Source organism: Geotrypetes seraphini, chromosome 16 (genome assembly GCF_902459505.1).
Source record: "Geotrypetes seraphini chromosome 16, aGeoSer1.1, whole genome shotgun sequence".
NCBI classification, from domain to species: domain Eukaryota; kingdom Metazoa; phylum Chordata; class Amphibia; order Gymnophiona; family Dermophiidae; genus Geotrypetes; species Geotrypetes seraphini.
This window is the reverse complement of record NC_047099.1, coordinates 17,887,938-17,992,608: the sequence shown is the minus strand read 5'-3', so window position 1 is coordinate 17,992,608 and position 104,671 is coordinate 17,887,938. Positions and strand designations below refer to the sequence as shown.

Genomic DNA, 104,671 nt, shown 5'->3' with positions numbered 1-104,671 from the left:
TTCTGGCATCTTCAAGATAGTAAGTAGAAAAAGTCTTGATTGTAGAAAAAATGGTGATGGAGAGCTGTACAAAAATCCGACCGATGGGAACGGGCAAAAACTAAAGACTGGGGATTAGGGGGAAGCAGGGGGAAATAGGTAGGGCTCGGGCATGCCCAGTGGGGCCTGGGCACTGCACGTGCTCAGAAAAAAAAAAAAAAAGAAAAAAATCTCTCTGAGCTATTGGAGAGCTTATCCGCAAATTGGGAGCTGTTGAGACAACACCCATATGTGGCTGACTCTTCCTGCTGTCCTAGGAGAAAGACATGCTGCTCGCTGCCAGTGAACACATGAAGAGGTACTGGGACAAATGCCATACACTACCACCTGCGAGGGCAGGGTGGCGGATGCTGGGTATCACTGCCTGGAGAGGGAGAAGCTGGGTGCTCCACTCCTCACTAGGTCACTGCTTCCCACATATTTTGGAACAGGAAATCTGGATTAATTTTCTGTTCAAGAATAGCTGTGAGATGTGGGGGGTTGGGACATTATGGGCAGCAGTGGCATGAGAGGAAGGGTCTTTAGGGGGATTCAGTGAATCCCCAGCTCTACAGCCCTGTTGGGGTTTTTTTGTCTTTTTGTTGATGCAGTTTGATTTGTTGAGTAGGCAGTAGTGCTGCCCAATTCACGATTCGAATCGATTTACAACGACAAAAAATTGGCCTCCCGATTCGGTGACTGATCCTCACCCCTCGTCCCTAAAGCAGCAGCGCTGCCTTTTGCTGGCCAGCTTCTTCTGTTCCTGCTTTAGTTTCAAGTTTCAAGTTTTTTGTTTTTTTTTTTCAAGTTTTCAAAAATTATCATTTTTACAAATAATAATAAAGAAAGGAAGTTACAGAATTCATAAAACAAAGTTTCCAAATATTAACCATATCTCCTCAAGCCCACATAATGGAAGGTTACAACCTGATATTAACAAATCAACATACTTAAACATAAACATGATCATAAAAATCAACTTTCACGGTGCGTCATAAATCTAAATTCCAAACTAATATTAATTCAGATGGACGTTTTACAAGTTTCATGAAGTTGCAAAAATTGTTCCAAAACCAGAAAAAACACACGAAAAAGGCCACCAACTAGACATAGTTATTTTTTCGCAAAAAGAAATCTCCAACCCAAAGATCCATTACAATACAAGGTCCTGGAATAAATGCATCTGATCAGACCACTATATATGTAACTTTGATATACACTGGCAAATAAAATCACCTCAACAAAAATACAAAAGAAAAACCCCAAAACCAACCACAATCACCAGAAGAAGACCTATAAATCCAACAGAATTCTGGGCCCACTACGAACTACAACCCAAAATCGAGGAAACACAGGACTTCCCAACCAGATGGGCAGAGTTTAGCAAAGAAGTGTTAGACCAAATAGCACCATTCCAAATATATAAAAAGAAAGAAAGAAAACTAAATAAATGGTTCGACTCTGAACTACTAGCTCTAAAACAGGAACTAAGAAAACTAGAAAGAACCTGGCAAAAAACAAACAAAGAAGAAGATAAAGCATACTAGAAACTAAAAATGAAAAACTACAAAACTCTGATTAGAGAAAAACGAACAAAACATTACGCACAAGAGATAGGGACACCCAAAACAAATAGCAAAAAACTTTTCAAGCTGGTAAACAGTCTAACTGACACTACCCAAATCTTACTACAGGAAAATAAATGCATACCATCAGCAGAAACCCTGACCACCTTCTTCAAGAACAAAATCTTAGAGGTAAGAGCGACCATACCCCCACCCACATCCAATTTAGAATTACAAATCAGACCCCAGAGTAGACATGATCTGGAACCATTTCGAACCTCCTGATTGGCACCAATTTCTTACCCTATTCAATAAATATACTAAATCGAATTGCCTCCTAGAAGTATGTCCTTCCAAGACCCTGAAAACAGCCACACTAGATTTTTAAAAGGACTTATTCAATTGGATAACAACCACTCTCACGAAGGGTACATTCCACAAGGAAATGGGACATATACTAATCACACCCATCCCAAAAGATCAAAAAGTCTCTATAGCTTTGAAAACCAACTACAGACCCATAGCAAGCATCCCCGTATTTACCAAGATTCTTGAAGGATTGGTCAACGTGGAGCTAGTGAAATACCTAGACAAATTCAACATACTAAACGAACACCAAGCGGGATTCAGGAAAGACTTTAGCACTGAGACAGTCCTAGCCTCGATCCTGAATCACCTATACGGCCTATTCAGCAAAGGAACAAGCGCCCTTATTCTACAACTAGACTTCAGCAGTGCTTTCGACCTAGTTGATCTTGAAATAATGATACACCGCCTAGATGCAATAGGAATCATGGAAAAGCAAGGAACTGGATACAGGGCTTCCTAACAAAGAGATCATACCGAGTGGTTAGTGATGGGATATACTCAAACTCCTGGAAAAACCCCTCGGAAGTACCACAGGGCTCACCACTTTCACCCACACTGTTCAACATTTACATATCATCCCTAGAGCACTTATTGCAAAGACTAAATTTGAACTACTACATATATGCAGATGACATTTCCATTTTAGTCCCAGTGAATAGCATTACAACCGAAACCTCAAAATACATTTCTCATATCAGGACCGAAATAGAACATTGGACAATCAACTTCAAACTGAAACTTAATACAGAAAAAACAAAAATCTTCCTTGCAAGCCCAACGGATAAAATTACCAACACAACATTATGTTTAAAAGACCACGATTACCCGATTACTAATACAATAAAAATACTGGGAGTCACGATTCAATCACGATGGATTCAATCACGCTGCCGCTATCTGAATGCTACCAGGACGCCTGAGAGTGTTTTTCTCATACCTTTCTACGATGCCGAAAAGAAGGGGCAGAAGCGTTGGTGGTGCCTCCCAGCGATTGGTGCCCACAGTTCCTACTGTTGAGGACATTTTCAGACGCCTGCAAATGGAGCAAACTGCTTCGGGGAATCGCTCGCTGAGAGTGCCGGCAGAGAGGAGTGCTTCGGCAGAAACCCACGGGCTAGACGTCACTCTGAGCCCCGATGTCAGGACGCCTCCCCTCCAGCCGCTGCCGCTGGGAGCCAGCTCACCTCGAGAGGAGAGTGTGTCCGAAGAGGCAGTATTCTCCCTTCGAGAGGCCAGTGAATCGGAGGGCTCGCCGCAGGAAATAGCTCAAAAGGACTTGCTTCTTTTGGAGAAACCAGCGACCGGATCACCTTTAGCTATGGAGGAATAAGGCACTGGGGAGGTAATCCAACCATCTGAGCCTGCTTATTCTACACTAATAGTTCCTTTTGCTCCAGTTAAGCCCCCAGAAGTTACACTAGACTCACTTTGGGAATTAGTATTGGCATTGGGGAATTCCTTGAATCCTCAAATTAAAAATCTAGATAAAGAATTGAAAGACCAGAAAGAAGAAATAAATACTTTGAAAGAGGATATTATATTATTGAAATCAGATATGAAAGAAGAAAAGGACATAAAAATGATTGGAAGCCATCATGATTTATTTGTAAAGGATAATTTGATTATAAGGAGAAAATTGGAAGTACTTGAAAACAATAGTCGTATTAATAATTTACGCTTAATTAACTTTCCAAGGGTTCCGTTATTTTCCCCAAGTGAAATGATAAAGCGTTACTTTCTGGAAATACTTAAAATTCCTGAGAACTCTTTACCACCTTTGTCAAGAGTGTATTATTTACCTACAAAGACTCAGGATTCTCAGAAGAAAGAAGGCGTTGGAAAACCTCAGGAAAACTCCCTGGACGTTTCCGCTTTATTGGAATAATCAGATAGAGAAGTGGCTATTTCAGCCACTCTCTTACTGTCTGTGGCTTTGGCTCCAGACAAAGATTGGATCCTTAAACTTTTCTTTAAAAATAGATCCAAAGACTTCCTGGGTTTCCATATCCAAATTTTTCCTGATGTCTCTAGGGAGACTCAAAAGAGAAGAAGGGAATTTCTATCATTGAAACCAGGTGTGACTCAAATTTTTCCTTAGATATCCTTGCAAATGTGTAGTGAGGTATCGTACTTTAAAATATGTGTTCTTTGAACCGGCTCATTTGACGGCTTTCCTCTCCACTAAGCGCCTTGAAATGGAATAATATCTATGTCCAAGTAATAATTTAGCTCTATTTCAGCATCAGATAATGAGCTTTCTTGTTTATTATTAGATAGTTCAATCACTCCTATTCTTTAATCATGGATCCTAATTTTGAGGACTAGTGTGTGATTAAGTAGAGAAATCATTTCCTATTATAATTTGATTTATTTTCTGGATGGAAAGTAATTTTAATATTATGTTATCTTAATTACACTTTCTGTACAAGATGATATGCTTGTTAAATAATGTGAAAACATTAAAAAAAAAAATACTGGGAGTCACATTGGACACACACCTGACAATGGTCGAACACACGAATATGGTGGTAAAAAAATGTTTCCTGATATTATGGAAATTAAAAACCATCAAAAAATACTTTGACCCATTATCATTCAGATTACTAGTGCAATCACTAGTGCTTTCTACTCTGGACTATTGCAATATCGTCTATATGGGTATACCTAAAAAAACAGTGAGAAAACTCAGAATTATTCAGAACACAGCAGTCCACTTGATATTTGGATTAAAAAAGTGCGACCATGTCACCCCCTACTACAAATTACTGCACTAGCTATCAGTAGAGGCACAAATAATTTTCAAGTTCTCCTGCATATGTTTCAAACTAATTTGAGGACTAACTCCCACATACTTGCTACCTCACTTCGTATTCTACAGCCCTATCAGACAAACCAGAAACCGCTACCTTTTTGCACACTCAAGCATTACCAATTGTAAATACAAATCTTTTCTGGACAGAACTTTCGCATACCAAGCAAACAAACAACAATACTGGCTAGATGACTACATTAATAAAGCTAGACTGACCTACAACACTTTTAGAAAACTCATAAAAACTGCCTTATTCGACAAATATATCACCTAAATAATTTCCTCGCTGAACACTTCTCTCTTTTCTCGTTCCCAATTTACCCCCTCCCTCCCCCACCCTCTGAAATCCTTATCAAACCGTATTTTGCAATTTGGGACATATCTTCTAATATGCCCCTCTGAAAATTTCCTAAACTGTATATTGTAATTTTTCAATGTATTTTTATAATTCGCGACCTTTTTCCTAACAGGTCCTCTTAGCGTACTGTACACTTTATACTTTCGCATTCTTAAAGTTGATGTACTCTGTATTTCCTCTAACTATATGCATATTGTAACTCGCTGAATGTCCAGCTCTCTTGAATGTAAACCACTTAGAAGTCGCAAGATTGTGGCGATATAGAAAAATAAAGTTATTATTATTATTATTATTTTCCTTATACTTTTTTACTAACAAACTTATTACTAACAAACTTATTTTCCTAACAAAGAAAAGTCTTCTCAGACGCCAGCGGATTCAGAATACCGCGGCTAAATTAATTTTCGCAAAAAGTAAATTCGACCACGTCTCCCCGCTTCTATTTAAGCTTCACTGGCTCCCAGTTCTCCTCAGGGTCCACTACAAATGCGCCTGCCTAACCTTCAAGTCTCTACATGGCATCCTTCCTCCCCTGTTTCCACTATCCTGGCTCTCCGCGAATCCTAATTCCACCAGATCCTCTCAAAAATTCATACTATCATTCCCCTCTTTAAAAGGCATATCCCATACAGGAAAACTTGGAACATCCCTCCTCTTCAAGATCACCGAGCTGTGGAACAGCTTATCTGCCCCTCTCCGGAGTGCGACCTCCCTCCAACGCTTCAGAAAACATTTGAAAACTTGGCTTTTCTCTAAAATGTAACCACTCCCTCCCTCTCCTCTTCACCTAGTCCCTTCTTTCTTCCCTTTTTACCAAGCTCTTCTTCTTCCCATTGGAGTTCCTTTCTTTTGTAATTCCTGTAAACCGTGTCGAGCTCTACTTCTGTGGAGATGATGCGGTATACAAACTTAAGGTTTAGTTTACTTTACTTTACTTTACTAAGCATTTACATGGAATCTTTAAGTAAAAGGTGGCTCCCAAAGCCAACACCCTTGATTTTAATGCCAAAAAGGCTTTTCTTCTCAATTGTGTGGTTTGGGCCACATCTGGAAAAATCATTACAACATCTCCACAAAATTTAAGAAGCTTATTCTGTAAATAAGCTTTCATAATTAAGGATTTATCTATCTCTCTTGCACAAGTTATCACTAGGGTAGATCTAGTTTGGATTATATCTTGTGAATCTTCCAGGAAACCAGTCAAATTAAAATCTATCTGTTCCAACTGATCTACACCCAAGTCTGCAGAAATTTTCTTTTTCTTTGGAATGTAATATAAATTTGTTATAGGCAACTTCTCTACATCGGCCAACCCCAAAACCTCTTTAAAATATTTCCGAATCAAAATTTCCGAAGACAATAAATGAGTTTTGGGGAAATTGACCAACCATAGATTTCTTGCCCTTAAAATATTTTCCATTTTTTCAAATTTCATATGTATAATATGAGAATCTTTAACAGCTGATGAAGATACTGCTTGTAATGTATTAATATGAGACTCAGTTGTTATAATACGTTTTTCCATAATTTCCAAATTTGAATCAACATTTTGCAACTTACCCACTTATCCTTAGAAAATTTTTCATTTTGAGTCACTACTGATATTAATAACCCCTCCACTCTAGTATTAATATGCCATAAATCTTTGAGGGAAACTTCCTGTGGCTTTTCCTGAGTTTTTCTTACAACTAAAGCCTCCTCCTGAAAGAATAAGACTTTCAGAATCTTCTCATAAAATAATGAGGAAGATTCCTGTTGATCTGATACTTCCACAGGTTGAGAACTGGAATCACTCTTGGGATCCAGATCAACAGTAGTATTAGGTGGAGGAGGAGGAATTGTTTCTGGGGGACTGAGTGAAGCCCCTGATGGTGAATCGGCACCATGGCCATGGCCTAAGGCATTGGAAGATACAAGATGTCTATCTATGGGGCCTACCATTTATAGGTGTAGAAACATTTGCCTTACCTTTTCTTTTCCCCATACTAAATCAATAAATTCCATACATACTGTGACAGGGAAGCTCCTGTCACGGTGAAAACTACTACTAAAACTCCCCAGAATGCAGCACAAGGCTGGATAAAACCAGACATGGAGTCAGGACAGCTGGCTCAGGCAAAAGTAGGCAAGCCCAGGCAGGTTCCAGCACAGCTGAAGAGCCAATTAAGAAAGGCTCTGCAGACCACTGATTTCCCCTATCACTCCTTTCCTGAAGGCAGGGAGCAACCTGAGGCTAATTTAGAAGGGGGTGGAGTCAGACCCCGGGGTTGGCCTTATAGGAGAGATCAATTTACAGAGAGGGACGGGAGGAGAAGGGAGGAAACGAGAGAAGGAACTAGAGTGAAGAGAGAGGAGAACCAGAAGGAGTGGTTGAGAAGCCAAACTACTCACGTGGGTTCCAGGTCACAGAGGGTGCCTCAAGTCCAGCAGGAACGGAGGGCAAGATGCCCACACCTAGGGAAAGGTGTTACTGCCCTGGAGAGGTATTGTGACTGGCAACTCAAGCCCCAAAGAGTAGGGCTGAGAAAGCCTCCCCAGAGAAAAGCTGCAGATAGTTTTGCAGACGTACAGAGAGGGGGAGGGGAAGCACAAACGGAAAGAAGTGAAGAAACTTCAAGCCAGAGTTCCCGGGAGTGTGAATGGGAAATGGACAGCATACTAAGTAATGAGATAAGTGAAGAGGGCATGGACCTTGGAGAATATGATGTTTGCATGTCCTAAGTTAAACTCCTGAAGAACGGTATCCTATTGTTTGTATACCCGACAGCATGAGCAGTGCGGGCAGAGTTAACCAGGTGCTAATAATGTGTTAAACAAATGCAGAGGGCTGAGAAGGAAAGGCTGGACGCAAGCCGTGCTCAGCTAGCTAGGCTCATAAAAGGTGAAGTCCAGAGTGAGAGCAATCAAGCCCGGCAGGGGCTACGAGCCAAGGAAAGCTTTAACTGACTTATAAGTTTGCTGGGATTTTCCTGGTGATAAGGAAGTGCAATCTTGCTCCTTAATAGAACCTGGACTGAAAGAATAATGGGGGGAGAGGCCCTCTAAGCACTGTAACCAACTGAGGTGAATGTTTTATGTTTTTTTCTTCTGCTGTGTATTTTCTTTGAACTTTGGGTTAGTAATAAACCTGATACTTTATTCTAAAGAATCCGGTATCCGGGTCTTCCTTCCACTGCCATATAAAAGGCGTATTAAAAATCTTACTTGTGGTCCGGGCCGCAGTTTCCTACTTACTCAGAGACGGGCCCGGTCACAAGAAGTTGGTGTCAGAAGTGGGATTACGCCGCCCACAGGTTAGTGGAGGAAGTACGCCCAGAGGTTGGAAAGGAAAACCCCAAGGAAAAAAAAAAAACCCGCAAAACCACAGAAACACGAAGGTTGGTTTTTTTTTTGTGTGCAAAGCAACAGCTGGGTTTGGCAGTGGAAAATAGTGCCAGAAAGGACGGTGTTCACAAGCTGGTAACACAGTGGTGTGGAATATAGGAACAATTCAAGCGTGGTTTGGATTTTTTTTTTGGAAAAGCCATAAATTTCTTAACCGGACTTTCTTGGAGACTGAGGATTAAAAGACCCAGAGGCAACATTAAGGCATCTGGAGGCCAACATCAGCAAGAGAGTGGAGCGGAGCCCGGAGGAGCAGTTCCAGGTTCCGGAGTTCCTGGTTGCAGGAGTGGCTGGGGAGGCCCTAATATCCCAAGGCTGAGACACATCAGTCCCTAAGGTAACGGTACTTAGGGGTGGCTGATGTGGATTGGTGGGTAAGGGGGACCAGAAGCTTGGGGACCAGAAGGGGAACACCATAGTTTGAAAAGTCCGCACTTGGGTTCCTGTTCTCTCTTGTTTGTATTTCAGGATGGAGGCAGCCAAGTTCTGGACTGGTCTGGAAGGGGAGATGCACCGTATGCAGCTGCATTTCCAGGAGATGTTGCAGTCGCAGGCAGAGCTTTGGAAGGCTGATCACCAGGCGCAGCAAGCAAGGCACACAGAACTTTTGCAACAAATGACTGCTCAGATACAGGCCATAAGCAACCTGGAGCAGAGGCCTGCAGTACCGGCGGCCGGCAGCGGTGATGGTGTCGTCGGGCCGGTAGGCGCTCCTTTTGGGGAGCCGATAAGACTGCATAAAATGAATGTAGATGATGACATATCATATCGTACTTTGGGTACTGAACCAGCAGTAAGCTATCCTATACTTAAGCCAAAATTGCTAGAATGTGTAGAGAGTGACCCAGGTCCCTATCGGAGCCAGTCACGGGGAACCCGTTTGGCCCCGAAGGAGACCCCTGGAGCCTTGAGACAAGGCCTTGACAGATGTTTTAGGAGGTCTGGGGGAAGGTACCAGGGACGGGCCAGGGTTAAGCGGGCTGGTAAGTGTTTTGCCTGTGGTCATCCGGGACATTGGCAAGTGCAATGCCCGGTCAGGAGGAGCCTGACCAACAAGGTTGGGTCCACAACCCTGATTTCCCTGAGAGAGTGGATGATTCCGATAAAAATAGAGGGAATCCCGTTAGTTGCCCTAATAGACTCAGGGGCCGATCAGTCCATACTGGCCCAGAAAGTATGGCAGCAGGTTTTAAGAGCCCGGGGTCAGAAAATCGATAAACCCCAGGGACGGTTGGAAATACAATGCCTGCATGGGACCTCCTTACCCTATGAAATGAAGGAGGTGTGGATAGAGTATGAAGGGAGAAAAGATGCTCTAAAAATGGCCCTGATGCCTAGACCCCCATATGATGTGATCCTGGGACGGGAATGGCCCTACTTTAGGGAGTGTTTTGGCATACGAGGGGTGGAGGCGGCCCCAGTGCAGGAGGAGCAGTTAGCCCAAATCTTCCCCCTGGCAGAGGAAGTCCTAGAAGAACCCTCCCATAAAAGAAGGAAAAGCCGAGCAGAGAGGCGAGAGGACAAAAGATCTTGCTCGCAAGGCAAGGGAGGGGGGAGTCACTTATCGTGGAAACCCTGGGTGCCTTACGAGGTGGCCCAACGATTCCCTACTCTAAGCCGGGAACAAAGGAAAGATCCCTCATTAGAGCCGGCTATAGAGCAGTGGGAAATCGCTGGGGAGGGGGCTTGTGAGTTTCAGGTGGTAGGGGGACTTCTCTATAGGAGAGGATGGAATCCTAGGGCCCAAAAGGCACAAAGGTGCTTAGTAATACCAGCCAGCTTTAGGAAACAAATATTTTGGTCCATCCATAGGGACCGCGGACTAGACCATTTGACCCCAGGTTTGACCATTAGAGGGATCCAAAGGAAATTCTATTGGCCCGGACTAGTCCAAGAGGTAGTAACCTGGTGTAAGGAGTGTCCGAGATGTAGGGACGGGGGAGCAGAGAGGCCGCCCGTTAATCCTGAAGAGGCAAGCGTACATAAGGACAGGGGCCAAAAGAGTCCGCCCGGGAGACCTGAAGAGGTAGGTCAGGGTAGGGACCAGAGAGGAGAGAGTCTGCCAAGAAAACCTGAAGAGGTAGGTCAGAGTAGGGACCAGAGAGGAAAGAGTTCGCCAGAGAAACCTGAAGAGGTAGGTCAGAGTAAGGACCAGAGAGGAAAGAGTCCGCCGGAGGAACCTGAAGAGGTAGGTCAGAGTAAGGATCAGAGAGGAAAGAGTCCGCCAGAGAAACCTGAAGAGGTAGGTCAGAGTAAGGATCAGAGAGGAAAGAGTCCGCTAGAGAAACCTGAAGAGGTAGGTCAGAGTAGGGACAAGAGAGGAAAGAGTCCGCCCGGAAAACCGAAAGAGGTTTCCTTGGCCAAGGTTACACCAGATAGGGAGAAGCCCATTTTAAGGGTAATGCGGCTATCTCCCAAGGCTAAATTGCCAGTCCGCGTGACGCCAGGATCCGTGGGCTGGGACTTAAGCAGTATCCAAGAAATGAAGGTGCCAAAAGGGGGCAGGAAGGTTGTGGATACGGGCGTAGTGATCGCTCTACCAGAAGAGTGTTATGGGCGCATTGCGCCAAGATCGGGTTTGGCCCTCCGGCATGGCATACACATAGGGGCTGGAGTGGTCGATCCCGATTATCGGGGAACCCTTAAGATTTTGGTATTAAATCTAGGGGAGAAGGAATATAATATAAAAGAAGGGGATTGTATAGCTCAATTAATATGTGAGCGAGGGATGATTCCGGAACTGCGAGAGGAGGTGATAGATACAGTCACTGCTCGGGGGGAGCAGGGCTGGGGCTCCTCAGAGGAGAAAGAAGGGGTGGTAAAGAAATCCATGACCCGAAGAATCCCGTTACGGTTAGGGGAAAAGGCCTCTAAGAGTGTAAAAGAAGAAAGGACCGATAGGGGTTTAAGTAGGGGGGTATGTGACAGGGAAGCTCCTGTCACGGTGAAAACTACTACTAAAACTCCCCAGAATGCAGCACAAGGCTGGATAAAACCAGACATGGAGTCAGGACAGCTGGCTCAGGCAAAAGTAGGCAAGCCCAGGCAGGTTCCAGCACAGCTGAAGAGCCAATTAAGAAAGGCTCTGCAGACCACTGATTTCCCCTATCACTCCTTTCCTGAAGGCAGGGAGCAACCTGAGGCTAATTTAGAAGGGGGTGGAGTCAGACCCCGGGGTTGGCCTTATAGGAGAGATCAATTTACAGAGAGGGACGGGAGGAGAAGGGAGGAAACGAGAGAAGGAACTAGAGTGAAGAGAGAGGAGAACCAGAAGGAGTGGTTGAGAAGCCAAACTACTCACGTGGGTTCCAGGTCACAGAGGGTGCCTCAAGTCCAGCAGGAACGGAGGGCAAGATGCCCACACCTAGGGAAAGGTGTTACTGCCCTGGAGAGGTATTGTGACTGGCAACTCAAGCCCCAAAGAGTAGGGCTGAGAAAGCCTCCCCAGAGAAAAGCTGCAGATAGTTTTGCAGACGTACAGAGAGGGGGAGGGGAAGCACAAACGGAAAGAAGTGAAGAAACTTCAAGCCAGAGTTCCCGGGAGTGTGAATGGGAAATGGACAGCATACTAAGTAATGAGATAAGTGAAGAGGGCATGGACCTTGGAGAATATGATGTTTGCATGTCCTAAGTTAAACTCCTGAAGAACGGTATCCTATTGTTTGTATACCCGACAGCATGAGCAGTGCGGGCAGAGTTAACCAGGTGCTAATAATGTGTTAAACAAATGCAGAGGGCTGAGAAGGAAAGGCTGGACGCAAGCCGTGCTCAGCTAGCTAGGCTCATAAAAGGTGAAGTCCAGAGTGAGAGCAATCAAGCCCGGCAGGGGCTACGAGCCAAGGAAAGCTTTAACTGACTTATAAGTTTGCTGGGATTTTCCTGGTGATAAGGAAGTGCAATCTTGCTCCTTAATAGAACCTGGACTGAAAGAATAATGGGGGGAGAGGCCCTCTAAGCACTGTAACCAACTGAGGTGAATGTTTTATGTTTTTTTCTTCTGCTGTGTATTTTCTTTGAACTTTGGGTTAGTAATAAACCTGATACTTTATTCTAAAGAATCCGGTATCCGGGTCTTCCTTCCACTGCCATATAAAAGGCGTATTAAAAATCTTACTTGTGGTCCGGGCCGCAGTTTCCTACTTACTCAGAGACGGGCCCGGTCACAATACATATAAAAAATGTCTCATGTGTCTCCCAGTGTCTCCAAGGGACTCCCAAGGGGCATGATGTGCCCCTTAGGGCATGCCCCTTTGGCCATGCTCTGCGTCCACACCCTGCGGCTGCAGTTGCCACATCCTTTTCACTCGCGGGTGTGTAGGACCTGGGTGACATCAGGGCGTCTATCTCCGTGGGTGCCCACCGAGATTTGTCTCCTGTAGTCTCCTGCTCAGATGTTATTGAACTCTGCTATCCGGGTACAACAGGTCAGTCTCTCAATCGCACATCAAATTCAGGGTTTCCTCCACAGATAGGCAGTTGCCGCGTCCTTTTCACTCACGGGTGTGTAGGACCCAGGTGACGTTAGGGCATCTGTCTCCGCAGGTGCCCGTCGAGATTCGGCTCCTGTAGTCTCCTGCTCAGATGTTATTGAGCTCTGCTATCCGGGTACAACAGGTCAGTCTCTCATTCACACCTCAAATTCAGGGTTTCCTCCTGTTTCAAATTTATTTAAAATAAACCGTGTATCAACAAGGGATCCAAGAGGAAAAAGAAGAAAGAACTGGCGTGGCTCACTGTAGAGGTGAAGGAAGTGATCAAAGACAAGAAAACTTAATTCAAGGAATGGAAAAGGTAAAAAATGGATGAAAACTGGAACAAGCAGAAAACAACATCAACGCAGGTTCCATAAGGTGGTAAAAGGGGCCAAAAGAAACTACGAGGAAAAAATAGCTCAGGAGGCTTCAAGCCGTTCTTTCGATATATTACGGGGAAATGACCCGCGAAGGAAGCGGTGGGACCGTTGGATGACCATGGAGTAAAGGGAGCGCTACAAGAGGACAAAGCAATTGCCGACAAACTGAACACATTTTTTGTGTCTGTATTTACCGAAGATGTACACAACATACTGGAACCCATCAGGCTATATGCTGGAAACGAAGACGGAAAGCTGTCAGGATTGACAGTCAGTCTAGAGGAGGTGTGTAGGCAGATTGATAGGCTTAAGAGCAATAAATCCCCAGGACCGGATGGCATCCATCCAAGGGTCATCAAGGAACTGAAAGGGACCATAGCAGAACTGCTTCAACTAATAACCAATCTGTTGATCAAATCGGGAAAGATTCCGGAAGACTGGAAGGTGGCGAATGTTACGCCGATCTTCAAGAAAGGTTCGAGGGGAGATCCTGGAAACTACAGACCTGTGAGTCGGACCTCAGTTCCGGGAAAGAAGGTAGAGTCATTGATAAAGGACAGCATCATTGATCACCTTGACGGACACGGGCTGATGAGGATCAGTCAGCACGGTTTTAGCAAAGGCAGGTCATGTTTGCCGAACTTGTTGCACTTCTGTAAACAGACAGATAGGCAAGGGCGATCCGGTCGACATTGTATATCTGGATTTTCAGAAGGCGTTCGACAAGGTTCTGCATGAACAACTACTTTGGAAAATTGCGAGTCATGGAATCGAGGGTGAAATACTCACGTGGATTAAAAACTGGCTGCAGCATAGGAAACAGAGAGTGGGGATAAATGGACAATACTCGGACTGGAAGAGCGTCATCAGTGGGGTGCCGCAGGGCTCGGTGCTTAGACCTGTGCTCTTTAACATCTTTATAAACGATCTGGACATAGGTACGACGAGCGAGGTGATTAAATTTGCGGACGATACAAAGTTATTCAGAGTGGTGAAGACGCAGAGGGACTGAGAAGATCTGCAACGTGACATTATCAGGCTCACGGAATGGGCATCGACATGGCAGATGAGGTTCAACATGGATAAGTGTAAAGTGATGCATGTCGGTAACAAAAATCTCATGCACGAATACAGAATGCCTGGGGCAGTACTTGGAGAGACCTCCCAGAAAGGGACTTGAGAGTTCTGATTGACAAGTCGATGAAGCCGTCCATGCAATGTGCGGCGGCAGCAAAAAGGGCAAACAGAATGCTAGGAATGATAAAGAAGGGGATCACGAACATATCAGAGAAGGTTATCATTCCGCTGTTCCGGGCCATGGTGCGCCCTCACCTGGAGTACTGCGTCCAGCACTGGTCACAGTACATGAAGAAGGACACAGTGAAACGAACAGGTCCCAATTAGTATTAGCCTCGTTCTGCTGTCCTGACTACAGATGCATCCGGAGACAGATAGCCAAAGAAAGATGAAGTGTTTATTCAGACCAACATCACATATTTATAGTCCCCCCCCTTTGTACATGCCCAGTCACAAGCTAATAATGGGTGTAGCTTATGAGGAAAAGATAGTTTAATTTCTCATGGAAACAGGGAGGGGGGTGGGAAATTCCACAGCTAGTAGTCATAGTTACAGATAACAAAAAGAGACAATGTTTTTTGTATGATTTTCTTCATAGCAAAATAAGCTTATAAAGAATATACCCTTACACACGGTACTACTCGAAAGGGTCCAGAAAAGAGCGACTAAGATGGTTAAGGGGTTGGAGGAGCTGCCGTACAGTGAAAGATTAGAGAAACTGGGCCTCTTCTCCCTCGAACAGAGGAGATTGAAAGGGACATGATCGAAACATTCAAGGTACTGAAGGGGATAAGGACAAGATGTTGTTCACCCTCTCCAAGGTAGGGAGAACGAGAGGGCACTCTCTAAAGTTGAAAGGGGATAGATTCTGTACAAACGTAAGGAAATTCTTCTTCATCCAGAGTGGTAGAAAGCTGGCATGCTCTTCCGGAGGCTGATATAGGGGAAAATATGCTCCAGGGATTCAAGACAAAGTTAGACAAGTTCCTGCTGAACAAGAATGGGCGCTGGTAGGGCTAATCTTGGTTAGGGTGCTGGTCTTTGACCAGAGGGCTGCCGCGTGAGAAGACTGCTGGGCATGATGGACCACTGGTCTGACATAGCAATGGCAATTCTTATGTTCTTATTTGATATAATCGCAAAATCCAAATCCAGTGTGATTTACATTAGCTAAAACATAAGTTAAAATAAAAAAATCCTTCAAACAGGACAATAAAAACTAGTTATAAAGACTAATACATTTGAAAAGGGAGGCAGAAAAAAAATGGCTTAAATACAATTCCAAAACAAATAAAAAAAGGGATGGATAAATGAGACAAGAGGTTGGGGAACATTACCCGCTTAATTTTTACTTGACAGTGTTCCTTGTCCAATATGAAGGTGTAAAATTTTGAGTGAATCAGTTGAATGAATCCTTGAACAGCCAACTTTTTAATAATAATAATAACAGCTTATATACCGCAATACCGTGAAGTTCTCTGCGGTTTACAAAAGATTACAAGAGGTACAAAATAAGTGAACTTAAGAGAAAAGAGAGTGAGTAATAGGTGAAGAAAACCGTTCATGAGAGTGGTGTACGGGTCAGTTGTCTAGGTACTTCAGGAATAGGTATGTTTTTAGGCACTTCCTGAATTCCTCGTACATAGTGGGTGAAAGCAATTGTTTTAGGTCTTTTCCCCATAATGCTGCTTGATGTGAGAGAAGGTGTTCGTGGTGTTTTTTTAGTTTGCAACCTCTGACTGGGGGGGGAAATGAAGTTCAGATGTGAGCTTCTCTTGTGTTTGTTGGTGAAGAAGGTGAAAAGGTCTGTTATGTATTTAGGGGCTAGACCATATAGTGCTTTGAAGCAGAGGCAGGCGAACTTAAACTTTACGCGTGCTTCTGTCGGTAGCCAATGCAACTGCCGGTAGTAAGGTGTCACGTGATCAAATTTCTTTAACCCGAAGATAAGTCTGACCGCTGCATTTTGCACTAGTTGCAGACGTCGCATATTCTTTTGGGAAATTGCTAAATAGGCGATGTTGCAGTAGTCAAGTTGACTTAGTACGAGGGATTGTACCAGGATTCTGAATGCTGACGTATCAAAATATGACTTAACGGATCTCAGTTTCCAGAGAGTGAAAAAACCCTTTCTAATTAAGGAGTCCACCTAGTCTTTCTTGGTTAGGCATTGATCCAGAGTTACACCCAGTATCTTCATGGTGGACTGAATAGGGTAACTAAGATCGTTGATGCACAGTGGGGTTTTGGTGTCACGCGGGTGAGGGGAAGCAATGAAAGAATTTCGTTTTTTCTGAATTAAGTTTAAGCATGAAGTCTGTCATCCATTGTTCCATCACATTTATTGCTTCTGTTGCCTTGGGAATGGTTTCCGAGATAGAGTTAGCAAATGAGATGATGATCGTAAAGTCATCTGCGTAACTGAATAGTTTTATCCCTAGCTGGGTTAACTGCATGCCCAATGAGGACATGTAGACATTGAAAAGTAGTGGGGATAGCGGTGACCCTTGTGGCATCCAGGTATCGGAGAGATCGTAGTTGAAACGTACCTGATAGGATGAGATGTTAGGAAGCCACGAAACCAGTTCAACACCTCATCCCTGATGCCAATGGCATCCAGGCATTGAAGCAATTTCCCATGGTCTATCAGATTGAAAGCAGAGCTTATATCGAATTGCATAATCAGGGCATTGTGGCCCCTGCTAAACAATAGGCGCAGATTGTCCAAGATAGCCGTGAACACTGTCTCCATACTGAATAAAGGTCTAAAACCGGATTGAGTTTCATGGAGGAGAGAGAACTGGTTGAGATATTCCATCAGTTGGGTGTGAACCAATCCCTCCATGATTTTTACAATAAGTGGGATGGATGCTATAGGTCTGTAGTTGGTAACTAGCGCTGATGGTTCCTTTCTATTTTTTAGGATTGGGGTTATTATTATGTGAACGTTGTTAGTGAGGAACTTCCCATTTTTTAGGTTATGGGCTAAGTAGTGTAGCAATGATAATTTAAATTCTAATGGCACCGCTTTCATAATTTCTGGGGGGCATGAGTCCAGGACGCAATAAGATTTAGAGTATTTGTTGTATAGTTTGGTGTAGTTATTCCATTCTAAGTCTTGAAAGGAACTCCAGATCATTTCTGCTGGTATTTCATTTTCTTGAGCGTTAGCTATTTGGTGGTCTCTGGGGACGTTTGTTAAACAGTTGTTTCTTAGGTTTTTAATTTTTGAATCAAAATGCAGCGCTAGGTCATTTGCAGAGGGTACATTAGAGTTGTGCACGGGCATGGTATAACGAGTGGTGTCAAATAGATTTGTGATCAGGTTGAACAGCTCTTTTGTATTGATTCCTTGTGAACCATTGCAAGATAAGTTGATTTTAGTAGAGTAGAATGCTTTACGTTTGTCTTTTATTAGTTGTTTGTAGGTTTTTATGTTGGCTCTCCATTTGTTGCGATCTGCCAATTCTCCTATTTTTTTCCAAGTACTTTCTAGTCGTTTAGCTAGTTATTTTGTTTTTAGGAGTTCGGTGTCAAACCATTTGTTATATTTATTTACATTGCATTTGCTATTACGTTTAGGGGCAATTTTATCTAGAATGGATGTGCTGGTTGTTGTCCAGTGATCCCAGAAATCGACTCCTTCTACTATCTCCGTTTGCAGTTCGTATTGAGACTTTTTAGGAGACTTTTGAACTTATTGAGTAATTTTTCTTCTCTTATGTTGAATGGAAGCGAGTTCCAAATTTGAGGGGCTGTAACAGAAAAGATCATATCCCTCCTTGAATAAATTAATTTTAACGAAGAGAGATTTTTCTTCCGATCTTAAGACGAGTGGGGAGGGTCAGTTGGGAAGTGCTGGTGTCCGGCTTCCCTGCTGGCCTCCCGCTGGTGTCCAGCTTCCCCCCTGGACTCCCGGCATCAATTTACCTAATTTCAGCAGCCTGCATGGGATCACTGGTGCTAGCGATTTTTGCAAACTGCCATAGGTCTTCAGAGCTGTTTGCTCTCTGCCACAGTCCCACCCCTCCTCTGAGGTCAGAGGCAGGATCGCGGCAGAGGAAACAGCTCCGAAGACCTATGGCAGTTTGCAAAAATCGCTAGCACCAGTGATCCTGTACAGGCTGCTGAAATTAGGTAAATTGATGCCGGGAGGCCAGGGGGAACACGTAGGCCATTGGGGGGGGGGGGGGGTGAAGTCCTTCGGGGGGGTTGGTACAGGCCTTCTGGGGGGACAGGCAGGCCTTCAGGGGTGGGGTGCAAGCTTTCATGGAGGTGCAGGCAGGCCTTCAGGGGTGGGGTGTAGGCCTTCGGGGAGCAGGCCTTCAGGGCATTACAAACCTTCAGGGGTGGGGGCTCTGGTATAGAAGTACATGGAGGGAGAGAGAAAAGGGGGGTCAAAGAGACGTGCATATGCCGGACTTTGGGGGGGAAAAATAATGGGTCTAAAAACAGAGGAGAGGGAGAGAGATGGTGGACAATGGGATTTAGGGATGAAAAGAACAGAAAGGGAGAGATGGTGGATCCTGGGGTGGTGGGGAAGGAGGGAGAGATGCTGGATAAAAGGGTAGTTGAGAAAAGGTGGATCTGTGGATGGAGATGAAAAAAAGGAAAGATGCCAGACTTCCAGGGGAGGGAAAGGAAACGGAAGGGGAGTACAGAGATTGATGGTTAGCACGGAGAAAGAAGGAGACCATGGCAAGCAAGTTATCTGAAGACAACCAGAGCCTGGGACTAACAAGATTTGAATAATAACCAGACAACAAATGGTAGAAAAAATTTTATTTTCTGTTTTGTGATTACAATATGTCATATTTGAAAAGTATATCCTACTGGTGTTAGACCGCAAACGTGAGCTAGGATTTAACAAAGAGAGGAAAAGTCTTTTTTTGTTTGTTTATTGTGGCTAGAAGAAGGTAAAAGGGGTGAAGAGGCTATAAAAGGGGTGAAGAGGCTATAAAATAAACCTACCAGGATGTTAAAAAAACACGCAATTGGGCAGAAAAATTTAATCAAATTGAAAAATCGAATCAAATTTTTTTTCCCTGAATCGGGCAGCACTAGAAGGCAGCCTGCTCAACCAGTCGAACTGCTTCAAAGAAACAGCAACAACAACAACAACAACAGAAAGCAGGGCTCTTGGGCTGAGGATTCTCCAAACCTCCTGAAGGCCCAAACAGTACTTATCTGAATTTGATTGGCTGAGCAGCTTCTGCCTGTTGCCTGCTCAGCTAATTAAATTCAGAGCAGTGCCCTCAGGGCCTTTATGGGGTGGGGCAAATCTTTCCTTGAAGGCCCTGACTACATGCCACTGATGAGCAGGGAGTCTCAATTGTTACTTGGATATTTTGTTGGAAAATGCCCCTCCACATCTTTTTCAGAAATATTTTCCCAATTAAATGGTCCTTTATGTTCAGGTCAGGCCTCAGCAGAATAATATAGCACTTGGGAATGATTATACAGCCCAGAGGTGTTTTTCACTGAGCTTAGGCACCCTACAGGTGCATAAAAAACTGGCACTATTTAGGGAATCTGAGACAATATGTTTGCATCACTGAATATTCTGTCTTATTCCAATTTTCTTCTAACAGAGAGCTTTATCCATCATGGAAGAAATCATAATGGCACCAGATTGGTAAACTCAACTACTTTCAACAACTCTGACATTGAATTCTCATCTGTGTAGAAGTGGCATGAAGAAAAAGGTCAAACAAACCATTTAATCACCTTCGACATTAATAGGAAGAGAAATTATGGATCATCATTTAGGTTTCTTAGAAAAAATTTTCCCAGTTAAATGACCCTTTGTGTTCAGGTCAGGCCTTAACAAAATAATATAGCACTTTGGTAAAAAAATACAACCCAACAGTCCAGCACTGGAAGCCAGGATGGCAAATATTTCCACAGCCACCATGTATTTGCCTTTGGTGCTCAGGTAGGCTGGATGAAGGAAACCCAGACACTGCAGAACACCAGCATGCTGAAAGTGATAAGCTGTGCCTCATTAAAACTGTCAGGCAACTTCCTTGCTAGGAAAGCCACAATAAAACTTAGAAGAGCCAAAAAACCAACATACCCAATCACACTATAAAATGCAATAGTGGACCCCTCGTTACACTATAGAATCATCTTCCCTTTTTCAGACTGTGTATCATAATCTTGGAATGGAGGAGAGATAAGCAGCCATGCAGTGCATATAACAATTTCACCTGAGGAGCAGAGAAGGACTACATAGTTGGAGACTCTTGTCCCAACCCATTTGCTTAGCTTGCTGTTTGGCTTGGTAGCTTTGAAGGCAAGGAGAACTGTGATGGTCTTTGCCAGCACTGAAGAAATTGCAGTTCCAAAAATAATCCCAAAAGACACTTGTCGGAGCAGACAGTTCACTCTTCCAGTACGGCCAATAAATAACATGGGACATAAGAAAGATAGAATGAGAGAGGTGAGGAGGATGTAGCTGAGATCCCGGTTATTGGCCTTCACCACAGGAGTGTCTCGATATTTAATAAAGATTCCAAGTATTGTAGCTGTGATGATGGAGAAGAGAACAGCAATGGAAGCCATAGCTGCTCCCAAAAGATCATCATAGGACAGGAACTCTATGACTCTGGGGAGACACTGATCCTTCTTCTCACTTGGCCATTGATCTTCAGGGCACTTCACACAGTTCTCTGCATCTGTGGAAGATAGAGTATGTTAACTATTATAGTTTTCACCCTGATATAGGCTCACTTATATTCACTTATACTTGGGAACAGTCCATACAATGTAGAAAATCTTCACTTTACCCAAGTCACAGCAAAAGGTTATATTGATTTCAATACGGTCTCACAAATCACACACAATGACCTCAGCAGCAACACTCACTGCTCTAATACTTTCATAGCAGCACTCCTTATGTGCTCAATCATCATTGTTCAATAATCTTAGATTTCAATGTTGTTTTAATTTCTATAAACTTTATTTGAGCATTATTTATAAGTTAATATTTTAAGCATAATTTATGCATTTTTAATATTTAAGAATAAAAGAACATAAGATTTGCTGCTGCTGGGTCAGACCAGTGATCTATCATGCCCAGCAGTCCGCTCACGCAACGGCCATTAGGTCAAAGACCAGTGCCCTGTTTGAGTCTAGCCTTACTTGCGTATGTTCTGTTCCAGTAGGAACTTATCCAACCTTGTCTTGAATCCCTGAAGGATGTTTTCCTGTATAACAGCCTCCAGGAGAGCATTCCAGATCTCTACCACTCTCTGGGTGAAGAAGAATTTCCTTTCGTTTGTATGGAATCTTTTCCCTTCAAACGTTAGCAAGTGCCCTCTCGTTCTCTTCATCTTGGAGAGGGTGAACAATCGCTCTGTCTCTACTAAGTCAATTCCCTTCAATATCTTGAATGTTTCGATCATATCCCCTCTCAGTCTTTTCTTTTCAAGGGAGAAGAGACCCAGTTTCTCTAGCCTCTCATTGTACGGCAATTCCCCCAGTCCCTTAACCATTTTTGTCGCTCTCCTCTGGACCCTTTCAAGTAGTACTATGTCCATTTTCATGTATGGCGACCAGTGTTGGATGCAGTATTCCAGGTGGGGGTGTACCATGGCCCAGTATAACGGCATGATAACCTTTTCAGATCTGTTCGTGATCCCCTTCTTAATCATTCCTAGCATTGTTTGCTCTTTTCACCGCCGCCACTCATTGCGTGAACGGTTTCATTGACTTGTCTACAAGTACTCCCAAGTCTCTTTCTTGGGGGTTCTCTCTGAGTATAGCACCGGACATCCTGTATTCGTGCTTATGATTTTTGTTACCGACATGCATCACCTTGCACTTATCCACATTGAACCTCATTTGCCATTTTGCAGCCCATTCCTCAAGTGTATTTATGTCTCTTTGTAGGTCTTAGCAATTCTTCTGTGTCCTCACTACTCTGAATAACTTCGTATCGTCCGCAAATTTAATCACCTCACTCGTCATACCACTTTCTAGATCATTTATAAATATGTTGAAGAGCCCAGGCCCGAGCACCGAACCCTGAGGCACTCCACTCGTGATGCTTTTCCAGTCCGAGTATTGCCCATTCACCCCAACTCTTTGTTTCCTATCCACCAACCAATTTTTAATCCATGCGAGTATATCACCTTTGATTTCATGATTCGCAATTTTTCAAAGTAGACGTTCATGCGGAACCTTGTCAAACACCTTCTGAAAATCTAGATAGACAATGTCGACCTGGTCACCCTTGTCTATCTGCCCATTTACTCCTTCGAAGAAGTGCAGTAAGTTTCTCAAGCAAGATCATCCTTTGCTGAAGCTGTGCTGGTTGGTCCTCATCAGTTTGTGTCCCTCAAGGTGATCGATGATGCGGTCCTTTATCAGCACCTCTACCATCTTTTCCGGTACCGAAGTCAGACTCACCAGTCTGTAGTTTCACGGATCTCCCTTCGAAACTTTCTTGAAGATCAGTGTAACATTCGCCACTTTATAGTCTTCTGGAATCTTTCCTGATTTGATTGACAGATTTGCTATTAGTTGGAGCAGTTCAGCTATAATAATAATAATAATAACAGTTTATATACCGCAGTACCGTGAAGTTCAATGCGGTTTACAAAAGATTAAACGAAGGTACAAATTGATTGAACTTAAGAGAGGTGGAAGAAAATGGTTAATAGGTCAAGAAAACCATTATTGAGGAGAAAGAGATGTACGGGTCAGTTGTCTAGATACTTCAGTAACAGGTATATTTTTAGACGCTTCTTGAATTCCTCATAAGTAGTGGGCAAAAGCAATTGTTCATAATGCTGCTTGATATGAGAGAAGGTGTTCATGGTGTTTTTTCAGTTTACAACCTATAACTGGGGGGAAACGAAGTTTGAATGTGAGCTTCTCTTGTGTCTGTTGGCTGAGAAGGAGAAAAGGTCAATTATGTATTTAAGGGCTAGTCCATATAGTACTTTAAAGCAGAGGCAGGTGAACTTAAACTTTACACATGCTTCCATCGGTAGCCAATGCAACTGCCGGTAGTAGGGTGTCACGTGATCAAATTTCTTTAACCCGAAGATTAGTCTGACCGCTACATTTTGCATTAATTGTAAACGTCGCATATTCTTTTGGGAAATTGCTAAATAGGCAATGTTACAGTAGTCAAGTTGACTTAGTACAAGGGATTGAACCAGGGTTTTTAATGTTGACATGTCGAAATATGATTTAATGGATCTAAGTTTCCAGAGAGTGAAAAAACCCTTTCTGATTAAGGGGTCAACCTGGTCTTTCATGGTTAGGCATTGATCCAGAGTTACACCCAGTATCTTCATGGTGGACTGAATAGGGTAACTAAGTTCAATGATGCATAGTGGTGTTTTGGTAATTCACCCGAGGGCAATCAGTTCCTTGATTACCCTCGAATGGATGCCGCCCGGTCCCGGAGATTTATCCTTCTTAAGCCTATCAATCTGTCTGTATACCTCTTCTAGACTAATCATCGACCCTGTCAGTTTCCCGTCTTCATTTCCTGTGTATAGCCTGTTGACTTCTGGTATTTTGGATATATCCTCTTCGGTAAATACAGACGCATAAAATGTGTTCAGTTTGTTGGCGATGGCTTTGTCCTCTTTTAGTACTCCCTTTATTCCATGGTCATCTAACACCCCCATTGCTTCCTTCGTGGGCCGTTTCCCCTTAATATATCGAAAGAATGGCTTAAAATATGGAATTGCTTTGATGTTGTTATGGAATTGCTTTTTCCAGTTATCTTCTGTTTTTGTCTTTTTCCATTCCTTAAATAAAGTCTTCTTGTTTCTGATCGCTTCCTTCACCACTACAGTGAGCCATGCAGGTTCATTGTTCTTCTTCCTCTTGGAACCCTTGTTGATACGCAGTAAATATAAATTTTGCGCCTCTGTGTCTGAGTCCTTATAAAGGGACCATGCTTGCTCTAGCGCGGAGGTAGGGAACTCCGGTCCTCGAGAGCCATATTCCAGTCAGGTTTTCAGGATTTCCCCAATGAATATGCATTGAAAGCAGTGCATGCAAAAAGATCTCATGCATATTGATTGGGGAAATCCTGAAAACCCGAAAGGCTCTCGAGGACTGGAGTTCACTACCCCTGCTCTAGCGTATTTACAGTGCTTATCCTCTTCCTAATCTTTTTCCTCACCATGATTCTCATCCCTTCATAGTTCCCTTTTCGGAACTTCAATGCCGTGGCCGTCGTTCTGGATCAATTATTTGTTCCTGTGTCTAGGCTGAAGTGGATTATGTTGTGATCACTGTTTCCCAGAGTCCCTTCTATTTCTATACCTTGTGCCGATCCTCTAAGTCCATTTAGAACTAAGCCTAGAATTGCATTTCCTCTCGTATTTCAATTTACAACTTTCAAAAATCTGCTATAGAACCAGCTTTATACTAATCTTAAAGCTGTTAACTTTTATGGTCTGGGGAAACTAGATCCAACATGTTTCACCATTAAAGCTTTAACAAGGATCCTCCTAGAGCCGTCCAATGCGATCAAGCTCGCAAGATTTACACAAGTCTTGTGAGTTTAACGGCATGGGACAGCTCTGGGAGGATCCTTGATAAAGCTTTAAAGGTGAAACATGTTGGATTTGGTCTCCCCAGACCATAAAAGTTAACAGCTTTAAGATTAGTATAAAGCTGGTTAGTAGTATAATGGGTACACCTCATGTCAAAATGATTGACAGCTGTCAGAGATAAGGATCGATCAATCGGCATTCACTTCCGGGTTAAGCCCTGCCCACTCTCTGTCCAAAACCCACCCATTTTTACCAAAACCCCGCCCATGCCCCACCCACTCCACGCCCCACTTATACCCCGCCCATACCATGCTCACTTTTCCCATACCCCTGCCCAGGCCCCACCCCCCCATGCCCCCTCCCTCCCATTCCCCTCCCACTCTCTGCCCATGCCCTGCCCCATCCATAGGAATGAATGGTGGTGGCCCCTCCCCATGCCCCACCCCCATGCCACCGGAAATACACTTTCTGATGACATAACCGGAAATAGGGGGCGTGTTTGACCCTGGAAATACGCTTTCTGATAACATCACCGGAAATGGGAGTGCCTGCCCTACCGGAAATGTACATTCTGATGACGTTGGTGGAAATAGGGTAAATGAAGTGCTGGAAATGCGCTTTTCTGACCACATAGGCGGAAACAGGGTAAATGAAGAGCCAGAAATGAGCATTTCTGATGAGATGGAAATGCATAATCTGATGATTTTACCAGAAACAGACTTAGTCAAAACCCTGGAAATGATGTAGCCAGAAAAAGAAGTATCTTTATTTTAACAGTTTTTTAATTAAAAGACTGGTTTTAAGAGCTCATGGATAGAGCAGATCACAAAACAAAAGACATTCACAAAATCTTTCCTGTTTTTTAAAACCAGACCGGTGCAGAAACAACTTAGAAAAGGCTGCATTTTTTTTTCTTTTCTGTTTTTAACACACTTTCAGTAGGATTTCTGACTTAATGGTTAATGGACAGCTCCCCTATTGTCATGGTAACAGCTGATAAGCCCCTTGCAGCCCACTGATAAAGCCAAGGGGGGAGAGGGGGAGATGTGCTTAAACATGTTTGAACATGTCCCGGCCCCCTGGTGTTGTCTTTAAAAATCTGAAAAAAAAACCAACTGTCACCTAACAGGGGTCTGTTAAAAGGCAGTTTTAAGACCTATTTTTTTATTTAGAGCTATGTTGACAGAGCTGAATGGAACATGAAAGAATCTTTATTGAAGCAAATTTATAATGATCCATATGCGGCAGGAAGCTATGGAGGCATTAACCCTCTACTTCAAGCGGCTAAAAAGAACAATATTACAGTCCGGAGAAAAGACGTAGTGAACTGGGTCACCGGTCAAAACGCATACAATTTACACAGACCAGCTAGAATCCATTTTAAAAGAAATAAAACAATGGTGTCAGAAGTTGATAGCCAGTGGCAAAGTGACTTATTCGACATGTCAGCCTTTGCCCGTTATAACAACGGTTACAAATACATCTTAACGGTAATAGATATCCTGTCAAAATATGCATGGGTTGTGAGTTTAAAAACAAAAACCGGTCACGAAGTTACCAAAGCCTTTGAAACAATATTTAATTTAGGGCGTACACCTAAAAAACTTCAAACAGACAAGGGTAAATAATTTTTAAATAAGTTTCTGAAGAATTTATTAAAACAAAAAGGTGTTAGCCATTTTGTGACTCATAATGATGTTAAAGCAGCTGTAGTGGAAAGATTTAACAGGACTGTAAAATCCAAAATGTGGAGGTATTTTCAGCCCATAATACCTTTACTTATCAAGACGTCCTACAGGCTATAGTGCAAAGGTATAATTATACTTTTCACAGAACGATACAGGTGAGACCTGTAGATGTGACACCCTCAAACTCTTTGCAGATTTGGAAAACAGTCTATGGCAGTAACATCAAACGTGATCCCACTCAGTGGCGTACTAAGGGGGGGCAGTCCGCCCAGGGTGCAAGCCCTGAGGAGGTGCTCCAGGTCCGGCTCCCCCCCTGCGCTGGGTGTCGCGTCTGGAAACAGCCTGCACAAGATCGTGATGACAGCGATCTTTGTCTGCTTTGGCTGTTTCCTCCGCCGCAGTCCCACCCCTCCTCTGATGTCAGAGGAGGGGCGGAACCGCGGCAGAGGAAACAGCCGAAGCAGGCAAAGATCGCTGGCATCGCGATCTTGTGCAGGCTGTTTCCCCAGGTAAATGGTACGGGGAGGTCAGGGGGGATGAGCAGTCCTTCGTGGTCGTGGTGGTGGTGGGGGCGAGTGGTCCTTTGGAGGGGGCAGCAGGCCTTCAGGGTGGGGAGGGCAGGCAGGCCTTGTGGGGGGAGGAGACAGGCCTTCGGGGGGGACAGGCCTTCAAAGAGGGGTGCAGGCCTTTGGGGGGACAGGCCTTCAAAGGGGACAAGCAGGCAGGCCTTCAAGGGGGGGGACAGGCCTTCAAGGGGGGTGCAGGCCTTCGGAGGGGTGCAGGCCTTCGGGGGAGACAGGCCTTCAAGGGGGATAGGCAGGCAGGCCTCAAGGGGAGAATGGCCTTCAAGGGGGGTGCAGGCCTTCGGGGGTACAGGCAGGCAGGCCTTCAAGGGGGGGACAGGTCTTCAGGGGGGGTGAAGGCCTTTGGGGGGGACAGGCCTTCAAGGGGGACAGGCATGCAGGCCTTCAAGAGGGAGGGCAGGCCTTCAAGGGGAACAGGCAGGCAGGCCTTCGGGGGGATGCAGGCCTTCGGGGGGACAGGCGGGCCTTCAAGGGGGGGGGACAGGCCTTCAAGGGGGGGGGAGAGGCCTTCAGGGGAGGGGGGGCCCTGGTGTAGAAGTACACGGAGGGAAAGGGGAGGGATTCAAAGAGACGAGCATATGCCGGACTTTGGGTGGGAAGAAATAATGGGTCTGAAAATAGAGGAGAGGGAGAGAGATGATGGACCATGGGTTTTAGGGAGGGAAGGAACAGAAAGGGAGAGAAGTTGGACACAAGGGATGGTATTGATAGAGTACTGGTTAGGAGAGTAGTTGGGAAAAGAAAGGGAGAGATGGTGGACCCTGGGGTGGTGGGGAAGGCGGGAGATCTGCTGGATGAAAAGGTAATTAAGAAAAGGTGGATCTGTGGAGGGAGACAAAAAAAAGGAAAGATGCTAGACATCTGGGGGAGGGGAGGGAAACGGAAGGGGAGGACAGAGATGGCAGATGGATAGTTAGCACGGAGAAAGAAGAAAGAAGGAGACCCTTGCAAGCAAGTTATCAGAAGACAACCAGAGCCTTGGACCAACAAGATTTGAAAAATAACCAGACAACAAAAGGTAGAAAAACTAATTTTATTTTCTGTTTTGTGATTACAATATGTCAGATTTGAAATGTGTATCCTGCCAGAGCTGGTGTTAGACCACAAACGTGAGCTAGGATTTAACAGAGAGAGGAAAAGTCCTTTTTGTTTCTTTATTTTATTTACACCACAGCGCCAGTGTGGTTAGGAGAAGCCAAAGGGGGGTGAAAAAGCTATAAAATAAACCCACCAGGATGTTTGAAAAAACACCCAATTGGGCAGGAAAATCGAATCGATAAACCAATTCAATAGGCTGAATCGAATCAAAAATATATATATATTTTTTTTTGAATTGGGCAGCACTAGTTTGTGCTACTGTCTTAGATTTTAGGACCTGGGATTGGGGAGAGATGGCATTCTCAGTAATTTATAATGCAAGTGAAACCAGGATTTGGTCAGACTTTTGAAGGGTCTGCAGAAGAAAAATATTGTATAGGCTGGGGACATGAGACATCAGGAAATGGGAACTTTTCTACCTTCTATTTTTGTGAATGACAAGGCTGAGGATGTCAAAGAGTTCAGTTAAAATATGTGCTTTATAAGAAAATATAATAATGTGTTTTATAAAGTTTATAGCATTGCTGGTCTACCCGGTAAGGTGTTCCTAGTGGTGGTGGTGGCAGCGTGTCAATGTGTTGAGAGGAAGAGGTGGTCTGGGAAATTCTGCTGAGCAAACTACGGGCCCATTTCCACCCCCCAGTTAGTCCACTCCACTCAACTGGTTCACACATTGAGTGGGTCTTTGGGTGTTGTTTTGGAATCTCTTCCAGTGGTTTGTCAGTATCTCCTTCTGGTCCAAGGAAGGAAACTTTGTTAACCTTAGCATTGACCTTCAGAATATGTTTGTAACAGCGCTGCTTGTGTGGCATTAGGCTATGTAGTGATCGTAAGAAAAAAACAGACCTTTGCACATTTTTGCACTATATGGTGGGTGTATGAGGAGATTCGCATTTCCTGCACAGCTAAATCCGTGTGAAGTTACCTTGTGCTGTATTTGACATCTAGCAAGGTCTCTGTTTGGAAGGAAAGATCTAAACTTAAAAATGAAGTGGCCAGAAGTTATGGTAAAAGCAGATAGTGTAGCTGGTTTTAAGAAAGATTAGGACTAATTCCTGGAGTAAAAGTCCATAATCTGTTATTAAGATATGGGATATGTGTCTGCTTGCCCTGGATCGGTAGCATGGAATGTTGCTACTCTTTGGGTTTTGACCAGGTATTAGTGACCTGGATTGGCTACCATGAAAATGGGCCCTGGGCATGATGGACCATTGGTCTGACCCAGTTAGGCTATTCTTATGTTATGTTCTCATCTGTAGGGGCCTTTGTTTTCACTTCTTATTTTAATGTATTTTTTTTCTGGGAACTTATCAGTGCTTTTTATAATGGGAACAAAAATGGAAGAGAATTAATGTGTGGAATGAGGGTGTAACTAATTTCTTCAGCTAAATAATTCAATCCACCTCAACCAGACATAGGAGAACTCACGCACCATTCACACACCCTCCAACCAAAAACGTCAAAAGAAAAAAACTGTTCGACAACCTCCTAGCCATTCGAGCTGCAACACTCGACCCCCAACTCTATAACCTATTGACCTCGACCACAGACTACAAAATCTTCAAAAAGAAATAAAAACCCTTCTATTCAAAAAACACATAAAACTGAACTAACACAATCAGAACTGTCCCAAGCATCACCTGCAACTACTCCATATGTACTTCTGATGTCATGACAATTCAGACATAATTTATGTTATGTTATGTTTGGAATAATGGTTACATATATGAGGTTCAATAAAAGAAAATTTTTACTGCCTGTTTCTATTCTGACCATTTATTCCGTTTCATGGTCATTACAAAAATATTTTTTTACATAGGGGTCAAAAAATGATGGGCCCCGGGTGCCACATACGCCACTGATCCCACTAAGGATCTCTTAAAGAAAGGAGACCATGTGAGGCTATCAAAAGTTAAAGGAAAATTTGAGAAAGGTTACGAGCAAACATGGACGGATGAGATATTTATAATAAAAGATGTTTTAAACAGGGGTCAGCGAACAACATACAAGATACAGAATTACGATAGCGAAGCTATACAAGGTTCTTTTTATCCTGAAGAATTACTAAAAGTCAAGCCTCTACATGACAGAATATACCGTATCGAAAAGGTTCTAAAGGTAAAAGGGGGGGGAGGGGTTACAACAAAATTTGTCTCGTGAAATGGAAGGGTGGCCTGATAAATTTAACAGTTGGGTGAAGGCCTCAAAGATTCAAGACATCTGATTTTGTCTTTTGAAGCAGCACAGAGAGAGAAAGAGAAAAAAAAAGAATGACGGTGGCTTTTATATCACATTGCCTAGCAATGCTTCTGCAGCTATGTTTCCCCATAATACCAGCTCTAATTTTACCATACAAATAGCGAGGCCTTTGGACTTACAGGGGCCGTGGGAAGTGGGGCTGGTGGAAATACAATACCCACATATTTTGGAAAATATTAAGGAAGACATAAAGTACGTTGTCACCTCTGGAGAAGGAAATGTACACCAATTTACAATCCAGAGAGGATATTATGCGACCATGGGGAGGTTATTGGAAACCATAAATCATGACATTAGAAGCGTCTATGAGTCTGAAAGACCGCCGAGAATCAAATATGACCCCAATACGTGAAGAATTCATGTAAAATCAGAGGATAAGTCTGTTTTTTCTGCAGGGGGTGATTTGGCAACCATTTTGGGGGTAAAGGCTAATGTTAATACAAGGTATTCTCATTTCCCAGCAAATATCAAGGCCGGCTTTAATACCCACTATGTGTACACCGATATTGTAGAGCACAAGTTAGTAGATGACCATTTTGTACAACTGTTGCGCTGTGTTCCAGCTCTAGGGTCAGCGGATAAGTTTATCACCCTTACGTATGATAAACTGCACTATGTACCTGTGAACAAACAGCACATCGACACCATCACATTTGAAATGCAGACGGATCAGAACAGGAACATCTCATTTCGTTATGGGAAGGTGATCCTTGAGCTTCACCTGCGACTCAGGAAGACTGTTGTGTTTTAAAATGTTGGTGTCTAAAGATTACGGAAACCCCCAAAGCAAACAAAAATTATTACACAGCACAAACCGGTTATGGACTTTCAGGATATCATGGGGCCCTTGTCATGTACGGTGCTGGTGTAGGTGGCGTATTTCGTAGTCTCTTTAGAAAAGCAATACTGCTATTGAGAAGGGGTTTTGAAATTATTAAACCACATGTGAAAGGAACCGCAAAAAACTTATCTAAAGATGTCATGGGCCATGTCGCAACTACCGTTCTAAATAAAATAAACCATTCCGCAGAGCAGGCGGAGTCAGGACTGGCTGTGGTTAGACGTGCTGTTAAAAGAAAGAGGACCCATCCTCAAGAGATTCTGCAAGGACCTCCAAAATCTTTTAAAAGAAAGAAACCCCAAGGTAACAAATCGCAGAAGCTATCCAGGGAAGGGCCCGTTCTATGAAACGTAATATATTCTAAAAAAAACCATGGCTTTTGTACACAATGGCTCTGAAGAATGCGTTAAATCAGAACTAGATCTGTTTGAGCTATCCCCGACCCAAACCAGTATCGAAAAAAGCATTTATGTGGAAATATCACCATTATTAGATTTATCGGAAACAGCATCTTTGGACTTCTACATAGCGGGGCACGGTGAAGACTACATTGATTGAAACAACACGCTCCTGCATCTGACCTGTAAAATTGTGAAAGAAGATGGTTCAGACATTGATGCAGCCGCCAAAGTAGCCCTGGTAAACTACCTGATTGTGTCTATTTTTAGCAAATTGGATGTTACCCTGGGAGACCAGCTGATTAGTCAGAGTAATAACTGCTACCCCTACAGAGCCCTCATAGAGCTGATCCTCAATTACGGTGAAGGAGCCCTCAAATCACAGTTCACAAGCGGCCTGTTTTATAAGGATACAGCCGAACATCACGACGTTAGAGATATAGGTGTATGTAATGTGGGTTTTACCGAAAGGGCTCACTTTACAGCATCTAGCCACAAGGTGGAACTGTTGAGACATTTACACAGCGATCTATTTTTTCAAGAAAAGCTACTCATCAATGGCGTAGATCTTAAAATAAAACTGTCTCGTAACAAAAACTCTTTCTGTTTAATGAGTGGTGATGCTGACCAAAATTATAAACTCCTTATCCTAAACGCAGCCCTCTTTGTAAAGAGAGTTAAAGTGGCCCCTGGAGTGCGTTTGGGACATGCTGAAGCTCTACCGAAAGCTAATGCCAAGTATGCGATAGACGGTGTGGGGTTGAAGGTGTTTAGCATACCGGCTGGCGCCCATGTGACTAATCAGGAAAATCTCTTTTTGGGGCAGTTACCAAAGCTCATCGTGTTGGGCTTTGTGGATAATGACGCTTTCAGTGGTAATTATTCTAAAAACCCTTTCAATTTTAAACATTACGATATTAATTTTGCAGCTATGTATGTAGATGGTGAACAAGTACCCGGAAAACCTCTACAACCCGACTTTGAAAATGGAAATTGTGTGAGAGAATATATGCAACTTATTCAAGTGACTGGTAAACACCTGAAAGACAACGTCCTCCTGGTTGATCGTCAGGAGTTTTACAAAGGTTATATGTTGCTAGCCTTTGACCTATCGCAGGACCAGGAGTGCAATGACCACTACTCGCTGATCAAAACCGGTAACCTGCGGACTGAAATACGTTTTGCCAGAGCTTTACCTCACACTGTGAACATGATTGTGTATGGGGTTTTCGACAACGTGATAGAAGTTAATCATAGAAGGAATGTTCTTTTTGACCATTCTTGAACATGAACACCATAGAGATCTTCTGTGTTTTAAAGAAGGACTCCTGTATTGCAGAATCTTTTTTAGATGTACTGCCCAGTGACTGGTTAACAGGATTAGAAATACCAAGGAAACCCGTGGGAATTGTCGTGAACACACACCCACACAACCTACCGGGTGAACACTGGTTGGCCCTCTATATGACTGAGGACGGGACAGGAGAATTTTTTGATTCTTACGGACAACCACCGGATAGTTTATTCTTTCTTAACAGCATTATAAACTTTTTCAATAAACACTGTAAGGCCATATTATATCATAACAAACAGTTACAGCACCCTGAGGCCTGTGGCTCTGTCTGAGGCCTGTGGCTTTCACTGTGGTTTTTTTTTTTTTTTACAACATCGCTGTAAAGGGCAACCTTTTGAAAATATTTTAGAAATGTATTCTGAAGATTTAATGCAAAATGATGAAATGGTACTGAAATTAAAAAAAAATAAAAAACAAGTTTTGTGTAGACCTTTTCAAAACCCGTTTCATACTCCCCAGGGTTCTATTTCCTACCATGAATGTCATGCTGCTTCTAAATAAAAAAAGTAAACCTTAAAATCAAAATGTCTGCAGTCTTTTATTTTCATTTTTAAAAAGCATTATTTTATTGAAGATTGTTTTTATACACTCAGCCACCGGTAACTGGGTAATAATTTACGTCTTTTATGAGGCAGGAGTTCTTTGGTCTTGGCAGATTTCGTATATAGTTCAGGAACCTTCATAGCTGGGTTCTCCTTGAGGCGTAACAGTACATCTCTGTTGGCTGCATTACCCACAACCGAGGAAGGCATATTTAATTCAGCTAGGGTTTAAGAACATAAGAATATAAGAAGTTGCCTCCAGACCAGAAGTCCATCCCGCCCGGCGGTCTGCTCCCGCGGCGGCCCATCAGGTCCGTGACCTGTGAAGTGGTTTCTGACCACTTCTATAACCTACCTCAAGTTCTATCTGTACCCCTCTATCCCCTTTTCCTCCAGGAACCTATCCAAACCCTCCTTGAACCTCTGTACAGATTTCTTGCATGAACTCCACCCAGCTTAGGGGCCTTCTTTGCTCTGAAAGAGCATGGGTCTGCGTAACACTGCGAATGAGTTCGAGCAGGTTAGAACCACTGATAGGTTTTCCTTGGTATACAAACGTACCATTTCCCTTCCAGGATGCAACACTTTTGTTTTTTGACACTTTGTTAAGCAGGACTTCGGCATTTTTCCTATAGTGCATGTTGATGCTGTTTAACACTTCTTGAACCACAGAGAGGGGATTGTTGAAGTATCAACCAGTTCCTGTAGATACACATTTAGCTTTTCTTTTTCCATATCCCTTTGTCTGCTCAACACGAGATAGCGTTGTAACACTTCTGAGTAACGTTTAACTTTTTCATGGTCAGACATACCTAAGGTGACCATTTATTTTTTTCATCAAAAGTGGACATCTATTAATTCTCAGTCCCGCCCCCAATCCCGCCCTAGCCCCGCCCCAATCCCACCCTAGCCCTACCCCCAATCCCACCCTAGCCCCGCCCCCCCAATCCCGCCCCCAATTTATTCCATTCATTTTTCATGTACACATAATATCTTCATATTAATTCATAATGGTAACCTTAAAATAAAAAAAAACTACAAAGCACACTATACGCAGAGAAAATGTTAATTATCATTTATAGTTGGGGGGTTTCAAAGATGTCATAGTAACATAGTAACATAGTAAATGACGGCAGATAAAGACCCAAATGGTCCATCCAGTCTGCCCAACCTGATTCAATTTAAATTTTTTTATTTTTTTTATTTTTTTCTTCTTAGCTATTTCTGGGCAAGAATCCAAAGCTTTACCCGGTACTGTGCTTGGGTTCCAACTGCCAAAATCTCTGTTAAGACTTACTCCAGCCCATCTACACCCTCCCAGCCATTGAGGCCCTCCCCTGCCCATCCTCCACCACACGGCCATACACAGACACAGACCTGCAAGTCTGTCAAGGCAAATGACTTTAAAATATGCAATGTCACCTCAGTAACTATAGAAAAATAGACAAATATAGTGCAAAATATAGACAGCAGATATAAATTCTCAAAACTGACACGTTTTGATCACTAAATTGAAAATAAAATCATTTTTCCTGCCTTTGCTGTCTGATGATTTCATGAGTCTCTTGTTGCATTTCCTTCAGACTGTGCATCCTTTCTTTCATTTCTTTCTTTCTGCACTCAGACCCAACAATTGTCCCTTTCTATTCCCTCCCTCCTTCCTTCCTATCTCCTCAGTGCCTCCTTCCTATGTCCTTAGTGCCCCTTAATGTCCTTGGTTCCTCCTTCCTATGTCCCCATCACTGCCTTCCAGTCTTTGTCTCCACCCCCTCCCCTATGCTCTGGCATCTCTCTTCTCCTTTCCTTCCTTCCTTCCCACTCCACCCCATGATCTGGCATCTCTATCTCCTTCCGATCTCTCTCCTCTCCTTCCATCTCCCCCTCCCACTCCATTATCTGGCATCTCTTTTTCCTTTCTCTCCTTCCTTCCTCCTGGTCTGGCATCTGTCTCCTCCCCCTCCCCCATATACCCTGAAATCTCCCCACCCCCCCTCCATGGTCTGAAAGCTCATTTCCTTTTTCTCCCTCCCATGGTCTTGGCATCTCTTTTCTCTCCTCTCCCTTCCCTGGTCTTCCTTTTCCCCTCTCTCTTCTCAGTTGAGTGCAGCAGCAGCACTTCTCTTCCCCTATCCCCAATTTGGTGCAGTAGCAGCTTTTCTCTTCCCCTCTCCCCCCCCCTTGGGTGCAACAGCAGTAGCTTTTCTCTTCCCCCCTCCCCCCTTGGGTGCAGCAGCAGCATGTTTTCTATTCCCCCCTCCCCCCCTTGGGTGCAACAGCATCATTTCTCTTCCCATCCCTCCCATTGGCAGTCACAAGTTTCCCTCCATCGCTGACCTATCTTCCATAAGTCAGCGATGGAGGGAAGCTTACAACTTGCTTCGGGCCTTCCTCGTTGCCGGGTCCTGCCTTTGCGGAAACAGAAAGTAGTCAGGAGTCAGACCCAGCAGCGAGGAAGGCCCGAAGCAAGTTGTAAGCTTCCCTCTGTGTCTCGCTTAGCTTATACTTGAGGAGAAAGACTAACTCACTCATTAACTCCGATTTAAAAATCTGACCTAAAACCCTCTGAGACTAAAAACAGTGATATGTTTCTGCTCCGAAGCTCTACATGTGCATGCTGGCTTCCCTTCTCTTCTCCTTCCCCCCGGGACGTAACTTCCGGTTTCGGAGGGAAGAGAAGGGAAACCGGCCCGCGCACATTAGAGTCCAGAGCGTGGGTTCAGTTTGTATGCGGAAGTCAGCCCGGGAAGGAGCATCGGCGGCAGCAGCAGGATTAGGCGGCACAGAGAATACTGCAGGGGTTTGGCGATGGACCAACCATCCCCTTGTCCCCGCGCACAGCTTCTGAAAATGGGACATTTTGGCTGTCCCGAAGCGGTGGCTCGGGACAACGGGACGGTTGGTCCAATAATGGGACTGTCCCGTTGAAAACGGGATATATAGTCACCTTAGACATCCCGGGATTCTGCAGTATGTTTTTCATTTCCTCGTCTAACCTATTGTGGCTGGGCCAGTCCCCAAGGGAATAGAAAAACCTGACTCGGACCGCAAGCCAGAATTATGTAACGCCTTTTATGTGGTTAAGTGCAGGAAAAACCCGGATCCCCAATTTCTTAAAACAGCATCAGGTTTATTAGTGTCCCAAATAAAAACAAGAAAAAAAAACATCCAAACTTGGTTTCTTAGACTTCCTTAGGCGCTTCCTGTACTCTCATATAGTTCAGTCCATGTGAGTCATATTGGACTTAACTTAGGTACTGGATAGTCCATCTTTACAAAAGAAAACATCATTCAAAACTCAAAACTCTACAGTAGTCCAGTACCCTCACTGTTTCAAATCCCCTCTGGGATTTATCAGTCTCTCCAGTTCACAGTAACTTCTTGCCTTTCAGCTGAGCACGGCTCCTGCCAGCCCCTTCACCTCTCAGCTCTTTTCATTGTCAAACCTCCAACAAGGTAAACTTTGTTTCTTGCTCTAACCCCCCCTACTCCCAAGGAACTTTCACAGCCTTGCCTGTCAGGCTGTGCGGGCCACGCCTCCCATTTAGTTTGAGGTCTCCAGGCCCACCCTAAGTGACCCTTATCTTGGTGATCTCCGGCTCCTAGGGAGTCTGAATATGGATTTATTTCACACACGCTTTTCCCCTTAATTAAGCAGGGCTGCCTCAGCTCTGCCTGCAGTCATGCACTGGCTTAGGTTCAAAAGGGAAACAGAAAACTTTCCTTATGAAGCCAACTGGGACTCTCACACACTATACCCTCCCAGGTCCATATCTTCCCCACACATACTCTCCCCAGGGTCACTATACATTTCCCATTCACCCTCTTGGGAACCCTGGCTTTCCATTTCTATATTCATTCCCCACTTTACATCCCATCCCCCTCCCTGCAGGTCTGCATATCAGTGAGGGGGGCCGTCAGTTCAGAAAACCGGGGTATAAACCTTCGGTAGTACCCTACCAATCCCAAGAATCCCCTCAACTGTTTTTTGTCTACAGGACGGGGATAGTCCCTGATACATCCTACCTTATCCATCAATGGCCGAATCTGCCCTTGGCCCACTTGGTACCCCAAGTATTTTACCTGGGACTGCCCAAACCAACACTTCTTGGGATTCACAGTGAGCCCTGCCCTACCCAAGGCTATCAGGACTGCCTCCACCGCCTCCAAGTGCTCCTCCCAGGTTTGGGTGAAAATAATATCATCCATATAAGCTGCGGTGTATTCTTCATGCCCCTCTAGTACCTTGTTGACAATTCTTTGACCAATTGCAGCAGCGCCATGCAATCCGAAAGGCATGCGGCAGAATTGGAAGACCCTCTGGGGTGTTTGAAACGCTGTCTTTTGCTTTGACCCCTCGGACAGAGGAATCTGCCAATACCCTTTACATAGGTCTAGGGTAGATAAATAACGCGCTCTTCCTAGCTTATCCAGCAGATCTTCGATCCGTGGCATGGGGTATGCATCGAATTCTGATATGGCGTTTACCCCCCGAAAGTCTATGCAGAACCTTGTGGTTCCATCTGCCTTGGGTACTAGCACAATGGGACTATTCCATGGGCTATGGGACTCCTCAATTACCCCCAAGTCCAACATCTCTTGAACCAGTTGCTTCACTTCCACCCGTCTACTCTCTGGCAGTCTGTAGGGCCTGCGACGTACAATTCTCCCTGAAGCAGTAACAATTTCATGTTTTCCCAAACGAGTATACCCTGGCTTAGAGGATAATACTGAGCCAAACTGTCCTAACACGCCTCCCATCTGTCACTTTTGGACCCCGTTTAGTGTATCCCCAATTTTGAGAGTCTCTCCTGTCCCCATGTCCGCTATCTGGGGCCCCAATTCCCCATCTTCTTCCTCCCCTCCCTGGGTATACAACACTGTCCGTTCCTTCCATGGCTTCAACAGGTTCACATGGAAGATTTGCTCTCGCCCCTTGTCATCCTTCACTCGGTAGTCCACTGCATTTATTTTCTCCACGACTTCCCCAGGACCCCTCCACCTTGCCTCAAATTTATGAGGACCATCAGGGAGTAATACCACCACCCTGTAATACAGACAAATTCCTCACCCGGGTTCGCCGGTCATAATATGTCTTTTGTTTACCCTGACTTTTCTGGAGGGCTTGTTGACTTAGCTTAGTCATTTCTGTTAGCCTACCCCTCATCCCCTGCAAATAGGATAGAACATTCATGTCTTGTTCTTTTTGGGGCTCCCAATTTTCCTGGATGATATCCAATAAGCCCCGTGGGGGTCTCCCATAAAGGAGCTCGAATGGGGATACCCCTAGCGACTCCTGAGTATTCTCCCAAGCCGCATACAAGCAAAAGGGAACCCACAAATCCCAATCTCTAATATCCCTGGCGGCACTCTTCCTTATCATCCGTTTCAAGGTCTGATTGAAGCGTTCGACTAAGCCATTAGCTTGGGGATGATAAGCAGACATGTTTTTATGGGCAATGCCAAAGGCAGCTAGAAAGGCCTCGAACACCCCCGACTGGAAATTGGTCCCTCTATCTGTTAACACTTCCCGAGGAAACCCTACCTGGCAAAAGATTTTCGTTAATTCCTGCACCAGAATTGGTGCCGAGATAGATCTTAGGGGAACTCCCCATGGGAACCGGGTGGCGTAGTCTATCTCTACCAGGATGTATTCAAACCCTCTCTGACTCTTATCCAGGGAACCTACTATATCCACCCGATCCTCGACTCTCGGTAAGGTATTAGTGGAGCTTTCGGGGGCTTATACCCCGTCAACTTCTGGCACGAGGGACAAGTCTCACAGAATTCTTTCACTTCTTTGTAGATCCCGGGCCAGTAAAACCGAGCCAGGATCTGATCTAGGGTATTATCCAAGCCTCGATGTCCAGCTAGCGGATGTTCATGGGCTAACTTCAATATAGTCTGCCTAAAGACCTCGGGCACCACCAACTGCTTCCATGGCCGCCCCCCTCCTTTCCTTAGGGTCTCTCTATACAACAGGCCCCCTTCCTCCCTGAACTGGGGTAAAAGTCTGCCCGCCCTTTCGTCTGTTCCCTGGCATATTTTAGAACCTGATCATTCTGTTGCTCCTAGGAAAAAAGGGGGAATTTCTCTAACACCTCCCCAGGGATCCAGGGTTGAAAAGGCTCACCCTGACTCTCCCTTCTGGCCCTCCATCCAGAAGGTCCATCCGTTGCCTGCCTGTGGGCTAGAATTACTCTCTTTTGTTTATACTGCTGAAAGCCCTCCCAATCCCTTCCCAAGATTAGGGCCACAGGGGGGCTGGTCACCAGAGCCAATTTTACCCAGTTCTTCTGACCCTGGTAACACAGGTTAACCTTTCTTAAATCATATGGGGTAGCTACTCCATGCACACACCTTAGCTTGGCCCTCCCTGCGGGCCGCACACATTCAGGTCCCCTCCTTCTCACTATATTGGCCCAGGCAGGAAGAGCAATGAGGGACTGGTCAGCCCCGGAATCCACTAGGGCCTTCATTCGTATACCCTCCACGTCCACCTCTATAGTAGGTTCGGGAGCAGTCCCTACCTTGGTGGCTAACATTACCTTCTTCCTCCCCAAGGGTGGATAGGGATCCCTCGTAGGACCGGGACCTACCCTGGGAGACTTCCGGGCTTCCTCAGCCTCTAAATAATGTTCCAAATCCTTGCACACATGCTCCAAAGATTGGGACCCTTTCCTCATTACCCATACCTTAGCCCCTGGAGAAATGGCTTCCAACACTTGCTCCCTCACCACCTCAACCAGGACCTCTTGTATCCCCTTTCCTTGTGGCTGTAGCCACCTCTCACATAGCCTCCTAAGCCGCTGTATCAGGGCTTTTGGGCACTCATTCAGGGCCAAACGGGTTGCCCGTAACTGGCTCCGATAGTGGTCTGGGCTATAACCTAAATAATCCAGCAAAGTCTGTTTCAGTATTGGATAATTAGCTGCTGTCTCAGCATTCAAAGTCTGATAGGCTTCTAAGGCTCTACCTCCTAAACAGGGTATCAGTCTTACGGACCATTGGTCCACTGGCCAATGTGAAGCCATGGCCACCCTCTCAAATCCTACAAGATAGTCTTGTATGTCGTCATCTACTGTTAACTTATGCAGTCTTATCGGCTCCCCAAAAGGAGCGCCTACCGGCCCGACGACTGCTCCAACGCTGCCGGCCACCGGCGTTGCAGGCCTCTGTGCCAGGTTGTTTATGGCTTGTATCTGGGCGGACATCTGCTGCAACAGTTCAGTATGCCGAGTTTGCGGTGCCTGGTGGTCCTCCTTCCAGAGATCCGCCTGTGACTGCAACATCTCCTGGAACCGCTGCTGGAGTTTGTGCATCTCCGCTTCCAATCCGGTCAGGAACTTGGACGCCTCCATCCTGGGAACACAACAACAGAGAACAGGAACCCAAGTGCGGCTTTCCAAAGCTAGGGTTTTCCCCTCACTAGCCCCAAGCCTCTTGTCCCCTTACCCACCAATCCACATCAGCTACCCCCTAAGCACTTTTACCTCAGGGACTGATGTGTCTCAGCCTTGGGATATTAGGGCCTCCCCCAGCCACTCCTCCGACCAGGAACTCAGGAACCTTGAACCGCTCCTCCGGACTCCGCTCCCCTCCCCAGCAGACTGTCCTCCAGACGCCTTGATGCTGCTTTGTACTCCACCCGGAACCACACCTCCCCGGATGCTGCTCCTTCTTCCTGCTTTGCCTTTGGGTATTTGTAATCCACACGGCTCCATTAAAGTCAGGTTAAGACAAATATGGCTTTAAAAAAAAAAAAGCACTCGAATCGCTCCAAAATTACAATCCCCAAAATACTGTATTGCCAGCCTTTGAACACAGTTCTTCTGGCACTAGTCTTCACCCCAAAGGTCAGCAGCTTGCTTTGCAAAAAAAAACAAAGTCCTTTTTTTTTTCTCCTCCTTTTTTTTTTTCCAAGTCTTTGGGCGTACTTCTTCCTCTAACCTGTGGGCGGCGAAATCCCACCACTGCCACCAACTTCTTGTGGCCGGGCCAGTCCCCAAGGGAATAGGAAAACCTGACTCGGACCGCAAGCAAGAATTATGTAACGCCTTTTATGTGGTTAAGTGCAGGAAAAACCCGGATCCCGGATTTCTTAAAACAGCATCAGGTTTATTAGTGTCCCAAATAAAAACAAGAGAAAAAACATCCAAACTTGGTTTCTTAGACTTCCTTAGGCGCTTCCTGTACTCTCATATAGTTCAGTCCATGTGAGTCATATTGGACTTAACTTAGGAACTGGATAGTCCATCTTTACAAAAGAAAACATCATTCAAAACTCAAAACTCTACAGTAGTCCAGTGCCCTCACTGTTTCATATCCCCTCTGGGATTTATCAGTCTCTCCAGTTCACAGTAACTTCTTGCCTTTCAGCTGAGCACGGCTCCTGCCAGCCCCTTCACCTCTCAGCTCTTTTCATTGTCAAACCAACAAGGTAAACTTTGTTTCTTGCTCTAACCCCCCCTACTCCCAAGGAACCTTCAAAGCCTTGCCTGTCAGGCTGTGCGGGCCACGCCTCCCATTTAGTTTGAGGTCTCCAGGCCCACCCTAAGTGACCCTTATCTTGGTGATCCCCGGCTCCTAGGGAGTCTGAATATGGGTTTATTTCACACATGCTTTCCCCCTTAATTAAGCAGGGCTGCCTCAGCTCTGCCTGCAGTCATGCACTGGCTTAGGTTCAAAAGGGAAACAGAAAACTTTCCTTATGAAACCAACTGGGACTCTCACACACTATACCCTCCCAGGTCCATATCTTCCCCACACATACTCTCCCCAGGGTCACTATACATTTCCCATTCACCCTCTTGGGAACCCTGACTTTCCATTTCTATATTCATTCCCCGCTTTACATCCCATCCCCCTCCCTGCAGGTCTGCCAAATCTCCTGCAGCATTTCCATGGGGTAAACTTCCAGCCCTTCCCTCTGAGGTTTAATCTGCAGGTCACTGTACCTCCCGGGTGTTGTACTGCCTCTCCTTGGGGACTGGCTTCCTGCAAAATGTCCCTGCTGGGGCTTAGACAAGGTGTGAAAGCTGGAATCTCTGTGAGTGGTTTGGCTTCCGTAATCAGAGCCAGCTGTGTCCTCCCCTTTCCACTCTAACTGACTTTGCCTTTGAGGCTTCTGTGCTTGCAAACTCTGGGGTCTGACTCCACCCCTTTGCAAATTGGTGTCAGGTTTCTCTGACTTGGGGAAAGGAGTGATAGGGGAAATTAGTGGTTTTCAGAGCCCTCCCCATCTGGCTCTTGAGCTGTGCCTTTTCTTGCATTCTTTTGGCTGTGCCAGCTGTCCTGGCTCCATGCTGGGTTTTACAGGACCCTGTGCTGCATGTTGGGGAGTTTTAGCAGTAGTTTTCACTGTGACAGGAGCTTCCCTGTCACACTATGTATGGTTGAGGTTCTAATATTTTCTTTCCGATCTATGGGGTTTCTCAAGCGCTCGAGTTGTTGACTAGGGACCAGGTAAATTTTTTCAGCGTGATGCATCAGCGGTTTGTTAGAAGACCCGTTATCAACGGTAAAGCAAAACTTAACAAAGGCCCTATAAATCCGCCCAATTGTTTCACCAACTGCTTCTTTTTTTTCTTAAAGGTTAATCTTTTATCACACAGTCTTTTTATAGCGTGACGCTTCTCTTTTAAAACCTTTACCTGGTTTTGTGAAAGCGGGATGTTACCTTTTAGGGTGTTGAGAGCGATTTCAGCTATAGCAGCCACCAAATCATCAGAAGCTGTATTCAGGATAGCTTTTCTGTGCAACGGTGAGGCTTTGATTAAAAGTTTTACAAGGGGCAGGTTTCTCTTTACACGGCTAAACATGTTACTTGAGACACGCCCCAGCGTATATGAAGGGATCTGGTTATGTATTCACAGCCTTTTATGAGTTGATTGTGGTTTTACACAATATACCGTTGTCCAGTCTGGGAGGAAAATATCCATTCTCAATCTGTAAGCCTCAGACATTGTGGTATTTAAGTCCACACAGAGATAGCCATATGGCTTTCTGGTGGCATCCTCGAAGGCCTCTAAAAAGAATTGTGATTTTCCAGGGTACATCTGTCTAGCTAGAATGGCTATCTGTAACTTATCTCTAGGATTCTTAAAGAGAACCATGTATTTGATGTTTAAAGTTATAGTCCGGCTTGTTTTACCCTGGCAGAAAACATTCTGAACTATATATATGATGCTCAGGTTTCTGTGATGTACGTACTTAGTAAAGGCATTCTCTATTTCGCCGCTTTTACAGGCAGAATCCATTAGATTATCTTTAATAACCAAATTTACTTTATGGGGTGGAAACATTCGGTCATCGTTAAAAGTATCAGGCAAAATGTCCGTGAAAGTAATAAAAGGATATTTATTTAACATTTCTTTATACAAAGGTTGCCAACAACTATAACACCAAACAATATTGTCAGGTATGACAGACAATACACGGCCAGCGTGTTCTAACAGTTTTTTAACAAAGAAGCTCTTGCCTGAATTGGACGGTCCTGCTAATATACAAGAGAAAGGGTGCGACCAGCGAGCATCCACCGTGCTAGTATCCGTAGGGTAGTGTGCTGAACCCATCCTCCTCCTTCACTCTTTTATCATACACAACTTGCTGTGTTTTTTTAATCACACCGGTCTCTATAGCCCACCTCTTTTTGTTTCTTATAATACCAGTTTGTTGCACCCTTATCTTTTTCTGGGGTAAACCCTCTGCACCCGGATTGTAGTCAAAAACTAGATCTTTTAAACTAGTAAAATTGATTTTCTGGCTGTTTTCTACATTTAACGTTATCCCTTTCACTTTCATAAAGGTCTTTCCACTTGTCAGTTTGTAACCGTATGTTTTAGGCTCCGCTGATACATACTCAGTTATATGTTCATCGGCAGGTATCTCACTGGTGAGCTCCCCTAAATAATCGCCCATAGGGGGGTTCCAGTCACCCTCGCGGCTCATAAATATCACAGAATCTGTATCGTGGTACAGACAACGTTCTTGTAGACTGTCTAGAAGTTTGTACAACTCTAAACGCGCATAGGCTGTTGTAAAACAGGCTATGAAAACATTAGTGTTTCCGGGCAAAGTAGTGCGGTCTTTTGAGTGCTTCCAAGACACGCAGGCCGTTTCATCATTGATAAAATCGCACGATGAACCCTCAAATTCAGGGGAAAACAGGTATTTAAAGAGATCATCGGGCTTTCTGACAATGCTAACGGTAGGCAGGCTTGTCTTTTGACCAAATTTCCCCCACAGAGAATTTAAGAAAAGTTTTGCTATTTGGCGTTTAGCAGGGTTTAACTGAATATGGTCTGCCCGCAAAAGTACACCTTCTTTTCTATAGAAATCAGAGATGTACATGTTTTCTTTTTCTGTATCATTGCACCACCGGGGGTAGCCAGAAGCCTCTTGTTTTTGACGGAGGTGTATTTTGATGTATTCAGAAAAGAGACTGTCAGATTTTTGCTCGAAATGCCAGATTTCATAGATTTCAACAACCACATACCCTTTTGCAATGGCAACATCCATCTCCACCGTGCACCAAGTCCCCACGAAAGCTCTCTCCTCATCCGTATGGGCACACGTTTCTGGTTGCCGTGCGTCGGCACACGTACGGCACAAAGGAAACATAAGCTTACCCCCCACCCTGACAGGTAACACCGGGAAAAAGAGCTTTCTCGGAGGATATACTTTTGCTTTTATAAAACCAAAGTAATTTGTGGGTGGACCAAAGTTGTCATAAATGATTTGCGGATGATGTGTTGGATATTCCTTTGTTTTATTGACAAAAGGGTATAGGCTGGTAAAATCGTAGTAGTGTATTTTTTCCCCAGGTTTTGTTTTGTAGTATAGAGAAACAGCATTTGTTCTACCCCCAAAAAGGGCATCCCGTGGGACCAAGGGTTGCGATAATGCAGCGCTAGCCAGGAAGTCTGCACAGCCCCTATCATTTTCTGTGACCATTCACTTCTACTCATGCTCCCACAGACTCATGACCTTGAAGCCCAGGCTTTCCAGGTAGGCTGTCTTTAGCTGCTTTTTGTAATAAAGAAAGCCATAGGTCGTTGCTGCTACAGGATTCTGGTCTTTATCATTATAACAGACCAGACATCCGTGATAAAAGCAACTATTAAATTCAAAAGCTGTTTCTACCCCATCAATGACAGCGTAACCGTCAAGAAAATAAGATCCCACCTTTCTTTCACCCCCCTTCAGAGCATGCATGATCTGTATATTTTGTGCAGCTTCTTGATACAGCAACCATTGAATAGAGGGGGATGAATATCTCTTTTTGTGTTTGTGATAGTTATCCGGGGGGATGTGCGCCACTGTCTCGGGTTCTAAAAACATAAATCTGACATGGCCATACATACAGAGGCTAGGGTTATATATTGGAAAGGGTCTAAACAATTCATTAGAATTTCTGAAGTACCCTCTCATTCTACAACCACATCTTTCTGTGTCATTTTCATGATTTCAGCTCTGTAGAGAACACATGCCTGTCGCAAAATAGCCACAGTAATAAGCCAGCTCATTTTGCAAATCAAACGTTTTGAGCTGGTTGTCCTTGTACCATTTCAAAAATTCCTCTTTTTCTTTAGGCATCATGTTTCCCACACCATAATGCTCCATATCCGGCATACACCCCACATAGTCTTGATTTTCCTGAGTATTAAAAATATGCGGAAAACCTAAAAGGCCTTTGGAAGTTTGCTAAGTTTCATAGATAGGAAATTTAGAGAGTCTATAAAACGAATAGCTAAAGGTTCAACTGTGATTTGTAAAAGCTTGCCACCTTGAACCAACAGACCTGTGTCCATCTTTTCCTTTAACAATTGGCTAAGAACAAAATACCCGTCATAGACTTTGGCATTATGGACTATGAAGGTATAGCCTTTAAATTTTTTGTCACAAAAAATCTGTATAAAGGCAAAAATACACTCAAGACCCTTGAATTCCCATTTTCTTGTTTCGTACAAGTCCACCGCATATATGTAATTAGGAATGTGCCACCCCGTTTCTTGCATACATTCGCAATCGTAAATAATATACTTTTTAGATGTTTTAAGTTTATCAATGGGGGTCATAAAACATAAGTGAATGTCATCACCGCTTAAGGGTTCACAGCATAGCTTACACATCCTATTATGTTTCTCGTTCATAGGACTCGCATTTCAGACACAGTGTTTTAGATAAACACTCCACTTCTTTTTTTCTGCGCCAGCTGCATATGTCTATCTAAACATTCTTTAGAGTGACAACACATCTTGCATTTAGGATATCTGTTGTACACCGGCATTGTTCAAACGCATCTGTATCGAACAAAGATGACACCATAATGTTTATCATTTTAAATTTTAACAAAATCAAAACATTTTGTACAGAAAGATTGTCTAATCATTCATAAAAATAAAAGAAAATAATTTCCATAATACAAAGATCTCTAAATCTAATAATCTCAAGTCCTCAAATTAATGATCCAAGAATTTATGAGTGAACTTTAAGGAAATCCATTAATAAACCTAACAAGAAAAAAGTATCTAGTGACTGGTTTAAGGAGCTTATTCTATTTATTGAGTCCATTAGTTGTTACTATTACACTGTTGTTGTTCTTCCTTCCTTCTCCAAACGTCTCTGCGTCAAGAAAGCTGTAAGTTGAGCCGGTTCAAAAAACACATATTTGTTATCTCAATACCTTATTATACATTTATATGGAAAACGTAAAAAGAAAATGCCACCCAGCTGTGCAACTCCTGCTTTCATCAAAAGGAATTGACATCTACGGCTCTGGGTTTCTCTGCTAACATCTGGAAATATTTGAATTTTCAAACCCAGAAATTCCTTATTTTTGTTCTTAAAGAACATTTTTAGTATCCAATCCTTATCTGGCAGCAACGCCACAGATAATGAAAGAATTGCTGGTTTAGCCAAATCTTTATCTGATACTTCCAGAATTACTGTCAAATCTTGTTGAAGGTCTTGTGCTTCCTGTTTCTGATTCTCCGTTTGCTGATCCATTACTTTATTAGGCAAATAATATACCCGAGTGAGAGGGGGTAATGATTCCTCAGGAATATTTAATATCTCAATAAAGTACCTTTTTATCATCTCCCTTGGGTTTATAGATGGAACTTTTGGAAAGTTCAGTAAGCGGAGGTTATTAGTCCAATAGTTATTTTCCATTGTTTCCAACTTTCTTCTTATAATTTGATTATCCTTTATTATTGTAGTTTGAACTTGTTTAATCATTATTACTTCTTTTTCAATTTCTCCTACTTTTTCTTTAATATTGTAAATTTCTAGTTTATGTTCCTCTATTGTTTGTTTTTGAATTTTTATATTTTTTTCTCCTTCTTTAATCTGTTTGGTTAGTGAATCTCCCAATTTAGAAACTAGGTCCCATATTGAGTCAAGAGTCACTTCAGCTGGTTTTTCATGTTTAAAGGAGATCTCATGTAAAGTTGAAAAAGGCTCACCTTAACTACCTTCTGTCTGCAGATCCGGGTTTTCTTCTCCCTTAGATCTCCTATCTGCTGGAACTGTCTCTGGGCTTAAAAAAGCCATCGAGACTTCCCCTTGCTGGCTCCCCGATGTTACAGCCTCTCGGTCATGGAGTGCTGCTGCTTCTGGCCCACTCCAGATGACACCATAATGTATAGGAGTGGTCGTGACTATAGGGTTTCTGACAAAAAATACAGAAATTACGCTCCCCGTAGAATTTTTTGACATCGGTTATGCTGTAGAAATGATCATCATGTAGCAATAAGAAAACCGTTTTAAGATACACGGGTTGATCTGATGTTTTAAAGCAACACCATGAGTTTGCATAAAATACAAGTCTTATATTTATCTTTAAATGTTGTTCTATGGTTGCTACATCATCGAGCATGACTTTTTTATGTACCGACCACCCCAAATCATTATGTAGCTTTTCAGTACCTGTTAACAGTTCAGCATCTGTGAGTTTTACTGGCGACATAAGTGCTGAAAGGCTACCGGCAAAACACAGGTTATTGTCTGTGTTATTCAAATCTATTAAATACATCCTTTTTTTCTGCAAAATCTGGCTAAACAGTATAGATTTTAGCACCCTACGGGCCCCACCACCCTTATTTCTTATTACAAGTACAACAACACGGAATAAATCACAGACCTGTATTTCTCTGTGACTTTGAAGGAGTTTAGCAACCTGGTCTAAGAAATCATCAGCATCTAGCAATTCGCGATTTAATTTACCAGAAAACAAGGAGTTGTGAAAAAGCAATGAATGTAGATGTACTTGTATGTAGACACCGGGCGAAACTCTGTTGCTGACATCATCCAGGATATGTTGAATGCCTTGGCGTATGGCATTTTGAGCCTCACGTAATGATGTTATGCTGTCTAAATTAATGAAATGAAATTCTTCTGAATAAAGTACACCATGAAACTTGTCTAGTTTACGGTCCCATCTTTTCACAAACTGGACATAGCTGATTGGTTCTGAATCTTCAGAAGGACCCTTATTTGAACCATCCTTTGACACTTTGCTGCTATCAGAATAATTATCAACTTCATAACATTCTGCTTCTTCTGTGCTGTCCGGCTCTGAGACGCTTTTGCTGTGTGTCTTTTTCCTGTTAGACTTTTCTGTCGGCTTCACGGTATCTGCTTGCGACTTTCTAACATTTTCTTGATCTACAATTTATAACATAGCATAACCGTTAATACACATTTTCTTTGGGGGGGAGTCTGACTGTGCTTAACATTTTCTTCATCAACCATTATACAAGTAATGACATTTTCTTTTACATTAGTTTCCTTACAAAATCAGAATACTTACTATTTCATTTATCTTTTGGTTTCCGGTAAGCACCTTTGGGCTCTGGTTCACTGTCTAAGAAGCTTTCACTATGTGATCTTTTCCTGTTAGACTTTTCTGTCGGGTTCACGCTATATGCTTGTGACTTTCTAACATTTTCTTGATCTACAATTTATAACAGCATAACCATTAATGTTTTTTTCCCCTTGAGGATCTGACTGCCTAATATTTTCTTGATCAACCTTTATAAAAGTAATGACATTTTCTTTTAACCCTAGTCTCCTTACAAAAACCAGGATACTTACTATTTCGTTTATCTTTTGGCTTCTGGCAAGGAACCTGTTGTTGGTTAGAACTTGTCGATGTAGAAGGTGTCGGTTCTCCAGCCGTTTCTTGGTCTAATCATAACGTAAAAAAGAATGTTTTGTAGATGCTGTTTTTTTAAAAAACCAACATATGTGCCAGATAAATCAACTGTCACTTACTGTTTAACAATCTGTTGTCTTTTTCTGATAAGAGATAGTTTATTTCTACCATCAGATCCCCGTTCCTGTTTTAAATGCAATGATAGATTCAGAGATAGAAAAAAAAAATTATATCCCTAAAAACAAAAATAAAAGCCTCTTTTCTACTCACCATATTAGCGGTTGATGTATCCGGGGTCCGTTGTAACATCCACAAAAACCAGAACGCTTGCTGGTCTTGTCACAGCGTTTTGTTTTGTTTTTTAATACACTTACAACCCTCTATAGAAGTTATCCATTGCACAAAGGCTTTATTGTATGTCTAAGGCCTCTGCTAGATCTTGTTTGTCTTGGTTAGTCATTTTTAGATATCAAAATGACCCCTACATGCCTAGAGCCTAGTTCCTTATAACCTGTCATACCTTCTATTATATTAGTTTGGGATGATAATTCACGTGGCTAGCCATTCCTAAAACACACCACACATTTGTAATTTTAAAATATCTTTATTTTTACAACAATAAATGTTTAAACTTTTATACAAACAAATAAGCAATTACATACTGTATTTCCCACAATCCCAAGAATAAAACCATGTTTTTAAAAAGTATTTCTTTTGAAGAATGATTTATAATCGGTGTCACGGATTAAATCATTTACAATCGCTACATATTCACCGTCTCTCTTGAAATTGACCAATCTATTGAGTAGTTGTGGCCCTTTTATAGAGGTCTTAATATCTCTGATTAAATCAATGATTATATTAATGCTTTCATTACAAAGCATCAGTATTTTCATTTTATAGCCTACAAAAGTGATTACATTTACCAAATGTTCTAGGCACAGCATGTCACAAGTTTTCCTGAGTTTCTATTGTATTTCCTTTTGTCCCCATATCAAGCAATCACGGTGTTTTTGCCCACCAGCTCATATTAAGCAGGCTCCACAATCTTCATCCTTCACGCCTTGCAGACAGCTACAACTTGTCACAAACATTCCTTAGCGCAGAGCTATTAGGTGACAAACACCGGGATTCTGGCGTGTCCCCTTCAACCAGGGGTACCTTCAGGACTTTTCCAGTTGGCCCTAGGCAACTGCCTAGGCCTGGGAGAGACAAGGTAAGTAAGGGCTTCAAAATATCACTAGTCAAACCACGTTCTTTAAATAAGAATAGGATGTTTATTCTGATACAGTGGTCAAAAAGATGAAACATCAAATAAAGTCACTTTTGCATTTCATTCCAAAATAAAGTCAATTGCAAAAATAAAGATATAACAAAACAGCAATATCATGTAGGTGGTTTATTTCCTCTGAGATCATGTGCTCTGATTCAGAACTGCTTCATAATGGTGTTCACACACAATTCAAATATTCCCCCAGCAATAATGGCCATAGGCATGCCACAGAAGATTTCAGCAGTCATGTAAAGTTTAGAACAAACCCTGCTATAAACAATACTGGATACCTCCTTAAGCAATAAGCTACAGCACAGCCTTGCAAACAGCTCAGGGTTGCTTCAGCTACCTCGTGAAAGCAAAAGCAAACAGCTGAGAGAGATAAGCTGATTAGCTTCTCAGGAATGGGAGCCACAGCAGGATTTCCAAAGTGCAACATAAACTTAAATATTCAACCTTAAGGTTCTGTTCCCCAAACTTAGCTTTGAGTAACTCCAATAGTTAGGATTCAGGTAAGTATAATCCTTAAATCAAAAATCATCATAAAGTCCAAACATATAGCACATTCTTCAGGCTTGGCTTGCCCAGAAGGAAAGCACAAGAAAAAGAAAAAAACAAAATGCTAATCATTTCACAGCTACTCACTTCCTTCATTCAATGTCCATACATTCTGCCTGGCTCTCTAACATAGGACCAGCAACTTGTCCACAGGTTTCTATGATCGTGAAGATCTGCCACTTCCCTACAAAAAAACCATACAGAAATAAATTTTTCTTTTTAAAACACACGAATCCAGCTTCATAAACCCTTCAACACCGACCCCTGGCAATGAAAAGTGTGTGTGTGTCTCTCTCTCTTGGAAGACCTTGGAAGACCTTGGAAGATCTTGGATTTTCCAACATGTCTGTCGCTTCGACTGTGGTGGCGGCTTCATAAAATTCAATATCCGAAGTATTATCCTCTGGTAGTTCATAGCCTGCATCTTCATTTTCTGTGTCTGAATCATATAGCTTTTGAGCGTCTGGAAACTCTTGTATTTCAGAATCTGTTAATTCGTGCGTATGCCTTCGCGTCAATCGGTTTTTCAGCCGGTGGGTAACCCTCTTTCTCTGCATTACAGTCTTTAAGAAAGTTACGAGATCTCTTGGTAGGCCTTTTTTCAGTTACCTGTGTGTTAAAGGGGCCCATGTTTTCTTTGTCTGATTCGTACAGTTTTTCTGTCATCGGGTAACTCTCTTTTTCTACATCACGATCTTTAAGAAAGTAACTCAATCTGTGCGCCTTTGTGGCAGTTATTTTGTTTGACGGCTTGAGAACCTTTATTTCTGTTGCTAACAGCTATAAGAACTTTTATTTCTGATGTTAACAGTTGTTTGTTAAAGATCTAAGACATCACTATGACAACACCAGGGGGCCGTGACATGTTCAGACAGGTTTAAACACACCTCCCCTCTCTCCCCTTGGCTTTATCAGGGAGGCTGCAAGAAGGATGAACCAATGGTCTGTAAAATACCGCCACATTTTGGATTTTAAAGTCTTTCCACTACAGCTGCTTTAACATCATTATGGGTCACAAAATGGTTAATACCTTTTTTTTTTAAATAAATTCTTCAGAGACTTATTTAAAAATTCTTTACTCTTGTCTGTTTGAAGTTTTTCAGGTGTACGCCCTAAATTAAATATTGTTTCAAAGGCTTTGGTAACTTCGTGACCGGTTTTTGTTTTTAAACTCACGGCCCATGCATATTTTGACAGGATATCTATAACAGCGGAAGCTGGAGCAGCCCGCTTCCCTAATGCTTACATTTTTCCTTACCCTTCAAACCCCTAGCCAACCCCAAGCAGACACATAAACCTGTGTGGAGAAACCTGGCCACAGCCCTGTTTATTGTAAAATAAACATAATTAAATAACATTTAACATATTATAAATAACAATATTGCAAACAGCATTAACTGACAGTTTATCCAATTAAACCAGCACAATGGTATCACCATTGTGACCCTGATCCCGAGCTACCGACTCAGATGTAAATGGCCCCCGACCCTGCCGTCTATGCAAGGGTCCGAGGGGTGGCATGTCCCTACATGCCCCATTGTCCAGGGTCATCCGACCCACCAAGCACGGCTCCCAGCCGGCTCACCGCTCATCCCATGATGAGCCCAGCAGCCAGTAGCTCGGTATATCGCTACAAGCCTGTAACTCGTTACAGGCACCCCCCCCCCCCCCAACATTGAACAGAGCTGCGGCTAAGGGTCCAACACACGCTCGTAGCAAGAAGCAAAATCATCAAGCAAGAGATCCCACCCGATGTCCGAAAGATGCATCCGATCCCTGTAAAACAACTCTGAACAAGATACGTCTACCCATTGTGACCAGTCAGGTAGGCTCCCTGCCCAGGTCCCAGTTAGAACAAGAAAAATTGAAGCAATAAAGGAAACCCGGAGTGGAATTGGGAAGGGACAGACTGTGGTTAGATGTAATAACGACCTTAACCACTGGGGGAGCCCAAGGGGTCCTTGGAACTCAGCCAGGGCTGACAAAGCAGGGTGTCGCCCTAATGTACTTAAGCCCAGGAAGGAGAGCAGAGAAGGAAGCAAGATAGGGAGAAGATTTAATCCTTTCCTCCCTAGGGTACCCTCGCAGCCAAGCAGGAGCAATGATCCAGTTCCTATGGAGGTGCTGGAAGAAGGGTCTGCTGAAAAGCCTATGTTTTCCGGTGAGCTACCCATGGAATTGGGAGAAACATTGGCAGAATGTGCTCCTGAAGTTATTGAGGACATGCAGGTGAACTTTGTTGCTCTCCACAAACAGTGAGTGTGATTTGGGAGTGTTGAACTGTTGGAGAAACATTTTCTTCTGTTTTTTTTTTGTGTGCAAGCTGAGGAGTGATTTCTTTGAGGGAGAGGTTTTGCTGATATCTTGGGCGGGCATAGTGAGAGTCAAGAGAATGACTTTTGTATGCAAAACCTATCACTCCCCTGTTTCCTGGCAGTGTAGGAAAACTTGCCAGAGGCTTGTAGTAACTGTACAATTTTTGTTCTGAGAAGAAAAGTACCTGGAACTGTTTTTGTTTTTTTTTTTCCCTCTGAATTTTGATACTGTCTGCATTTGCAGCAGTCAGGGTTTTGACCCAGTGGGGTTGCAAACCAGAGACACAGCTGAGGTGTCCTTATCATTGAATATAAGTCAAGGACTTGTTGCTTTGCTACTGTTTTGTTGCTGACTTGTTTAAGTTTATTATTTTCGTTTTAGTCCTGCTGAACAAAGCTATTCTGACCAGCTTAGCAGCTTTATGGAAAAGACTATCTACCTGGAGACAAACCGAATAAAAATAAGATTATTTGTTTGCACAGTAATGGTAGTGATTTTGTTTTGATTTTTCTCTTTCTGGCCATTGTATTGGGAAGAGTGTGAATCCGATCCTGCAGGGCGGCTCCGGTCCGGGCCACACGTCAAGGTGCTATCTTGTGGCAGTCACTGTGAGTGTTAAGGAATCCTATCTTGTGCTACAGTGGACCACACCATGCATGCCTAATCTGTACCCCGCCCCGAGCCTCCACCCACTGGCCTATCTGTCGATTCACCTTAGTAAGCCCTCTGGTCCATCTACGAGACACCTTCAGTCGCAGAATAATGTAGGACCAAACGTGCCGGGTACCAGGAAACCAACCCTGAATCACCCTGAGATCGTCAATGATCAGATCAATTAAATATTTGCCACTAAGCGAATCGACATCGTTGCCCTCGAGGTGAAAAAGCAAAACATCTGGGCGCCGGGTGCGACTCCAAAGGTCATCCGGAAGGGGAAGCAGCTGATGCCAATGCATGCCCCGCTGTCCCCACCAAGAGACATGGACTCCGCGATGACAGAGGCCCAAGTGCTGACCACACAGTCGGACAACTGCACGCTCCCCAGCCCAATGGACGAAGGAATGCCCAATGATCCAAACCAACAGGGCACGCTGTGCAGCATCTGTAAAGTAAAACCCAGCAGTCAAGCCAACGTCCCCTAAACCAAGAGGTTAGTAATAGGAAGCCATTTAGTGAACCCTCCCAGCCTCCCCTCAATGCAAACACACCCACACACTACCCAACCACCTCTCCAAGCCGCCATACCCCCAACCAGCTCAGGAGCACCCCCGTAACCCAACGCACCAGACTGAGAACCCCCCTGCCCAGAACCCGACGGACGAATGTAACCACGATAGGCATCAGACGACCAGCGTCTCAGCCGTTGAATAGCCGTAGCAGGCAGCCCCACTTCAAAGGCACTAGTAGCAGCCCCTATGCAAAAGGAGTGTGTGCCATAGCGCACCAGCTCTTCACCACACCGACCCAGGGCCCGCTGCAAAACAGCCAGAAATTGGTAACGAGTGAGACAAGCGCCATCAGCATGTAACAACAACGCCGAGTCTGAACAAGGACGGACCGCCATATAGGCATCCAGCGATTGGACGGGGCATGAAGCACAGCCCAGCACGCTGTGCAAGACCAACATGCACTACCTGCCCAGCTGGTCCGACTTAGACTGAGCAATGAATAAACGCACCGTACCCCCTTCCACGCGCACCTGATTACACAGGAGACCCCGCAGGTCCTGGACGTCGGACGGGTGAACCAGCAGCTCCCCTACTCGCAAAGCCCCAAAGAAAGCCAAGGAAAAAGCAATTCTGAATAAACATGCTTCAAAGCCAGAACTCACCACTACTGGCAACACCCCGATGAGACGGCAGACAACGATCAAAATAAAAGGCACCCAGCAACAGATACGAAGACAGATGTACCAGCAACAACCTAAAGGCCGACTCGATGTCCACCTTGGCCAACAAACTCCACCACCCGCTTTTTGAACAAGGCGTAAAGGAAACGTAGCAGACAGAACAGAGATCGCGAAGGATACCGTCATTCACCGAGCGCTCCTTGGGCCTGGACAAGTTATGGATCAGGCGATACTTACCCAGCTACTTCTTAGGAATAATCGCCAGAGGGGACAACACCATTTCCGGGAATGGGCATTCCTTAAAGGGCCCCGCAACCCGCACCTTTGCAAGTTCCTCACGCAACTTCCGCCACACTTCCACCCACAACTGAGATACTGAAGAAGCATTGGAAGCCAGAGGAAGCAAATACAGAATTACAAAACCCTCGCTAAACCCCCGGCCAAAACCGCAGCCGCCCACGCATCACCGTATTGGTCCAACCAAGGCCTCATGGCACCCACCCGGACCGGGGTGGGCAACCTCTGCATCCCTACCTCACTTGGCCAGGGTGGGAGGCGCCCCAGTTCCTTTCTTTGGCCACTTGAGCGCCGAGTGTCCTTGACCACACAAGGAGCAGGCGTGACGAAATCGACAGTCGGTAAAGGAACAAGATTTATTGAACTGCCAGCAGAGACCTGGGCTACCCCCGGCCCCGGACCCCCTGAGGGGTGAAAGGAATGCAACTCTCCAGTGATTTGGGACCCCAGCTTTCCCGAAGCAATCAGTCCGGACCCCCAGGTTTCGCCATATGGGTGAGCCACAGATTGATGTCTTGCGTAACCCATGACATGTGCCGGTTCTCCTCCATCTTGTTGCGGAACGCTTCATCGTAGTTGAGCCACGCCCACCCACTGAACCGCTGACAAGCATCAAGGATAGAATCTGCATAAGCCAGCAAAAGGCCATAGTCCTGGGGGTGCTCCCGCCCCCAGACATGGCCAACCGCAAAAACGCACGCGTCTAGTTTACAACATTGCGGGACACCAAACCTACTTTCGGCTTCCCTTCCTCCTTCTTGCTCTTCTTCTTCCGCCACGTATTCTGCCCTCCATAAGCTGAAAAATGTCAACACACATACGCTTCTTGATCTTGCAACAAAGAGATCGCGGAACTTTCTCCCACAACTCCAACAGCGTCATGAGAGCCGGGGCCCCCCAATCATCCCCTTCTTGCCCCGTCCTCTCACCTGCCTCCCGCCGAGGTGACCGTAGATGACGACGAAGAGGAAGAAGAGGTTAAAGAAGATGAAGAGGACGAAGAAGAAGCCCTACTCCGACGGTCCTTCCTACCCTTCCCCTTTCACTTCTTCTTCCCATCCTTGCCACCAGCCCCAGCCTCTAGGGCCATGTTACCCATGGTTCGGTCTCCTCCATCACCCTCCACAGCAACCACCATAGCAGGACTCCGGTGAGCCGCCCGCACTGGCTCCTCGACTCCAGTCCGCGGGGCATCATCCCTTCCACCTCCAGATAATCCCGTAGCAGAAGTCCTGGCGATGCGCTCACGTCCAGCGGCGAGATCCTGGGGAAAAAAATCCAGATAGGGGCCAGCAACCTACACAGCATGAGGGTAAGTTAGCCCCGTGGGCCAAGCCCCCACCCGCTGATCCCCCCACCCCCTCAAACCCCCGAGGTCCACCCCCAACAGAAGCGCCCGGGCCCCAAGGCGGCATCGGAACAGCTCCGTGGAACGGAGGCGGAACCATAGCCCAGGAGCCAGATCCCAAGGCGACCACCAGCCACCGGAGCTCACTGGGAATCCGCGACCCATCCCTGACGTGGAAGGATGTACTGGGATCTCCAAGGACTCTCCACCAATCTCACCTCCCACCACCGGGGATGAAGCCACCCCAACCTGCCGGACAGACTCCAGCCCAGCACTAACAAGCCCAACACCACCCGGTGCAACCACAGGAACACCAGCTGCAGGAAGAACCTCAGCAGCCAACGTCCCAACAGCCCCACCAGCAGCTGCAGCTGAAGTCGCCGCAGGCCTACCTCCAGCCCGGGGCGCACCAAGACTCCTCCCACGGACTCCCGGCAATCTGCTTCTGCCCATGCGAGCCAACCCCGCACAGCTGACATTTCCCCCACAACCTCCAGCGCTATCACTGTTCGTGCTGCTGAACGCAAGCGCCTAGGAGGCAACGTTCTTCCCCTTTCTGCTGCTGCACTCACCGGCTCCAGTTCGTCTTCATCCAGAGAATCGCCAGCCAAGAGGGACAGCTCCACTAGATTTGCAGGGCCACTGCAGGGTGCACGCACCATGTTCCGACCCGACTTTCTCTGCCGACATGCTTCGCTGATCGCGCACCGCTGGGGGACAGAAAGCCGCCAGAACCACCGACACGTGGCTGGCCACAAGTCCCACACTCCGCCGACACCACCGCAAGCTGTCTCAGAGGACCGGAAACCGTTAAGGTCCTCCGAGAGCCCTCCCCTTTATATCCCTACCCACCCTCCCCTGCAGCAGCGGCCCTACCCTATCGGAGGTCAATCCCGCGGCGGGAAAGATCTCCTCCCCTGTAAACTAAATGCCCTTCCTACCATAACCCCCCTCCTTATTGCTTACCCGACGGGCGGCCCCGCGGGCCTCCCAGCTCCGCATTAGAGCTGCTCGTCGAGACAAGCTCTCTGGCTTTTTATTATCGTTAAGATGTATTTGTAACCGTTGTTATAATGGGCAAAGGCTGACATGTCGACTAAGTCACTTTGCCACTGGCTGTCAACTTCTGACACCATTGTTTTATTTCTTTTAAAATGGATTCTAGCTGGTCTGTGTAAATTGTATGCATTTTGACCGGTGACCCAGTCCACTACGTCTTTTCTCTGGATTGTGATATCGTTCTTTTTAGCCGCTTGAAGTAGAGGGTTAATGCCTCCATAGCTTCCTGCCGCATATGGATCATAATAAATTTGCTTCAATAAAGATTCTTTAATGTTCCATTCAGCTCTGTCAACATAGCTCTAAATAAAAAAATAGGTCTTAAAACTCTGCCTTTTAACAGACCCCTGTTAGGTGACAGTTGTTGTTGTTTTTTTTTTCAGATTTTTAAAGACAACACCAGGGGGCCGGAACATGTTCAGACATGTTTAAACACACCTCCCCCTCTCCCCCCTTGGCTTTATCAGTGGGCTGCAAGGGGCTTATCAGCTGTTACCATGACAATAGGGGAGCTGTCCATTAACCATTAAGTCAGAAATCCTACTGAAAGTATGTTAAAAACAGAAAAGAAAAAAAAATGCAGCCTTTTCTAAGTTGTTTTTGCACCGGTCTGTTTTAAAAAAACAGGAAAGATTTTGTGAATGTCTTTTGTTTTGTGATCTGCTCTATCCATGAGCTCTTAAAACCTGTCTTTTAAATAAAAAACTGTTAAAATAAAGACACTTTTTTTTCTGGCCACATCATTTCCGGGGTTTTGACTAAGTCTGTTTCTGGTAACATCATCAAAAAAATGCAACTTCCATAAAAATTTGTTCCAAATGCTACAAAAGCGGTAGCCTCTGAAGATAGATCCCCTTGCTAGGTCCTCTGCCTGGGCTGCACCCTTGAATCAGTGAAAAGGGGTCTACACATGAAAAGTATTATTGTTGATGAGACCCATCATTTGAGAGTTCACTCCTGAATATTTGTTTCATGTGAACATGTGTAACTTTATTTCTATGCACTGATTTGATCACTATAGGTGTCCCATATTTATGAAACACTGTGATGTAATTTGTCTACCTGATGCATTGGAGAATTCTCCTTCAGAGCAAGGGACACATTCAAAGCAGCATATAGGCTTTTCAGGTGGAAGAATTTTCCTGTATCCAGGACCACAATTCTCAGAGCACACAGAGCGAGGAGGAGTCTGAGAAAAGGAAGAATGAGAACAAGAACATTATACTCCATAATCAGCAATTAACTAACTGTTCTTTCTGCTTCCAGAATAAACCCAAGCTACTACACACATTATACTTGCTATGTTAAACATATATATTACAATGATTGATTGATTGATTAAAATGTATTAGCTGCAGCATTCCAGAAGAATCTATAGTAAGAACATAAGAACATAAGCAGTGCCTCCGCCGGGTCAGACCATAGGTCCATCCTGCCCGGCAGTCCGCTCCTGCAGCGGCCCAAACAGGTCACGACCTGTCTGAATCACCAGAAGGGGCCCCCTTGCCACCTTGGTTTCCCATTGAGTCCTATCTTCCCATCGAAGTCCTAACCCTCCGGTCTTGCACATGCACGACCTGGTTGGGTTTCTATACCTGTGTTACATCCCAGCACCTCTCTCAGTATCCCACGATCCCCCTATCCCTCAGGAATCCGTCCAATCCCTGTTTGAATTCCTGTACCGTACTCTGCCTGATCACTTCCTCCGGTAGCGCATTCCAAGTGTCCACGACCCTTTGGGTGAAGAAAAACTTCCTTGCATTTGTTCTGAACCTATCTCCCTTCAGTTTCTCCGAATGCCCCCTCGTGCCTGTTGACCCCTTCAGCCTGAAGAATCTGTCCCTGACATTTAAATACCTCCAGGGTATAAATGCAAACCAGACCCATTCAATTAAAATAAAGCTTCTAATCTCCAACTATATCAAGGTTAAGATTCTGATTCCTGTATTGTGCTTAATATACAGGAACCCTAACTTTTTTACACACTATTTTAATTACGTTTATCTAGATCTTAAACTTAAATCATCACATGTAAATTCCCTTTCTGTTCTAACAGTATCCAGATTAAGATTGGATGCATCTAGGAATATCATTTATACTACATTTATAGCCAGCATATCACCTAAGAACATAAGAATAACCTTACTGGGTCAGACCAATGGTCCATCAAGCCCAGTAGCCCATTCTCACGGTAGCCAATCCAGATCACTAGTATCTGGCCAAAACCCAAGGAGTAGCAATATTCCATGCAACCGATCCAGGGCAAGCAGTGGCTTCCCCCATGTCTTTCTCAATAACACACTATGGATTTTCCTCCAGGAAATTGTTCAAACCTTTCTTAAAACCAGCTACACGGGTTACAGATAAACATATATGAATAATTTAGCTCCTCCATTTTAGAATTCACCTTTCGTAGAGGTCTGACAAGGAAGTTCATAGAAGAAATTCAAAATAAGTATAAAACCAGGAATTGTTAATAAGACCTTGAGTGAAATGGTATAGTGGCCATGTTAGTTCACTTGCCAAGGTAATAAAACAAAAAACCAAAGGAAATAAGGTAATACCTTTTTATTGGACTAACTCAATGTATTTTATGATGAGCATTCGAAGGTAACTCTTCTTCTTCAGATCAGAAATAAGCAAATGTTGACAAATATCAGTATATTATAAGGAAAACATGAAAGCATTTCAGGGATAGATTCACAGGAAGAGGGAAGGATGGGTGGCAACACAGGAGACAGAGAAATGACAAAGAAGTGTTAAATGTCTTTGTAGTGGGAAAGAAAGCCCAGATCTTTAGTCAAAATATTTCATCCTTTTAATTTCAAAGGTCTTCCATTCTTGGATTGTCTTAAAGTTGCTTTTTAGTATTCTCACCATAAAATCATTGGTGCAGTGGTCAATTTTTCCAAAGTGTTATCTAACAAAGGTAACATCCTGGTTGGTATTGCAATTTTTAATATGATCTATGTAAGTTGAACCTAATCTTTAACATCTGGCCTGTTTCACCAATATAACAACCCTCTTTGCATTTTTTGCATTGAATGATGTATGTATGCCACATTAGAAGAGGAACATGTGAAGGATCCTTGCAGTGTGGCAATCTACAAACTGTGAGAGCACATCTCAAAGGATCCCACAGTCACTCATATGGGAAAAAACATTTAACATAAGGGGATCCTTCACATGTTCATCTTCTAATGTGGTATACTGTACATCAATCAATAACTAACATGTAGTTTTTCAAGTACAGACGCCAACGATGCCATATATAAGATGAAAAATAGGGCAGACAATGTTGATCCCTGTGGCACACCCATCAATATCATATACCTATCAGAAATCTTTCATCCACTTTCATCCTATCATTCATGAAGGATTGTTTCCCATTCTCCTCCAACTCCTGGCTGTTTACATAGGATATATTGCATAATGTGAGCTAAGAAAATATTTGAATAGATATTTCCATACCAGGTTAAAGTGTGGGTTCCACAAGATGGCACTTTGGTTGACAAAGAGCTGCTGGCCCTCTGGAGCTGATTGATTGAAGCTTCCAATTTTAACACTGCGAAAGGAACCATCCGGGAGCAGGATCAAGTTTGCAATGTCATAGTAAGCTGGCACATTCCCTTTGTCGTTAAAGGAAACATCTTGTCCATCAGGCGTTTTGAAATGAACCTTCCTAATGTATTGGTTGAGCTACAAATGGAAATAAATGATTAGGATATTGTATCCAGGATAATGGTTGGAACTTGACAATTGAAATTAATATTCATTAGATTCAAACATTTGCTAATTCAAGGAAATATTTACTGTACCTAGAAGTATTTATGCTATTGCAGAGAATTTATGGTATTGCACCTCAACTGCACGAATATACATCCTGTAGTACCATGAGAGGACATGGCAGCTATTTTGTAAAGCAGTTACAAGTGGACATGGGTTCCTGCCCCCAAAACCCTCCACAGGACCACCAGCTACACAGGTAGATCCAAAAAGTATACATAGGCATGAGGAGTCTATGAGGGGGTAGGGGGCCAACCTGGGAGGGGAGGGAACGGGAGAGGGCAAGGGCATCCTTTGGTGACCTCTGCCAGCTGAATATTGACTGTATGTTACTAATAATTGAGTAGATATTCAAACGAGGGGATCCTGCCAGCATAAATCCCAAACTGCAGACTTGTAGGAGACATTCAGAAATATTTAACTGGGTAGTGCCACTGAATATCCACACTGACTGCAGTAACATTGTCCAAAAGAGCTAGGGTACCCCAGGTCAGAACCAATAGATAAGTGAGCTCTGGTAAACGTTAATGCCTATACCTGCAAACAAAGATAAGATAACACAAAAGGTAGTTCTCTCTTTTACTTGGTTAGGTATGGGAGTACCAGGACTGAAATGTAATTCACCAATGAACCAAATATTCAATACCAGTATCTGGTAATAAATCCACAAGGAGTATCCAGGACATGGCTTCAGATGCTTTGAAATTATTGACCACTGTAGATTGAAAATTGCCAGAATGTACTTGGTCACTAATTTATATTTTCAAAGACATGAAACAAGAATAAATATTTTACTAAATCAGGCCAAAAGCAATATTAAAGTACAGGATATATATATATATATATATATATAGAGAGAGAGAGAGAGAGAGAGAGAGAGAGAAAGATATAGGAGCACTAGAAAAGGTTCAAAGAAGAGCGACCAAGATGATAAAGGGGATAGAACTCCTCTCATATGAGGAAAGACTAAAAAGGTTAGGGCACTTCAGCTGGAGCAGAGACGGTTGAGGAGAGATATGATTGAAATCTACAAAATCCTGAGTGGAGTAGAACTGGTAGAAGTAGACAGATTTTTCACTCCATCAAAAATTGCAAAGTTACAGGGAAATACTTTTAAATCTAATAGGAGGAAATATTTTTTCACTCAGAGAATAGTTAAGCATTGCCAGAGATTGTGGTAAGAGCAGATAGCATAGCTGGTTTTAAGAAAGGTTTGGACAATTTCCTGGAGGAAGAGTCCATAGTCTGTTATTGAGAAAAACATGGGGGAAGCCTCTGCTTGCCCTGGATCAGTAGCATGGAATATTGCTACTCTTTGGGTTTTGGCCAGGTACTAGGGACCTGAATTGGCCATCGTGAGAAAAGGCAACTGGGATTGATGGACCATTGGTCTGACCCAGTAAGGTTATTCTTACCTGCCATGGCTGGAATTCCAGATTTTTGTCTTTCCCAGTTTGAGTCTTGGCTGTGTACATATTATGCAAAGCATGAGCCAAGATTTGGACTGAGATATAGAGACTATAAGTGAAATGAAAATTATCCACATCAAACTCCGAATGGGAGAGATTAGACAGCATCTGCCCTGAGCATTTGAATAAGTCGGACAGTGGATCACAGTTGAATGCATGTATCCAGAGATCCTGCAGGAAAAAGGGTTCTGGGAATGTGGATGGGTGGATACTGTAAAGGAACTCCTTAAATCCTGGGATCTCTCCTTTAGCAATGTTGAATTCTAGAGAACGATTAAGTGTGATACAAGCTGAATTTATGTTTTTGGCATTTATGTCTGCAAGGGAAGAGGAGGCAGCAGAGATGATCCAAACTTTATTAAATTTATGCCAGGCTTGATATTGGCAGAAGTCCTTTACCAAGAGACTGTCAGTGCTGTAGAGAATAACCACACTGACCAAAGAATTCTTAACCATGTTAATAATCTGTTTAAGTTTTTTAAATTCTTTGGATGACATAATCATGATTCCAGGTACCATTTCCATAAAAGCGACACACTTGCCAGCCCTGGTAATCTCCCTCTTCAGTTCTTCAGCATGTTTCTGATCACCCTCATCATTTGAAGTGAGAATCCCCACCCAGTTCCATCTGAAGAAGTTCAAGAACTGAATCAAACCCTGATTCTGAAAATGAATATTTGGCACAGTACGATAAAAGAATGGAAACTCAATTTCGTTATTGAATCTCTGATCCGTCATTCCATAACTGATCTGTGATTTGAACAAAACATGAACAAAGATGTTATTATTCTTTCATTCTTCTCTGCATACAACATTTCTGCTGATCCAATCAAGAATATTAATGAAGAGGTCATAGGGCTCTGGGCATTGATATATCAAGAAAACTGTGCCTACTCCCACCCCTACTTTTACAAAGACCAGATAAATAGTCTAGGAATCCTACTTGATTCCAATCTATCACTCACAAATCAAGTCTCCCAGGTAGTATCTACTTGGCTTTCATTGCTGCCTGGATGTCCTGCTGTCATCTGAAATAAAACAAGTTCAAGACTGAACTGCTTCTCTTTCCTCCTAAACCCTCTGCTCCTTCTCCTCCTTTCTGCATCTCTATAAATAATACTGTCATTGTTCCAGTCTCCTCTGCTCGCAACCTTGGAGTTGTGTTCAATTCCATCCTCTCATTTTCTACGACCATCCATCAAACTGCTAAGGCCTATCGCTTCTATCTCTACATCACCAAAATTCACCCCTTTCTCTCTGAGCACATTACCCGGACTCTTGTTCACACTCTCATAACCTCACGCTTAGATTACTGCAATCTACTTCTAACTGGTCTCCTGTAGTGCCACCTCTCCCCCCTCCAATCTGTGCAAAACTCTACTGTATGACTCGTCTTCTACCAACTTCGCTACACTCGTGTCACCCCTCTCCTTAAATCACTTCACTGGATCCCTATCCGCCTTCACATACAGTTCAAGCTCCTATTGCTGACCTAAAGTGTGTTTATTCTGCTGCCCCTCAATATCTCTCCTCTCTTCTCTCTCCTTATACATCTCCCAGAGAACTCTGTTCCTAAGATTAGTTACTTTTAGCGTTACCCTTTTCCTCCAATGCCAATTCCAGACTTTGTTCCTTTCATCTAGCTGCCCCCTATGCCTAGAATAAATTACCCAAGTTTGTTTTTAAAGCCCCTTCCTTTACCTTGTTTAAAGTAGACTGAAAACCCACCTTTTCGATAAAGCCTTCAATCCATAACCCTACTCCCCACTGCCCTCCAACCCAGCCAGTAGATTAACCGTTCCCCTTAACTGTATCCATGACATCCTGTTTGTTTGTCTTGTGTGTTTAGATTGTAAGCTCTTTTGAGCAGGAACTGTCTATACAGTATTGTGTATGTCTGGTAGTGCTATAGAAATAATTCATAGTAGTAGTACCGACAACAATTATAGGAAATACTAAGGTATTTTTCTGAGACAGATTTTGCCAAACTACTTTATGCATTCATCCATCCCACATGGATTTTTATTTATTCAATTTTCTATGCCATTCTCCCCAGGGAGCTCAAAATGGTTTACATTAATTTATTCAGGTACCCTGTCGGCTCACAATCTATCTAATGTATCTGGGACAATGGTGGATTAAGTGACTTGCCCAGGGTCACAAGGGGCAGTGTGCATTTGAACCCACAACCTCAGAGTGCTCAAGCAGTTGCTCTAACACAGGGGTGGGCAAACTTTTTGAACCGTGGGCCACAATGGGTTCTCAAATTTGACAGAGGGGCTGGGTGACGGAGGGGGGGGGGAGGGGCAGCTGGTGGGATCTGATGCTGCAGGAAGAAATCACTCCCGTGGCTGTCAGCTGCTGAATCCTCGCAAATTTTCTTTTTGCACATTGTACCTCCCTCCTATGTTCTTAGTGCCCCTTCCTATGTCCTTAGTGCCCCTTCCTATGTCCTTAGTGCCCCAGTGCCTCTTCTCTCTGTCCCCAGTGCCTCCTTCCTATGTCCTTAATGCCCCTGTGCCTCCTTCCTATGCCTCCAGTGCCTCCTTCCTATGTCCTTAATGCTCAAGTGTCTCCTTCCTATATCCTTCATGCCCATTCCTATGTCCTTAGTGCCCTCAGTGCATCCTTTCTGTGTCCTTAGTGCCCCTTCCTATGTCCACGGTGCCCCAGTGCTTCCTTCCTATATCCTTCGTGCCCATTCCTATATCCTTAGTTCCCCCAGTGCATTCTTCCTATGTCCTTAGTGCCTCTTCCTATGTCCATGGTGCCCCAGTGCCTCCTTCCTATGTCCTAAGTAACCCCCTTGAGAAAAGTTTTTCATTTCATGCCGCCAAATTGAATACATGGCTTGGCAAAATGATGTTGAAGCTTCTTCTTATTTTGATTTTAGAAAATTGTTACAGACACATCTATTCGAGAGGTTGGCATCTTAATGCTCTGCTTTTTAATATGTCTTTCTAACTTTATTCATTTTACTTATAAGCTCTGTATTTATCAGAATTGCATGTACTGCTTTCTTGTTGTGAGCCACTTAGAACCTCCCCAGTATGGCGGCATATAAATAAATTATTATTATTATTATCCTTCCTATGTCTTTAGTGCCCCCTTCCTCCCTCCCCCCAGCCGACCTATAGCAGCTACATTTATTTACTTCCCACCATACCCCAAAGCCACACCGAAGCCTGCCTGCCCCCAAGCCGACCTGCCGCCGATTCCTCCTCTCCCCTCCTAGTCCGGCACCCACCCGTCTGTCCGTCTGCTCACCACCGCCACTTGTCCACTATATTTACTTACTGCCCCGCTGGTGCCGCAACCAAGGAAGGAGCCAGGCGTGTACCCACAAGCCTTCTCCCGACATCAATTCTGGCGTAGGAGAGAAGGTCCAGGCCAACCAATCCAGGACCTTCTCTCCAATGTCAGAATTGATGTCGGGTGAAGGCTTGTGGGTACGCGCCTGGCACTTCCCTTCCCTTTGTTGTGGCACCAGCAGGGCTGTAAGTAAATATAGCGGGTGAGCGGCAACAGTGAGCAGATGGACAGGAGGCCCATGTACCGTGCTTTTCAAAATCTTGCCTTATGCTGCAGACAAGGGCAAACTACAGCCACCTCTGACGCCACGGACCGGGTTAAAAAACTAAACGGGCCAGATTTGGCCATAGTTTGCCCATGTCTGCTCTAACCACTAGGCTACTCCTCCACTCCATTATATATTAGCTTGTTTGCAAGCAACTTTTCTCGACTACCTACTGAAAAATCTTGACTACTGCAACTCTGTCTCCCTAGCATTAACTGCTGTTATCGGCTGCCTATATGGAAATGCTACATCTTTAAGGGGCTGGTACTGGCCTTTAAAACCTTCCAAAATATGATTCCAGACTACATATTCAATAAACTACCAATCTATGCCCCAACCAGTTCCTTATGGTCAGAAAAAGAGAGACGGTTGTGCATATCTCCAGGTCGATCCCTGCTTTTAGAGAGATGCTCTCAAATTGTGAATTTTTGTGGCAAAGTAGTCGGCTAAGTTTGCAGCAGAGGGTGGGAGATCTGTGTTAGAACGTTTATGTAGGTCAATATCAAACAGAGAATTGACTATTCTGAAAAGTTCTTTGCTATTCAGTGTAGGAGAATTAATTGTTTGGGAATAATGTTTACAACGCTTTTCTTTAATCGTTCTTTTATACTCTTTAACTTTTAGTTGCCAAAGAATCTGTCCTTATCTTTCCCTGATTTACACATTTGTCCTATCCAGTTGGTAACGCTTATTCTATATGTGTTAAATGTGTATTTCTATTATCCTTCTGCTTTCGTTTACTGTATATGTTACCTTGTAACACATTCAGAGCTTCTTTGGGAGAACGGGCTAAAAAATTGAATATATTAAAATTTTGGGCCTGAACCTCCTACAGAACCACAGAACCACTGAGCATGCACAAGAAATCCTGACAGTAGCTAGAGAAATACAACCAATTTCTACATTAAAGAACCAGCTCAGGAGGAGGGGAGCAGTTCAAGAATTGGATGGCAAGGCTTCGACACCCCCACCAGCAAAAGTATCTTTAGCGCCCATACACAAGTAGAGGTTTAGGGGAGAGGAGGAATATATTGCCCCCCAGTCCATAATTACGCACCCCCAAAAGACTGACTACACTCCTAGTACAAGTGTTCAGTGACATACCTGGTGGGGGGGGGAACCTGGAGCAGAGCACGCCCTCCTCTAGGTAGTGGGAAAGTATATGGATTAGTCGTAGGGTTGCGGTCCGCCTGCGTGGACATCAGCTCTGCTGGACCCTCGCCCTGGAACAGGAAGCTAATATCAGAAGGGGCGGGGCCAGCAGAGCCATTGGCCGCATACAGGTGAACCGCAGACCTATGACTACTTCAGCACCCTTGAGCTCCCATCACTTGGGGGAGAGAAAAGAAGAGGTGCCTGCATTCCAACCAAGACAGCACTCCATCTCCCACCCTCCTTACTATGCCACAAGAAGTATGACTCACAAATATGGAAATATTGTAAGGTAGTTCAGTATAAGACAACAAGCATCAATTAATTTCCTATAGAATGCTGTAGCTATTTCTCCATATATACAATGGGGTAAAAGGACCTATCCTGCCCACCCTGAAATTAAAGAAGTCAGATATTGTGTTTACAGGGAAAATGATCAACAAATCGGTTCCATATTCTTTTGATGCTACTTGGATGAACAGACCAGATAGTCTTGTCCTGCTGTCATGTTCTTTGTTTCATTCTTAGCAAACCTATCTTTAGTATTCACCACAAAATGTGTCCTGCAAGAGCTCTATTGGGATTTTAAATCATTCTAAGCCAAGATGGTAAATCTGTGTGCAACTATCACAGTTTCTGCAAGTTACCTGCATTAATGCAGGATTGAAAAACACAGACAGCACAAAGCAGACACAGATGCAGCAAACCCCAAAGGTGAAAACCATAGACAGATACTTCCTGTACCTGTGGATATCTATAGACGCTTGTAAGTTTGGATATTGCATCTGAAGTCTCTGAAGAGAAGCTTCCAATGACACCAGCCAGCTGGCCCTGCTGGTGACAACTGTATCCAGCAACAGTGTCCTCTTGCCCTGATAAGATAATCACAGCTCCACACAGAGAAATAATTCCCACAGTGCACGAGTCAGTTATATGGAAGCCCAGGGTGATGTTGGGTAATATCTCAGGATTTTGGTTGATCTCCTCAACGGCATAATAAAAAGCAAAGAGATGTCGATAGTATCGGAGATGATGTCTATGAGCGAAGATATTATATGTTTAATATACTGTATTTTCAACAAATCCAAGTGAAGAAACTTGTTTCTACTCAAATTAATCAAAAATTGACATAGAGACCAAAAATCTCATATGATATATATTATTTGTATATTCAGTACAGACAGGCAAGGATCTCATAGACCCAGACACTAGTAAGTGCTTTTGTCTTGATTCAGCAAAATTTGCTTTAATCTTCACTTTAAAAATATTGTGCATATCAATTGAAACTTCAACAAAAAGGAAATAAGAACATAAGAACACTATGTTATATTAACGGGTGCTAGAATAGATGTGTGTCTGTCTTTCTGTCTTTCTTTCTCTCTGTCCCCTTGGCCGCTGCCTGTCTGTCTATTTTTATTTGTTTCTCTCTCCTTAGACGCTGTCTGTTTTTCCGTGGCCCCCTTCTGTCTCCCCCCCCAGCAAAGTTGTCTGCCCCCAAGCACACCCCTCCCACCAAAGCAACCCTCTTTCCCTCTCCCTGACTGTTTTCCATGACCCCTTCTGTCTCCCCCCCGAGCAAAGCTGTCTGCCCCCCAGCACACCCCTCTCTCCAAAGCAACCCTCTTTCCCATTCCCTGACTGTTTTTCCGTGGCCCCCTTCTGTCTCCCCCCCCGAGCAAAGCTGTCTGTCCCCCCAGCACACCCCTCCCTCCAAAGCAACCCTCTTTCCCTCTCCCTGACTGTTTTTCCATGGCCCCCTTCTGTCTTCGTCTCCCCCCCCCCCCCCCCCCCCCCCCGCTGAGCAAAGCTGTCTGCCCCCTAACACACCTCTCCAACAAAAGCAGCCCCCTTTCACCTGCAGCACCGGCACGACACCCTCCAGCCATTCCCTCAGCTACCTGGAGTGAGTGCTTGGAGCACGAGAGGGAGCGGGGTCTGGGCGTGTTGGATGCGGCAGGGGAGGCCCCGACTGCCACAGCTGCAGCTTCTTCGGCGACGGTAAAGGTTCCAGCCGCTGCCCGGAACATGTTCATGTCACCAGCCCTGTGCGGGGGCAGTGCCCGACTCTCCGCCTGTGTTTTGGGGACAGTCTTCAGCGGCTCGGAGCCCTCCTCCCGGCAGCCACCACCAGCACCGCGAGAGGGAGTGGGGCCTGGGTGGGTTGGGCACGGCGGGGGAGGCCCCGACTGCCCCAGCTGAGGAAGGAGAGGTTGGAGAGGAATTGGACTGGTGAGGAGCTTCGGGGGCTGCTGCTGTTCTTCCACTGTGTCGGGCCCTTCGCTTTTCCTGAATGAGACATTCAATCGCTCTTAAACGCCGAGTTGCCATGTGTGACGTAGTAAGTGCGCATGCGCACTCTTGCCGGCATAGCACGACAGATCAGGGATCATGGAAGCACGGGCTAAGAGTGCACATGCACGCTTAGCGTTTTATTATAGTAGATAAGCAATGCCTCCGCTGGGTCAGACCTGAGGTCTATCGTGCTCAGCAGTCCGCTCATGTGGCGGCCCAACAGGTTCAGGACCTGTGCAGTAATCCTCTATCTATACCCCTCTATACCCCTCTATCCCCTTTTCCAGCAGGAAATTATCCAATCCTTTCTTGAACCCCAGTACTGTACTCTTCCCTATTACGCCCTCTGGAAGCGCATTCCACACGTTGGGTAAAGAAGAACTTCCTAGCAGATAATTTAGACAGGTTCAATATACTGCATACTGGTTATTATTCAATATACTGCATAATAACCAATCAGGTTTCAGATCTGGTTTCAGCACTGAAATGGTCATGGCCTCGCTATTAAACCATCTATATTCCCTTCTTAGTCAAGGTACCAGTGCTATGATTTTGCAGTTGGACCTAAGTTGTTCCTTTGACCTAGTAGATCATACTATTTCATTGAATTGTTTAGAATCCATTGGTATCACAGGAAATGTTTTCAATTGATCTCAGGGATTCCTAGGTAAAAGATCTTACCAGGATTCAAGGATGACAATTTTTCTTACAGTTGGAATAATATCTGTGGGGTACCACAGGGTTTCCCTCTATCCCCGACTCTGTTCAAACCTATATAATAAAGAGCTAGCCGCACATGCGCACTCCTATTTGCGTGTTCTGTGCGGTATAGGTCTGTGGCCGCAAGAGTGCGCATGCGCGAGTCCCCAGCCTTGGCCGCAGCTTGAGGCTTATGCGCCAGTTAGCTGCATCGGGCGCCAGGAGCGGCTCTGGCAGCAGATGGCGGGAGGAGGGCTCATGGTCCTGCTGCCGCTGCCGCTCCTGTTCACAGCAGCCTGCACGTCGCCGACTCACCCCCTCCCGCAACAACCGCTACCGCTCCTGTTCTTCCCCTCCCTCCAGTCACCGCTGCCATTCCGACTCACCCCCTCCCGCGACAACCGCTACCGCTCCTGTTCTTCCCCTCCCTCCAGTCACCGCTGCCATTCCGACTCACCCCCTCCCGCGACAACCGCTACCGCTCCTGTTCTTCCCCTCCCTCCAGTCACCGCTGCCATTCCGACTCACCCCCTCCCGCGACAACCGCTACCGCTCCTGTTCTTCCCCTCCCTCCAGTCACCGCTGCCATTCCGACTCACCCCCTCCCGCGACAACCGCTACCGCTCCTGTTCTTCCCCTCCCTCCAGTCACCGCTGCATTCCTATTTAAAATGGCCTGCTGAAGTTCGCGGGAACATGCTACTGAGGTGAACAGCGGCCTACGAGGTTCGCTACAGCCGGCCGCGAACCTCAACAGGCCGTTTTAAATAGGAATGGCAGCGGTGACTGGAGGGAGGGAAAGAGGAAAAAGAAGGGCCATGGAGCAGGCAGGAAAGGGGGCTGTTCTGGTGGGAGGGTTGTGCTGAGTGCAGATAGCGGAGAGTTGGGCCAACCTCTCCTTCCTCACCGACGCCAAAGAAGCTGCAGGCCCCGCTCCCTGTCGCGCTCTGAGCACTCACGATTGGCTGAAGAGTGTCGTGCCAGTGCTGCAGGTACAGGAGATGCTTTTGTTGGAGAGGTGTGCTGGGGGATAGACAGCTTGCTCAGGGGGGAGGGGGAAGACACAAGGGGGTCAGGGAGAGGGAAAGGGGGCTGCTTTGGGGGAGGGGTATTCTGGAAGCAGACAGCTTAGCTCTGGGGGGGGGCGGGGGAATGACACAAGGACACAGACACAAAGAATGACACACAGGGGGCCATTGAGACAGACAGAAAGGAAGACATTCAGGCAGCGTCCAAGGAGAGACAGCCAGTGTCCAAGGAGAGAAAAACAAATAAACATAGACAGACAGCGGCCAAGGGGAGAGAGAGAAAGAAAGAAAGACAGACACACACATCTATTCTAGCACCCGTTAATGTAACGGGCTTAAAGACTAGTATATATATAATCTCATTGGAAAACATACTACAAAGCCTAAGCTCAATTTTTATATTTATGCAGACAACATTACTGTAGTGATCCCTCTAACCCAGGGGTGTCCAATGTCGGTCCTTGAGGGCCGCAGTCCAGTCGGATTTTCAGGATTTCCCCAATGAATATACATGAGGTCTATTTGCATGCACTGCTTTCATTGTATGCTAATAGATCTCATGCATATTCATTGGGGAAATCCTGAAAACCCGACTGGATTGCGGCCCTCGAGGACCGACATTGGACACCCCTGCTCTAACCTGTCTGTCGTCAGATTTTATTAATCTCTTAGCTAACATCTTAAATCAAATCGAGCTTTGGATGATAGCTTTCAAATTGAAATTAAATACAGAAAAAGCTAAATTCTTTTTGGCAACTCCCAATGAAAAGATAAAATAAAATTTGATTCATGTAAACAGACAAGAATATAAAATTGAACATACTATAAAAATATTAAGTGTGACTCTTGACAAGCATCTAACCCTGGAAAAACATACAGACCTACTGTTTAAGAAATGTATATCGGTCTTATGGAAGCTTCACAACATCAAAAAATTCTTTGACGAATCGTCTTTTCGTTTACTGGTGCAATCATCAATCATCCATCTTGAATATTTTGGATTACTGTAATATTATATATCTAGGAGCTTACAAAAAAAATTCTCAAAAACCTGGGACTAATTCAGAATACTGTGGTTCATCTTATCTTTGGTGGAGACTAGAGTTCTCTTCAAGTTTGCATGTTTTAGCTACAAAGCAGTTATGGGGATGCTACCAGATTACCTTGCCTCTCAGTTCATTTTGAATTGTTCCAACAAGAATACTCGTAGAATAAATCTATTTAATTATCCCTCTCTGAATAAATGTCAATATAAGAAGTTTTTTGACAGAATCTTAACATTCCAGGCAGCTAAACTAAATACATGGCTTGGAAAATCTATACTTGAGGCTGGTTCTTATGTTGACTTCAGAAAATCACTGAAGACACGTCTGTTTGACAAGTTTTAAATCTTAAATCACCTTACTGTCTTAATGTTTATGAATTCCTACAGATGTCCATATTTTAATTATGCCACTGTTTTAACTTTTTTAGATTTTAACTGATGCACTTTATTGATTTTATTGTATTTCAGACTGATTGTTTTATTGTGTATCCCAAAACATTGACTGTATGCTTTTTTTTGTTGTAAACCGCTTCGAACTTCTGGTATAGCGGTTTATAAGAAATAAATTATTATTATTGAAGAAATGTATAGAAATAGATGCCACATTCTGCCTACTTAGTTGTTTTTTCCTTTACTAAATTTATGTTGCTATAAGGAAGGTACTGTTGGCCAAATAATGTAGGCTAGATCATTGAATGATTTTATTTTCTTCTTTGTAAATGTTTATGATCATACTTGTGGGTTTTCCTGAGTTTGTTATATATATAATTTGTTACAAATGAATTAAATAAAAAAAATAAAAAATAAAGACATAAAAACTTATTAGTGTCCAGGTGTATGAGGTCCTTGCCTATCTAGAAACAGAAACATAGAAATACGATGGCAGATAAAGGCCAAATGGTCCATCTAGTCTGCCCATGCACAGTAACCATTATCCCTTTTTATCTCCGAGAGATCCCACATGCCTATCCCAGGCTCTCTTGAATTGAGACACAGTCTCTGTTTCCACCATCTCTTCTGGGAGACTGTTCCATGCATCTACCACCCTTTCTGTAAAAAAGTATTTCCTCAGATTACTCTGGAGCCTATCACCTCTTAACTTCATCCTACGCCAGGGGTGCCCAATAAGTTGATCGCGATCACGGGCTCCGTGATAGACTCGTGTTGCTGTCCCAATCTATTGGGCCGATCAGCCTTCCTCTCCCCGACATACCCCACCGTCACCCCAAACTCTCCCTACAGATGCGTAAAACCGACCAGTATTCTGCTCCCCGACATCAATTCTGACGTTGGAAAGGAAGTTCTGGGCCAGCCAATTGCTGCCTGGCTGGCCCGGAACTTCCTCTCCAATGTCAGAATTGATGTCGGGGAGCAGAATTCTGGTAAGCGCGTCGTTTCTACAGGGAGAGCTTGGAGCGGCAGTGGCTTGGAGGCCTGTTCCCCAATGGCAGTGGCGGCAAACCTAGTAGCTTGGGGAAGGGCAGGGAGAAAGAAAGAAGGGGGGCAGGGAGACAAAGAAAGAAGGGAGACAGAAAGAAAGGGGACTTGCATGGTCTGTGTCTGTATATGGGCGTTTGGTTGAGGATGGGCTGAGGGGGGCTTCAATGGCTGGGAGAGTGTAGATGGGCTGGAGTAAGTCTTAACAGAGATTTTGGTAGTTGGAACCCAAGCACAGTACCGGGTAAAGCTTTGGATTCTTGCCCAGAAATAGCTAAGAAGAAAAAAATAAAAAATTTAAATTGAATCAGGTTGGGCAGACTGGATGGACCATTCGGGTCTTTATCTGCCGTCATCTACTATGTTACTATGTTACTATGTATTGTCCTTGATGGAGACTACTCCAATTTTGTTAGTTGGGCTGAGAACTTTTCAGCTGCCTATCATATATATTCCTGGTATACAGATAGATAGGCTAAAAACTGACAAATCCACCCGAGAATACTAAAGGAGCTTAGAGACGAAATAGCGGAGTTACTACAACAGATTTACAACCTATCCTTGAAAACAGGGATAATCCCGGAAGACTGGAGGATGGCGAATGTTACACCTATCTTCAAGAAAGGATCCAAAGGCGACCAAGGGAATTATAGACCGGTCAGCTTAACCTCAGTTCTGGGGAAGATGGCCGAATCATTAATCAAGAACAGTATCAAGAGCATATAGAAAGAAATAAGCTGATGAGAACAAGCCAGCATGGTTTCTGTAATGGAAGATCATGCAAAACAAACCTGCTGCACTTCTTTGAGGAGATAAGTGAACAATTGGACAAAGGTGACCCCATAGACATAGTATACCTGGACTTCCAGAAAGCCTTCGACAAGGTACCTCACAAGCGCCTACTAAGGAAACTGTGGAACCACGGGGGTAGAAGGGGACATACACAGATGGATCAGAAACTGGCTGGCGGACAGGAAACAGAGGGTAGGAATAAAGGGACACTATTCTGACTGGAAAGGAGTCACGAGTGGCGTCCCGCAAGGGTTAGTACTGGGACCACTGCGAAGTGGAAGTTATAAAATTTGCGGATGACACAAAACTCTCCAGTACGGTTAGATCTGTTGAGGAATGTAAAGACCTTCAAAGGGATCTGAACAAACTGAGTGAGTGGACAAATAAATGGCAGATGAGCTTCAATGTAGAGAAATGTAAAGTCATGCACATAGGGAAAGGGAACCCGATATACAACTACACGATGGGGGGGACGATATTGGGGGAAGGCAACCTAGAAAAAGACTTGGGCATTTTGGTGGATAAAACAATGAAACCAGTGGCACAATGCGCAGCGGCCTCAAAAAAGGTGAACAGAATGTTGGGCATTATCAAAAAAGGTGTCACTACCAGAACCAAGGAGGTTATCCTCCTGCTGTATAGGGCAATGGTGCGACCGCATCTGGAGTACTGCGTTCAGTACTGGTCGCCGTACCTTAAGAAGGATATGGTGATACTTGAGAGGGTCCAGAGAAGAGCAACAAAAATGATAAAGGGCATGGAGAACCTTCCATATGCTGAGAGGCTGGAGAAGCTGGGGCTCTTTTCCCTGGAAAAGCGGAGGCAGAGGGGATATGATAGAAACTTACAAGATTATGAAGGGTATAGAGATGGTAGAGAGGGACAGATTCTTCAGACTGGCGGAGGTAACAAAAACTAGAGGGCACTCAAAAAAATTGAAGGGAGAGAAATTCAGAACAAATGCTAGGAAGTTCTTCACTCAGAAGGTGGTGGACACCTGGAACCCGTTTCCAGAAGAGGTGGTAGAGCAGAGTACGATTTTGGGTTTCAAAATGGGATTAGATGAGTTTTTGAAGGAAAAGGGGATTGAAGGGTATAATTAGAGGGATACTATAAAGGCAAAATGTCTTAAATAATAGATAACTTACAGGTTATTGACCTGGGGGGCCTCCGTGGGAGCGGACTGATGGGCATGATGGACCTGTGGTCTGACATGGCAGAGGCGATGCTTATGTTCTTAAGTATTCCTTAGAAGAGATTACATACCTACTTTTCATTATAGAATTGCTCTAATAGAGGGGGTGGTTCTAAGAGTGTGTCAAGTTAAAGTATGTTAAAAGGAGCCTATGTTCAGCCTATCTTCATAAAAATCTATTACAAGTGACTGAGATCTAGACTAAAGTTAAGGTTTGGACATTTACACCAGCTCTATACGAGTATTCATAAAAGTGTATATGTATACAAAGTATTTATTATGATTATTATCATAACTTTTTATTATTCTTACTGACTTAAACACTTTACAGAAACCAATAGGAGGAACCACATCCATCTAGCCCACCTGAAGAAGAAACCGAGGCAATTACTGTATTAGAAACTATTTTAAGAAACTATCTCCCACCAGTATTAAGCATGTCTATCCCAATAATATCCCCTTCAAAATACGTAAACAGTATCAACCACAATTTCTTGGGAAATTTAATATGGCAAACAGTGATTTTTGTTTAAATGTTATGTTCAGTTTATGGCTTTCTCTCTCTCACTATCTCAGGTCACATTGAGACAAAAACTTCCTAAAATTCTCCTAATGAAAAATATGTTACCCAGTGAGACACAAGTCAACTCATAAAACTACTTACTTTATACATGCATGATATATAGAAAACTTTGTAAAAGAAGGTGCTGAACTAAGGATGGTCCTGTCAGACATCTGGATTATCCCACCTAAGAGCAAGTCCCCTCTCTTGAGATAGATTTCAGGTATATGCCATCCAGGAAAACAAATAGTCCTGAGTTTCTGAATTTGAGTGCCTGGATTTGCTGCAGAAAGCAATATAAAGACCTCACTCAAAACGAATAACACAACACACAGAACCATTCCACTTTAAGAAGACTGCAGTCACAGTTTTATCATCTAATAGTCTTGAATGATACACAAGTTACAGGTACAGTGAGCAGAAAACTATGGAGGACATCTTTTTAAAAAAAAAAAAAAAAATTATTTATCATAGACTGCTGTGAAATGAGGGATTCTTCTCCTAATCCAAATGAACATGTATTTCAAGCAACTGCTATAAGTAGTCTCATCCTTTCTTCCTTGGCACTGCAATTACAGTTAAGAACATTAAAAATAATATAGTTATGAAACATTTCAGACATCTCTTGTGAACTGGAAATAAAGCTAATTCACATAATAATATGTTGTTTCAGCAAATTCATGAGAGACAATGTCAACTCTGTACATGTTTTTGCCCTTACTGCTCTTCCCCTGTGATGAGGGACACTTTGATCTTGAGACTAGAAATAAACACTCTTAACTAACACTTCAGAAAAAGAGATCAGACACGGTTGTACTTTGGAGTTATTTTAGAGGGCTAATTTAAATAGATTAATATTTCAATTCTTCACATCTCCTTCCCTCTCATATACAGTCATTTAGGTAGGAAGGTCATTTACATGGGCTACTGATTAAGATGCATGATTTTACTGTTTTAACCAGTTACTGGTAACTAGGTCTTATTGCATAGAATGGGACCTGTGCTAAAATTGCATGGGTTGAGGTAAAATAGCAGCAGCCCACGTTGATAACTTACCCCCTTAGTAATGTCTACTGTTCCCTCTGAGCAGGAGTCCTCCAATTGCATTCCTGCCAGTAGGGGGTGGTACTTCAATACTGAGCTTGCCTATCCCTTACTATTGAAAATATAGTAGTGAAACATCACCTCCCACTGGTAGGACTGTAGGTAGAGGGCTCACATTCAGCTTAGAGGGGAATCTAAACTCACTTCTTGCATGTTACTGAAGGAAAAATAAGCTCCAGGTCCGCTCTGAGGGATCAGCTGCAATTTGAAGAGAGAGCACCACAGGGGAGTGGTCAGACAGTGGGGCCTCCAAAATCTCCATCCAGGTCACTACAGGCAGCAGAGATGGAGACATCAAGAAGTAATCAAGGCGGGTATAAAGATTGTGTGGTGTAGAGAAGAAGGTGTAAGTGTGCTCTGTGGGTTGTACTAAGCGCCAAATGTCCAAAAGCCAGAGCTGTGTGGTCAGAAAATTTGCCCCATTGCCAGTATGGTCTCTAAGGTAGTGTTTTTGGGGAGCACAGTCCTGAGTAGGATCCGACGTGATGTTAAAGTCCCCTACCAGGATTATTTGGTTGCCTGGATACTGCGTCAGCCTGCACATCATTCCTGAAAAGAAACGATAGCTGCAAACATTAGGGGTGTACACATTGCACAGCAGTAATTTCTGCCCCCAGAGCTCCCCCAGTACAACAACATATTGGCCCTCTTTATCCTGAAGGACTTTATGTAGCTGAAATGGAAGTTGCTTGTGGATCAAAATGGCTATCCCCCTTTTGACGACTGCTGAATGAGGAATAATATACCTCTCCTACCCAGTCCCTTCTAAGTTTCTTATGTTCTACTGTCGTGAGGTGTGTCTCCTGTAGGAAGGCAATGTCGACATGCTCTATACGAAACCATGTCAGCACCTTCTTTCTTTTAATTGGAGAATGTATCCCATCCATGTTAAGGGTGGAAAGTTTCTGTTTAACCATACTCTATCTGCCTATCAAGAACATACATGTCAGATGTCAGCCATAGATCATAGAGGAAAAGGGCCCCCAGCCAGGCCCCCCCTCCCAGGTGTACAGAAAAGGATCTACCCACTCAGATAATCGCCATCCAGAGTACCACCCAGCAGTCATTCCAAATGCTTGTGCTCCCAAGCCATCAGACATAATTCCCCACTCCCCTACCCTCTCCCAACCCCTGACTTCCCCCCACAAACCATCCTTCTACACAGTGTCCAATGCTCACCAAAAACCAGAAACCCTCAGGTACCCTGAACCTTTTCCCCTCACCCCAATGAAAAACAATGTCTAGCAAGATATCGATGCTGTCAGCACAGAAGTGTGTTCCCTCCCCAGGAACCAGGATGCTGGAGATAGCAGGAAACAAATGCACCCTGCCAGGGACAGGTTCACTCTCCCAGAGAGGTCATGCCCCAGCAGGAAAGTGGAGGGTAGGACAGCAGTAAATCTGTGCCATTATTCTGTCCAACTGGAGCCAGTCCTGTGTGAAGAGGAAGACCTCGCAACGAAAACCAATGAGCCACTCCAAATGCTGCTTAGCCATGAGCTGCTGGAGCCATGCAAATCAAGTCCAAGGAGCAGCCAGGGAGCTGGTCATGAAGAAAAGTCCACCTCGAGCCCCAGGATCAGAGCCCAGCCTAGCGCTTGACTTGGTAGTTGTTGTGGGAGCCTGTCACGTTGCTGGCAACCCCTCCAGAAAAGAGTGCCATTGTTGTGGTTGATGCGAACCCTAGTTGGGTACTGTAGGGCAAACTTTATCCCTCTTGAGTGCAGCTGGGTTCAATAGAAAGCCAAGACCTGCCGCCGCTCAGAAAGCTTGACCGAGAAATCCTGGAAGAGTAGCAGCTTAACTCCCTGGTAGTCTAGGGTCCTGGCTTGCTTGTAGGCCTCTATTATACGAGCCTTAGCCGTATAGTTTAAAAAGCGAGCTATGACCAGCCGATGCAATGGGCCCACTCCACGGGTACCAGAAGCAGGGAAGATGTCAAGCCCAAAGTTTGGGGCAGCCAATTTGCCACCACGTCCCCCAATTCCGACTCGCACACAGTCTCTGGGAGGCCAATGATCCAAAGATTATTTTGGCGGCCCCTATTTTCTGCATCTTCTGCCCTCTCCTCCAGCTGTTTAATGTGGGTCTACCACCACCACCTGATCCTCGTGTGGTGAAATGCATTCCTCCGCTTGTTGGATCCATGCAGCGTGCCTGGCACCGCTGTCCATCACCTCCTCCAAGACCGTGTGCAGTTTTGATAGCTTTTCATCGAGCAGCTTGGAGAGATAGCAGACGGAGACCTGCATTTCTTCATCGTGCTGGGTTGGGTGGCTGGAGATCGGACTTGAGGCTGCCATGCTGGGAGTTTTAGTGGGCTTGTCTTATCCAGCCCGCGACGTTTTTATCAGCATGCCTGTTGAAATGCGCCACACCGGAGTCCGACAGAGCTCCCTATCGAAGACCCGGAGAGGTAACAATCTTTCAAATGCTTTAAATGAGCTAACAGGCTATATTTAGGGCAGAGATCTCAAAGTCCCTCCTTGAGGGCCTCAATCCAGCCGGTTTTTCAGGATTTCCCCAATGAATATGCATTGAAAGCAGTGCCTGCACATACATTTATTGCAGCCTCCGACTCTGCCATGCAAACAGCCTCATTAATATTAAATCAAGGTCATTAATATTAAAATGAGCACTCCAACTGATGCTCTAACATCGCTTAGATATGTCTGCCATGCATCCCTCATGTCAGCCATAACAGTCCCTGAAAAAAAGGAGAGGCAGGACAGATGCCTACTTCCTCCTTCCACAGAAATCGGGACTCCCCTACACTCCAAAAACCCCATCCCCATGAGGATTGTAGCCATCTGAACTCCACATACACAATCCTGAATCTCCCACTTGTGAAGATCATGGCCACTCCTGCCACCTCCCCCTCCACACATTCCCTGCCTTGGCCCCCCAGTTCACCACACCCCTGACCTATCCCCATACCTTATGTTGAAGAAGACAGCAGAAGGAATGCCCAATCCCTCCTGCCAGTAGGCCCGCCTCTCCAAAATGTCAGGCCTTCCCTTCCTAGTGCATCCTGGAATACACTGAGAAGGGCCTAAGGCCATGATTAACTCAAATGCCTAAGGCCCCTCCCTGCTGTCTTCTACTATATAAGGTATGGAGCAGGGTGGGAAGCTTCAGGGGAGGTTGGGTTCCAAGGCAGGAGGGAGTGAGCAACCCTCCTGATGACGATCTTTGTGGTGAGTCAGGAGTGGGGAGAGGGTCCAGAGTGACCATGATCTTCATGTGGGGGTTTGGGAGCATGGGTGGCCATGATCTTTGCAGGGGGATGGTAAGGAGTGGGGGAGTTTAAGTGGTCACGATCTTCATGGGGAGGTCGAGTGGGTGTGGGTGTCTGGGTTTCCAAGGCTGAAGGGAGTGGAAATACCTCCTGCATCTCTTTTTTTCAGGGGCCATCATTGGGGGGAGCTATTGTTGGGATACCTGCATGACTTTTTTTTAATGCGGACAGATATTGGGCACAATATCTGTGATCATTTTTTAAAAATTCTTCCTGCCCTGAACAACTGAGTGGCAGAACAATGCTTTGAAGCTTCCCCTGCCAGCTCTCCACATGTGTCAAAGTTGCTTTTCCAAAGACTGATGGGGTGGAAGTCTTTTGAGCATCGATTGCCATTTTGAAATCAGACCTTACACTCATAACTTTCAGAATTATGCTCTTCAATTGACTGCCCTTTCTAAAATTTTACTAAATTTACTACATTTGTACTCAGAATTTCACTCAACTTCTAAATTTAGGAGTATATAAAGTAAATGGCAACATGAGGATGGGGAAAAATTTAACAGATCAATATTCAAAGCAACATAATCAGTCAAAAGAGGCTGATGCCCAGCTACTGTAAATCACTTGTGGCCACCTAAACACCAATTTTCAGTGGCATGTCACTGGGTAGAGCAGCTAAATTTCAGCTCTTACTGGTCATGTCTGAAATAGGCAGCTCAGGAATCATATGGGGCAGAACTGGGGAAAACCTGGCAGTTATGTGGGCAGTTCATAGTCCCTTAACGTTGGCTCTAGCTCGAAAGCCATTAAGATAAGTGTTGTTGCTCTTGTATAAAGTACATATTTAGAATAATATATAATTGATGAAGCTAAATAATTTTTTTTAAAAATTGCACTCCCCAGTTAGTTAGTTAGATTTTTAACTAATTTATCAATAAATATTTCAATAAATGAATCAATAAATAATTTAAACTTGAGGGTAGAAAGCAGGTTTTGAAGTACATGATTACATCACATGCATTCGAAATGAGGACTTGAAATAACATCTAAGTTATAAGAGGTCTCTTTACTGAGAATTATGCATACTTATGATACTTCAACCTCATTATAGATTTTGGGGATGAGTTCTATTTTTAAATTAGGGTGTTGTTTATATGTTTAGAATAAGTGAGTTAATAAAAATTAAACCATTTATAAATCAAAGTACTTTATGTGCAAAAGAAAAACTGTTGAATAAAGGTATTATAAGCTATCCTTTAGACCCCCTATTTGGTTAATAAGTTATGTGGATAATGGCAATATTCAATTCCAGTGTCCAAATTGCTAAGCTGGTATATAGGGCTGAATCAAAAGCAGTCCTAAATATATCCACCTAGCTGTACAGGTGTTGGCATTGAACATAAGCTAGAAGCCTCATGAACTGAAGCTTTTCCATATCTTCTTCTTCCCTCTCACAACAGGAACATCACCAACCAAGATGAAAAAGGAAATAGTTATTCTCAAAATGGACCGATTATAAAACAATTTTTAAATTTTTACAAAAACCTGTATTCTTCTGAATCTTATTTGGATAAAGAAAAAGATGGTAAAAAATTTTTAAAATCAATTAAGGGACCGAAAATTCCTGAGCATATAAAAGAAAATTTAGAAAAGCCAATATTAATAAACGAATTGCAAACAGCATTGAAGTCCCTTAGAGTTGGATCCGCTCCAGGTGGAGATGGTTTTACTATAGAGTTTTATAAATCATTTCAAATTACCATATTACCATATTTATTAAATTTATATCAGACTCAACTTACTAAAGGATATATTATGGGTACCATGGCTGAATCGTTAACTATTGTTTTACCAAAGCCAAATAAAGATCCCACACTGGTTTCCAATTACAGGCCTATTTCTTTAATTAATATTGATGGAAAAATATTGGCTAAGATTTTGGCTATTCGTTTAGCTAAAGCTCTCCCTTTTATTATTGGAATACACCAAACAGGATTCATTGCTCAAAGACATTCTTCTAACAACACTAGACTGGCATTACATATGTTGACTTTGTCCAAAACCTTAAAAGATCCAGTTTTCTCTGTATCTCTTGATGCAGAGAAAGCTTTTGATCGTGTTGAAAGGACCTTTATGTATCAAGTGATGGAGTGGTTTGGAATTGGATCAGGATTCGTTCAAATGGTTCAAACTTTGTATAGTTCTCCTGTTGCTAAATTATATATTAATAATAATTTTTCAGAAGTTTTCAAATTGCAAAGGGGAGTTAGACAAGGCTGTCCTTTATCTCCTCTGCTTTTTGATATTGTATTGGAACCCTTATTATTAGCTATTCAACAGACAGAGGAGATAGAAGGTATTCCGCATAAAGATTGAGAATATAAGATTTCAGCTTATGCAGATGATATATTGCTCTATTTGAGGAATCCTGAGACAACCATTCCTTGCTTACTTAAGTTAATTGAGAATTTTGGGAAATATTCAGGATATAAGATAAATTGGTCCAAATCAGAAGTTCTTCCACTCAATGTACATTGTACAAAAGGCTTGTTCGATTCATTTCCTTTTCTCTGGAAGGAAGATGGAATAAAATATTTAGGCATTTTTATTAAAAACACATTGGAAGAAACAATAAAAATAAATGAAAAATTATTATTGCAAAAGGTCACGGAAATGTGTGAGCAATGGAATCCTTTACACCTTTCATGGTGGGGGAGAGTTCAAAATGATGATTTTGCCTGTAGTTTGTTATCAGTTGGGCATGCTAACTGTATATTTTCAAGGGTCCTTTTATAAAAAGTTAAATAGCATTCTATTAAAATTTATTTGGCTGGGGAAAACTCCTAGAATAGCTTTGGTATCTTTACAAAGATCAATTTCAGAGGGAGGGGTAAATTTTCCAAACTTTTATAGGTACCATCAAGCCTATATTTTGCGTCATGGTATGTATTGGATCCTCCCAGAACTCATGGAAAAACTCCCAGATTGGTTATATATAGAATGGCAACTCATGTCTCCAATCCGATTGTCACATGTTCTCAGTATCAAAATGCCTAGTTATAGTAAAGAAAAGAAAATACTAGCAGATACATGGAAAACTCTAAGATATATAAGCAATTTAACAACTATTCCAATTTACAAATCTACAAATCAATCTATATGGGTAAACTCCAGGATTCAAATTGGAGGAGAAAGACTACTCTGGAAACATTGGATGATAGCAGGAATACGTATATTAGATGATGTCATTTCTAATGGTACTATGCTTGAATTTTCACAGTTGCAACATAAATTTGGACTTAATAAATCAGAAAATTTTAGATGGATGCAACTGAAGCATGCCATTCAGGCGGGGTTCCCTGACTGGAAAAATCTTAATAATCATTATAGTATGGAATCCCTTTGTTTTCAGACAGACTTCCTGGGTCACCAGGCCTCCCAGTGGTATAAATTATTAAATGGATTTACTAAGAAGAAATTAAAAACTGGTTTAAGAGATATTTGGAGCATTGAGATTAAGCATGAAATTACTGCATCTCAATGGCCACGAATTTGGTCTTGGAGGATGAAATGTACGGTTTCAGCATCTATGAAACAAACTTGGTTTTTTCTGTTGCATAGAACGTTATGGACCCCTGTTAGATTGCAAAAACTAGATAGTTCTTTGTCTAATAGATGCTGGCATTGTCATTTAGAAGTAGGAACTTTAGATCATTTATTGTTTCATTGCCCATACATTATGAAATTTTGGAAATCAATTTGGGACCAAATTAATAATTTATTAGAAAACCCAGTGGCATTGACTTATGATACTGTAATATTTGGTATGGAAATGAGAACCAAAAGTCAGATTTCGGCAAATAACAAATTATTACTAATAATGACTGGAGTTGCCATTCAACAAATCACATTTAACTGGAAAGATTGGAAGAGATTAAACTACAATTTCTGGTGGAACTCTTTATGCCATATTTATAAAATGGAAAGGTTTATTGCAGTACAACGGGGCTATCTTAAAAGGTTTCAGGATGTATGGAAACCATTAACGAAATATTGTAAGGATTAAAGTAAAACTGATTCCCTTATATTAATTATTATTTTAAGATGCAGGGGGGGGGGGGTATTTTAATATCATATGTTTTATATGATAATAAAATATATGGGTGGGTGGATTGGGATAGGGATGGGGTTAAGAATTTATGAGATGTATCAATGATTAATTCTAAGTGATGTATTTATTATTTATGTGAGTGAATATATTATAACACTTTATGTAATCATGAAAATGAATAAAGAATACAAAAAAAAAAAAAAAAAGGAACATCACCAACCACCAGAGCCCCCCCTCCCACCTTCCCTCCCAGAACCTTACCAATCCTCCCACCACCATCACCTATGAAGCTTAGGCCTTTTCCCTGCCTCTAAACGCACAGAGAGAAAAGAGGCGTTTTTAGAGGAGGGGAAAGGGCAGGCGGTGGGCAGGAAGTGGGCCGACCTACACCTAGGTGTACAGCACGTATAATCAAAGATTTTGACAGGTGCCTAGTCGGCACTTCTACGTTTTGACTTAGACCAAGTCAAAACAGGTATAAGTGCTGAAAAAGGGTCCACTGAGCTGATGCGGCTGGCGCGATCAGTTCAGCGGCCCGGCAACCTACCCCCCCCCCCCCACTGCAACCATCGCGGCAGGAGAGATGCCTCATCTCCCCTACCGTGATGCGATCACCCCTCTACCCGAACTGCCGTGACCCGCAGCAGGAGAGATGCCCAATCTCTCCTGCCGCGGGTTGTGGCAGTTTAGGTAGAGGAATGATCGCATCGTGGCAGGGGAGATGGCCAATTTATCCTGCCGCGATATATCATCCCCCTACACACATTATCGGGGCAAGAGGAAGCCCAAGCCCTCCTGCCCTGTGTTCCCCAACCCCCCGCTTCCAATTCCGATGGGGCCAGGAGGGAGCCCTCCTAGATCGGCGACACCCTCTAACCCCCACCCCCCACTAAAATACAGGCAGGAGGGATCCCAGGCCCACCTGCCCTCAACACAACCCCCCCCACGACCGCCCCCGAACCCCCGATCAGCCCCCCTGCTGACCCGTGACCCCCCGCTAACCCCATGACCCCCCAATCCCACCCCCCGTACCTTGAAATCATTAGCCAGACGGACGGGTGCCAACCAGAATAGGCCCAGGAGCCTTAGGCCCCTCCTGTGGGTGGGGCATTAGGCACATGGACCCAACTGTACTCTGTAATGTGATACTTATGAACTTTTCCTGTAAACCAACTTTCCTTGGAGATAAAGAATCCTCTCTTTAGAATGTGGACTTTGAACTTAGTCATTAATGTGGAATTATTTTATAATTTGCTTGTTTTGTTTCATTTCAATTGTTTATTTCTACTAAATTGTTGCTTAACAATTTGTAAAAGCATATAAATAATTAAAAAAAGAAAAATAATTTAGGTTAATGATGGCATGTTGGCCATCTGGTTAGATGAGGTGATCTCACATGTAAATTACATAATAATTTTTGTATTCTTAGAAGTCATCGATCCCATCAGATAATGATGTTGATTCTGCTTTAGCTGGCCAACCCAAGGTCCCAAAATATCTTCGGATGAATGCAGCTGTTCATTATGCAAAGTACCATAATGCACAGGGATGTGTTATGGAGACAATGAATGACAAAATCTTGGGATCAGCTCTCTTCCTTTTATCTTTCCTTTTAAATGAAATGGTGTTCCTTTCTTTATTGTTTTTATGTAAATCGCATTGATGTTAAAGCAAAATGTGGTCAATGAATGCCAAATAAACATAAACATATTGCAGGAATTATATAATTGCAAAAGATTCAGAGGACAACTAACAATGCTTGTGTGTCGAGGGATCAGATCTCAAATGGGCCCATAAGCCAACATAAGCACTCCATCCTCATCAGACTCTTTCTACTAGAGATGGAGGTTCCATTGACCAACAAAGTAAGTAATGAAACCTTTCTTCACTATAGACTCGATACTGAATTAATGTTCTCCAAGATGAGGTACTCTTGGATAGAGTGCAAATGTTTTTATTGTGAATATTTTTATGTTCTTTCATCATTTATTTGTAGAATTGTAATTCTGAAATTGAATTTTCTACTCTAACTAGATTCTGATTTTTCTTCTAATGCAGATATGAAATTTTCCCTTATTATTCTCCTCAGTACAAAGGGCTCCTTTTACTAAACCGTGGAAAAGCTTCTTGTATCATAATTTCTGCTTTTTCATTAAGTCACTTGTGGTAAGAAAAGAAAATTCACACCTTGACTCAGATGCTCAAGTAGATATTAGTACCACAACAGTGTTAGAGAGGCAGGACCAGAGGTATGATCAAAGATGTGTCGTGTCTGACCAAACAAACCCTCAATTAATGTTTATTAGCAGCTTGGATAAACAGAAGGCAGGGAAATTCATTGAAATCTCCTAAAAATATAAGGAATCCTTTTACAAAGCTGCAGTAGAGGTTTCTACCGCAGGCCAGCAAGGTATATACTCCGACGCTCATAGGAATTATATGAGCATTTACCCTAGCTGGCCTGCGGTAGAAACATTTACCGTGGCTTTGTGTAAGCCAGAGTAAGTTTATAAAAAGAAAATATACTTTCTAGATTTCTAAATTAAGATTATGTACTATTTCTTATATTTTCATATAACTATTGCTGATAGAGAGACCAACTGCAGTATCTTAGTAGATTGTTCATGCAGGGAGAAAATTAGAACATAAGAAAATCCATACTGGCTCAGACTATTGTTCCATGTAACCCAGTATCCTGTTTCCAACTGTGGCCAATACAGGTCACAAATACCTTGCAGAAACCTAAATTGTAGCAACATACCATGCTGGATCCCCAAAAATAGCAAGATTCTGGAATCCCAAAGTAACCCTCGCCTCTTTGATGGACACATTGGGTGGACCACATAGGTCTTTATCTTCCAGCAGTTACTGTTACTACATAGCTCAGTTTTAAATCACTGCAATCAATGCTTGGAGGGGGCTGTGTCTATCCTACTGCAAGTTTATGTGGCTTCTGCTATTGTCTAGGATAGATCCTGTACCAGATGTCATTTACCTGCTGCCATAGAAAGCATGAAACTAGAAATTAAACTTCAAACTGAATATGTGGGAAAAGAGGGAAGAAATGAGAGAGGTATGATATGAACCATGGGATAATATGAATTGTCTCTTGAATCTTTACCCTGGGCAGATGCTATAGGTCACTGTTCTTCAACCGCCGGTCCGCAGACCGGTGCCAGTCCGCGCAGGGCCGACAAGATTAAGGTCCAGGGACAGGCACAAAAAAAAAAGCCTCCCTCCTTCCTTTCTCCCGGTCGCTATCTTACCGCCCTGCTGCTACTACTGCTAAAGCCGACACAAAGTCTTCTTTCCGATGTCAATTCTGACGTCAGAGAGGACGTTCTGGGCCAGCCAATCGCTGCCTGGCTGGCCCAGAACTTCCTCTCCGACTTCGTGTCGGCTTTAGCAGTAGCAGCAACAGGGCGGTAAGATAGCAGCGACTGGGGAAAGGAAGGAGGGAGGCTTTTTGCTTTTTTTTTGCACGGCAGGGAAGGAAGGAGGTAGGCAGGTAAGCAAGCTGGCTTTGGCCAGGGAGGGAGGGAGAGAGGTAGACAGGCAAGCAGGCTGGCTTCAGGGGTGGGGGTGGGACAAAGTGTGGAAGGCAGTGAGAGGGACATAGCAAGGAGGCACTGGGGGCACTAAAGACATGGGAAGGAGGCACTGGGGGCACTAAGACATGTGAAGGAGGCACCGGGGGCACTAAGGACATAGGAAGGAAAGAGGGAGGGAATAGAAAGGGACAATTCTTGGGCCTAAGTGCAGAAAGAAAGAAAGGATACACAGAAAGAAGGAAATGCAACCAGAGACTCATGAAATCACCAGACAGCAAAGGTTGGAAAAATGATTTTATTTTCAATTTAGTGATCAAAACGTGTCAGTTTTGAGAATTTATGTCTGCTGTCTATATTTTGCACTATATTTGTCTATTTTTCTATAGTTACTGAGGTGACCGAGCTCGCGGAGATGGGGCGGAAACGGGGTTTTTTAATTTTAGTCCTAGTAGATTGCTGGTCCAGAAAATAATTCTTTTATTTCTGCCGGTCCACGGGTGAAAAACACTACTATAGGTGACCCTTCCAGAAGCATAAATTCAAAGTCACATTAGCTTTGAAGGTCGCTGGATTATGTATGAAGGGGTGCTGAAAAGCTCTCAGCTCAACCAACCAACTTCCAAAATTGTGAGCGTTATTTTGCCACTATAGCTGAAAAGAATATTATCTTATTTCATTAAGCGTCAATTTGCAAAAACAAAATTCTATGTTTTGACATTGTTCCAAATCATTGTTTGAACTATATCCATGTTGTTCTATTCATGGTTGAGCTGAAAACCTTTCCCCACTCTCTCGTAAGACTCCTCTCTAGTGTTAAAATAACAGAATTACAGTCCTAGGAAAAGCATTGGAACTGGAATTAGGGGGGGTGGGGGTTCAATTTGATAATAATCCTTATTTTAAAAGGCAAATATACCATTGCCTGAATTATAATTACCGTATTTTCGTGGATATAACGCGCGCGTTATACGCGATTTTACCTACCGCGCATACCCCTCGCGCGTTATATGCCTGAGCGCGGTATAGAAAAGTTTTTAAACATAGTTCCCACCCCGCCCGACGCCCGATTCACCCCCCCCAGCAGGACCGCTCGCACCCCCACCCCGAACGACCGCTCGCACGCGCTCCCACCCGCACCCGCATCCACGATCGGAGCAAGAGGGAGCCCAAGCCCTCTTGCCCGGCCGACTCCCCGACGTCCGATACATCCCCCCCCCCCCGAAGGACCGCCGACTTCCCGACAATATCGGGCCAGGAGGGAGCCCAAACCCTCCTGGCCACGGCGACCCCCTACCCCCACCCCGCACTACATTACGGGCAGGAGGGATCCCAGGCCCTCCTGCCCTCGACGCAAACCCCCCTCCCTCCAACGACCGCCCCCCCCCAAGAACCTCCGACCGCCCCCCCAGCCGACCCACGACCACCCTGGCCGACCCCCACGACCCCCCCACCCCCCTTCCCCGTGCCTTTGGAAGTTGGCCGGACAGACGGGAGCCAAACCCGCCTGTCCGGCAGGCAGCCAACGAAGGAATGAGGCCGGATTGGCCCATCCGTCCTAAAGCTCCGCCTACTGGTGGGGCCTAAGGCGCGTTGGCCAATCAGAATAGGCCCTGGAGCCTTAGGTCCCACCTGGGGGCGCGGCCTGAGACACATGGTCGGGTTTGGCCCATGTGCCTCAGGCCGCGCCCCCAGGTGGGACCTAAGGCTCCAGGGCCTATTCTGATTGGCCCACGCGCCTTAGGCCCCACCAGTAGGCGGAGCTTTAGGACGGATGGGCCAATCCGGCCTCATTCCTTCGTTGGCTGCCTGCCGGACAGGCGGGTTTGGCTCCCGTCTGTCCGGCCAACTTCCAAAGGTACGGGGAAGGGGGGTGGGGGGTCGTGGGGGTCGGCCAGGGGGGTCGCGGGTCGGCTGGGGGACGGGCGGAGGTTCTTGGGGGGGGGGGGCGGTCGTTGGGGGGGGGGGGGGGTTTGCGTCGAGGGCAGGAGGGCCTGGGATCCCTCCTGCCCGTAATGTAGTGCGGGGTGGGGTTAGGGGGTCGCCGTGGCCAGGAGGGTTTGGGCTCCCTCCTGGCCTGATATTGTTGGGGAGTCGGCGGTCCTTCGGGGTGAGGGTGCGAGTGGTCCTGCCGGGGGGGGGATGTATCGGACGTCGGGGGGGGGGGCATCAGGCTTTCAGGATGGGGACAGACCTTCAAGGGGGGACAGGACTTCAAGGGGGGACAGTGCATGGAAGTCAGGGGGGGTGAACGGAGAGTCGGGACAGCGCACGGAAAGTCAGGGCGGGCGAAAGGAGCGTCGGGCATCATGCGCGTTATATGCCTGAGCGCGGTATAGAAAAGTTTTGGTACATATCATCGTGATTTCTGCGCGCTATACCCCTGTGCGCGTTTTACACAGGTGCGCGTTATATCCGCGAAAATACGGTAATTGAATGATTGATCCATAGGTTTGTACCATAGGCACAGTGAGGCAGAGGACACTTCCGAGGAACCATGTAAATTCTTGAACACTGAATTCATCTCAGAGGCAAGCTCATGTATATTCATGTTCGCATTGTGGTCCTGTGTTGTCTGAAATCTCTGCTCTGATATTCAAAAAAGCTTAACTGGGAAAGAGAGGCTCATATACAGTTAAACCCCACTGAGTGACTTAGCCATTTCCTACCTGGTTAGCAGTGATTTTACTGTCTCCTAACTGGCTAAGTAACCACAAAAAATTTGGATGACAAAAAGGCTAAAGATAACCAGGCACCAGTCTGAAAATCAGCCTGTGTCTGGTTAACTTCCAGGTGACCACTAATACCGGGATATTCAATGCCAGAAGCCCCAGCATTGAATATCTGGGGGGGGGGGGGGGGGGGGGGTGCCACAGGCTGGAGATCAAAAGGTCTATTTTTGCCCAATCACTTACAATGTAGGAATAGGAGCTGTTTACTGCCGAGTTGAGAATTTCACAGTGACAGAATTTATCATCGTCCCCGAGGATAACCATGGGAAACCATCCTTATATTCATTCTTTAAGGAGAGAGGGAAGAATCAGAGTATGAATGGGCACCCTCAAACCAGAAACTGGTTGGCGGGTAGGAAACAGAGGGTAGGGGTGAAGGGTAAGGGTATTCCGCAGGGCTCGGTGCTCGGGCCACTACTATTTAATATATTCATAAATGATCTAGAAATAGGGACGACGTGTGAGATAATAAAATTTGCAGACGACACCAAACTATTCAGTGGAGCTCGGACTAAAGAGGACTGCGAAGAATTGCAAAGGGACCTGAATAAACTAGGGGAATGGGCGACGAGATGGCAGATGAAGTTCAACGTTGAGAAATGTAAAGTACTGCATGTGGGAAGCAGAAACCTGAGGTACAACTATACGATGGGAGGGATGTTATTGAATGAGAGTACCCAGGAAAGGGACTTAGGGGTAATGGTGGACATGACAATGAAGCCGACGGCACAGTGCGCAGCGGCCGCTAAGAGAGCGAATAGAATGCTAGGTATAATCAAGAAGGGTATTACAACCAGGACGAAAGAAGTTATCCTGCCGTTGTATCGGGCGATGGTGCGCCCGCATCTGGAATACTGCGTCCAATATTGGTCGCCGTACCTTAAGAAAGATATGGCGATACTCGAGAGGGTTCAGAGGAGAGCGACACGTCTGATAAAAGGGATGGAAAACCTTCCATATGCTGAGAGATTGGAGAAACTGGGTCTCTTTTCCCTGGAGAAGAGGAGACTTAGAGGGGATATGATAGAGACTTATAAGATCATGAAGGGCATAGAGAGAGTAGAGAGGGACAGATTCTTCACACTTTCAAAAAATAAAAGAACAAGAGGGCATCTGGAAAAGTTGAAAGGGGACAGATTCAAAACAAATGCTAGGAAGTTCTTCTTTACCCAATGTGTGGTGGACACCTGGAATGCGCTTCCAGAGAATGTAATAGGGCAGAGTACGGTACTGGGATTTAAGAAAGGATTGGACGGTTTCCTGCTGGAAAAGAGGATAGAGGGGTATAAATAGAGGATTTCTGCACAGGTCCTGGACCTGTTGGGCCGCCGCGTGAGCGGACTGCTGGGCATGATGGACCTCAGGTCTGACCCAGCAGAGGCATTGCTTATGTTCTTATGTTCTTATGTATTGAAGAACGCTGGTATAGAAGGATTGAGTTTGAGATAGACACTAGAATGACACAAGATGGTTTCCTGCGGTTATCCGCTGAAATGGGGACTGTGACAAATTCTGTCACCATGTCATTCTCCACTGTAGAATATGGAAGGCTAATTTCTTATTCTTAGCTTATCCTGTACACTCAAGTAGTCTACTGAAAGAATTTGCTGAATGGTTTTCCAGATGTTCATCCAATTCCAGTAAACCGTGGTCTTGTAAATCATGCTCTGAGAATCTAAGCACATAGTATAATTACATATGATATAAAACTTACATTTTAATAATTCTAAGGGTAGTTTTATGACTATTTCCCAATGGGGACTTTTAAGGCAGTAATCTATTCAATGATAACAACAAAAATATATGAATGCTTCCTTACAATGCCCATATTGTCATTGTAGAAACCAATAACTGTTAATGTTTGAAGGTATAAGTTATATACTTATCGTGTAAAACAGATCAAGGAAGGTTTACAAAAAAAGAAAAGAAACATCAGCTTGAGATCAAGAATAAATATTCACATCTATAATATACGCATAATTTCTGCTACATAGTCTGGCAATTAAAAAAAATACTGTAGATACATATGTCTTTATAAAACAAGGCCTAAGTAGGCATCTATTTGGTGTCATAGCCTAAGTACCAGCTTAAAAAGTTGTATAACTTATTATTTCAGGAAAACAAAGAATAGAAAGACCAGCTACTTGGTGACCTATTCACTGGTCACTATCACATAATAAAGGATTAGTTGCAATGTTATGGTATCCTGACTCTGCACATGTATTATTTTTGCATTTCTGTGAAGATTTGCTACTACTTATTAGTCGTAATGTTGCATAGTTTCTATTGATTTTCCCCTTATTCTGTGTCTTCTTCTTTGTTACAGCATTCCAATGGAGCATAAGTTCAAGGAAACAGGAAATTTCTCTGCTGTGACAGAATTCCTGATTCTTGGATTCTCAGAATTCCCAGAACTGCAGCTCTCTCTCTTCACTCTTTTCTCACTCCTCTACCTGATGGCTGTGCTGGGGAACCTCCTCGTTATCTGCATAGTATGTGTTGATCGACACCTCCACAACCCCATGTATTTCTTCTTGGCCAACTTGTCTTTCCTAGATATCACTTCTGTGACTGTCACTATGCCAAAGTTACTGGCAATCCTTCTGGCACAAAATAATACCATATCTTTCAGTGACTGTATTTTACAGATGTATTGCTTTACAGCTTTTGTTGAGGTAGAATTTCTGCTTCTTACTGCTATGGCCTATGATCGATATGTTGCAATATGCAATCCTCTACGTTACCCCATCATCATGAATAAGAAAACCTGTGCTCTTCTGGCAGCTGCCTCATGGATAACGGCTCTTCTAGAGACATTGCCACATGCTATCATTATCTCCCAGTTTTCTTTCTGTAACTCCAGTGTAATAAATCACTTCTTCTGTGATTTCACAGCACTGCAGAAACTTTCCTGCACAGACACCTCAGTCATTGATACCATGACTTTTATTATATCAGTGTTTTCAGTCTTTACCCCATTTCTCCTAACTCTGACATCCTACGTGTTTATCATCTCTACCATCCTGAAAATCCGATCTACCGAAGGGAAAAGCAAGGCCTTCTCCACCTGCTCCTCACACCTCACAGTTATCACTCTCTTATATGGGACATTGATAGGAGTTTATGTGCAGCCCAATTCAGTTGACTCTGCAAAGTCAAACAAGCTGCCCACTGCAATATATGTAGTGACTCTCCCACTACTGAACCCCCTTATTTATAGCTTGAGAAGTAAAGAGTTAAATGTGGCCCTGAAAAAAGCCATCAGCAGGAAGTCAGTTTTGTCACTCTCTAAACAGTTTTGGAAGTGTGGCAATCAGGCATGAGAACATAATTAAGGATTGCTATTAACAGTTGAGAATCTATTGAATTTCATTAATCTGGATATACTTGATTTAGGGGAGAGTTCATCAACAGATGCTAACTGGTTTAGCGTGCGTTAATGATTAGCACACATTGTTAAAATGTTTATTTTATTTTTATTTTTCCTCTAACTCTACTTTTCACTTCTCTATTACCCTCCAGGTACTTTAGTTAGATTGTGAGCCTTCGGGACAGTAAGGGAATTTTTCAAGTACCTTTCTTATTTCTAATCTTAATGTATATTTTCTGTAAACCGCTTAGAACCTAACGGATGTAGCGGTATATAAGAAATAAATTACATTACATTACACTAAACGTTAAGATGCCAGTTATATTTTTATGGGTATCTCAGCATTAAGCGTGTGCTAAACCAGTTAATTCCCCTTGATAAATTACTCCTTTGGTCATGGTGGCAACATCCAAAGTACAGAAAAAATAAAGGATACACTAGGGCCAATAATTGAATGACTAAACCATCCTGTTTGCAGTAACCCCAACATGGAAAAGCTTTTAAATGTTTAATAAAATAGTTATTTGCTGAACTTATTTATTTATTTATTTACCATCCTTGATATACCACATTGGGTCGAAAACAGGCATCTATGCAGTTTACATAGAATAAATTAAAAATGAAAGAAGAGGCTAATTAATTTAGGGGCCCTTATACCAAGTGGCACTAAAAGTGGCTTGGGTTATCTTCAGCGTGGGTCTTTGTGTGGATCTTAATAAATCAATTACTACACAACACATTACTTGTGACATAAAGTTTGGCCGCAGCATTTATTTTCAACCTTTAACATAGATAACATTCATAATCAACTTCAATAAATTTTCTACATTCATTACCACCTTTTTCAAGGGTTTACTATTTGCCTGATAAAGAACAAAATCAACAACCAAAAGTAAAATCTTCAGATCAAGAACCCTTAAACATTTCACAGATCTTAGAAACATCTGAGAAGGATTTGGCATCACCAGCCACTATGATTATTACTTTAGCTTTGCCGATTGATAAAACATGGTTGTTAAAACTTTTCTTTAAAAATAGACAAAAAAGCTTTCTTGGCTATAAAATACAAATGTTCCCAGATTTGGCACAGGAGACGCAAAGGCGCCGCCATGAATTTCTTCTTTTGAAACCTGGGGTTTTATCTTTGGGGGCAACTTTTTATTTGAGACACCCTTGTAAATGTATTGTGTATTACCGTACTCTTAAATATGTGTTTTTTGAACCTTTACAATTGACAAATTTTGTGGCTATGTCTCGCCTGAAGGTTAACAATCTCTGAGCCCTATAATTTAGATATTGTGACCCTATCTCATTGCTATAGCTCTCAGTTTCTTAATATTATTATTGTCTTTTTTTATAATTTCGCCAATTTTCTTTTATTCTTGGATCTTAATTTGTGGACTTGAGCATAAATAGTATAATTGTTAACTTGGGAATTATATTACTATTGTACTTGATATCTATTCTATTCTTGCTTTCTGTACAAGTGTAATACTTGAAATTTAAGTTGAAAATTAATAAAAATAAAATAAAAAAAAAATAATAATAAATTTTCTACAATCCCATGCGGCTACCTCCTCCCAAAGAGCTATTTGGTCATGAAACTAGCTCATACATTCTTGGCAAACCTTGCCAGTTCATCATATCATGACCCACGGTAATGTTAGGTCATGACTCTCGCTCATGGCGGTAACGCTCATGAGTACCCCCTTTTAATCACCCCCAAAATTGTACTTGAACTCCAATACCTCAGCTGCATAACCTTTCCCCATAATTTCCCAAATTCCACACCTACACATACACAAGCTGCAACCATCCCACCCCACCACCCACTCCACCTCCAACATAACAACATTTCAAACACAACCCCCTCCCCTCTAATTCCCTCCCACCCGACTCCTCTAGTATCCCCCAAACCCAGGGATGGGTGAGTGGGCAATACCTCAACCGCCTGTCCCGACTCGCTTCACAACCCCGACTACATTCAGCCCCCCCAAACATTCTTCATACACACCAACCAATCAGAGCTTACTCAACACCACCCAATCACATCTACTCACACATCACCACAACACCTTTCCCACCAATCAATGCCTTCGGTTCAATTTTCACCTCCTTACTCCCTATCCTATTCCTTCTAACCACTTATTCCCCCCCCCTCCCTTTCCCTGTCACCTCGATCTCAATTACAAATTCCTGGTGACAGGGTTCAGCAAATGTCACTACCCACTAGTTCAGCCTGGTGGGTGAATTTAACATTTGCATTCACACTCTGTCACCATCCATTAACCTATACCCTTAATAAATCAATTACTACACAGCACATTACTTGTGGCATATACTTGTGGCGTTTATTTTCAACCTTTAACATAGTTAACTATCATAATCAACTTCAATAATATTTTTTTCAATCCAATGTGGCTATCCCAACCCCCTTTTTCCTCCTCCCAATGAGCTATTCGGTCATGAAACTAGCTCATACATTCTTGGCAAACCTTGCCAGTTCATCATATCATGACCCATGGTAATGTTTGGTCACGACTCACACTCATGGCGGTAATGCTCACGAGTGCCCCCCTTTTGTCATCCCACAAATTATACATGAACTCCATACCCCAGCCGCATAACCTTTCCCCACAATTCACCAACCTCTCAATCATATCACATTCTTTGCTCCTTTCCACACCCTCCTAGAAACCACCTCCAAGCACAAGGAAATAAACACAGTACAGAGCATAAATCCCTCTTCATATTTTGAATTAATTCTATCCCTTTTACATTACAGATATCATTACCCCCTAAATGAATTAAAATCAGTGCAGGCGAAGAAAACCGACTGGCTTGAGTTAATGTCAGTAAATGTTGATTCCACAGCATGCCATGAATCCCCCAGCCATCGAATGAGAACTCCATGTTCCACCAAATCCAAATTGGTTCTTCAATTGGACTCCATGGCATGTTTGTGCATCCACACACAGACATCAGGAGGCAATATATGAATCAACGCACCTGAAAAAGAAACTGGAAGAAAAATAAATTATGAATGAACAGGCTACATGTATGTCTAACAACCTTTGAATGCATTAGAACGCCATCTCCAAATTTTACAGATAAATTCTGCAGACTCCCCTCTGCTGGCAGCATACGAAGCCGCTCCAATACAGAAAGAATGTGTCCCATAAGCAGCAGGATCACACCCAATCACACTCAAGCACTTTTTTAACACTGCTGCAAATTGAAGACGCGTCAAAGGCAAACCCATAATATGATTCAACCAAAATAACCCACCAGGCGGCCAAATAGCAGCATATTCATGAGGCCAATATATAGGGCAAACCAATACATCTTCACAGTGATGCAAAGTAATCTACCCCCCACACCCCAAGCCCCTTCTGATCAATTTTTGGCCTTTGAATAAGCAATCGTAATTGCTTTTCCAGCACAACATCATGAACCAACAATCCGGTGTCTCCACTCGCCAACTTCAAAGAGGCCACTAATTCACTGACCCGACAGGCAGCAAAAAATGTCACCCCAAATGCCAATTTAAACAAAATAACCTCAAATGGAGACAAGCATACCTCAGATAACCCAATGAACAGTGCTTCTAACGTATCATACATAATCTGCAATCGCACTACCCAAGGGCGAATAGAAGTGCCAACCCTAGAATATCCATTTAACATTTTTTCTTACCCAATAAGTGGACGTGGAATCAGGCCTATACCAAATCTTAGCCAAAAATCCCAAACAAGCTATGGATTGAGAGACCATCCCATAAGACCACTCCATAGACAATGCAAACTCCAAAAATTGAATAATATTAGCTTCACAAAGAGGAAAAACAGACTGCAAGTTCATCATCTGCATAAACTGACAGAAACACATCCATCCATTACCATATGCCTTCCAAGTCCTATGCGCTAATTCCTGCTGCAGGAGTTGTCCACTGAAGCGCAGAAGCTGCTCCATTAATATGCTGGCATCTGCTGCAGGATCCAAAGCCCGAAAATGGGTCCACTGGAAATGAGGAAGCGCATCAGCCAACTCATTAGCCTTACCAGGCACACATTTTGTAGGCAACAACATATTCAACAATGCCAATAATAACAGATACCTAGCTGTTTGATTAATGGCATGAACCACTGCTGAATTGTCAGAAAACAGCATTGCCCAACAATTCTGAAACAACTCCCAAAGCCATAACGCAACCCATACTGGAAATAATTCTAATAATGTAATATTGGTGTACCACCCTCTATCTCTCTATCAATGAGGTCAAGGCTCAGCAGACCATCACCCACCAAAATAGATTCCAAACCCCAAACCCCCTGAAGCATCAGTGTAAATGTGCAAGTCCACAGATGACACCGAAGGCTGTTGCCATAAACAAACACCATTAAATGTTTGTAAAAAAGGATCACCTAATTTCCAAATCCTCTTTCACTGGCACAGTCAACTCGCTCAAAAATGAGGATGGCACAAACCAACAGCCAACAAAGCGAGCCTATGAGAAAAAACCTGGTCCATAGGAATAACTTGAGCTGCATAGTTAAAATGTCCAATCAGCGACTGAATCTCTCATAGGAATAATTTGGATCGCTGACACGCACTCCTAATAACAGCCCAAAGAGCCAGCACTTTCTCTGCAGGCAAATGTGATTGCATTCGCACTGAATCCAGTTCAATTCCCAGAAATACTAAAGAAGTAGCCGGACCCTCGGTCTTCTCAACAGCAACAGGAATCCCAAACTCCTGAGCTACCAACTGAATGGCCTTCCTCAATGAAACGCATTGCTCTGACTCTCCCATCCCACCAAATAAAAAAATCATCCAAATAATGTACAATCAAATCCATCCCACTAATCTCTTGCATAACCCAATGTAGAAAAGTTGCAAAAGCCTCAAAGCATGCACAAGAAATTGCACAACCCATCGGCATACATTTATTAAAATAATAAGCCCCATCAAACTGAAATCCCAATGAATGAAAAGCTACTGCATCAATAGAAGCATTTGCACCGAGCAAAAATTTGGATCAATATAGGAGTTAACACCATGACCCCTCAGGATAAGACAAACTGTATATTAAACGAAAGAACCCCAGCACTTTCATGGGAATGACTCCCAAAGGAGAGACTACCAAATTAGAAAAAGGAGGCTCAACAAAAGGGCCAGCCGGCCAGCCCAACCGCAACTCCTTTTGAATCTTATCCTGAACAATATCCTTATGTTGAGATACAGAGAGAGTATTATGGCTATGATGCAATAACTCAGGATCCTCATAAGGAATGGGAAAACCCTCAGCCAAATTAAATATGCATCCAAATTAAATATGCATCACCCTGATTAGGATATCTCCCTAACCATCGCTGAAAAGCCTACAATTTAATAGGGGATGGCGCTTTAGTGAACAAAACTTCCACTTGTCCCACCTTGTCCATGCAGGAAAGATCCGCGACCCCCCAGACACCCCTCCTTGACAACGGAAGGCTGGATGATTTTCTGCCCACTGACTGCAGGCATGTCTAAATTTACAGGATGGTCACACACACCTGCCTGCATTAAATTGGACACTGTCAAAACTACACAGGAGGAAAATTACTTCAAAAGTCAAACAACTGTGAAAAAATTCAAGAAAATAAACAAAGAACACGCTAGTATAATTGCTGTAACTTCTTAAAAGTCCTCTTGGAACTCCATATTCCTTAAACTTTAATCAGTGAATAGATTGTGCTCAGAGACATGGAGGAAAAAGGGGACGGAAGGTCTCCAAAAAACCTCATCACCCAATCATTGCAAAACTTCCACCTTAACACGCTTTTATATGTGCATGACTTGAAAGATTGTATTATTAAAAAAGCACTTATCTTTTGTGTATAGTTCTTTGACCTTGACGTGCCACGTTTCAAAATTTCTTCAGGAAGCCAAATGGTAACAACGAAAGACTCTTAAGTCTTCCAGAATGGGTGTCAGTCTCTGGTCTAGCTTGCAATTCAGCTTTCAGTAAATTTCTCCTTGAGCGTCTTCCTGCTGTTGTTAGCAGATATCGGAAGTTTACTGAAAGCTGAACTGCAAACTAGACCAGAGACTGACATCCATTCTGGAAGACTTAAGAGTCTTTCGCTGTTACCATTTGGCTTCCTAAAGAAATTTTGAATTGTGGCACGTCGAGGCCAAAGATGAAAAGACTTCCTGTGCAGTAATTCCCCACACCCGACTCTGCTAAACCCAAGAAATACCAATTCCCGACTACCCACTCAACCATCAACCACTCGCTCCAATACCCCCTCCCCCCCATCCCCCGCTTGTCAGGTACTACTCGCAGAATACACTTGCACAAATAGTGATGAGTCGTTCAAAGATGCTACTCATTCGGACTCCCTGCCCACCGTCACGCTACCCCAACTGCCAACACACTCTTGACCGAATCAAACCGAAAACTCGCCAATAAAACTCAACATCTCACCTGATCTTCTACCTTAACCGCATGTCCTGACTCACTTCACAACCCCGACTACATTCAGCCTGCCAAAGCATTCTTCACACACCAACCAATCAGAGCTTACACATCACTGCCCAATCACATCCACTCAAACATCACCACAATAACTTTCCCACCAATCAACGCCTTCCAATCAGTTATCACCTACTTACACTCTATCCTATTCCTTCTAACCACTTATCGCCCACTCCCTTTCCCTGTCACCTCGATCTCAATTACAAATTCCTGGTGACAGGGTTCAGTTGTTACTACCCACTGGTTCAGCCCAGTAGGTCAATTTTACTAGGACTTCAAAGATAAGTCTATTTAATTCTTGATACAAATTATTAAACTTTCTATATGAGCTAATTAAACAAGTAATAAGATTGGTAGTTTATGAGCCAATGAAGAAGCGTGGCGCTGTACACCTCCATAAGTTTGGTATCTTGTATTCCTGGAGGGTCGCTTCTGATGGCTCTGTAGCACTGAAACTTTTCAGTGCTACAATGATTATTTGAATTGCAATATTGTGGCTATGAGAAGGTGATTAGAACATGTATGGCTTGGACATATGATTGGAGGTATTTTCTATCAGTTAGCACATTTGGTTGACTCATCTTCTCCAAAATGACATCTTTCAGAACAGGTTTTGGTGCAGCCTTTTCCTCTAATTAGTTTGCCTACAACACAAATAATAAAGTGTTCTTCAGGGAACAAAATCTTGGAAGCCACAGTACAATTTATCTAGTCCATGGAGAATAGATTAGATGCACATTAGCCTTCTTCTCTGCCAAACTTTTCCCCTCTTTTCCTAAGCCCGATAGTGCAGGCAAATGCGTTAAATGCTCCAACGCCATAGGAATTGAATGGATAACGGAGCATTTGCCAAGCGGCGCTCACTCCCATGGTTTAGTAAAGGAGACCTAAGTAGCATAACATTTCAGCAGAAAATTCATCTTAATTTTGGAGCTTAAACTCATGCTCATAAATGTAGGCCTACCATTCACTGACCAAGATTTGTGAGCTTAATTAATGAGTCTAGTATTGCAAATCAGTGCTAAACTCCTAACTTCTTTTCCCTACCCTAAATCTATCCCTAATGCCACCTACTTTTTATGCTCCTAAATTTAAATGTTTAGTGAAATTTTGAGTAAAAAGGTATGCATTCAGGGCCAGAATCTATACATGGCGTTTTAAGTTGCACATACAAATTTGGGCACACACTATATTTGCATGCATAACTTATCCCCCTTTTATGAAGCTGCATTAGGCTTTCTTATTGCTGGCCACAGCGATATTAGCTCTGACACTCATAGGAATTTAATATCTTATAGGAAATTAATATGTTTTAAGCATGAAGGAAACATTAAAAATTAAAAGAAAAGTGTACAACTTAAAAATCTACTTATTTCATACCAAAAAGCACAAGTTTATGATACAAACTTTCCAGTCATTTGACACACAAAAAGCTCCTTTTGTAAGACTTCTAAGAGTGGGATCTGCCAGGCAATGGCGCAGCAAGGTTGAGATGCACCTGGGGCGGTGGCGCCCGTTCTCCTCCCCCGTATCCACCACCCACTTCTTCCCTGATCCTGTTTGCCATGCACACCCCTCCCACACACACACTTCTTTTCCCTCCCCCTGTACCATTATTTGAAGTTGTTCCTAACATAAGAACATAAGAAGTGCCTCTGCTGGGTCAGACCAGAGGTCCATCGTGCCCAGCAGTCCGCTCGCGCGGCAGCCCATCAGGTCTAGGACCTGCGTAGTAGTCTTCTATATGTACCCCTCTATCCCTTCAATCCTTTTTTTTTTCCCTACCTTATCTATATCCTTCTAACTGTACCCTTCTTCATCCTATTTCTTCCCTATCTATATTCCTCAATAACTTCTTCTTTCAAGAATATATCCAATTTCTCTTTGAAACCCTGTAAAGTACTCTGTCCTATTACACCCTCCAGAAGCGCATTCCAGGTATCCACCACCGTCTGAGTGAAGAAGTACTTCCTGGCATTGGTTCTAAACCTGTCCCCTTTTAGTTTCTCCAAGTGCCCCCTTGTTATTGTAGTTCCCCGTAGGCTGAAGAATCTGTCCCTCTCCACATTCTCAATGACCTTCAAGATCTTATATGTCTCTCTCATGTCTCCTCTGAGTCTCCGCTTTTCCAGGGAGAAGAGCCCCAGTTTCACTAGCCTGTCTGTGTATGAAAGGTTTTCCATACCCTTTATCATACGTGTAGCTCTTCTCTGGACCCTCTCAAGTATCGCCATATCCTTCTTCAGGTACGGCGACCAGTACTGAACAAAGTACTCAAGATGCGGTCGCACCATCACTCGATACAGCGGCAGGATAACTTCCTTCGTTCTGGTCGTAATACCCTTCTTGATGATGCCCAACATTCTGTTTGCTTTCCTTGATGCTGCTGCGCATTGTGCTGATGGTTTCATTGTGGTGTCCACCAGCACTC

At 43.8% G+C, this 104,671-nt stretch overlaps 1 protein-coding gene and 1 pseudogene across 1 annotated transcript; one reads left to right on the top strand and one right to left on the bottom strand.

Moving 5' to 3' along the window:
- Positions 1–20,007: 20,007 nt before the first annotated feature.
- LOC117349759 lies at positions 20,008–81,021 on the bottom strand (annotated as a pseudogene).
- A 13,662-nt stretch (positions 81,022–94,683) lies between these two features.
- On the top strand, positions 94,684–95,673 carry LOC117349758 (olfactory receptor 13F1-like). Its single transcript, XM_033923349.1, has one exon. It carries the CDS (start codon positions 94,684–94,686, stop codon positions 95,671–95,673), a length of 990 nt encoding a protein of 329 aa, XP_033779240.1.
- The last annotated feature ends 8,998 nt before the right edge of the window (positions 95,674–104,671 follow it).

What these genes read in the sequence shown, in the direction of transcription:
- LOC117349758 (XM_033923349.1), top strand. Translation starts at nt 94,684, where the DNA reads ATGGAGCATAAGTTCAAGGAAACAGGAAATTTCTCTGCTGTGACAGAA.